The sequence below is a fragment of the Jaculus jaculus genome, chromosome 2 (genome assembly GCF_020740685.1).
Source record: "Jaculus jaculus isolate mJacJac1 chromosome 2, mJacJac1.mat.Y.cur, whole genome shotgun sequence".
In the NCBI taxonomy this organism is placed as follows: Eukaryota; Metazoa; Chordata; class Mammalia; order Rodentia; family Dipodidae; genus Jaculus; species Jaculus jaculus.
In genome coordinates this window covers 13259494-13362591 of record NC_059103.1, presented here as the reverse complement: position 1 = coordinate 13362591, position 103098 = coordinate 13259494, and the positions used below count along the sequence as shown (strand labels likewise).

The window sequence follows — 103098 nt, the reverse complement described above, 5'->3', positions numbered from 1 at the left end:
GCAGGGGCGGGGCGCGCGCGCGGGAACCGGCCCTGCGCGGTCCCGGCCCTCGGCGGTGGCCGCCGGACAGGCCCGGGCTGCGGAGCTTGCGTGGTCAACGCCCACGAGTCGAAGTCCCGCCCGTAATTCTAACCACGCCTCTCCCGCCCCTTCCTCCGCCCTTTCCTCCTTTCATTCATTAATTCTGCGAGCTGGGCGCGGCCAGGCTGCAGTTGGTGTGGTCCTTTTGGAGACTTGCTCTAGGGGGAACCCCCCCCACCCCCACCCCCAGCACCAAGAGAAGAGGAACCTGTGTGCCTCCTCCATCGGGGAGCCCCTCTGACCCAAGCCAACATCTCAGGATTGGTGGAGGGCCTTGTGGATCCTGAGGAAGCTGCTCGTGGTGGTGGTGGCTTTGGGGAGGGGACACCAGCTGCGTCCTCCTCCCTTTCCTCTTCTGCAGTGGGCTTGCAGGCCCCGGAAGGGGAAAGCTACGGTGCACGTCTCACCCCGGCCCCTCGGAAGCTGCACCAGGCGCTAATGTACAGGACCTGGGAGAGGAGCGAAGCTCTGCTGAGCTGCCACCAGTGTGCTCAGAGTTTGCCTTGACCTCGCCCGGGGTTCGGGAGAACGCACAGCTCAATAGGGATTGGATTAAGTCAAGTGACGAAAGAAATGAGGCTGCCCATCACTGGAAGGTTGGAGCACTCTGATACATGTGGAAAGTTCTAGAATGGGCACGCCAGGGCCTCCAGTCACTGCAAACAAATTCCAGACGCATGCATGCATGCTCCACCTTCTGCATCTGGCATAGGTGGGTCCTGGGGGATCAGGCATGGGTCCTTTGGCTTTGCTGGCAAGTGCCTTAGCTGCTAAGCCATCTCTCCAGCCCTTAAATTTTTATTTTACTTATTGCATGTGCATATGTGTGTTTATATGTGTGGGTATGAATGTAGGTGTGTGCTTGAGTGTGGAGGCTACAGACTGACATCTGGTGTTTTCTTCCATTGCTCATCATGCTATTTACTGAGGCAGGGTCTCTCACATGAACCCAGAGTTCACTGACCATCTAATCTGGCTAGCTGCCTTGCCCCAGAGATCCCCTGTCTCCTCCTCCTGAGTGCTTGGATGAGAGGCTGGGCTGCCATGCCCACCCATAATTTACATAGGTGCTGGGGGTCCACACTCCTGTCTGCACACTGGCAAGGCAAGTCCTTTACCCACTAAGTCATCTCCTCACGCAAATTTTATTATTATTACTCTTATTATTGTTTTTTCAAAGTAGGGTTTCACTGTAGTCCAGGCTGACCTGGAATTCACTATGTAGTCTCAGGGTGGCCTTGAACTCACAGTGATCCTCCTACCCCTGCCTCCCGAGTGCTGGGATTAAAGATGTACGCAATGGGCCGGAGAGATGGCTTAGCGGTTAAGCGCTTGCCTGTGAAGCCTAAGGACCCCAGTTCGAGGCTCGGTTCCCCAGGTCCCACGTTAGCCAGATGCACAAGGGGGCGCATGTGTCTGGAGTTCGTTTGCAGAGGCTGGAAGCCCTGGCGCCCCATTCTCTACCTATCTGTCTCTTTCTGTCTGTTGCTCTCAAATAAATAAATAAAAGAGAAAACAAAAATTAAATTAAAAAGTTGTATGAGCCGGGCGTGGTGGCCCACGCCTTTAATCCCAGCACTCGGGAGGCAGAGGTAGGAGGATTGCCATGAGTTCGAGGCCACCCTGAGACTACATAGTGAATTCCAGGTCAGCCTGAGCCAGAGTGAGACCCTACCTTGAAAAACCAAAAAAAAAAAAAAAAAAAAAAAAAAAAAAAGTTGTATGCCACCATATCTGGCTCCAATTTTTTTTTAGTATATTTTATTTATTTAAGAGAGAGTGTGTGCATATGGGCTTACCAGGGCCTTCTGCCACTGCAAATGAACTCAAGATGCATGTGCTACTTTGTGCATCTGGCTTTACATGGGTACCGGGGAATCGAATCTGGGCCATCAGACTTTCCAAGCCAGTGCCTTTAACCACTGAACCATATCTCCAGCCCTATTTTAAGTTTTTTTTTCTTTTTCTTTCTTTTTTTTTTTTTAATTTTTTTTGGTTTATTTTATTTATTTATTTGAGAGTGACAGACAGAGAAAGAGGCAGAGAGAAAGAGAGAATGGGCGCGCCAGGGCTTCCAGCCGCTACAGACAAATTCCAGACGCGTGCGCCCCTGTGTGCATCTGGCTAACGTGGGACCTGGGGAATCGAGCCTCGAACCGGGGTCCTTAGGCTTCACAGGCAAGCGCTTAACCGCTAAGCCATCTCTCCAGCCCCCCCTTTTTTTTTTTTTTTGACACAGGGTCTTAATGTAGCCCAGGCCTCAAACACAGTATGTAGCTGAGGATGGCTTGGAACTGATCCTCCCACTTCCACCTCCTGAATGCTGGGATGGCAGGCATAAAACACCACACCTGCTTTGTTCTTGAGACAAGGCTCCATATGTTGCCCAGGCTGGTCTTGAATTCCTAGTCCAGTCTTACATCTGACTTTTGCCCTCTGCCGTCACTTCCAGTTAGCAAAACTCATGTGAACGTCAGGCAGGGCAGTGTTGATGCCACGCTGCGCCCAGGGCTCAAACTGGGGAAGGACGCAGAGTGGCCTTGAAGGGGCTGTGCACCTGTGCCAGGTTAGCTGCATGGTCTCGTCCAATTTTTAAAAAATAATTTTAAAATATTTATTTATTTGCAAACACAGAAAAAGACAGGGAGAGAGACAGAGAAAGAGAGAGAATGGGCGTGCCAGGGCTTCATGCTGATGCAAATGAACTTCAGATGCATGTGCCACCTGGTGCATTTGGCATTACATGGGTACTGAGGAATCGAACCATGGCCATCAGGCATTGTAATCAAGGGCCTTAACCATGGAGCCATCTATTCAGCCTTGATCTCGTCCAGTTTTTTTTTTTTTTAAACTGACATTCATGGGGCCTGGAGAGATGGCTTAGTGGTTCAGATGCTTGCCTGCAAAGTCAAAGGACATATGTTTGATTCCCCAGTCCCACGTAAACCACATGGACAAGGTGGTGCATGTGTCTGGAGTTTGCTTGCAGCAGCTAGAAGCCCTGACGTGCCCATTCTCTCTCCTTCCTTTTTTCTCCTCTCAAATAAATAAGTAAAAATAAAAATGTTTCTTTTAAAAGGCAATCTTGCTAACACTCATGGAATGAAAAAAAGGTGGGAAAGATCCTGAAAAGAAAGCCACAGAGTGGGTCATGGTACTGCATGCTTATAATCCTAACCCTGAAGTTGAGGCAGGAGAATCTCAAATTTGAGGGCATTCTGGGCTACATAGCAAAACTCTGCCTCAAAAAGTTGGGGGTAGGGCTGGAGAGATGGCTTAGCAGTTAAGCTCTTGCCTGTGAAGCCTAAGGACCCCGGTTCGAGGCTCGGTTCCCCAGGTCCCACGTTAGCCAGATGCACAAGGGGGCGCACGCGTCTGGAGTTCGTTTGCAGAGGCTGGAAGCCCTGGCGCGCCCATTCTCTCTCTCTCCCTCTATCTGTCTTTCTCTCTGTGTCTGTCACTCTCAAATAAATAAATAAAAAATTAAAAAAAAAAAGTTGGGGGTAAAAAAGCCAGGCGTGGTGGCACACACTTTTAATTCCAGCACTCAGGAGGCAGAGGTAGGAGGATTGCCATGAGTTTGAAGCCACCCTGAGACTACCTAGTGAATTTCTGGTCAGCCTGAGCTAGAGTGAGGCCCTACCTCGAAAAACCAACCAACCAACCAAACAACAACAACAAAAAAGAGGCAGATAGAGAGAGAATGGGTGTGCCAGAGCCTCCAGGCACTGCAAACAAACTCCAGACACATGTGCCATCTTGTATATCTGGTTTATGTGGGTCCTGGGGAATTGAACCTAGGTCCTTTGGCTTTGCAGGCAAATGCCTTAGCCACTAAGCCATCTCTGCAACCCAATTTTTTTTTTTTTTTTTTTTTTTTAGGCTCTCACTCTAGCCTAGACTGACCTAGAAGTAACTACAGGCTAGCCTTGAACTCATAAATAGCCTTCTACCTTAGACCCCTGGGTGCTGGGATGATAGGTGTGATCCACAATGGCCAGAAAAAAAAATTTTTTTAAACTGAAATCAAAAGACTTACCACTTTTAGTCACTAAAATCTTTTTTTTTTTTTCGAGGTAGGGTCTCACTCTAGCCCAGGCTGACCTGGAATTCACTATGGAGTCTCTGGGTAGCCTCGAACTCATGGCAATCCTCCTACCTCTGCCTACTGAGTGCTGGGAGCAAAGGCGTGTGCCACCACGCCCGACAATAAAATCGTTTTTAAATATGCATGCTTCTGGGCTGGAGCGATGGCTTAGCAGTTAAGCGCTTGCCTGTGAAGCCTCAGGACCCCGGTTTGAGGCTCAATTCCCCAGGACCCACATTAGTCAGATGCACAAGGGGGGCGCACGCGTCTGGAGTTCATTTGCAGTGGCTGGAAGCCCTGGCGCGCCCATTCTCTCCCTCTCTTTCTTTCTCTCTCTCTCTGCCTCTTTCTCTCTCAAATAAATAAATAAAAATTTTAAAATGCATGCTTCTCCTCTACCTCCAGTATTGTGAGAACCCAGAACATTTCAACATTGCATATGCCAGGCAAGTTTTCTTTCTACCTCTGACCCAGGTCTTGAGCCCCTCACTGGGGGATTCTAGGCAAGTATTCTACTGCCAAGCTATACTCCAGTCCTCACTATGCAGCCAAGCTGGCCTGGGACTGAGAGATTGCAGGCATGCACTGAACTCAAAGACATATATATATATATATATATATATAATTATTATTATTTTGATTTTTCAAGGTAGGGTCTCACTCTAGTCCAGGCTAACCTGGAATTTACTACGTATTCTCAGGGTGGCCTCGAACTCATGGTGATGCACCTACCTCTGCCTCCCAAGTGCTGGGATTAAAGGCATGTACCATCACGTCTGGTGACTTTTTAAAAAATTATTTATTATTGAGAGAGAGGAAGACGCAAGGGGGGGGGGAGAGAATGGGCACACCAGGACCTCCAGCCACTGCAAACGAACTCTAGATGCATGCGCCCTCTTGTTTTTCGAGGCAGGGTTTCTCTCTAGCCCAGGCTGACCTGGAGATCACTATGTAGTCTCAGGGTGGCCTTGAACTCACAATGATCCTTCTACCACTGCCTCCTGAGAGTGCTGAGATTAAAGGTGTGCACCACCGCGCCCGGCTACAAAGGTATTTTAACTAAAGATGCTGCTGTTCTAAGTGAGAGGTCGGTTCCCCTGTGGCCGAATCACTTACTCCAGCTCAGTGATTGGATAATTGCAAACTTGCCAAGTTGGTGCCTGTCCGATTACATGGTGTCTGCAAGTAAGAGGCTCCCTGGAGATGGTGCCACAGCGCTGGGCCCAAGACTGGTGCTAAGGCAGGGGGCGGAGCTGGGGGTAGCAGAGGGCTGCCATCCTGGGATCCCTGGTGTCAGGCTTGATCTGCCCGCCCCTCCTCACCCACTCTGGGGACTGTCACTGCGACAAGTAAGTTTGGTGACTCTTGAACTGCTGTCACAGTGTGTCCTCAGAGTCTATTTGACGACACAGGCGCCTTCCACTTAGCACCGGGCTCAGGGCCCTAATTTGTGCGTCTCTTGCTCCCTCTCCGCCCCGGTTGTTTCTCATCCCAGTAAAATGATGCTGCCAGCGCCCAGCAGTTCAGATGCAACTCACCGACCTGCAGGTGTCCTTCACCCTCTCCTCCTCCCTGCATCTGCTCCCGCAGCAGACTCGACCGGCTCTATGTGAAACTCTATCTAGAACCCACCAGAAGCTTCCTCCCTTCTCCTCATTATAGCTTTGTGTGCAACAGGCTGAGTCGTGTCCCACTCTCGCGGCAAGCTTGTGAGCATGTGGGTGGGTGGTGACACTTTCTGGCTCTTTAAACCCAAAATCCTAGCGAGGCATGCTGGTGCAAGTCTGCCTTCTCGGCTACTAGGGAAGAGAAGGCAGGATGATCTAAAGTTTGGAGCCTGCATGAGCTGCAGAATGAATTCAAGGATGGCCTGCAAAACAAGGAGACCCTGTTACAAAAGAACACAAAACTAGAGAGAGGTAGTTCAGTGATAGAGTGTCTGCATGGCCCTGTGTGAGGCCCTAAATTTGATCCTTAGCACTTGAATGAATGAATGATGAATGAGTGAACAAACCCAAAATCCTGGGGCTGGGCATCATGGCCCAGCAGTAAGAGCACCTGCCTTGAATCCCCCAGGGAGGGGCTGCGGTGTGGCTCAGTGGTAGAGCTCCTGCCTAGAATCCCCCAGTGAGGGGCTGGGGGCGTGGCTCAGTGGCAGAGCTCCTGCCTAGAATCCCCCAGTGAGGGGCTGGGGGCGTGGCTCAGTGGTAGAGCTCCTGCCTAGAATCCCCAGTGAGGGGCTGGGGCGTGGCTCAGTGGTAGAGCTCATCCCTAGAATCCCCAGTGAGGGGCTGGGGGCGGGGCTCAGTGGTAGAGCTCCTGCCTAGAATCCCCCAGTGAGGGGCTGGGGGCGTGGCTCAGTGGTAGAGCTCCTGCCTAGAATCCCCCAGTGAGGGGCTGGGGGCGTGGCTCAGTGGTAGAGCTCCTGCCTAGAATCCCCCAGTGAGGGGCTGGGGGCGTGGCTCAGTGGTAGAGCCCCCGCCTAGAATCCCCCAGTGAGGGGCTGGGGGCGTGGCTCAGTGGTAGAGCTCCTGCCTAGAATCCCCCAGTGAGGGGCTGGGGGCGTGGCTCAGTGGTAGAGTACTTGCTGGGTTTTCCCTCCCTCACTGCAATTAACAAACCCCAGGTCCTTACTTCTGTCCTTGTGACTAGCTCTTAGCACTCATTTCTTCTCTTTGTAGTCACTTTTTTGAAAACGTGACATTTTTCTCAGCTGTTCCAGCTTCCTGAGCAGGGACTAGCACAGAGTTAGTACCTGAGCTCAGGTCTCTACATACTGATTTCTTACTTTCTCTTTCACTAGTGTTGTTTGTTTGTTCCGTTTTTTAAGGTAGGCTGTCACTCTAGCCCAGGCTGACCTGGAATTCACTATGTAGTCTCAGGGTGTCCTCGAACTCATGGCGATCCTCCTACCTCTGCCTCCTGAGTGTTGGGGTTAAAGGCGTGTGAAACCATGGTTGGCGTGTGTGTGTGTGTGTGTGTGCATGTGTGATGTTCATGTCCGTGTACACATTTTCATGTGAGTGGGTGCATCTGTGTGGAGGCCAGAGATTGATATTGGGTGTCTTCATCTCTCTTTAGCTCATTTACTGAGGAAGTGTCTCTGACTTGGACCAAGCCTCACTGCTTCCCTAGCCTCGCTACCCAGTTTCCTGCAGGAATCCCTTAACTGCCCCGTTGTTGGGATTACAGGCAGGCCGCTACTCCTGCCCAGCATTTATGTGAATTTCTGAACCTCCTCCACCCATCTTCCCTGTTCTGGGACCACAGATATGCGCCGGCACCCCTGGTTTACGCAGTGGTGGGGAGGGAACCCAGGGCTGGCTAGAGGACAGCACTCTACAACTGAGCTATATCCCAACACCCTATGTTTCATTTTTATAAAAAATATATTTTAGGGTTGGAGAGATGGCTTAGCGGTTAAGCACTTGCCTGTGAAGCCTAAGGACTCCGGTTCGATGCTCCATTCCCCAGGTCCCACGATAGCCAGATGCACAAGAGGGCGCACGCGTCAGGAGTTCGTTTGCAGTGGCTGGAGGCCCTGGCGTGCCCATTCTTTCTCTATCTATCTATCTGTCTTTCTTTATTGCTCTCAAGTAAAAAAATGAACAAAAAAATTAAAAAAAAATTTACTTATTTGAGAGAGAGAAAGACGTAGAGAGAGAGAGAGAGAGAGAGAGAGAGAGAAGGGTGGGGGGGAGAGAATGGGTGCACCAAGGCCACTGCAAACAAACTCCAGATGCATGCACCCCCTTGTGCATCTGGCTTATGTGGGTCCTGGAGAATCAAACCAGGGTCCTTTGGCTTTGCAGGCAAATGCCTTAACCACTAAGCCACCTCTCCCGCCCTCAGTTTGTTTGTTTGTTTCATTTTTGTTTTTGTTTTTTTGAGGTAGGGTCTCACTCTAGCCCCAGCTGATTTGGAATGTATGGAGTCTCAGGGTGGCCTCGAACTTAGAGTGAACTTCCTACCTTTGCCTCCCAAGTGCTGGGATTAAAGGCATGCACCACCACACCTGGCATCTTCAATTCTTTAATTTTTTTCAATTAAATTTTTTTTAATTGGGCTGGAGAGATGGCTTAGCGGTTAAGTGCTTGCCTGTGAAGCCTAAGGACCCCGGTTTGAGGCTCGGTTCCCCAGGTCCCATGTTAGCCAGATGCACAAGGGGGCACACGTGTCTGGAGTTCGTTTGCAGAGGCTGGAAGCCCTGGAACTCCCATTCTCTCTCTCTCCCTCTATCTGTCTTTCTCTCTGTGTCTGTCGCTCTTAAATAAATAAATAAACAAATAAATAATTTTTTTTAAATTAACAACTTCCATGATTATAAAAAATATCCCATGGTAATGCCTTCCCAACCTCCCACTTTCTCCTTTGAAACTCCATTCTCCATCATATCCCCTCCCCCTCTCAATCAGTCTCTCTTTTATTTTGATGTCATGATTTTTTTCTCCTATTATGATGGTCTTATGTAGGTGGTGTCAGGCACTGTGAGGTCATGGATATCCAGGCCATTTTTTTTCACCTTTCATTAAAGTTTTCTTAATGTGGTAAAAAATAAAAAATCACACATAGAACCCACCATGTTAAAATGTACAACTCAGGGTTGGGAGATGGCTTAGTGGTTAAGCGCTTGGCTGTGAAGCCTAAGGACTCCGGTTTGAGGCTCAATTCCCCAGGACCCACATTAGCCAGATGCACAAGGGGGTGCATGCATCTGGAGTTCCTTTGCAGTGGCTGGAGGCCCTGGTGTGCCCATTTTCTCTCTCTTTCTATCTGCCTTTCTCTCTCTGTCTGTCGCTCTCAAATAAACAAATTTTAAAAAATGAACAAAAAACTGTACAACTCAGTGGCACTAAATACGATGTTAACTACCATTCCTGCCCATTTCTAGAGTTTTTTTTTCCCAGTTACAAAGATGATACTTAATTAGAATAAGTTGTACTATAAGTGACTGAAAATCCAAAATTGACACAAGTACCAGAGATCACCATATTTCTTTTTTACGTGTATATGATGGATTTTGATCACATCTGCCTCTCATTACCTTCCCACTCAGCCTCTTCTTCCTAGGGTTTGTAAAGACAGGGTCTTGCTATGTAGATCCTCTTGCCTCTGTACCCTGAGTTCTGAGAAACGCCCCACCATGTGAGGTCTTTTGTGACTACAGGACCAGAACAGAACCAAGCTTCTGGGTTTTGAGCGGAATAGACTTGGTGTGCTTACATGTGCATTACAAGCAATCCATTGTAGAAATAATAGGAAATCTGAGGTGGAGAAAACTCATTTGGTCTTTTACAGCATTTGACTTGTTTCTTCATTTCTGAAATCAGGATTTCTAGACAGCCTTGAAAGTTCTAACTTTAATGTCCCAGTTACAGTTTCTCTTCTCGGTTCCAGAATTTCATGAAGATTTGTAGTCTTACTAAAGCCTCTCTTGAAACTACTATGTGATATAGCAAGGGATGCTAGCCTGACACCTGAATCCACTAAGACAGCTCTGCTGCAGGAGGCCACACACCACCTGATTCTCCTGGACCACTGCTCTCGAGGACAGGTAAAGGTAAGGCAGTTTCAGTCAGGCCTCATTGCCCTGAGCTACTTTCTACTTTTTATTTTATTTTTTAAAATTTCTTTGAGAACAACAGACAGAGAAAGAGACAGATATATATATAGAGAGAGAGAATAGGCACGCCAGGGCCTTCAGCCACTGCAGACGAACTTCAGATGCGTGCGTCCCCTTGTGCGTCTGGCTAACGTGGGTCCTGGGGAGTTGAGCCTCGAACCGGGGTCCTTAGGCTTCATAGGCAAGCACTTAACCGCTAAGCCATCTCTCCAGCCCTACTTTCTACTTTTATTATTGACTCCTGCTGTGTCTGGCCAAGCTTGGAAGTGGACACAGGATTCTGAGTTTCCTTCTCTGCCTACTAGACTTCCATAGCGTGTATTCTACTACTGAGCTAACCCCTAACTGTCAAAGCTGTTTAGAACCCCTAAACAGTAAGATATAAGCGGATTAGATGTTACTAGACTTAAGGACATGAATGAATGAAAGCCCTATGATGGAAATTTAAAAAATTTCTGTTCTAGTCTTTTGGATTAAAAACAATAAAGTACAGAGAATTAATGAGCTAGCTGTAAACTACCAAGGAATAACAATGTAATTGAGATTAATAGAAATGTTCCCACAGGGTTATCTCCATGTTTGCTCATATGGGAATTCTTCCTTTGGCTTCATACTCCATGTTAAGTCAGTAGTTCTAAGAGCTATGTGTACAATCACAAGCATAAAACCAGTCTCACTTTTTTTTGTCTTGTTTTTGTTTTTCAGGGTAGGGTCTGACTCTAGCCCAGGTTGACCTGGAATTCACTATGTAGTTTCAGGGTGGCCTCAAAGGGTGATCCACCTACCTCTGCCTCCCAAGTGCTGGGATTAAAGGCATGTACCATCATGCCCAGCCTCCAGGCCATTTTGTGTGTGGGGGGACGGGGGAACATGTTGTAAGGAGTCCTACCCTTTCTTTGGCTCTTACATTCTTTCCGCCACCTCTTCTGCAATAGACCCTGAGCCTTGGAAGGTGTGATAGAGATACTGCTGTGCTGAGCACTCCTGTCACTTCTTTCCAGCACCATGATGCCTTCTGAGCCATCCCAAGGTCACTGCCATCTGAAAAGAGAAGATTCTCTACCAAAAGTGAGAGTAGCATTAATATAAGAGTATGAACATTAAGAGAAGTGCTTACTGGGCAGTTTGATAAGCATAGGATATACATTTAGCCAGACAGCAGCAGAAGTTACACCCCAAGGGCTCATAACTACCCCTGTTTTAAGTTTTCAGTATCAGGGATGTATTCCCTCCCATGGAGTGGGCCTCTAGTCCAATTAGAGGGCAGTTGGTTTCCACCATGACAGATGTGCACCCCTTGCTTCATTTGGCCTGGCTGGCCAAATATAAGGCTTGCAGTGTCCACTGTTGTGAATCTTCAGTAGTGATTTCTCTTTCTCCCATTGAACTGCATGCAGCATGGCTTCTTCCAGCTTTCTGTCAGCTGGTCCAGCAGGATTTCTCAGTGGCCTTGCAGCCCAAGTATGTGGAGTCTTCAGCAATAGGGTCTTACCATCTATTCCTGGTGGGAAACCAAGGGCCTCAGCAATGGCCTATAATGTTTTGGGGGCATCAGGGACCTCCCTGGCCAACAACTCACTGGAAGGTATCCCATCCCTGGCATGGAAAATTTTCTAGCAACAATCTATGGCTCCAGAGTGTTCCATTGTCCAAAAAAGTAGGTTTCCATATGATGTATTTATATCCTCTTAGATTTTGATGAATGCTTCCTCCACCTTTCCTTTACTTAATATTTCCCCCTGACCTCACTTGGGCCTTAATTTAATTCTTTTAGTATAGTATATTACATTGATTGATTTTCATATGTTGAATGAACTTTCTCATGTAGGGATAAGCCCCTGTTGGTTATGAAGTATAATCTTGTGTGTGTGTGTGTGTGTGTGTGTGTGTGTGTGTGTGTGTATGTTCCTGTTTTGGGGTGTTGGTCCTGGCCTTGCACCTCATTAGAGGCAGTCTCTCATTCTTGTTCATTGTTGCATTTACCAGCTAGCTGGTCTGTGAGCTTTCTAGGAAATTCTTTCTCATTTCTCCATCAGTGTTTTGGGATGACAGAAGCCTGCCATGGTTTCCAGCTTTTACCTGGGGTCTGGGGATCTGAACTTGGGTATTGAAGCTTCAGTGGTAAGTACTTTATCCACTGAGCCATTTTCCCAGCCCATGAGGTATAATCTTTTCCATGTGGTGTTGAATCTGTTTTGATAGCATTTTGTGGCATATTTTGTGTCATATATATATTTTTTAAGGCAAGCCCAATAGACTGACTGAGAGAGGGAGAGAGAGAGAGAGAGAGAGAGAGAGAGAGAGAGAGAGAGAGAATGAATTAGCACACCAGGGCCTCCAGCCATTGTAATTGAACTCCAGATATGTGTGGCACCTTGTGTGCATGTGCAACCTTGCACACTTGTGTGACCTTTGTGTATCTGGCTTATGTGGGACCTGGAGAGTCAAACATGGGTCCTTAGGCTTCACAGGCAAGTGACTTAACTGATAAGCCATCTCTCCAGCCCTGTTTTTATTTTATTTTATTTTATTTTATTTTTAAGAGAGAGAGAGAATAGGCATACTAGGGCCTCCAGTTACTGCAAATGAACTCCAGGCACAGGTACCGCCTTGTGCATCTGGCTTACATGAATGAAACCTGGGTCCTTCTCAGGCAAACACCTTAACCATTAAGCCATTTCTCTAGCCCTCCATTTTGCATTTTGAGACAGAATTTCACTGTAGCCCAGGCTGACATGTCACTCACCATATAATGTAGTCTAGGCTGGCCTTGAATTCATGGTGATCCTCCCGCCTCAGCCTCCAGAGTGCTGGGTTGCAGGTGTGAACCACTACACCTGGATCTTATTTTTACTTCTTAAATATTTATTTATTTATTTAGGTTTTCAAGGTAAGATCTCACTGTAGCCCAGGCTGACCTGGAATTCGCTATGTAGTCTCAGGGTGGCTTCAAACTCATAGCAATCCTCCTACCTCTGCCTCCCCAGTGCTGAGATTAAAAGTGTGCACTACCACACCTGGCTTATTTTTTAAATTAAAAAATTATTTATTTTTAAGCAGAGAGAGAGAGATAGAGGAGAGAGAGAAGAGAGAGAATGGATGTGCTAGGGCTTCCTTCCTGTTTTTCCTTCCCTTCCTCCTGCCTTCCTTCTCTCTCTCTTCCCTCCTCAGGGTGTCCTGTAGCCCAGGCTGTCCTAGAACTCTCAAGTAGCAGAAGACAGTCTTGAACTTTTGAATCTCCTGCGTCAGCCTCCCGTGTGCTGGGTTATGAGAGTGTGTCTGCCTTGCCCGGCTTTGTACTTTTTCCTTGTGTCATTGTCTCACTTTGGTAGTAGAGCAATGCCACCTACTTAATATAGGATTAGAAATGTTCCCTCTTCCTTTTTTTGGGCGGGGGGAAGAATTTGGGGAGGATTGGCGTGAACTCTTTCAGTGTTGGCAGGATTCTTCAGGGAAGCCATCTGTCCCTCGGCTTCTCTTTGTTGGAATTTTTATTAATAATTCAACTCCTTACTCATTATTGATCTGTTTCAGATTGTCTATTTCTTGATGATTCAGTCCTGGTAGGTTGTGTGTTTGTAGAAATTTACTTATTTTCTCTAGATTTTCTAACTTGTTGGCATACATTTCTAGCTTCTTACAAGGATGTCTTTTTTTTTTTTTTTTTCCCGAGGTAAGGTCTCACTCTAGCCCAGGCTGACCTGGAATTCAGTATGCAGTCTCAGGGTGGCCTTGAACACATGGTGACCCTCCTACCTCTGCTTCCTGAGAGCTGGAATTAAAGGTGTGCGCCTGGCTAAGGATGTCTTTAAAAAAAAATTTCAAGCCGGCCGTGGTGGCGCACGCCTTTAATCCCAGCACTTGGGAGGCAGAGGTAGGAGGATCACCGTGAGTTCAAGGCCACCCTGAGACTCCGTAGTGAATTCCAGGTCAGCCTGAGCTAGAGTGAGACCCCACCTCGAAAAACAAAAAAACAAAAACAAATTTCATTCTACCCAGGCTGACCTAGAACTTACTCTGTCGTCCCAGGCTGGCCTTGAACTCACAGCTGTCATTGGACATCTGCTTCCCAAACGCTGTGATTAAAGGTGTGCACTACCACACACACCTGGCACCAGGATGCCTCTATTTTGCTTTGGGGGTGCTGGAGGTCAAAGCCAAGGCCTGGTTTATGTTAGGTGTGTTAGTTCCTGTAAGAAAAAAAAACAAAACAAAACTGACAGAAGCAAACCAAGGAGAAAGGATTTATTTTGGGTCATAGCTTGAGGGGATATCATCCGTCTTGGAGAAGAAGGAGGGTGAGGTGGCTAGTCATCCTGGCAGCGGACAGACAGTAAATAGGACCAGGATATAACATTCACCGTCTACCTCTAATGGCCTACATCTCTCAGCTAGGCTGTTTGCCACGGGTTCCATAGCTTCCAAAACACTGCCACCAACTGGTGAGCCACTAGTGAAACACTTTTTTTTTTTTGGTATTGTTTTGTCAGGGTAGGGTTTCATTCTAGCCCAGGCTGACCCGGAATTAAGTCTCAGGGGTACCTTGAACTCTCGGCGATCCTCCTACTTCTGCCTCCCAAGTGCTGGGATTAAAGGCATGTGCCACCACACCAGGTGAAATACACTTTTATTTATTTATTTTTTAATGTTAGAGTGAGAGAAAGAAGAGAGAGAGAGAGAGAGAGAGAGAGAGAATTGGCACGCCAGGGCTTCCAGCCACTGTAATCTGAACTCCAGATGCGTGTGCCACCTCGTGCATATGTGGGACCTTGCGCTCTTGCCTCATCTTGTGTGTCTGGCTTATGTGGGATCTAGAGAGTTGAACATGGGTCCTTAGACTTCTCAGACAAGTGCCTTAATTTATAAGTCATCTCTCTAGCCCGAAACACATTTTTAAAAATAATAATTTTGAGCTGGAGAGATGGCTTAGTGGTTAAGCGCTTGCCTGTGAAGCCTAAGGACCCCAGTTTGAGGCTCAATTCCCCAGGACCCACGTTAGCCAGATGCATAAGGGGGCGCACACGTCTGGAGTTCATTTGCAGATGCACTAGCACATCCATTCTCTCTCTCTCTCTGCCTCTTTCTCCCTCTGTCACTCTCAAATAAATAAATAAAAATGAATAACATATTAAAAAATAATAATTATTTTGCTGAGTGTGGTGGCACACACCATTCATCCCAGCACTTGGAAGGCAGAGGTAGGAGTTAGGAGTTTGAGGCCACCCTCAGACTACATAGTGAATTCCAGGTCAACCTGGGCTAGAATGAGACCCTATATCAAAAAACCAAAAAAAAAAAATTTTTTTTTATTTGTAAACAGAAAAAGAGAAAGAAGCCGAGCATGGTGGCTCATGCCTTTAATCCCAGCACTCGGGAGGCAGAGGTAGGAGGATTGCCGTGAGTTCAAGGCCACCCTGAGACTCCATAGTGAATTCCAGGTCAGCCTGGGCTAGAGTGAGACCCTACCTTGAAAAACCAAAAAAAAAAAAAGAGAGAGAAAGAGAGAATTAGAAAGAAGAGAGACAGAAAGTGAGAGAGAGGGAGAGAATGGGTGCACCAGGGCCTCCTGCCACTGCAAACGAACTCCAGATGCATGAGCCACTTTGTGCCTCTGGATTTACATTGGTACTGGAGAATCAAACCTGGATCATCAGGCTTGGCAGGCAAGCGCCTTAACTGCTGAGCCATCTCTCCAGCCCTGACTAGTGAAACACATTTATTTGATTTATTTTTGGTTTTTCGAGGTAGGGTCTTGCTGTAGCCCAGGCTGACTTGGAATTCACTGTGTAGTCTCAGGATGGTCTTGAACTCATGGCGATCCTCCTACTTCTGCCTCCCGAGTGCTGGGATTAAAGGTGTGCGCCACCACGCCTGGCTATGAGACACATCTAAACCGTGACACTAGACAAGTGCTCTACCGCTGAACCACACCCCTCAGTTCCTCACTGGGGGATTCTAGGCAGGAGCTCTACCACTGAGCCACGCCCCCAGCCCCTCACTGGGGATTCTAGGCAGGAGCTCTACCACTGAGCCAGGCCCCCAGCCCCTCACTGGGGGATTCTAGGCAGGAGCTCTACCACTGAGTCACACCCCCAGCCCCTCACTGGGGATTCTAGGCAGGAGCTCTACCACTGAGTCACACCCCCAGCCCCTCACTGGGGACTCTAGGCAGGAGCTCTACCACTGAGCCACGCCCCCAGCCCCTCACTGGGGGATTCTAGGCAGGAGCTCTACCACTGAGCCACGGCCCCAGCCCCTCACTGGGGGATTCTAGGCAGGTGCTCTGTCACTGAGCCACGCCCCCAGCCCCTCACTGGGGATTCTAGGTAACTGCTCTACCACTGAGCCACACCCCCAGTCCCTGACTGGGAGATTTTGGAGAGGCATGCTAAGGCTGAACCATGCTTTCAGGACCTGCTGGGTCAGAAGCCTCCCCTACACAGTCTGGGAAGTGGAGGTTTCCCGCATCAGAACTCGATGTTCCCCACAGAGCCAGGAGTTGAAGGCAGATGACAAAGATGACAAAACACAAGGAAACCCAATTTCCTTTAAAAGGTTTTCATTTATTAATCTTTTCTGAAGCAGTTAATTCTCTTTTCTTATTTTTTTTTAAATGTGTGTTTCATCCAGAGTTATATCAAAGTGATTAAAATGAATTTTCTCCTGAGGCTACAGCTCCCCAGATTAGAAAAAAAAAAAAAAAGATGTTTTTGTTTTCAATTAATCACAAAAATAAAACCCCAAGAGCACATCAACAATCAAATATATTCCCCAAATATCCAGGACAAAAAATAAAATATTTATTGATCTATCACAGCGAGACACAAAGAGATGGGTGGGAAGGGGTGAGACATGCTCTGGTGGTATACAGTGGCTTTAGGGGACAGGGGATACAGTACTGCATGTGGGGAGGGACATTTCTGCCCCAGCCCGCACAGCCCATCACACCCTGGGCCAGCATTGAGCTGGCATGTGGCGGGATGGGAGAGGGCACAGGCCATCATGCCAGATGAACCAGGTTGATGGTGGGTGTGCCCAGGCAGTCAACTGCGGACAAGGATGGACGGACGGATGGATGGACGGATGGGCAGGTGGATTCCACAAGAGCAAGTGAGCTATTCCCAGTGTGGGTGGAGTGTTGTGACTCCAATGTGCCCACATCACAGCCTTTGGTAAGGGGAAGACAGCACCAAGAGGACCCAGAGAGAGAGAGAGAGAGAGAGAAAGAGAGAGAGAGGAAAATGGTATGACCAAATCCAGCATTGAGGGTTTGGGTGCTTTGGGTACCAACTGGACACAGCCAGGGAAGGCTCCTGGTGGGCAGGGGAAGGTGGGACTGCCCAGCAAATGTGAGCACCATCTTTACAGAGGGTCCACAGGGAGGGAGTCCCCTGGGCCACCCTTCCCTCCTCCTTCCCCCCAGGAAGAGGAAACACCAACATGTAGCACCAATTTTCCTTGGAGATGGAGACTGTGTTCAGGGGGGAGCTCCTGGGTGGGAAGGGATGGGGGGGCACCCGGGTGAGCCCACCTGCCCTGGCCTGTGATGTTGTGGGGGGGATGGGGGGCTTTCTGGTCGGAGCACATGGCCACTGTTCTCTGATTTCCTTGCCCTGTGGGTTTCCAAACATCGCTGGCCTGCCGTCCCCTCCCGGGTGGGAGTTGGGGGATGAGGCGGGGGGGGGGGGGCTGGTCATAGAGGGTTTACATTCTCCACCAAGCAGTAGCACCAACGTTGATGAGGTCGCGAGTCAGGGGTCTCAGGAAGTTCACTTCCTCTTCCGGCCACAGGATTTGCCCAGGCAGCCTCCACCTGGGTCCGGAGAGGGATGGGATGGGATGGGATGGGATGGGGTAGAGGGAGGAGAACAAGCAACAGCAGTGAGTTTGGCCCCTTCTCAAGCTCTTGCCTGCTCTGCCTGCCTCCCTCAATCCAGGGCTTACAGAAACTGAAAGAACCCGGGCCATGGCAGAGGACAAACTCTGAGAACCACATCAACTCTTAACTGGGAGCTGGGCCTCAGGGGTGCGTGTCTGCAATCCCAGTTACTTGGCAGGGTGGATCTCAGGTTCACTGGCTGCCTGAGCTAAGGAGCAAGGCTGGATCTCAAAATAAAACGGGCAAATTATGCTAGGCATGATTGCACACCGGTAGTCTCAGCACTCAAAAGGCCAACGCACAGCCGGAGGGACGGCTTAACGGTTATGGCGCTTGCCTGCAAAGCCCAAGGAACCAGGTTCAATTCCCCAGGACCCACGTTAGCCAGATGCACAAGGGGCACATGTGTCTGGAGTTCGTTTGCAGTGGCTGGAGGCCCTGGCGTCCCCACTCTCTCCCTCTCTCATAAATAAATAAACATAAAAATTTTAAAAGGTTTTTCTTTTTTTTTTTTTAAAGCTAAGGCATTGGATTGTTGTGGGATTGAGGCCAGCCTCGGCTACATAGTGAGTTCTAGGTCAGCTTGGGATCCAGAGTGAGGTCCTGTCTCATAAAAAAGGACCCTTCCCCCAAATAATCAAAATAAACAAATAATGAGGAGCTTGGTCTTGGGAGGCAGAGGTAGGAGGATTGCCGTGAGTTCAAGGCCACCCTGAGACTACCGTGTGCGACTCCTCTTCTAAAATAGAAGACAGACCTGGGGGTGGGGGGAGGAGCTGGGAATGGTGGTGTAGGTCTTTAGTTCTAGCACTTGGGAGGCTGAGGTAGGATAGCAATGAGTTTGAGGTCAGTGTGGACTGCTGAGTGAGTTCCAGTTAAGCTTGGGCTAGGGTGAGACCTTGCTTCAAATCCCACCCACCAAAAGTAAAGAAAGAAAAAAAAAAATTGGGCTGGAGAGATGGCTTAGCGGTTAAGCGCTTGCCTGTGAAGCCTAAGGACCCCGGTTCGAGGCTCGGTTCCCCAGGTCCCACGTTAGCCAGATGCACAAGGGGGCGCACGCGTCTGGAGTTCGTTTGCAGAGGCTGGAAGCCCTGGCGCGCCCATTCTCTCTCTCTCCCTCTATCTGTCTTTCTCTCTGTGTCTGTCGCTCTCAAATAAATAAATAAAAATTTTTTAAAAAAAAAGAAAAAGAAAAAAAATAGCAGTGTGTGGTGGCGCACGCCTTTAATCCCAGTGCTTGAGAGACTAGAGGTGGGAGAATCGCCGTGATTGAGGCCATCCTGAGACTCCATAGTGAATTCCAGGTCAGCCTGGACTAGAGCTAGACCCTACCTCAAAAAACCAAAAGAAAATAACAATAATAATAAACAAATAAATAATAAAAAGGAGAAAAAGAAAAATAGAGCTGAGGCTCAGAGAGAGAGAGGGATGGGGGTCTTATCCACGTAGTCTCTGACCTTGACCTGGAACCCAGGGCTCCTGCCCACTTCTGAAGGTTTGATTGAATTGATTTTCTCTCCCCCCCCCCCCCGCCCCTCTGGAGACTGTGTTGCTGAGATAGTCTAACTAGGTAGCCCAGGCTGGCCTCAAACTCACGACTCTCCTGCCTCAGCCTGCAACATGGCTGGGATCTCAGGCTTGCTCCACCAACCACTCCCTCACTTGGCAAATCTGTGGTTTCCTAGCCTCAGCCTGAGGCAGGGAGGTGCTGCAGACTGGGTAGTTTCAGTGCCCCACTGAGCTAGGTGTGGCTCATTTGCGCCACCTGGTGACTCGGAGCAGATGGACAGGGAGACAGACACCTATCTAGGAAGTAAGTTCACGCTGGGTGTTCCTCCCATCCATTGACTTCCCTGTCCTTCCAGGTCCCTTCCCGGCTCCTCTACACAGGTGGAGGTAGGCACCAGCTAGGGGTCTTGGGTAAAGGTGGAGAGGGTGGTAGAACAGATTGGTTGGGAACCGTCCCACTCTCTATGATGCTGGTCCAAGTGGAACGTCTCTTCCAAGGCCAGGCTGGTGGCCCCTGACTTCCCTGCCTCCACCAGGGATTGAGTATCTAATTACCTTGATATCCCAGGGCACCAAGGGCTCCTCCGTAAGACTTGGGAGGTTTTCCTGCAGGGTGTAGAGAGGGGAGGATGAGACTGGGGAGGGGGCTGGGCTCCCCTGCTGCCCCCCCAAACATCCTCACTATGTGCCTGTCTCGCCCTGTATATGTAGTTTCTCAAGACTTCCTTGCTCATTGGCCTGCCCAGCCACACCTCTTGTCCACCATATCCCTCGCCTCCAGAGCCAAGCCAGAGATCAAGTTTATCTATCTATCTATCTATCTATCTATCTATCTATCTATCTATCATCTATCTATCAACTTCCATCGCTCTCTCTCTCTGTATTTCCTTTCTTCCCTCATTTCCTCCCTCCCTCCCTTTTTTCCTTCCTTTCTTTCTTTTTCTCTTTCTTTTTTTCCCTTGGTTTTTCTTTTCTTTTCTTTTTGGTTTTTTGGGGTAGGGTCTCACTCTAGCCCAGGCCGACCTGGAATTCACTATGGAGTTTTTTTTTTTTCGGGGGGGGGGCCTCAAACTCACAGTGATTCTCCTACTTCTGTCTCCCAAGTGCTGGGATTAAAGGCGTGTGCCGCCACAGCCAGCTTTTCTCTCTGTCTTTTTTCTTCCCTCCTTCCCTCTTTCTTTTCTTTGTAGTACTGAGGCTGGAACCCAGGGACTAGTGCCTGCTAGCTAAGTGCTCTGGCATTGAGCCATGCCCCCAGCTTCTCCCTGGGGGAATCCTAACACTGACTTACATTCACAGCCCTTAAAAATGCATTTTTATAGTACTCGGGAGGCAGAGGTGGGAGGATTGCTGTGAGTTCGAGGCCATCCTGAGACTCCCATAGTGAATTCCAGGTCAGCCTGAGCTAGAGTGAGACTCTACCTCGAAAAACAAAAAACAAAAAACAACAACAAAAAAATGCATTTTTAAATGTCAGGCATAGCTGGGTGCAGTAGCTCATGCCTTTAGTCCCAGCACTTGGGAGGCAGGGGGTAGAAGGATCACCATTGAGTTCGAGGCCACCCTGAGACTATAGAGTGCATTCCAGGTAGCCTGGGCAACAGTGAGACTACCTCCAAAATAAAAAAAAAAAAGTGCCAGGCATGGTGGCACACACCTTTAATCCAGCAGCCGGGAGGCAGAGGTAGGAGGATCGTGGTGAGTTTGAGGCCACCCTGAGACTCCATAGTGCATTTTTTAAAAATTTTGAGGGCTGGAGAGATTGCTCAGTGTTTAAAGGCGCTTGCCTGCAACGTGTACCAGCCTGGGCTCAGTTCTCTAGTACCCATGCAAAGCCAGATGCACAAAGTATTGCATGCACCTGGAGTTGGTTTGCAGTGGCAGGAGGCCCTGGTATGCCCATGCTTTCTCTTTCTCTCTCAAATAAACAAATAAAAATATTTGGAGCTGGAGAGATGGCTTAGTGGTTAAGGCACTTTCCTGTGAAGCCTAGATTTGATTCCCCAGGACCCACATAAGCCAGGTGTCCAAGGTGGCACATACATCTGTAGTTTGTTTGCAAAGGTTGGAGGTCCTGGCACACCCATTTTTTCCTTCTCTGCCTCTTCCTCACTTTTTCTCCCTCTCTATAATAAATAAATTAAAAAACTTTTGAAAACTTTGAGAATGAGTCTGGTTAAGTTGCCCAGGCTAACCCAGAACTCCCTCTATAGCCCAGGCTGGTCTTGAACTTTTCTTCCTCCTGCCTCATCCTTCCCAGTGTTGGGGTCACAAGCCAGTGTCACCATGCCTGGCTTATGAGATGGCTTTTAAATATAGACTCACCACCAACTCCCAGGCCTCCAGCACCGCCACCTATGAGGTAAGGAGAAAGGCTGTCAGTGTGCCTACTTCTGGGAGCCCATCAAGCCCCCCTTGACTGGGGTAAGATGTGTGGTGTGAGAAGGGTCAAGTCCTGGGCCTGGATGCCAGGAACTCTGGGTTCTGTCTTGGCTCTCACTGCATGACCTTGGAGCAGTCCCTAAGCAGTCTCTCAATTTCAGTTTGTGTCAGGTGGGACACTGTGGGGAAGCCATTTGACTCTCAGGGATCCTGAGAGGTTTGACTTTTTTTTTAGAGTTATTGTGGGGCTGGAGAGATGGCTTGGAGGTTAAGGCGCTTGCCTATGAAGCCTAAGGACCCAGGTTCAACTTCCCAGCATCCATGTACGCCAGATGCACAAGGTGGTGCATGTGACTGGAGTTTGTTCGCAGCGGCTGGAGGCCCCGGTTATGCCCATTTCTCTCTAATAAGTAATAAAATAGTTTTTCAAACGTATTAAAGAAAGTTGGTATAAAAGCTGGGCACGGTGGCACACGCCTTTAGTCCCAGCACTTGGGAGGCAGAGGTAGGTGGATTGCTGTGAGTTTGAGTCCACCCTGAGACTACATAGTGAATTCCAGGTCAGCCTGGACCAGAGCGAGACCCTACTTTGAAAAACAAAGCAAAACAACAACAACAACAAATTGGTGTGATTTCTCCTGCTTTTAGGAAGGAGACAGAATGAGGGGAGGCCCTGCGTCAGCTGGAAGTCAGGCCTCCTCTAGACATTGGCTCAGACCATCTGAGCTAATGGAGTGAGAGGGAAGGAAGATTCTAGCAGAGCTTCGAACAGAGCTGTCGGGTCTCGGGGCACTTGGGCATACCTGGGTAGATGGGAGACAGTCCAAAGCCGGGTCTTGCTGCTGCCACTCCTAATAGGAGAGATTTGGGGTTGGCAGTGGGTGCTGGGGGTGTCTAAGACCACCTTCTTCCCACCCCCACCCCATGACAGCCACTTTTGATTTCTTGATTTGCACACGTGTGTGTGTGTGTGTGTGTGTGTGTGTGTGGTGCTGTAAATGAACACCAGACGCTAGCATGACTTTTTTGTGTCTATCTTATTTATGTGATGACTTGGGAGTTAAAGTGGTCAGGCAGGCTTTAATAGTCACTGACCTTTCTAGCCCCAATCAGCCTCTCTCTTTTCCTTCCTTCCTTCCTTCCTTCCTTCCTTCCTTCCTTCCTTCCTTCCTCACTCTCTCTTTTTCTTTTTTTCAAGGTAGGGTCTCACTCTAGCCCACGCTGACCTGGAATTCACTATGGAGTCTCAGGGTGGCCTCGAACTCACGGCGCTCCTCCCACCTCTGCACCACCACACCCGGCCTAACAGCCACTTTCTCAACTAAGTTTGCTCCTGTATAACATCCTTGCATGGCGCCCCGTAGCTCTCTCTCTGAGCCTGACCAGCACTGTCCCTAACCCTGGTGCCAGTCCCTTTGCCTAAAGTGGCCTGTCCACCCCTCAACCTTGGGTTCTCATGTGGACACAGGGTCTGGGAGTCCCACTGCTAGCCAGACAGGTAGCCCTAGGCAGAGCTGAGTGCCACACATCAGAGCTGCCCATACCTCCACCTGGGAATGGCCTGGCTCCTAGGACCCCTCCAAGGCCAGCAGCACCTGTGCAGAGGACAGAGGGAGGTCAGGACATGGTACAGGTAGACGGGTTCTGCCATTCTGGACAGGACCTTCAGGAGTACCGTGAGCTGGGGCGGGGGTGGGCCATAGGGGTTGCAGCGCAGGTCTGGGCAGGAGGGCATCGGGGGGGGGGTACTTACCATATTTCGCTGCTTTAGCGGCTGCAGCTGGAGACACACCTGGAGGGAGGGGACACAGGAGGGCTCAGGAATGCCTCCTCCCTCCAGCACTCAGGTCCTTTCTGCTGATCTACTCATCAACTTCTTCCCCTTACTCATCCCCCACCCCTCCTCCATCCACCCATACTTCTGACAGACTTTAAAAATCTATCTTATTGGGCTGGAGAGATGGCTTAGCGGTTAAGCGCTTGCCTGTGAAGCATAAAGACCCCGGTTCGAGGCTCGATTCCCCAGGTCCCACGTTAGCCAGATGCACAAGGGGGCGCACGTGTCTGGAGTTCGTTTGCAGTGGCTGGAGACCCTGGTGTGTCTGTTCTCTCTCCCTCTCTCCCCCTCTTTCTCTCTCTGTCGCACTCAAATAAGTATGAAGAAATAACAACAATTTTTTAAAAATCTATTTTATTAAGCTGGGCATGGTGGCGAACACCTTTAATCCCAGCAGCACTGGGGAGGCAGAAGTAGGAGGATCGCCATGAGTTCAAGGCCTCCCTGAGACTCCATAGTGAATTCCAGGTCAGCCTGGGCCAGAGTGAGCCCTACCTCGCAACCCCCCCCCCAAAAAAAATCAAACAAAAACCTAATTTATTTATTATTTGAAAGACAGCGAGAGAGCAAGAATATAAATGGGTGTGCCAGGGCCTCTGGCCACTGCAAATGAACTCCAGATGCATCCCTCACCTTGCACATCTGGCTTTATGTGGGTACTGGGGAAGTGAACCTAGGCCAATAGGCTTTGCAAGCAAGCATCTTTAATTTTTTTTCTTTATTTGAGAGAGAGAGAGAAAAACGGGTGAGGAGGGGGGAGAGAGAGAGGTAGAATGGGTGCACCTGGGCCCCCAGCTGCTGCAAACAAATTCCAGATGCATGTACCTCCCCTTGTGCATCTGGCTCATGTGGGTCCTGGGGAATCGAACCTGAGTCCTTTGGCTTTGTAGGCAAGTTCCTTAACCACTAAGCAATTTTCCAGCCCCAAGCAAGCATCTTTAATCACTGAGCTTCTACTCATCCTCCAATAGCCTTTTACTGTTTTCCCCCAGTACTGGGGATCGACCCTAGAGTTTTGCACAGGCCAAGCAAGCTCTCTACCATGTCCCTGGCTCCTCTATGGGGGATGTTCTTTCTCTCTCCCACACACCTCACTTACTAACTCTTACCTCCAAAGCCCCCAGCACCAGGGATTCCTGCTCCTGCCCCAAGTCCCCCAGCTCCTAGTCCACCGGGTCCCAGCCCACCGGCTCCGCCCAGGCCTGTGGAGATAGAGAGCCAAACATTAAACGCTAGTCACAACAGTGTAACCAGACCCTATGAGTGGTAATCTCTGAGCTTCCAGGTCCCTTCAAGGGCGCTAGCCACCCAGGGGCCAGAAGTGGGTGGGGCCGCAGGGATTCAGGTACAGGTTAGAGACACTAGGTATAGGCTGACTGGCCAGAGACTCCCCCAGACCCAGCCCTTGCTTACCATACTGGGCGGCTTTGGCGGCAGCTTTGGCAGCGGCTGCGGCTGCAGCAGGGCCGGCTCCTAGGGACACAGAGGGACTCAAGGAGGGACTGTGCAGGGGTCTCCGCTGCTACCCCCCTCCCCCAGCCCATGCTGGGATGGGCAACACACCTGCTACACCGCCTGGAACACCTGCTCCACCGAGACCCCCAGGCCCTCCGAGACCACCACCTGCTGCTCCTGTGAAGAGAGGACAAGCGATCAGCATATACTTTTCTTTCTTTCTTTCTTTCTTTCTTTCTTTCTTTCTTTCTTTCTGTCTTTCTATCTTTCTGTCTTTGTCTCTCTCTCTCTCTCTCTCTCTCTCTCTCTTTCTTTCTTTCTTTCTTTCATTTTGAGGTAGGGTCTCGCTCTAGCTCAGGTTGATCTGGAATTCACTATGTAGTCTCAAGCTGGCCTCAAACTCACAGTGATCCTCCTACCTTGGCCTGTTTTTTTTTCTTTTCTTTTCTTTTTGATACAGGGTCTCATGTAGCTCAGACTGGGTTAAACTCACTATTAAGACCAGGGTAACCTTGAACTCCTGATTCTCCTGCTTCCACTTCATAAGTACTAGAATTGAAGGCATGTTCCAACACACTCAGCTTGTTGATTGATGATTGATTGTTTAATGATGTAATAAATCAGGGTCTCATTAAGTTGCCCAGACAGGTTTTGAATTTGTGGTTCTCTTGACTTAGCCTTCAGAGTGCTGGGATGACAGGTTTGCACCATCATACTTGGCTTCAGTATACCCCAGAGACACAAACCAGGCGGGCATGAAGAGGTGGCCTGAAGGATTCTAGGCAGGAGCTCTACCACTGAGCCACAACCCCAGCCCCTCTCTGGGGGATTCTAGGCAGGAGCTCTACCACTGAGCCACGCCCCCAGCCCCTCTCTGGGGGATTCTAGGCAGGAGCTCTACCACTGAGCCACGCCCCCAGCCCCTCACTGGGGGATTCTAGGCAGGAGCTCTACCACTGAGCCACGCCCCCAGCCCCTCACTGGGGGATTCTAGGCAGGAGCTCTACCACTGAGCCACGCCCCAGCCCCTCAGTTATGGCTTCTAGACAGGCTCTTAACCACTGAGCTACATTCTCAGCTGTTCTCTTGGTTTCCTGAGATAGAGTCTCTGTGTAGCCCAGGCTAGCCTTAAACTCAAGATCCTCCTGCCTCAGCCTCTCAAATGCTGGTTTACAGATGTATGCTACTATGTGTGGCTATTGCCCTAGTTTTCAGATGAGAAAGTTAAGGCAGAGTATAGCTTAAGCAGGCAATGGCCCAGTGTCTATTCCTAGGGAGTCCTCGGCTACTCTGAGACACGACATCACTGTGTTACCCTGGCAATGTCTGTTAACTCGGGCTATAAGCAGTCAGAAAGGAACTGGAGAGGAGGCTGTGGGTGACCAGGAGTTGTGGGGAGGGGGTGGAACTGGGGAAGCTGGGATTTTCCGAGATGGAAACTGGCCCCAAGTAGATAGAATGGAGCCAGTTGGCACATCCCTGGCAGAGGCCCCCTGCCTGGCTTTTTAGGAGGCCAGGAATGTGGGGGCCACAGACAGCATGGGTCTGGCCAGGCGGAGCTGCCAGAGTGCCAAGTGGCAAGGCAGGCGGGTCTGCCACGTCCTCGAGGCTGGCTGGTGGCCCAAGCAGTCACGCTGACAGGAAGGGAGGGAGGGGACCTGGGGATGCCTGGATAAGAAATACTGGACTCCTGGCTCAGCCAAAGGGCTACGAGGAGGCAGACGCTCCCAGCCTCTTCTTTGCACCAGGGCCCACGAAGAAACCTGTTAGTGAGAGGAGATCTTAATTGTCCCCCAAGGGGAGGCATTGAAAATACTATAATTTGGGAGGGGTGTTGAGATAGACAAGCTAGCCTCAGAGTCTCTCCGTAGCTGTATATGACTTTGAGCTCGTGATTTCTCTCCTCTCCCTTCCAGGTGCTGGGATTACATGCAGGTGCCACCACACCTAGCTTTACAGGTGGCTTTGATTGTCACAGGGGTTTGAAGTATCACAGGCATTTAGTGGGCAGGTCATTCATGTGTCTTAAAAATGGCCCTTTTAAACCGAGTGTGGTGGCGCACGCCTGTCATCCCAGTATGCGGGAGGCAGAGGTAGGTAGATTGCTGTGAGTTCAAGGCCACCCTGACATAGTGAATTCCAAGTCAGCCTGGACTAGAGGAAGACTCTCCCTTGAATAATAATAATAAAAAAAAGATCTTTTATGGGATGGAGAGGTTGCTCAGTGGTTAAGGTGATTGCCTGTCAAGCCTAATGACCTGAGTTCAGTTCTGCAGTACCCACTTAAAACCAGATGCACAAAGTGGCACATAAACTGGAGTTAGTTTGTAGTGGCTGGAGGCCCTAGTGTGCCCATTCTCTCTCTCTCTGCTGGGTGTGGTGGCAGGGGTAGGAGGATCGCTGTGAGTTTGAGGCCACCCTGCGACGACAGAGTGAATTCCAGGTCAGCCTGGCCTAGACCGAGACCCTCCCTCAAAAACAAAAACAAAAATATGGCCTTTTCTTTTAATTACTTTCGTGTGTGCGCATGCGTGCGTGTGCATGCGTATATGTGCACACGCATGCAGAGGTTAGAGAACAACCTCCGGTATTGTCCTCAGAAACACTGTCCACTTCTTTCTGAAGCGGTCTCTCATTGGCCAGGAGCTCAACAATGAAGCCAGACTGGCTGGCCGATGAGCTCCCGGGATCCTCCTGTCTCTGCCTCCTCAGTGCTGGAATTGCAGGCACAAGCCATGATGCGATTTCTGGGGATTTGAAATGAGGTCCTCACGATCCTAGGGCAAGCACTCTACCTCCTTAGCCATTTCCGCAGCCCAAGAAATGGCCTCATTCTACACTGCGAATCTGTAGTCATAGGCTGTCATGATGCTGTCAAGGCTGGAGGGGTAACAGAAGCCCGTGGTGTGGGGGCTGCACTCACCGTATTTAGCTGCTTTGGATGCAGCCAGGGCTCCAGGTACTGTGGGAAAAAGAGAGAGAGAGAGAGAGAGAGAGAGAGAGGTGTCAGTGGCTAAGCTCTGTGTCTGTGGTGTGCTGTTTCGTCCTGGGAGCCCACTATGACTGCCTCTACCTCTATCCTTTTCTTCCTTCTTCTTGCCCTTCCTCCCTTTCTTTCGCCCGTGAATGTGACGTGTGGATTGTACATGTGTATGTGCCCCATGCGCTTGCAGGCCACAGAGTGTGTCACCCGAGGTGGCTCATTGTGTGTTCTGCGCCAGCACTCCTGAGACAGAGTATGTACATATATATATATATACTTAATTTAAGAACGAGCAAGAGAGAACGCACCAGGGCCTCTAGCCGCTGCAAATAAACTCCAGACTCATGTGGCCCCTTGTGCATGACTAGTGTAGGTCCTGGAGAATTGAACCTGGGTCCTTTGGCTTTGCAGGCAAGTGCCTTGACCACTAAGCCATCTCTCCAGCCCCAGAATGAAAAAAAAAAAAAAATATATATATATAAATATATATATTTGGTTTTTCGAGGTAAGGTCTCACTCTTGCTCAGGCTGACTATGTAATCTCAGGGTGGCCTCGAACTCATGGTGATCCTGTTACCTCTGCCTCCCTGGGATTAAAGGCATGCACCACCACGCCCGGCTTCCCAAAATATCTTAATTATCCCAGAGCTTGAGTTTTTTTTTTTTTTTTTATTTTCATAAACTCGGGAGATTCTCAGGTCTCTGCTCCTCAATGAGATGGGGGTTACAGATGTGTGCGGCCGTGCCCAGCTGTTTATACGGACCCTGGACACTGAAGACCTCCTCAGGCCTCAGGAAATGCTCTTAACGGCTGAGACATCTGTCCAGCCCCACTTTCCTTGCTTTTCTGGCATGTGTGTACAGTGTGGTATGTGGTACGCATATGTACATTGTATGCATGTGTTCTGTGCAGATGTGGGAGCCCCGTGTGTCCATTTGCAGAGGTCACAGAGGAGCATCAGGTGTCCTCCTCTACGCTCCCCCCCCCCCCCCACCGCCGAGCTTTCCTTGAGATGGAAGCTCTCCCTCAGCCTGGAGCTGCTGTTCTTTCAATCAGTCAGGTTGGCCAGAAAACCTCAATAATACTCTGGTCCCCAGCTTTCTACCCAGTCCCTAGAAGACTCCTCACCTGCTCCTGCCCCAAACCCAGGGACACCAGCACCAGCTCCAAACCCAGGGACACCAGCACCAGCTCCAAATCCAGGGACACCGGCCCCAAGTCCAGCAGCAGCCCCTATAGAGAGGGAGGGAGTGGGTGGCAGGGCCTGCACCTCTACGGGGCCGGAGCCACCTGTTCCAGTGACTGAGCCAGGCTCTACGGGAAGGAGCCCCAACAGAAGCAGCAGCCTTCTCCCCAGCTTTGCATCATCTACAGACTCATTTGGACATCCCATTGTCCATGCGGCATCAGAAATGTCTTCTTCAGACTCTCACAGCCCTCCAAAGCCTCCCCTCCCCAGCATGAAATCCAAGGCATAACACATGGTCCCTAGACCCCCACGGGGGGGGGGGGAAGGGGGGAGAGGATTCTAGGCAGGAGCTCTACCACTGAGCCACGCCCCCAGCCCCTCACTGGGGGATCCTAGGCAGGAGCTCTACCACTGAGCCACGCCCCCAGCCCCTCACTGGGGGATTCTAGGCAGGAGCTCTACCACGGAGCCACTCCCCAGCCCCTCACTGGAGGATTCTAGCCAGGAGCTATGCCACTGAACCATGCCCCCAGCCCCTCACTGGGGGATTCTAGGCAGGAGCTCTACTATTGAACTAAACCCTCAGCTCTTGCTTTCTAAATTTTTAAACTTTCCTTTTTTTTTTTTTTGAGATAGAGTCTCACTATAGCCCAGGCTGACCTGGAATTCACTATGAAGTCTCTGGGTGACCTCGAACTCTCAGCAATCCTCCTACCTCTGCCTCCCAAGTGCTGGGATTAAAGGAGTGCACCACCATGCAGAGTTCCGCTATGTAGCTCAAGCAGGCCCTGAACTCTCCATCCTCCTGCCTTAGCATTCTGAGAGCTAGGATTACAGGCAGGCACCATCACGCCCAGCTTCCTAAGGACATTCTTCCTGAAGTAGATGCCATGGACACCTACACGGGACCCATGAGCTTAGAGAACCCCAGAGGTCACTCAGCTATCGCAGGACTCAGAATCTGAACCTAAGGACGCTGCAGGCTGGGTGAGGGAGGCTGGGTTTGCTGGGCCCCTGTCGGGGCTGGGTCGTGTTAAGGCACTCACGGTATTGGGCTTTGGCAGCTAACTCAGCTGCGGATTTGCCTGCAGCTGGGGCCCCTGCTCCTGTGGGGAGAGGAAGAGAGATTAGAATGGTACCCACAGAGGCTTCAGGGAACCCCGGGGCCCACCCATTCACGCTGTACTCACCTGCAATACCACCGGGGACAAGGCCAGCACCAGGACCAACACCGATCCCAGGAACCACACCGCCTGGTCCGACTCCTCCGGGAACCCCACCAACACCAGGGCCTAATCCTGGGGAAACAGGGATCGCTAGTCCATAACCAAGAAAGAAAAGCCCGTACCCACATAGAATGTGACAAACACTCAGGAGATCACCCCCCCCCCACACACACGGGGGGGGGTCTAGGGCAAAGGTCAGGGGCAGGCAGGGTCACCTACCATACTGGGCAGCTTTAGCGGCTGCCTTGGCAACGGCAGCAGCTGCTGGAGTCCCTGCTCCTATATGGAGGAAGAAAGGAGATAAGGGGCAGCCCCCCAGCATCCCACTTCATGCCCACACGTCCCTCCCAGAATCCCCTGCAGGAGTTTCTCTCCGTGTGCCATTGTCTCATGCTAGGAACCAGAAAGAGCCGAGGTGGGCGGTGTGAGTTGTCAGCCTGGGGCCGAGGACGTCTGGGCACCTAGGCATGTCCATAACTTGCTCGGGCCTTCACAGCACACCCGAGGGACAGCTCTGAGCCTTTGGGATTGCAGGTGCCAAGAGGGGGTCCCTGGAGGGGGTGCGGGACCGACAATCCTCTGGAAAACCTGGCTTTAAGATTTGTGAAGCTTTTTGCTTCGGATGTTGTTAAGAAAATTCTTTTAGTATCTATATTCAAAGTTTCTCTCTCTCTCCCCCTTTCCCTCTCTTTCCTCTTTCCTGAAACAGGGTCTCAAACTCAATTCGTGGTGCAGGATGGCCTTGAACTGCTCCTCCTGCCTTCACCTCTCGAGTGCTGGCACTGAGGTGTGCACCACCACATCCTGCTGCCTTTCTTCTTTTAAAAATATTTTATTTAGTTGAGAGAGAGAGAGACAGAGAGAGAGGGAGGGAGAGCAAGAGAGAGAGAGAGACAGAGAGAGAGAGAGAGAGAGAGAGAGAAAGAGAGAGCACACTTGCACACATCAGGGCCTCCCACCACTGTAAACCAACTCCAGATGTTTGTGCCACCTTGTGCATCTGGTTTATGTGGGTACTGGGGAATCAAACCTGGGTCCTTGGGCTTCACAAGCAAGCACCTTAAACACCAATACATCTCTCCAGTCCTCTTTTCTTCTTTTGGGATAGTGTCTTGCAATGTAGCATTACACTCAGATTTTCCCTACCCTCTCCTCCCCCTGTCTCATCTCTCTTTTCTTTTCCTTCCCTTCCTTTCTCTTCTCCTCTCCTCTCACTCCCTCTCTTTCAGTACTGGGGAGGGAACTGAGGCCTTTTTAAATGCTCTGCCATGAGCCATCTCTCTAGCCTATAGATTATTTAAAAATATTTTATTTATTTATTTGAGGGAGAGAGAGATAGAGATAGAGAGATGGATAGATAGAGAGAGAGAGAAAGGGCATGCTAGGGTCTCTAGCCACCACAAAGGACAGACACATGCACCACCTTGTGCATCTGGCTTTACACAGATACTGGGGAATCAAACCTGGGTCCTTTGGCTTTGCAGGCAAGTGCCTTAACCACTAAACCATCTTCCCAGCCCATAGCTCATTTCTTAAGGAACCCCAGAAAGGCAATTTTTCTCCCAGAAAGAAGAAATAAAGCAAGAAAGGGAGAAATCTTCTGACAGTAAAACCAACCACAGAAAGGTGTCTTTGAATGACAGGTTCATTTTCTTGCTGCCCTTTGACCGTTGATTGGTGGAAGAGAAAGAACCCAAGGGTGCCTAGAGCGATAGGTCCCCTGCTAATAAGGAATTAGAAAGGGGTGTATAAGTGAGGCCACCCAACTCTGGTATAGGGTCTCTGCCTGGAGCCAAACAAATGTCCTTAGGAGGGGAAGAGACTTGCCAGGGATTAGCAGCCAGGTCCCTAGGAAAGACCCCACCCTCTGAGTGCACTGGGGAGACTGTGCTCCGCCCGGCTCTGGGATAAGTTCTCCCATCTGTAAAATGATGCACCTGATCCCGCCAGTTCCACGGCCCCTTTATGAGACAAACCACAGCTCACCTGGCACTCCTCCAATACCTGGCACACCGGGTACTGCCCCTGGCACTGCCCCTGGTACTGCACCTGGCACCAGTCCTCCCAGAGCCCCAGCTCCAGCTGCACCTGCAGGACAGAGGGACATCGGATGTCTTCCCATCCATCCATCCATCTCTCCACTGAATGGAACCATAGACGGATGGGTAAGTGGAACGGGAGGCAGGGAGCTGCAGCATTATTTTAGGGTGGGGGGTGGTAAACAGGGTACCAAACATCCTAACAGCAACTGCAAAGGGGAGAGGAAGGGTTGAGTGTGGTTTACAAAGCAGATGGTGGGTGTGGCTTTGCCTCTTTGTCCTAGAGCCCTGGTTGAGAGGTTGATCTCTCCTCACTTGAAGCCTGCGCCCCTCAGGAGAGTGAGCAAGACATGGGGACCGTGGTAGTTTGAATAGATGGCCCCCAATGTATGCAGTATTTTATTAGTTTGTAGTTTACATCTGCAGCCACCTGGCTGGAGGCAGGTGTCACTGGGCAGATCTTAAGGTGTGGTGGTGGGTTTGAAATTCCAATCTAAAGATATGCGAAGTGTGCCTGGTTCCATCTGGAGTTCCTGAAGTGTGCTGTGTGGTTGTGGTTATGGCTTTTGGCTTGTGGCTTCTCTCTCTCTCTCTCAGTCTCTCTCTTTCTGCTTGGTCCTCCTTTTGCCATTATGGAACTTCCCCTGGATCTGTAAGCTGAATATCCCTTCCTCCAAAACCGTGCCTGGTCTGCAAGTTCATCTCAGCGAACCCGAAGCTGTCTGCTACGGGGACTGGCAGGACAAGGTCACTTACCGTACTTGGCAGCTTTGGCGGCAGCAGCTGCAAGGAGAAAAGAAGGGAAGAGTGAGTGAGCGAGTAAAGGGAGGAATAAAAAGGAGGAAGGAGAGATGAATACAGAGGTAGGTGGGATGGCAGGTGAACTTGAGGTAGGGGGCCTAGGTAAGTGGGTGGAAAGATGAAAGAATGGACAAATGCTGCGTGGATATGCGGATGGATAGGTGGGTGGATGATGAGTGAATGCTAATGGATGAATGGATGGGTGGGTGGATGGATGAGTGTGTGGATGTGTACATGGATAAGATGATGGATGGACAAGTGGATGAATGGGTGGATGGATGGATATACAGATGGGTGGGTAGATGGTCTCCTGTCTGGACCTCCTCTGGGCAGGTTCACGGCTCTATCTCAACCCTGAAGGACCAAAGATCTGCACCCCCTTACCCTATTCCCCAGCACATTTCCACTCCCTGACCACCTGCACAGCCTGGCAGAAGAGAAGCCCCACTCCACCCCCAAGCTTCCAGATGAAACTAAGGCTCACGAGAAAGGCCAGCTCCAGGGACACCTCCGACTCCTGCTCCAGCACCGTAGCCAGGAAAGCCCCCAGCACCAGCTCCGTAGGTGGGTATGCCTCCAACCCCACCTCTGGCTCCTGTGCAGAGGGGAGAATCCAAAGGGCAGAGGCTCTAGTGAGGGAGACTGGAAGGTCTCTGGGGGATGCTCGCTGGCTGGGGGAAAGGGGAGCTTCACTCTGCCCTGATTCTGCTCTTCTGTGGGCATTTGGGGAAAGGGTCTCTTTTTTGGGGAGACTGTGGGCGGGCTTATTCTCAGCCAAGACAAGACCTTGGCCAGAGCAGGAAGGGGCAAGGGCACTTTTGAAATTGGGGATGCCCTGCTGGGGGGAATCCCATCCCTCAGCCTAATGGTTTCGTGGTGTGAGACATTTGGGAGACACACTCTATCCTGGGGTGCAACTAGGTCCAAGTCATAGTTGCGCCAGTGTCTGGTGCTCTGACCCTGGGCACGTTGGGTTCCTTCTCTGAGCAAGTACAAGGAAGCCTCTTAGCTCTGGCAAATGAGACCAGTACAGGAGGGCAGGACACGTACCGTATTTGGCAGCTTTTGCGGCAGCCTTAGCAGCAGCAGCTGGTGACACAGCCCCTGGAGAAATCAAAAGGGACACGAAGGCTCAGGAGAGAATGGAGGATAGATGGTCAATGCATAGCCCTCTGTCCACCCATCTCTCTGTTGGTCCATCTTTTTAAAAAATATTTTATTATCTATCTATTTATTTATGAGAGAGAGAGGGAGAGAGAGAGAGAGGGAGGGAGGGAAGGAGGGAGGGTGGGAGGCAGACACAGAGAGAGAATGGGCATGCCAGGGCCTCCAGTCACTCTAAATGAACTCCAGATGCATGAGCCATCTTGTGCATTTGGCTTATATGGGTCCTGGGTCCTTAGGCTTTATAGGCAAGCGCCTTAACCACTAAGCCATGTCTCCAGCCCCCATCCTTTTTTTTTTCATTGTAGGGTCTCACTGTAGCCCAAGCTGGCCTGGAATTCACTATGAAGTCTCAGGGTGGCTTTGAACTCACAACTATCCTCCTACCTTTGTCTCCTGAGTGCTAATGGTTTGCACCACCATGCCCAGATTTTTTCTCTTATTCTCTCTTTCTCTTCCTCCCTTTCTGTCTCCCTTCCTCCTTCCCTCTTCTATCTATCTATCTATCTATCTATCTATCTATCTATCTATCTATCAATCAATCATCAACCTACCTACCTATTGATCACCTATTCTCTCCTTCATTCAAAACTTTACTTGTAGCTGGGTGTGGTGACGCACGCCTTTAATCCCAGCACTTGGGAGGCAGAGGTAGGAGGGCCGCAGTGAGTTCAAAGCCGGCTTTAGACTACATAGTGAATTCCAGGTCAGCCTGGACTAGAGTGAGACTCTACCTTGAAAAACCAAAAAAAAAAAAAAAAAAAAAAAATGTACTTGTTAACCAACATGGCGATTTACCTGACCACCCAGTTGTCCGTCTACCACCCACCCATCTATCTACCATTTGCTGAGCATCTACTCGCTGTAAAGGCTTGGAACATACAGATGAAAAGAAATGGTTCCTGCATCCAAGGGCACGATGTCAGCCAGGTGGGAATCTGGAGATGATGAAGTTGGTGGTAGCTTACTTGGAGGTTGTGATGGCCCAAAAGGTGGGGGTGAGCCATGTCCGGGGGTCCAGATAGATGTGTGAGGGGTTAGGGAGCACAGAGAGCCTTGGCAATTCCCACATGCACTCACTTTCTCTGCCTCCCTCACACACATGAAGAAAGAGAGAGAGAGAGAAGAAGAAAGCAAGCAAGCAAGCTCAGCTCACCTGGTCCACCCACAATGCCTGGGCCTCCAACACCTGGGCCTCCAACACCTGGTATCCCAACACCAACACCTGGGACCCCAACACCTGGAATGCCAACACCTGGGACCCTAACTCCTGGTCCACCAGGCACTAAGCCTCCAGCAGCTCCTGTGGAGGAAAAGGGATTGCCCTGCCTGAGACCTGGGGAGCCCTCTGTAGGCCTCCCAGGGCAAGCGTGCAGGGCAGCTCTGGGGTGCAAGATCACCCACATGTGGCTTGCCACAGCCTCTGCGTGGACCTAACTCATCAGGGAGCTGGGGCAGCTTCGAGCTGCTCCAAAGAGATCTTTAGTTTGGATCTGTGGCTGAGGAGAACATGACCAACTTTCTATATCAAAATAATTCCTAAGCCAGGCCTGGTGGCGTGCGCCTTTAATCCCAGCACTCGGGAGGCAGAGGTAGGAGGATCGCCGTGAGTTTGAGGCCACCCTGAGACTACAGAGTGAATTCCAGGTCAGCCTGAGCTAGAGTGAGACCCTACCTCAGAAAAAAAAAAAAAAAAAATTCAGTTCTTGCAGTGAGCATCCAGGTTGTAGGTTTTTTTTTTTTTTTAATATATTTATTTTATTTTATTTCCAAGGAGAGAGAAAGAGAGAATATGGGTGCCCCAGGAGTCTCTAGCTGCTGCAAACGAACTCCAGTAGATGCACGTGCCTCTATGTGCATCTGGCTTTATGTGGGTACTGGGGAATCGAACCTAGGTAGTTAGGCTTTGCAGACAAATGCTTTAACTGCTGAACCATCTCTCCAGACCTGAATTTGTTTTTTTTTTTGTCTCACTCTAGTCCAGGCTAACCTGGAATTCACTAAGGAGTCTCAGGGTGGCCTTGAACTCACAATGATCCACCTACCTCTGCTGGGATTGAAGGCGTGCTCCACCATACCCAGCCCTTGTTAATTATTTCTTGTTTCATTTTGCAGCGATGGGAGTGGACTCCAGGGTCTTGCGGGCGCTAGTGCTCTACGGTGAGCCACACCCCCAGCCCCTCACTGGGGGATTCTAGGCAGGAGCTCTACCACTGAGCCACACCCCAGCCCCTCACTGGGGGATTCTAGGCAGGAGCTCTACCCCTGAGCCACACCCCCGGCCCCTCACTGGGGGATTCTAGGCAGGAGCTCTACCCCTGAGCCACGCCCCCAGCCCCTCACTGGGGGATTCTAGGCAGGATCTACCACTGAGCCACGCCCAGCACCTCCCTTGGGCTTCTACTCTACTGTGGGGGGGCAGACCGAGGCCTCCCTTGGGGGTGGGGCTCTCCTGTAAGCGTCCAGCGCCCATACGGAGCCCCAGACAGTCGCTCTGGGAGCCACTCACCATACTTGGCGGCCTTGGCAGCGGCCTTGGCTGCAGCAGCTGCTGCGGGTGTCCCCGCCCCTGGAAAGACAGGCGCAGAGGGTGAGGTGCTCTTGCTGAGCCCTCTCAAGGACACCTCCACTCTCAGCTGGAACCGGCCTTACCTGCGATGCCTCCGATCCCGGGAATGCCGCCCCCTCCGACACCAGGGAGGACTCCAGCTCCACCACCTGTTGGGACAGGGAAGGTAACATGTATATGGGGATGCTGGCACTCCGTGTGTGTGTGTGTGTGTGTGTGTGTGTGTGTGCGCGCCAGAGGTCAAGTATCTTCCTTGATGGCTCTCAACCTTATCTTTGGAGACATGGTCTCTCACTGAACCTGGAGTTCACAGCTTCATTCAGCTAGATTAGCTAGCTATCAGGTCCTGGGGAATCCTTCTGTCTCTGCCTGTACTTCACTAGGATTACATGCCTGTTTTGTTTTTTTTTTCCCCTGATGTGAGTACTGGAGATTTGAACTCAGGTCCTTGTGCAAGAGTTTTACTGACTCAACCATCTCCCCAGTCCCTGTTGCTAGTTTTTTTTTTTTTTTCCTGTTGTTTTCTTTTGTTTTGTCTATGTTTTTGGAGGTAGGGTCTCAGTCTAGTCCAGGCTGACCTGGAATTCACTCTGTAGTCTCAGGGTGGCCTTGAACTCACAGCGATCCTCCTACCTCTGCCTCATGAGTGCTGGGATTAAAGGCATGTGCCACTATGCCCAGCTTTTTTTTTCTTTTTCTTTCAATTAGAGAGAGAGAGAGAGAGAGAGAGAGAGAGAATTGGCACGCCAGGGCCTTTAACTACTGCAAATGAACTCTAGATGTATGAGCCACCTGTGTGTCTGGCTTACACAGGACCTGAAGAATCGAACCTGGGTCCTTAGGCTTCGCAGGCAAGTACCTTAACCGCTAAATCATCTCTCCAGCTTTTTTTTTTTGTGGGGGGGGGCAGGGTTTCACTATCTAGCCCAGGATGTCCTTAAACTCTCAGTATTCTTGCCTCAGCCTCCCGAGTGCTGGGATTACAGGCACACACCACCATGCCCTTCTGTATGATGGTAGTTTACCGAGCTTCCTCTTGTGGAGGAACCAGGCCCCCCGGCACCTCTGGCTGCACTTATCTGGGAAGCGCCCCACCCGAGCGTTCCTGGATTTGCCCCCAAAGGGTCCATTTCAACACGCTCATTAAGGGAGTTGGATGTCTTCGCACAAATCCCACTCTAATCATGGCCACATACTGAGAAACCACAAGCTGCTGTTCTCCAGGCCAGAGGGGCCCCCGAAGGAATGTTGAAGGCTTCCTCTCCCTGTGTTCCGAAGACTAGGCCAAGTTCGTAATCCAAGTGCCTGGCAGCCGGGCTCTGACAGCCCCTCACTGCCTGCCTGCACTCCAGCTCCGGCATTCCAGCCACCCCCACCACTCTCGGAGTGCCAGGGGGCCTCCTTGCCTGGGGGCCTCCACCCGGCAGTCCTAGCTCCTCCTGCCCTTCTGTCCCCTGCTCTGATGGGGTCTTCGGTCTCCTCCTCCCTGGAAATAGGAAGGCTTCCCTAAACTGGGGCAGAGGAGGGCCCTTCAGCCGCCAAAGTAAGACTCAGAGCTATAGGGTTTCCCGGGGCACAGGATAGAAGCCTACTCTAGCTGCTCGCGAGCGATGGTAGGCTTGATAAATGATTTTACACATTGTTTGGTTTTTCGGGGTAGGCTTTCACTTTAGCCCAGGCTGACCTGGAATTCACTGCATAGTCTTAGGATGTCCTTGAACTCATGGCGATCCTCCTACCTCTGCCTCACAAGGGCTGGGATTAAAGGCACGAGCCACCACGCTGGGCAGTATTATGTGTATGTTTAAGACAGGGTCTCATGTAGCCTAGGCTGGCCTCAAACTTGCTATTTTCTAAGATTGGCCTTCAACTCTTTTTTTTTTTTTAAATTTTAATTTATTTATTTGACAGCGCCAGACACAGAGAGAAAGACAGATAGAGGGAGAGAGAGAGAGAATGGGCGTGCCAGGGCTTCCAGCCTCTGCAAACGAACTCCAGACACGTGCGCCCCCTTGTGCATCTGGCTAACGTGGGACCTGGGGAACCGAGCCTCGAACCGGGGTCCTTAGGCTTCACAGGCAAGCGCTTAACCGCTAAGCTGTCTCTCCAGCCCTGGCCTTCAACTCTTGAGCAGCCTCCCAAGTGCTAAAATTACCAGCAGTTACTACCACACTGGGCTTCCTTCCTACTTTAACCACAGAGCAAGCTCCACCCGTATCTTTTTTTTTTTTTTTTTTGAGGTAGGGTCTCACTCTGGCCCAGGCTGACTTGGAATGCACTATGTAGTCTCAGGGTGGCTTCGAACTCATGGTGATCCTCCTACCTCTGCCTCCCAAGTGCTGGGATTAAAGGCCTGCACCACCACGCCCAGCTTTCTACCTGTGTTTTAAGGCTGGAATGGCTCTCTCTCTTGCAATCTCTCTCTCTCTGAAGCCTCCCTAATTTTCCCCAGCTCATGGCTCCTAGAACTGTACATTCTCTGAGACGGATGGCTGGAGGCAGGGATGGATGAGTGGAAGTAAGGATGTATGGATGGACAGAGGGAGGACAGAGGGATAGAAAGGGGCATGCAATAGAAGAGGGGAGTGGATGAGAACGGAAAGCTGAATGGAGGATGAGTAGATGGATGGATGGATAAGGGAAGGACAGATGGATAGGGAAATGGGTGTATATTGGTGGATATTGGGGAAGAACAGGAGGAATGAATAGGTGGTGGGTGAAGGCAGGGAGGGATGGAGAGATGAATGGACCCGTGGATAGGCAATGGACGGGTAGATGGAAGAAGGGCTGCATGTATGAGTGGTGTTGGGAAAGGGGGATATGCGGATGGTGTAGGAACTACTGAGTCTGCTGTCTGTGAGGTCAATTTCAGCAGTAGCCGGGAGGGGAGGTGGTGGGGGTCTGGGGGTCTGACAAGGTGCCCCAGAGGCACTTACCATACTTCGCTGCTTTAGCTGCCACAGCTGCCGCCTGGGAGCCGACCCCTGGGGGAGAGGAGGGGCTGCTGAACACAGTGCTGGGGCTCTGGCATCTGCGCACCCCACCGTCCCAAGCCCCATGGACACCTGGGTATGGCTGGGGACTGTGCAGTAGCAGAGGCCATTGATCTGCTCACCCAGATTAGCCCCTAGGTTCACACCAGCACCTCTATTCAGGGTGGAGAATCCCTGGAGCTTGGGGTGGGGGAATGGCTTTTGATTGGAAGCAGGACAGGTTTTCCTTACCTGTCCCTGTTGGGTAGCCAGCCTTGCCCCCTGTACCGATTCCTGTGAAATTAAAAGGCTTGATGGTCACCCTAAGAAACTTCATCAATGTCCCAACCCATTTAACTTTATTTTATTTTGTTTTAGAGAGAGAGATTGAGAATTGGCATGCCAGGGCCTCAGCCACTAATTCCAGACACTTGCGCCACTTAGTGGGCATGTGCAACCTTGCACTTGCCTCACCTTTTGTGCATCCCGCTTATGTGGGATCTGGAGAGTTGAACATGGGCCCTTAGGCTTTGCAGGCAAGCGCCTTAACCACTCAGCCATCTCTCCAGTCCTGTCCCAAGCCATTTTGATCCTCCCCTCTGTCACCTCCAACCACAGTACACACAAACAGAAATTAGCATGGCAAGTGTGATTTCCATTGTATGTGCCAGGTCACTGAGGCTCAGAGAGAAAAGAACAAAAGAAGACTCTTTGAAGATAAATGAGAGGACCAAGACTGAATGCCAGGTTGTGTCCCCAGTGGCAGGCTGTCTTCTTCGGGGCTCCCCGCTGCAAAGCTCTGACCCTCCTCCAGCCCTGTTGGATACTCTTTTGGCCCAGGGTTGGGGACTCAACATCCTTTCAGGTGCCCCCACCCCCACCCCCACCCAGAGCTTGAAACAACTGGGCTTTACTTACCATAGGGCGATATCCCATTGAGGTAGGGTAGTCTGTAGCCACCACCTAAGGACAGGGCAGGGCAGGATCAGGGGCCACCCCATGTCTTTCTGATTTTCCATCTACCTAAAGACAGACCTCCCTGCACAGGTGCTGATGGTGGTGGGGGGGGTCTATTGGAGGGTCCCAAAGTATTGACAGAGGCTCTCAGGTAGATCAGGGACAGGATGCCCACCCTCCTGCAAACCCAGGTCCCAAATGGCCCCTGGGGGTGTGAGTATCTTTCTTGTGCATGCTCCTCACTGATTGAGTGGATAGCCCTAATGGGATGACAGTGAAGGGGGCTTGATGTGGGAGTAGTGTCTTTCAAATGACAGACAGGGTCTCTCGCTGGCTTGAAGCTGGCCAATTAGGTGAGACCGGTTGGCCACTGAGCCCCACGGAGCCACCTGTTTCTGCCTGCCCAGCTCTGGGAGGACAAGTGTGTGCCACTATGCCCGGTATTTTTACATGGATCCTAATTGATCATTGAGATTCAGGGCTTCATGCTCGCAAGGCAAGCGCTTTATTGACTGAGCCATCTCCTCAGACTTGAAGACTTGAAGTGACCAGAGTGCTCAGCACTGCAGTATCGCTATCACACCTTCCAAGGCTCAGGGTCTGTTGCGGAAGAGGTGGCAGAAAGAATGTAAGAGCCAAAGGAAGGGTAGGACTCCTTACAATGTGCTCCTCCGGACACAAAGTAGCCTGGATATCCATGACCTCACAGTGCCTGACACTACCTACACAAGACCACCATAAGAGGAGGAAAAGACCATGACATCAAAATAAAAGAGAGACTGATTGAGATGGGGAGGGGATATGATGGAGAGTGGAGTTTCAAAGGGGAAAGTGGGGGGAGGGAGGGCATTACTATGGGATATTGTTTACAATCATGGAAGTTGTTAATAAAAAATTAATTAATAAAAAATTTATGGAGGAAGAGGCAGGGAGAAATAGAGAATGGGCATGCCAGGTCCTCCAGCCACTGCAAACGAACTCCAGGCACATGTACCCCCTTGTGCATCTAGCTTATGTGGTTCCTGGGGAATCGAACCAGGGTTCTTAGGCTTTGTAGGCAAATGCCTTAACCGCTAAGCCATTTCCCCAGCCCTCAGACTTGAATTTTTAACAAATTAGTTGTTTCATTTTTATTGACAATTTTATACCTGTATATGATATATTATTTTTTTAGAGACAGAGCAAAAGAGAGAGAGAGAAACAGAGAGACACAGGGAAATGGCGTGCCAGGGCCTCAGCCACCGCAATTGAATTCCAGATGCTTGCGCCACCTAGTGGGCATGTGTGACCTTATGCTTGCCTCACTTTTGTGTGTCTGGCTTACACGGGATCTGGAGAGTTGAACATGGGTCCCTAGGCTTCGCAGGCAAGCACCTTATTATTATTGGTTTTTCGAGGTAGGGTCTCACTCTAGTCCAAGCTGACCTGGGAATTCACTATGTAGCCTCAGGGTGGCCTCGAACTCATGGCGATCCTCCTACCCCTGCCCCCTGTGCGCCACCACACCTGGCTTAATCATCCCTTTCAAAATCTACCTCTGACTTACCTGGCAGCTTGGGTGCTTTGATGGGGTAACCTAGTGGGACTCCAGGCTGCTGGCCTCCAAAGGGCCCCACCCCTGTGAGAACAAAGTAAGGAAATCAGAGTCCATTAGGCCCTGGGCTAGCAGCCTGTTTTCAACCCTCTCTCTAGCCAACACTCCATTGTCGGCTTGGGAGGAATGCATTTATTCTCTGTGGTACTCTGGGGTCTTCTTGCCTGCAGGTTTTCCTCATCCCTTGGTCGTGGGTCAGGGCAGCACTGCACAGTGAAGAGGCCACTTTCTCCAGGGAGCTTAAAGGGATGCCACCCTATGCCACACCAGCCCTCGTAGACTTTAGTGTACTGCTGGGCTTCTGGGCTTGGGTGGGCTCTACACTGACTGTGGGTAAGGGTAAGATCTGTGGTGGATGCCACTGTGGGGAGAGGGCAGCTCAAGGCTTAAGGCAGGACACACGATGGCGGCCAGGCTGCCTTGGGAGGATTCTGAGTGCTCAGCCTCTCAGAAAGTGGGAACCCTTGTACGTCCTCCCAACTGCCCACCTTGGGGGAGCCAGCCTTGCCTCACCTGGGATTCCAGAGAGAGCACCACCTCCACCTGCAATGATGAAGAGCTGTTACAATGGCCCTGGTGCCATGGGTGGAGATCACAGGTGGCACCACCAGCTGGTGCCAGGCAGGATCACAGCGTACAGGTTGAAGTAGTGGCTACTTCTGCCCAGAACACATGACCTGGGCTGCCCTCACACACTGGTCTTTTTCATTCATGCTGGACAAGTAAGTGCTCTACCACTGAGCCACACCCCCAGCCCCTCACTGGGGGATTCTAGGCAGGAGCTCTACCACTGAGCCACGCCCCCAGCCCCTCACTGGGGGATTCTAGGCAGGAGCTCTACCACTGAGCCACGCCCCCAGCCCCTCACTGGGGGATTCTAGGCAGGAGCTCTACCACTGAGCCACGCCCCCAGCCCCTCACTGGGGGATTCTAGGCAGGAGCTCTACCACTGAGCTACATCCCTAGCCCTCTATTTTTTTTTTTTTTTTATACAGTGTCTAACTAAATTATCCATGCTGGCCACTAACTCATGCTGTAGAGCCCAAGCAGGGCTTCAATTTTTCATCCACTTGCCTCAGCCTCTTGAGAAGCTGGGATTACAGGCCTGTGTCAACTACGTCAGCCCTGTGCCTGGTTTTTCTGAATAGCACACCATCCTTCCCTGCCAGCAAAAACAAGGCTACAAGGTGAGTGAGTCCAATGTCCCATCTTTGCTTCTCACCCCAGGCTGGAAGAGCTTACAAGCAGGTGGACAGTCCCACCCTGGCCTCCAGCATAGCTAGCTACATACCTGGGGTCTTGGCCTTGACTCCTGTACCAGTAGGAACTCCAGGAAGCACACCCACACCAGGGAACCGAGCTCCTGAGTGGCAAAGAGGGAGATGGCAGTGAGGACAAGGAAGTTTGGTGGCATCACTCCCCACCTCAGGTCCCTAGATGGATCTATTTTAGTGCTGGTGGTCAGTCCAAGGCCAGGTTCAACAGGGCAGGTAGAGAAAGAACCAGTTTGCTAGGGACTTTCTTCCTTTGTGTGGCCTATAATAAGAGGATCTGAGGTGTGTGTTTGTGTGTTGCTAGGGATGAGACCCAGGGTTTTGTGCATGGTAGGCAAGTTCTCTACTGCTGAGCCATAACGCATCCCTCACTGGGGGATTCTAGGCAGGAGCTCTACCGCTGAGCCACGCCCCCAGCCCCTCACTGGGGGATTCTAGGCAGGAGCTCTACCACTGAGCCATGCCCCCAGCCCCTCACTGGGGGATTCTAGGCAGGAGCTCTACCACTGAGCTAAGCCCCTGCCCCTCACTGGGGGATTCTAGGCAGGAGCTCTACCACTGAGCTATGTCCCCAGCCCCTCACTGGGGGAATCCTAGGCAGGAACTCTACCACTGGCCCACGCCCCCAGCCCCTCACTGGGGGATCCTAGGCAGGAGGTCTACCACTGAGCCACGCCCCCAGCCCCTCACTGGGGGATCCTAGGCAGGAGCTCTACCACTGAGCCACACCCCCAGCCCCTCACTGGGGGATCCTAGGCAGGAGCTCTACCACTGAGCCAAGCCCCTGCCCCTCACTGGGGGATTCTAGGCAGGAACTATATCATTGAACTACAACCTCAACCTTTTTACTTTGTATTTTGAGATAGTTTCTCACTAAGTTGCCTAGGCTGAATGAACCCAGTATATAGTCCAGTCTGGTCTTGAACTTGGAATCCTCCTGCCTCCCCTTTCTGAGTAGCTGGTATGACAGGCCTGAGGCACCAGGCTTGGCTGGAATGTCTGAGTTTTAATCCAGCCCTGTGAACTGGTGCCTTAGTGAGCCTCGTCTGTAAACTGGAGTTAACGACAAATCCATCCTGATCACCTCCAGGGGAGAATGCACAGCCAGTGTGTGGTGTGAGTCACACTGACGGCCACCACGTTAGGGCTTGGAAACGGTCTCCAGTGTCTCCCATCTCTCCTGCCTCTCCTGGAGCTTGGCTCTCTCACCCGGAAGGAGGTGGGGGCGCTGCTCTGTCAGCAAATCTCACAGAATGATCTGAACCTGGGTTTTTTGGGGATTTCAGAAGGTCATGGTGGGCAGGCCCTGGTAGGGGAAGGAGGTGAGGGGCAATTTTTAGGGGTCTCCTATAGAACAGACTTGCTGGGTGGGACCCTCTTAGTGACTCATGGCTTTTGGGAAGCAGTTGGCCACACTAGGGACTCCATCTGTCCTCTGGGGATTGGTCTCGGGCTATGATGAGAGTGTTGGCTTGGGGTCAGGACTTGGGTGGGGCTGGGGGAAAGCTGACCTCTATGCCAAGGATGTAATGTCTGATGACCATTAAGTTGAGCTTGGACACTTAGGGAAATGGCCCCTAGCCAGGATGCAAGGCATCTGGTGGACTCTGCATGGGAGGGGCAAGTGGAAGGGGTACTGAAGAGAACCCCACTCTTCTCCCACGTGTTCTTACCTGTTCCTGGGAGAACTCCACCTGGATATACACCTGGAAGTCCCACACCTGGAGCCACAAGTAAGAACGGGCTGTGAGCGAGGTTTAGTCACCAGAGCTGGCCACCTGAGCAGCTTTAGGGGTCTTTTTTTTTTGAGGTAGGGTTTCACTCTAGTCTAAGCTGACTTGGAATTCACTCTGTATTCTCAGGGTGGCCTCGAACTCACGGTGATCCTCCTACCTCTGGCTCCCGAGTGCTGGGATTAAAGCTGTGCGCCACCATGCCCAGCTAACTTTAGGGGTCTTGAAGCCACCAAAGGTAGCTGAGGACAGCTGTAGCTCGGCTGTGGCCCTTGCTGTCCCACCCTCCCTCAGTCCCCGGGATCACATGTGGATTGATCTGTTTTCTGGAGCCTGTGTACTCAGTCCCAGCCGGCCCACCTCAGGCTAACAGCTTCCAGATGGTCGTTCCCTGCTGTGGGGACTCAGGCAGTCCTTTGTTTTAACCTGAAGTCACTTCCTCAAGAGCCAAATGAGCAGCAGATGGGGGGTGTCAGAAGGCACTGGGCGTGCCCCCAGCTCTGTGGAGACCAGCTGTGGGCCCTTCTATTCTGCCTTGCTATTTGGACCCTCAGTTTCTCCATGTGTCACCCAACAGGCTGCCCCAGAACTTGTCTGTGAGGTCTCTTTCTGTTCTGAGATCATACAAGGATCTAGAAGGTGGGCCAGGCCTCTTCACCTGGTTGAATAGGCACAGGTCCCGTGTTTGGACCTTCGCTTCCGCCCCCTCCCTTTCTCCACCTCACGCTTTGGGCTGGTATGTCCACCGCCTTTCCTCTCCCTGTGTGATGGGGTGGGAAGGGACGGACTCTGTTCTCTGCCCTACCCCTGAATGTTGCCCTCTACCCTCTGCCCTGCAGTGCCCCTAACCCCGACGTTCCCCATTCACACTGACCGGGTACTTTCCCAGGTTTTACCCCAGCTCCGGGTCCAACTACTCCGCCTTGGGGTACTGTCAAGCAAAAAGGATTGCATCAGAATTGGCTCCAACTAGGTCTTCCCTGGGTCACCCAGGGAATTCAGGTCTGGCCATCATACCTGTAGCCACACTTAAGGCACCAAGACCACCAAGACCACCAACTCCACCAACTCCACCGACACCACCAATCCCGGCACCTGCAAGAATAGAATGGGATTGTGGCCATAAGAAAAAACAAAAAAGAAAAAGAAAAAAAAAAATGACATGACAAAGTCCGGCGTGGTGGTGCACTCCTTTGAGTCCAGCACTGGTTTGTTTTTTTTTTTTTCTTGGTTTTTTGAGGTAGGGTCTCACTCTGGCTCAGGCTGACCTGGAATTCACTATGTAGTCTCAGGGTGGCCTTGAACTCTTGGCTGATCCTCCTACCTCTGCCTTCCTAGTGCTAGGATTAAAGGCGTGCACCACCACGCCTGGCTAATTCCAGAGATAGGAAGATTGTGAGTTCTAGGCCAGCCTGAGATTACATAGTGAATTCCAGCCTGGACTACAGTGAGACCTTACCTTGAAAAACAAAACAAAACAAAACAATAACATGACAAAATTAAAGCTCAAATAAATATATATTTTTTAAATGTCGAAGAAAGACTAAGAAAAGAAAAAAGTAAAGAACTACTTTCAGTGCTCAAAAGAAAAATAACAAAGAGTAGAATGGGGTCTTGCCCGGCAGGAATGCTGTGAGGCAGAGGGCCCTGGACTGGACTTGGAGGACTTAGCATTAAGGTCCAGTCCTTGTCACCAAGCTGCTTGGAGACCAGGTTCAACTAGCTGCCTTCCTATATCCTCCAGGAGAGGAGGCTCCTGTCTGCCTATCTCCCGGGCCCGGGTTTAGGAAAAGATCTCTGCAGAGCAGAGAACCCGGGGGATGGGGGAGGTCAAATGGCATAGAGCACCACTCACCAGCCTTGGCAGCGGCTTTATAGGCTGCAGCAGCTCCGGCCGCTGCACCACCGGGCACCAGAGCCCCTGGGTAGGTGCCTGCTGGAAAGGCTCCGAGTCCTGTGGAGGGGGAGAGGGGACAGAGATCTTGAGTCATCAGGACTGGGAAAGCTGACCAACCTCAGCCTCCCTCATCCAGGTCTGTGACTCTCTGTCCTCCGAGGGTGTGCAGTGTCACACAGCAACTTCAAGCTCACGAACGCTCAGGCCACGGAGAGCGCCACGTGTCCTCCACTGCTCTCCCAGCGTTTCCCGAGACAACTCTCTGAACCTGTAGCTCCCCGCCTTTTGGAATCTGTAGCTATCTTTTTTTTTTAACATTTTATTTTTGTTTATTTGACACACACAGAGGCAGAGAGAGAGAGAGAATGGGTGTGTTACAAACAAATTTCAGGGCTGGAGAGATTGCATAGTGGTTAGGGTGCTTGCCTGTGAAGGCTAAAGGACCCAGGTTCAATTCCCCAGGACCACCCATGTAAGCCAGATGCACAAGGTGATACATGGGTCTGGACTTTGTTTGCAGTGGCTAGAAACTCTGGCATGCCCATTCTCCCCCTTTCTCTCTCTCTCTCTCTCTCTCTCTCTCCCCCCCTCCCTTTCAAATAAATAAAAATATTTAAAAAAATTCTAGACACATGCACCACCTTGTGCATCTGGCTCTCGTGGGTCCTGGAGAATTTAAACCTGGGTCCTGGGCTGGAGAGATGGCTTAGCGGTTAAGCGCTTGCCTGTGAAGCCTAAGGACCCCGGTTCGAGGCTCGGTTCCCCAGGTCCCACTTTAGCCAGATGCACAAGGGGGCGCACGCGTCTGGAGTTCGTTTGCAGAGGCTGGAAGCCCTGGCGCGCCCATTCTCTCTCTCTCCCTCTATCTGTCTTTCTCTCTGTGTCTGTTGCTCTCAAATAAATAAATAAAAAAAAAAATTTAAACCTGGGTCCTTGGGCTTTGTAGACAAGCACCTTAACCATTAAGTCATCTCTCCAGCACTGTTGTTGTTTGTTTGTTTGCTCATTTGTTTGTTTGTTTTTTGGCTAGGCTGGCTGGTCAGGAAGTCTCAGTGATCCTCCCCTCCATCCCCTCAGTGCTGGGATTACAGGCATGCATGGTTTTCTACGTGGGTGCTGGGAATGAAACTCAGGTTCTCATGTTTGAGAAGCAAGTATTACCCAGTGAGCCATCCCAGACCCTCATGCTTTTTGTTCGGTTTGAAACAAAAGTCTCATGTAGCCCAGGCTGGCCTCAACATGCAACTGAGGATGACCATGAACTCCTTGTCCTGTCTCCTCCTCCCGAGTGCTGGGATGACAGGTGCATGTCCGCTTATGCGGTGTTCGGGACTGAGCCAGGCTTTGCGCACACTAGGCAAGCACTCCACCCACTGAAGTACATCCCCAGACCAAACCTTTAAAAGAAAAAGTGCCCAGTGTGGTGGCGCCCACCTTTAATCCCAGAACACAGGAGGCAGAGGTAGGAGGATCACTGTTGAGTTCGAGGCCAGTCTGAGACTACACAGTGAATTCCAGGTCAGCCTGGGCTAGAGTGAGACCCTACCTCGGAACACACACACACAAAAGTGCCTAGCATTTGTGGACACGTATGTTGTGTGCATGCTTGCACACATGTGGAGGTCTGAGGACAACCTGGAGGTGTGTGAACCCCCTTCCACTTTTTTTTTCCCCTCTTGAGGCAAGGTCTCGCTCTAGCCCAGGCTGACCTGGAATTCACTATGGAGTCTCAGGCTGGCCTTGAACTCATAGCGATCCTCCCACTTCCGCCTCCTGAGTGCTGGGATGAAATGTGTGTGCTATCTTGTCCCACCCATTTTTTTGCGTGGGACAGCGTCTCCATTGCTGTCTTGTTTTTGCTGCTGTATGTGGGCCAGTCAAGCTGGCCCATGAGCTTGTGGATTCTCCTGGCTCCATCTCCCTTTGCCATGGGAGTCACAGATGCAAGTGCCCCTTTGTGTCTGGCTGTATGTGGGTGCTAGGAAACTGAACTCGGGCTGAGTGAGGTCCTCCTACCTCAGTCTCCTTAGTTGTTGGGTCTTCATGTCTATGCCACTATGTCTGGCTCCCAGAATACCTCTCTACATTGGCTGAATCAATTCCTGGGCTGTTGAGAGCTGCCTCCCTTTAAAATCCTTCTCGCTATGTTACAACTGTCCCTAGGCTCCTGGGTGACTCTTATGGCTTGGGCAGCTTCTCAAAGCAGGTGGCATTGTGCCATCTTTGACCCACGTCCAGACCAACACCTGGCTGTGTTCTGTACCCTGACTGTCCTTCTACACCAGGCAGATGCAATTGCCTGGGCTCAGGGGCTGGAATTGCTCCAGAGGGGACATTTTGCCTGGGTATTCACACTAACCTGCCCCAGGGCCAGCACCTGTGATCCCTCCAGGACCTGCAAGGAAGAGAGGGAGAGAGAGAGAGATGAAGAGAGGAAGGACTGTGTATCTTGTCCCTGTGCCTCTTGAGGGAGATAAGGTTGTTATGGAAATGGCAGGTTTGGGGGCTGAGGGAGTATGATCCTGATACAATAGCAGCCACCGTTTTTTCATTGCTGTTTTTTTTTTTTTTTTCAAAGTAGGGTCTCGCTCTAGCCCAGGCTGACCTGGAACTCACTCTGTGATCCCAGGCTGTCTTTGAACTCACAGCGATCCTCCTTCTGTCTCCAGAGCGCTCAGATTAAAGGCATGTGCCACTATGCCCGGCTCCCACTCTATCCTTTTTGTTTGTTTGTTTTGTTTTTGTTTTTTCGAAGTAGGGTCTCACTCTAGCCCAGGCTGACCTGGAATTCACTACGGAGTCTCAGGGTGGCCTCGAACTCACGACAATCCTCCTACCTCTGCCTCCCGAGTGCTGGGATTAAAGGCGTGCGCCACCACGCCCGGCCCACTCTATCTTTTTTAAGTGCACGTGGTGTTGTGAATGCGCGTGCGCGTGTCTGTATACATGTGGGTACACGCGTGTGTGGAGGCCCATGGACAATCTCTGGAGTTGTTCCTCATGGGTGTAGTTCACCTCTTTTTGGGACAGGGTCTCTCGTTAGCCCGGAGCTCACCAGTTAGGTTAGACAAACTAGCCAGCAAGCCATAGGGATCCTCCTGTCTCCACCTCCCCAGAGTTGGGATTATGAACATGAGCCACTATAGCTAGCTTTTTTTTTTGTTGTTCTGAAGGACTCAGGAACCAGATGGACTCCGTGACAGGCTTCAGAGTCCTCAGTCGGCCTAAGTTACAAGTTTCATCTTAAAGGAACAAAGGGGCAGCTGCCCTGCCCCCTGCCCAGGACACCTGAGACTTGCCAAAGACTTGTTCCTCCTACCTTCCTGCCCCAGCCAATTAAGAGATTTATCCCTCCTACCTCCCTGTCTCGGCCAATCGAAATACATACAAATGTTATTCCTGCTTATTTAGCCAATCGCAACAGAGGTTGCTTAGTTACCTAGCTCCCGCCCACCAACCTTGCTGCCAGTGTCCTAAGAAATCAACCCATCATGTACCCATTCCCTACTTCTTTGTTCAAATTCCTATAAAAAACCTGCTCGGGGCTCTTCTGCGGACCCACTGCCTAGGTAGAGTCAAAAGCCCGAGCTTAAGCTCCTTGCCCTGGCATACACATTTGGTTCTCCTTGGTAGTCACTGGGGGTGCCGAGAACTGGGCATAACAGTTCCCCATGGGTTCTGGGCATCGGGTGCAGGTCCTCATGTTTCCAAGTCAAGCACTATCCCCCTGAGCCATACGCTCCCGTCTGCAGCCACGATTTAGTGATCAGCTATTAGCTGCGGTACAGACATGACAGCGCAAAAGCTTTGCAACAAGCTGGGTCGAGCCTGTGTGTCTCCTAGGAGGCCTGGCGGCTAATGGGATCCAGCTGGGTCTCTGTAAGGGCCGGAGAAGAGCAGGCTGAGAGCGGGCCTTCCCGCAGGCCAGGCCAGCCTTGCTCCAGCCGCGAGCTACCACCTCGGGGCCTCGTCACTGTTCTTTGTTGGTCTGTCCCTAACTCAGCCCGCTCCCCCTCCACCTGGGGCTGGGATGCTCCTTCTCTGCCTGATCATCTCTCCATCCTTCCATCCAGGAGTTTCCTTGCTATGTTGATGAGAAGCCACATGGGTCCATCTGGCTCACTCCTCCCCACATCTGGGCCTGATCACGCCTCCTCCTCCAGGACAACACATTCCACAGCCTTGGCCTTGAGGATGGACAGTGAGGTCGGAGTTATGGAGGCTTTACCATGGCAGCTTTGTTTTCAATTATGTGAACATCTCTCTTGTAATCGCAAGCTCTTGCTATAGGGCCTAGAGCCCCAGGGTCAAGTTCTCTCTGAGAACCCTGCCAAGCAAGGGATCTGCAGAAGCTCAAGGTGGGGGGGGGAGGTTCTACCTGGATCCTATTGGATCTCTGTTCTAACCAGCCCTCCTCCTTACCTGCTGCTACTTGTGAGAAGCCTGGGGATATAGCTCAGGGGTAGAGCACTTCCCCAGAGGCTCCCAGTAAGGGCCTGGGGGTGGGGCTCCACAGTAGAGCTCTTGCCTGAAATCCACCAGTGAGGGCCTGGGGGGATGTGACTCAGAGGTAGAGCACTTGCCCAGAATTCCCCAGTGAGGGGCTGGTGCTAGGTAGCTTATGGAGTACATGCAGAGGTCCTGGGTTCCAACCCTAGCACCCCACCCTATATATATATATGTGTGTATATATGTTACTTGCATGGCCAAGGTGTATGTAAGATGGGCCTGTCACTAGCTATGTAATATAGTTTGGTGGTCAGGCAGGGCCTGAGGCATTTCCTGTCATCACCTCCCGTCCTGTCTATAGCTTAAACCCTCTTGCCTGTGCTTCTAGAGGGCACAGTTCACATTGACACCTTCCCTGTGAGGACAAGATAGAACTGGTCAGGATGAGAGAGGGAGAGGGAGAGAGAGTGAGCGCGCGCGCCTGGGGCAGGGGACAGGGGGACAGGCCGGGTCTCTGCTGTCGTTTGTCTTTTCCCCACGGACCCACTTCGATTACTGTCATCATTTCCACCCCCTGTGTGTCCCCTGGACTCACCTGCTCCAAATGTCCCCAGAAGTCCAGCACCTAAAGAGAAGAAAGGGGAGGAGCTCGTCACATCTGGGCGCCCAGGGTCCTGCCTGTCCACCCCTTTTCTTTTTAAGAGCCAGGAAGTTCTCCATTCAAGTTCTGTGGCTGTCGTATACAGCACAGGCTGACCTTGAACTTGCTGTGTAGCCATGATGACTCTTGATACTCCTTCTCCTGCCCCCTCCCATTGGTAGGAAAATGCCACGTGTGCACCCACATGCCCAGGTTATGCAGTGCTGGGGATCGAACCCAGGGCTCCATGCATGCTAGGCAAGCACACTACTAACGGAGCCTTTTTTTTTCCCACTTCCTTGTCATTATGTAACTCAAGTTGGCCTTGAACTTACTTTGCAGCCCAGACTGGCCTTGAACTCGTCATTTTCCTGCCCTAACCTTCTGAGCATTGAGATGATAGATTGTTGTTATTTTGAGACAGGGTATCACTATGCAGCTGAAACTGTCCTTCAAACATACTCTGGAGCCCAGGTTAGCCTTGAGCTCATGATCCTCTGGCCTCAACTTCCCGAGTGCTGGGATTACAGGCCCATACCACCTTGCTGGCCCAGTTTCTCTGGTGATGGTGGTTTCTATGTTCGCCACCTTTCTGGAGTCAGCAAACTGGTTCATAGAGAGTACCCAGTAGTGGGCTGGAGAGATGGCTTAGCGGTTAAGCGCTTGCCTGTGAAGCCTGAGGACCCCGGTTCGAGGCTCGATTCCCCAGGACCCACGTTAGCCAGATGTGCAAGGGGGCGCACGTATCTGGAGTTCGTTTGTGGCCCTGGCGCGCCCATTCTTTCTCTCTCTCTGTGTGTCTGTCTGTTGCTCATAAATTAAAAAAAAAAAAAAAACAAAAAAATAAAAGAAAGTACCTAGTGGGTATAACCTGCCTGGGTGCCTAGTGGGTGACCTACTCCAGCCTTTTCCTGTTCTTACCCACACCCCTTACTTGCATGGCTGGCTGGCCTGCAGCTGGTGCTCTGGGTGTGGGTAGAGCTGGCTCCCAGCTGCCTGGTCCCCCATTGAGAGTCTAGGCGAGGCGGGGCCAGCCTGTAGCGCCCACAAGGAGCAGCAGCTGCCAGGCCACCCACCCATGATCCCAAGGGATTAATTGTTCCCAAGCACAACACCCGAGTTGCTTGCACCCCATATTGTCCTGCCTGGGCAGGCCCGGACATCCCCCTAGTCAGGATGTGGGGACTTTCCTTGGGACATTTATCGCAGCTTAGCTAAGAATCGCATTTATATCCCTGAGTTCTGAGGCTCAAAGATGACCTTAGGAACCAGGCCTTGGGCTACAGACCTGTCATCTCAGCTGCTCATGGTGCTGCAGCAGGAGAATTACAAGTTCAAGACCAGCCTGGGCTACAGAGTAAATCCAAGGTCAGCCTAGGCAATTTAGTGAGATCTTGTCACAAAATAAAAAGCAATTAGATGGTTGTGGGTGTAGCTTGCCAAAAGGGGCTGGGGACGTGGCTCAGTGGTAGAGCTCCTGCCTAGAATCCCCCAGTGAGGGGCTGGGGGCGTGACTCAGTGGTAGAGCTCCTGCCTAGACGCCCCCAGTGAGGGGCTGGGGGCGTGGCTCAGTGGTAGAGCTCCTGCCTAGAATCCCCCAGTGAGGGGCTGGGGGCGTGGCTCAGTGGTAGAGCACTTGTCTAACATATGTGACCCCTTGGGTTCTATCTCCAGTCAAGCTGCAGGGTCTCCTAGCTTTGTAGACCCTTATGAAACCCAAGGCCCACTCCCCCTTGCCCAGTCACCCTGCCTTCTGCCTCCCTTGCTGGCCCTGGCCTTGTAGTTTCACAACCCGAGGGTTTTCAGAGGAGAGGAATCTAGGTCCTACATTCATTTGCAATTGGATCATCCACCACCAGGATTTCGTAAGAGCTGTTGGACATCCAAACTGTCCTCTAACATGGGGCTTTTGAACCAGCCAGAGTGACATGGTACCGGGTGGGAATGCCAAGACCAAAAGCAGAGCATCTCATATGAGAGAAGGGTGTCAATCTGAACAAAGATACAGTTCTCTCTTTTTTTGGTTCTTGATAAGGAGTCCAGAATCTTGCAGGTGCTAGGCAAAGCATTGTAACTATGAGCCACGCCCCCAGCCCCTCACTGGGGGCTTCTAGGCAGGAGCTCTACTGTTGAGCAATATCTCTAGCCTTCTGTGTACTTTTAACTTTCTATTTTGAGACAGAGTCTCAAATGTAGCCGAGGCTGGCCTTGAACTCATAATCCTTCTGCCTTAGCCTTTGGAATAGCTGGGATTATAGGCTTGACCCATTAGGCAGGGCCTCTACTCATTTCATATATTCCAGCATTTCCTTGTGAGGCTGCTGTCCCTGTCCTCCTGATGCTGAGAGTGAGAGCTCCTGATGGCAGAGACTCCAGCCCTATGGGTGAAGTAAAAAAAATCCCTTTCTAGAAAATTCTTTGGAGTGGACACAGCCAGAAGGAGCCTGGGGACAGGCAGGGCGGTTCATCTGAGGCCAAGGTTGGTTAGGTTTGGTTTGGAGTTCAGCTCAAGGCACAGTCTGTGGCCAAGCATTCTGTGTGCTGTTAGATAGGCTAGGAGGTCACTGGGACCCAAGACTTTACCAGTGATGCCATAGCTATTTCTCAGTGGAAGGCGGTCTCTGGGGAGCAAGCACATGGGTACATGTTGGCAGGATAGTCTTTACAAAAATGGACGGCCACTGAATCCCCTCCAGCCTCCTGTCCCTGGCAATCTTGGAACCTCCTCTTAGCCTGTTGGTACTCAGGAGACTGTGACTGTCCACGATGGTCTCCCTCTCTCTTGTAACTCGACTCCTTTGCCTGGCATATCTCTGGCATTCTGAATGCTTCCTTCTCAGTCCCCTCTGACTACTTTCAATTCCCTCAGACCTCGGGGGCCTTACTTGGTGGGATCTTACCTGGTTTGGGTGGTTTGCCTCCAGGCCCCAGTGCTGAGGAAGGAAGAGAGGGTGGTGAATGGGAGAGGTGGGTGGCTTCCATCTCTTGCTATTTTTCTATTCATGACCCCTCCCCAGGCTGAGTGAGGGCTGTGTGGGAATCCCCCCCTCCCCAGGGGCTGACAAAGGACTGACACAAATTGTCCCCTCCAACTTTGGTCACAGTGTCCCTGGGAGCTCAGCTGTGCCCCGGGTGTGTGGTTGAGCGCCAATTTCACAGCTTTTGTTTTGTTCTATTTGAGACAGGGTCTCCTGTGGCCCAGGTTGGCCTCAGACTTGCCATGTCCCAGGGCTGCTCTTGAACTCTTAATCCTCCACTCCTGTCTCTCAAGTGCTGGGACTACAGGCGTGCGCCACCACACCTGGTATTTTTCTTGGTTTGTCGCAAAAGGGGGTGGTAGTCTGTGTTTGGTTAGCATGACAGGGATGTTTGGGAATCAAAAGAAATCTGAAAGTATGTAAAGTCCATGTAGGAAAATGGCAGTGAGAGGGGAGCTATGGATGCTGGGGTCTTTTGAACTTTTCAGATCTGATGTGGGCGACAGGATGGGACCCAGGCCCCTCCAGGGAAGACACAAGGGTGGTGTCTAAACTTACCTCCTCCTCCAAGGCCTCCAAGACCTGCCCCTGTGAGTGTGTGTGTGGAGAGAGAGGAATGGGGGGGAGGAGAGAATGAATATGAGAGAGAGAGAGAGAGAGAGAAAGGAAGGACAAACAAGAGAGAGAGAGATCAGTACCATTCCAGACAAGCCACACTCCTCCACCCATGTTCAAATCCATTATTGCCTAGCTACATAAGTTTTGGGTAAGCCAGATGCCTCTGCCTCAGTTTCCTCATCTGTCACACTGTGTCAATAACCCTTGTGGCCAGTTTGTACCTAGGCCAGAGATGGGGGCTCCTTTTATTTCCTCATCAGTTCTGAACACTCAAATACCTTTTTTATTTCTGAGGCAGAATATCACTATGTAGCCCAGGCTAGTCTTAAATTCAAACTCATGACTTTCTTGCTTCAGCCTCCTTAGCCCTGGCATTACAGGTGTGTGCCACCACACCTGGAAATTTCTCAGCTTTTTACAAAAGTGATGATCATGCTTGGTTCGCATGACAGTGATGTTTTGGGGATCAAAAGAAATCTGAAGCCGGGCGTGGTGGCGCACGCCTTTAATCCCAGCATTCGGGAGGCAGAGGTAGGAGGATTGCCGTGAGTTCGAGGCCACCCTGAGACTCCATAGTGAATTCCAGGTCAGCCTGGGCTAGAGTGAGACCCTACCTCGAAAAACCAAAAAAAAAAAAAAAGAAATCTGAAAGTAGCCAGGCATGGTGGCACACACCTTTAACTCCAACACTTGGAGGGTGAGGTAGGATGATCACTATAAATTTGAGGCCAGTCTGAGATTATATAGTGAATTCCAAGTCAGCCTGGGCTACAGTGAGACCTACTTCAAAAAAAAAAAAATCTGATAGTAGGTAGGGGCCGTGCAGGAAAATTGCAGTGGGAGATGAGACAGGAGGCCAGGAAGTCTGATTTTCACACAGAACTCTTCCCAGGGAATGTCTAATCTATAAACTGGGGAGCCATAGATCCTGGGTCCTTATGAGCTTTTCAGGTCTGACCATATGTGAAACAGAATGGAACCCAGACTCCTTCAGGGAGGATGCAAGGGTGGTTTTTAAACTTACCTCCTACTCCTAGGCCTCCGAGACCAGTCCCTATGAGTGTGTGTGTGTGTGGAGAGAGAGAGAAAGAGAGAGAGAGAGAGAGAGAGAGGGAGAGAGGGAGGGAGAGAGGGAGGGAGAGAGAGAGAGAGATCAGTACCATTCTAGACAAGCCACACTCCACCCATATTCAAATCCATTACCACCTAGCTCCATGATTTCAGGCATCTCCATGTCTGTGTGCCTCAGTTTCATTATTGGGACACTAGCCCTGTACCCATTTGTGCCTAGGACAGAGTTGGCACCTCTCTTTACTTCCGTGCCATGTCAGTCCTGAACTCAAAGGTGTCCTGACGTAGCCCAGGCTAGCTAGCCTCAAACTCCAACCCATAACCCTCTTGCCTCAGGTCCACAGTGTTGGGCTTATAGGCGTGAGCTGCCATGCCTGGCTTGCAAGTAACTCCCCTGTGAACCTGGCTTCAGAATGTCTTCTTTTGGAGACAGGGTCTCAGGTCACCCAAGCTAGTTTCAAACTGGCTACGTAGCCAAGGATGACCTTGAACTTCTGATCCTCCTGCATTTTTAAGCGGGTCCTCAGTGGTGGGTGTGTTAATAATGTTCTTGCCTTCTGTGATGTCAACATGTGCCGTGTCTTAGGAATGTCACCACCATCATCTGTCTCACGTGAGGGTATGACAAGCTCACATACATTACCTGGATAATAGACACCTCCGGGTACTCCACCAGGCACAGCCCCTGGCACCCCTGGAAGGAAGTAGGTAGAATTTTCCATTAGCTTAAGCTTGTAAAGCAGGTTAATAATGGGAGCGTTGATGAACACATTGTGACATTGTTGGTCTACAAAGCAAGTTCTGGAGGCCAGACACTTACTGTTTGGATGTTCGGATTCCTTTCTTGTGCAGGTATGTGTGTGTACTAGGGATCAAACCCAGGACCTTTGAACGTACCAGGCAAGCACTCTGCCACTGTTGCACATTCCCAATCCCTCACTGGGCGATTCTGGGCAAGTGCTCTACCACTGAGCCATATTCCCAGCTCTCGGTTTATTGAGATAGCATCTCACTAAGTAATTCAGGGTAGTCTTGAACTTGGGATCCTCCTGCCTCAGCCTCCAGGCTAGCTGGAATGACAGGCATGTTTCTTAAAGTGGCCCCCCAAAGTTGGAAGAGCCGGGGGTTCCCGGTGCAGTTGGAGCAGCTGTAAGCCCAGGCTGTCAGAGGTTAAGGGAAATGGTGGGGTTATACAGCTGGATAAACGCGGAGACTGGATAGATCCCAGACCTCTCTCATGGCATGAGGGTTGACACAGTGCTGCTTGGCTCTCCTTAAGGACAAGGGGCCCAAGTAGGGCTGTGGCCGGACACTGGGCAACCAACTTCTCCCAGCACTGAGCTCTGTGGCTGGGACCAGCTGTAAGAGGCCTTGGCTGGGCGGTGACAGTAAGAAATAAGGACATGAGACGCTGCAGCCATTCCCACACTGATAGGACAGTGTGGGGCCAGTGTCCTCAGCCCCTGGGTGGAGTTCTGGCCGTCTGACCCATGGCTGTCTTGGGAGGCGCCAAGGCCTGGAGGGAGGGACCCAATGAATGAACAACATGGATAGTTTTCTAAGGAACACTTAATTCCTGGGCCAAGGTCAAGAGTTCAGTCCCAGGGACCAACAAAGCTCTCACTGGAGACTCCTAAACTAGGCCATGTTCTAACTTCTCTGTGTCACCTTGGCCACGCTTTCCTTTCCTTTCCTTTCACTTTTTTTTTTTTGTCATTTGTGTGTGTGTGTGTGTGTGTGTGTGTGTGTGTGTGTATGTGTGTACAAGCATGCCCATGCCTATGGATGCTTCACGGTCTCTTGATGCTGCAAATGAATGCCAGACACATGCATTACTTAGAAAAGGGCTGGAGAGATAGCTTAGAGGTTAAGGTGCTTGCCTGAGAAGTCTGTGGACCCATGTTCAACTCTCCAGATCCCATGTAAGCCAGATGCAAGAAGGTGAGGCAAGCGCAAGGTCTCACATGCCCACTAGGTGGCACAAGCGTCTGCAGTTTAATTTCAGTGGCTGAGGCGCTGGCCTGCCAATTCTCTCTCTCTCTCTCTCTCTCTCTGTCTCATTCTTGCTCTCACTTTCTCTCTCTCTCTCAAAAAAAAAGGCAAGAAAAAAGACCTCCTTCTTGTGTCCCAGTGAGGTGTCCTCATTTTCAGCTCCTCCCCTTGGCACAAGAAGGTTCTCTTGCCAGCCACACCCTCACCTCTCCAAGCCCTGCCCTTGCCCAAGGCTGAGCCTAAAGTTGTCTTCTTGCCTTCTCGGAGCCTGGAGGGTCTTCCTGCTCAGCCGACCTCAGGCAGCTGGCTCAGAGCACACTTGTCTTGTTTCATACGGGTTTGGCTTAGGCAGCCCACTAGCCCAGGGCGTGTCTCGTCTCTTGCATGTAAGAATCATCATTCTAGACTAGACTGGGAGAATCAAAACAGTCTTCTGGCCTGGGCCGGAACTCATTTCTGCAGATGTCCCTGATACTTCTGCTTGTAAGCGACCTGCCATCGTTGTCAGCTTGGCCTACAAAGGGCTCCCTCCTAAGGAGTCGGCTCTCCAGTCCTCCAGCGGTGCCTGCCACACACCCAAGCCCAGACCTCACTCCTTACAAACGGTTACCCATCCCTCCCTCCCTCTCTCCCTCCCTCCCTCCCTTCCTTCCCTCCCTCCCTTCCTTCCTTCCTCCCTCCCTTTCTTCCCTCCTTCCTTCCTTCCTCCCTCCCTTCCTTCCCTCCTTCCTTCCTCCCTCCCTTCCTTCTTTCTTCCTTCCTTCCCTCCCTCCCTTCCTTCCCTTCTTCCCTTCCCATGTCTCCCCTCCCTTCCCTACTTCCATCCTTCCTTTCTCTCTCTCTCTCTCTCTCTTTTTTTTTTTTTTTTTGGTTTTTCGAGGTAGGGTCTCACTCTGGTCCAGGCTGACCTGGAATTAACTCTGTCATCTCAGGGTGGCCTTGAACTCACGGCAATCCTCCTACCTCTGCCTCCCGAGTGCTGGGATCAAAGGTGTTCGCCACCACGCCCGGCTTCTCTCTCTTCTTTTATGGGAAGTTAAGCTCACCCTGTAGTGCAGATTTGCCTTGAACTTGAAATCCTCCTACTTCCCAATGCTAGGATTTCTGGTATGTATCACCACATCCCAACCTCTTGGTGTTCTGTGTTCTGTCCCTCTTCTTTCTTCTCCCCCTTTCCATCTTTTCTCACTTCTTCCTTTCCCTTCCCTTCTCTTCTCTTCCCTTCCTTTCCCTCCTCTTTTTCTCATATCCTTCCCCTCCTCTTCCTTACCCCTTTCCCCTCTTCCTCCCTTTCTGTTTCCCTTCTCCTTCCTTTTCCTTTCCTTTTTTTTTTTTTTTAAGTTTTTCGAGGTAGGGTTTTCTAGCCCAGGCTGACCTGAAATTCACTATGGAGTCTCAGGGTGGCCTTGAACCTGCTGCGAGCCTCCTACCTCTGCCTGAGTGCTGGAATTAAAGATGTGTGCCACCATGCCGGGCTCCTTTTCATTTTTTGACAGGATCAGATTTTGTAGCCCAGGTTAGCTAACTTGACCTTTCTTTCAAGGCTTAACTGAAATGTCCCTTCCCAGATGTCCCAGGCTCCTCCAGGGCGGCCCTCCTCCTGTGTTTGTGGCTTCCTTCCTCTGTCCGTCTGTTTGTGCGCCTTCTGCCCCAGAGGAGAATTAAGCCTTACAAGTTGGGCAGGGGAAACCAGGTGTGGCGGCAAACGAACGCCTTGAATCCCAGCACTCAGAAGGCAGAGGTGGGAAGATCAGTAGTTCAAGATCGGCCTTGGCTTTACAGTGAGTCCGAGGTTAGCCTGGGCTACCTAAGACTCTGTCTCAAAACCAAAACAACAAGTCAGCAAAACCTTAGGGGCTAAGAACGTGGCTCCGTGGTAGAAATTTGGCCTCGCATGAATGAAGCCCCTGGTTCAATCGCAATATGGCAAAAATGAAATAAATGAATGAACAAATGTAAAAATGAAAACACAACATAAAAAGTTAAATGTAGGAACTAATTACAAGGCCCTTTCAGCACAATTTAGCAAACTGTGAATAAGAACATATCATTTTACAATTTACTGTTCCCACGATGGTCTTATTGGACACATTTTTGGCATTCATCTTGGTGGCTGCTGTCCCCCCTTTCCCCTCCACCCCCTCTGGTCCTGGGGGCGGGGGGGCAGTGGTGTGGGGAGGTGTGGGCTGTAAAGCCAGAGAGATTTCTTCCCATCTCGCAGCCAGGGGAATGGTGAGCCAGGCGAGATGAAGCCCTTGGCCCAGGACCCACAGTTTACCCGGGGACGTTCTGTTAGCAGTCTGGGCTTCAAGTTCAAAGACCTGGGAGCAGCCGGGACTTGGCAGGGGGGGGCTTGGCTGAGCCAAAGTCCAGCAGGGACTTGAGCAGATAAGACCTCACCGAGCTGTTTGTTGTGTGTATAGAAAAGATTGCCAAGCACTTTTTAAAAAGCAATCTGTCCTCGGGGCGGGCGGGGTGGCGAGGGTCACTGTCCCCTCCCGCACAAAGGGCATTCTTGCCCCTTGCTGAAATCCTAACCAGACATAGCGAGCCAGATCAAATGCTAACCCCCCTCTGCACCCAGCTTCTCAGCCTGGCGGCTCATCAGAGGTACCTGGGGAGCTACTATCTCTGTCGTACAGGATCCCCTCTGGATCAAATAGAGCAGGAATTCTTGGGTGGGTGCCCCAATATTGGAACTGTTCAAAGTCCCCAGGGTAGATATTTATACCCAGCCAGGGTTAAGATCCCCTGAGCCAAGGCATCTCCAATAGCAAAATCAGAAAGAAAAAAGAGAATATTTCTGGGGGTCAGAGAGAGGAGCACACTTGGTTTCATGTCTCCATGCACCCTTATTATTGATTTTATTTTAGCTGCGTGCGTGCGTGTAAATGTATGTGTGTGAAATTGGCTGTGCAAGCACGATTGCATATGTGTGCATGTGCCTGTAGCGATCAGAGGTCAATGTTGAATGTCTGCCTTAATCACTCCTCACCCTGGTTTTAATTTTTTTTTTTTTTGGTTTGGGTTTTCAGGGAAAGGTCTTACTCTAGCCCAGGCTGCCCTAGAACTCACTCATTTACCCTAGGTTGGCCTTGAACTCATGGGGATCTTCCTTACCTCAGCCTCCACAGTACTGGGATTAAAGGTGTGCACCACCACGCCCAGCTCTCCACCTTATTTTATTTTGTGATAGGATAGGGTCTCGCTCTAGTCCAGGCAGACCTGGAATTTAGTACGTAGTCTCAGGCTGGCCTTGAATTCACGGCGATCCTCCGACCTCTGCCTCCCCAGTGGTGGGTGGGATTCAAGGCGTGCGCCACCACGTCTGGCTTTTTACTGGGGTACTAGGGATCCAAACTGGCTCTTGTGCTTTCATGGCAAGCACTTTGCCTGCCGAGCCCTCTCCCAAGTCTTAGGTCTGGTTTTCCTTGAGACAGGGTCTCACAGTGTACCTCGGGCTGGCCTCCAACTCCCAGCAATCCTCTTGTCCCAGCTTCCTTCGCGGGTGTTGGATTTCAGGTGTGGGCCACCATGCCTGGCTCGTGTTTCCCTTTTAAGGGGCATAGGGTGCTAAAGTGGGCTATTCTCAGCAAGTGCCACTATTAATCCCAGTGGTGACACATGGAATTTGTACACGGGACTTTTTCTTTTTTTGGAGGGGGGATTGGGTATTCCCAGGACAATCAGGTGGGAGCTAGGCAGGTGTGACGGGGGCGGGGGGGGGTCCCTGCAGCTCCCACACCTCTGGAGATTTTGGCTGGCTCTGCCCACAGATCTTGAAAGGCCTCATTAATTCACACTCCTCATATTGGGAACCCAACTGCTCCAGCCACCTGGGACAGAGCTGAGATTTCTCTTCACAGGGAATGATGCCATCTGATGTCACTGAGGCCACAAAGAGAATAAACTCTATTCTACCTTTAAAGGTCTCTGCCCCAGGACTGCCCCTCCCCGAATGTTCCCCACCCATTCATCCCCCCGCATCTTTGACCCAGGGCAGAGAGCTGACGGATACGAGCTTCCAGAGGCTGCCTTAGCTTGCTGGAGCTTCATCATTTCACTTTCTGACAGGGTGTCCTGTAGCCAGGCTGACCTCAAACTCGAGGAGTAGCCAAGGATGACCTTAAACTCCAGTTCCTCCTGCCTCACCTCACGAGTGCTGGCATTACATGTGTGCACCCCCACTCCTGGCTGGTGAGGTGCTGGGGATGGGGCCCAGGGTGGCATGCATGCTAGGCAAGCACTCTAACCACTGAGCTACACCTTCAGTGCCCCTCGGGCTTTTTTGTTTGTTTGTTTGTTTGCTTTATTTTATTTTGGTTTGGTTTTTCGAGGTAGGGTCTCGCTCTAGCCCATGCTGACCTGGAATTCACTAGGTAGTCTCAGGGTGGCCTCAAACGGCAATCCTCCTACCTCTGCCTCCCCAGTGCTGGGATTAAAGGCGTGCGTCACCACGCCCGGCTCATTCACTTTATTTATTTATTTATTTATTCTTATTTTATTTTATTTTTCAAGGTAGGGTTTCGCTCTAGTTCAGGGTGACCTGGAATTCACTATGGAATCTCAGGGTGGCCTCGAACTCACTACGATCCTCCTACCTCTGCCTCCTGAGTGCTGGGATTAAAGGCGTGTGCCACCACGCCCAGCCCAGGTATCCTCTTGCCTCAGCTCCTGGACAGTGAGGATTACAGGTATATATACCTTCGTGCCTGACCTCAGTTTCCCCATTTGTAAGGATCCTAGTTTCTTGATGATTAACTGGCATGCCACTGAAGAGGAGGGTGGACCGGTGTTTGGGGACCACACCCTGGGACACGAGGGCTCAGAGGGTTCAGAGTCACTGCTCTTCTGCCCTGGCTTGTGGTCCCTGCCTTCCTCCTCTGTTGCTACCCGTGACCCTCAGCCTCATCCCAGCCTGTCATATCTGCACAGGGAGCCTCTGTCACCAAGCCAAATGCTCAGCCGGTCAATCTCATGGAAACACCTGCCATTCTCACTCGGCCCCTGACTCCATTCCTGCTCCACCTTGCAGCCCCCTGTCCTCCACCCAAGCTCTGGTTTCCATGACAAGGAGGACTCCCATAGAAAGCAGATCACATCCAGGCTACCCCACCGGGTGGTTCGTGCGTGAGCTTGGAGCTTCTCCCATTCCCAGAGCCGGATGCACCTTACACTCGTCCGCAGTCTTCCTTGTACCATATAACCCACCGAGGCTCATACCAGATGGCCCAGCAACGACTTGAGGTCCACTCCAGCCTCAAAACCAGGACATGGAAACCCCTCCCTTGCACCCTCCACCCACATTTAGGCACACACTCACACCCACACATACAGTGACCACCCACACGCAGACACCAGACCTTTCAGGTGTACCTTAGCCCAGGCTGACCTGGAATTCACTCTATAGTCTCAGGGTGGCCTCGAACTCACTGTGATCCTCCTACCTCTGCCTCCTGAGTGCTGGAATTAAAGGTGTGCACCACCACTCCTGGCTTAGGGGTTTGTTTTTTTTTTTGGTTTTTTTTTTGGTGAGACAGAGTATCCCTCTACAGCCCAGGCTGACCTAGAATTCACGATCCTTTGACATCAGCCACCTGAGTGCTGGCATCACAGGTATGCACCACTACACCCTGCTGGATGGTGGATTTTACAGACACTAACAGGTAACTCCATGGATATATCTTCCTCCACCTGCCCCTGTCTAGGGATGCTCAGACATTCACACCTTCCCAGACATTCCAACTTCAGAGATATAATTTGGCATAATCTCACATATACACCTGTGGCTATAGCCCAGACGGGCGTGTACACACACACACACTCAGGAGTCCAAATGCCTTCACTAAAGACAAACCATGGTAGTAGCTTTCCAACCCACAAAGCCTCTTGACCCTGACCTTGCTCAGTGGGTCATCTTGACTTCCCAAGGGACAAGGAAACTTCTGAGGTCACAAAGCTTCCTGTGGCCGAGTGATCTCCAAGCTGGATTGCTCTGTCCCCAGGGTTGCACACATACTCAACTGGTGGACAGGTGAGCAGAGTACCAGCACCCACACTCCAGTGGGGTCCCCCTGAGAAAGCCCCTAATTAACACAGAGGGTTCCTTAGATATAGAGTAGAATTCCTGAATCTTGGGGGTGTATGTTTGACAGGATCCCCCCCATTTAACATGGGACTAACTCCAGGGAGTGGCCATTTCCAGGACCCTGAGGGAAGATACGGGGGTGAAGGGCTCCCCTCTGTCTTGTCCATGCCCAGAATCCCTCACTCGTTCAGCCACCTGGTCAGCAGGGTCTCCGTAGGTGGTGGGTGACTTGGGTCTAGCGAGGGGTCCTTACCTCCAGGTTGTGCGGGATGGAGGAGGAACAATAAGAGAAGAAGGGCTCCAGGCCTCGGGGACGCCGCTGTCAGACCCGCCATCTCCAGCAAGGACTGCCCCAGCTTGCTCTCCGCGCCTCGTTTTATCCCCAAAGCCTAATTGCTGCCTAGTCGGGGCTGCGAGGGAAGGAGGGAGGGAGAGAGGGCGGGCGGGAGGAGGGCGGGAGGAGGGGGAGCTGGAGGAGGGGGCCACGGGGAGGGGGGGCAATTACGAAAGGCTGGGCTCACCAGTCTCCTAGGCTGGGTCTGCCTGGACTATGGGCCCTTCCTTTACACACACACACACACACACACACACACACACAAACACGCGCACGCACTTTCTCCCTATCCCTTTCCCACTTTCCCTCCGTGTCTGTTTGCTCGCTGCTGGCCCTGTTCCCGCCAGAAAGTGCGAGGGGGCCTCTGCCAGGACAGCCCTCGGGAGAGGAAGCAGGAGGGAGGGCCCCCGGCAGCCCGGCCAAAAAATCCCAGCCCTAGCCAAGGCCCGGAGTGGCCAGGCCCCCACCCCTCCGCCTGGGCCCGGGGCCCAGTGTGGGGACATAGGCCAGCTGTCCTGTGCCTCAGCCCCCACCCAGGACCTCCAGACACCCTGACATCCCCCAAGTCTGGCTAGAGACAGATCTTACTCAAAACTGGACTTGGGGGACATTGGACAGAGCTTGGGGGTGACTTTTGCTAGAGGAGAGTCTGTAGACAGGATGCCCCCCCAAAAGGTACAATCAGGTGGGTGTTGATTGCCTGTAGGGCATCTTGGTAACAGGATGGGGACCCCTGATATAGTACACAGGTCCGTGTGTATAGAATAAGGTCTCTGGAATCTGCTTGAAACCGGGGGTAGAGTTTGGGGCAAGTCTGGGGTTCATGTCTGCAAAGACCCAGGGGGATATTATAGTCAGGAGAATGGCCTAGGAGTGAAGGTCACACTATTGTCCTCTGGATTTGAAAAGGTTCCTGACACATACAGTGTCCGTACATGCTGGCCAAGGTCACAGCCCCATACCAGCTCCGTGAAGGTTATGCTGTCCAGGGAACAGGGAGATAGGACCCCTACACGCATGACCTCCTTGTCATCACTTGGTCACCACCTGTCCCAAACGCTCTGCACTACCAAGCCTCCAGATCAGACCCGAAAAACCCCATAAGTGATTTTTCTCCATCCTCTCTGGCAAAGCCCTGGGCTGTCGTTCCTTTGCTGGCCAGAAGGGGGCAGCCTGTGCCGAAACAGCCCAGACCGAGGAACAGAACACCACCGAGCCCTTGTCTACCTGCCGCAGAGCAGATTGGGCACTGTGGGGTTTTAGTGCTGTGGGAGTGGGTTAGGGAAAGGTTATGTCCTTTGCAGACTCCCAGTGGTGGGAAAGGAATATTGGATGCAGGGGCCGGGAGAGGAAAGCGGCTACTTGTTATGGGCTACATGGGGCAAGGGACAAAGTCGAGACCACATATCCTGGGGGCTGGCCGCTGTGCATGGAGGTGGCTCCTTGCCCAGCTGGGTCACAGCTGTCTGCAGTACTAACGGGGTGGCCCGGAACAGTAAGGACAAAAGCAGTCTGGAACGTAAGTGTCCCTGGTTCTAGTTCTGTTCTTTTCTCTCGCTCTGTCTTGTTTTTACGTCGAGGCGGGATATCACCGTAGCCCAGGCTGACCTGGAATTCACTCTGTAGCCCAGGCTGGCTTTGAACTCACAGTGATTAAAGGCACGAGCCAGTACACTTGGTTCTTCTCTGCTTTATTTAATTTCTCTCTCTCTCTCTCTCTCTCTCTCTCTGTGTGTGTGTGTGTGTGTGGGTGTGTGCACCTGTGTGGTGGGCAGAGGACAACCTTTGGGGCTTATTCTCAGCAAAACTGTCCAGCTTCTTTAAGAGAGTGTGTCTTTGGGCTGGAGAGATGGCTTAGCGGTTAAGCGCTTGCCTGTGAAGCCTAAGGACCCCGGTTCGAGGCTCGGTTCCCCAGGTCCCACGTTAGCCAGATGCACAAGGGGGCGCACGCGTCTGGAGTTCGTTTGCAGAGGCTGGAAGCCCTGGCGCGCCCATTCTCTCTCTCTCCCTCTATCTGTCCTTCTCTCTGTGTCTGTCGCTCTCAAATAAATAAATAAATAATGAACAAAAAAAATTAAAAAAAAAAAAAGAGAGTGTGTCTTTGAGCTCCAGGGATTCTCCCGTATCTGTCTCCCCAGTGCCGGGATTATAGGTGGCACATGCCAGCATGCCCGGCTTTTGTGTGTGTGCTAGAGACCAAACTCAGATCTTTACGCTTGTGAGGTAAACACTTTCTCCACTGAGCTCTCTCCCCAGTCCTTTCTTCTCTCCTTTCCTTTCTTTTTCTTCATTTCCTTTCTCTCCTTCCTTCCTTTCCCTCCATCCTTTCTTTCCTTCTTTTCCTCCCTTCATCTCACTCTCTCCTTCCACCCTCCTTCCCTTTCAACATGGTGTCACTATACAGCCTAGGCTGGAACTGTTCACCCTCATACCCTGCTTCCCTGGTCTCCTGAGTACTGGGATTACAGGTGTGCATCAGTGTACCTAGCTAGATCTAGCACTTTCTAGCAGACCAACTTGTCCATAGAGCTCAATTTGCTCAGCTGTCAAACGGTCGTCATTATTCCTGCCCAGGAGACGGGTGTAAGGATTACGAAAACATGACCACCCGGTCTGTTTCTGCACCACATCTGCTAATCACAAGGCCTCAGGGCTGGGGAGAGATAGCTCAGTGGGTAAAAACACTTGCCACAAAAGCACGAGGGCCCTGAGTTCGAGTCCCCAGCACCCACGTAAAAACCCAGGCATGGCTGTGTACACTGGCAACCTGCAGCATTGGGGCAGCACTGGGGCTCCCCGAGTGGCCAGCGTCACTGAAGACAAGGAGTCCAGGCCCAGTAAGAGACTCTGTCTCAGGGAAACAAGATGGAAGAGAGACAGAGGACGTGGGACATCTTCCTGTGGCCTCCACATGTGTGCATGGGGCATGTCCATCTGCGCACGTACACACACACGCACACACACACTCTCTCTCACACACAACATACTGTACACATGCACCAAAAAAAAAAAAAAAATGCTTGTGATCCTTCTGGTACTAACAGTCCCATTGCCATGGCTGGTTCAACGAGCTCCGCCCCGTTCCCGGGGCTGCTATCAGACTCAGCTCCCCAGGAGGTCAGCCTAGGACCCTGGACAATCTCTCCTTTGCCCTGGGTCACCAGCCATGGCAGCAGCAGAAGGTTGGAAGGTGGGGACATAATGCAAGGATCGTCGCAAGTGCCAGGCGTGGTAGCACACAACTGTCAGCCCAGCACCCGGGAGGCTGAGACAGGATGGCTGAGACAGGATGACCGAGAGATCGAGGCCGACCTGAGTTAAAGAGCGAATTCCAGATCCAGGTTAGCCTGGGCTATGTACCAAGATTCTGTTTAAAAAAACCAAGACAAGGGCTGGAGAGATGGCTTGGCGGTTAAGCGCTTGCCTGTGAAGCCTAAGGACCCCGGTTCGAGGCTCGGTTCCCCAGGTCCCACGTTAGCCAGATGCACAAGGGGGCGCACGCGTCTGGAGTTCGTTTGCAGAGGCTGGAGGCCCCGGCGCGCCCGTTCTCTCTCTCTCTCTCTCTCTGCCTCTTTCTCTGTCTGTCACTTTCAAATAAATAAATAAATAAATAAACATAAGGCAAAAAATAAAAAATAAACCAAGACAAGGGCTGAGGATGTAGCTCAGTTGGTCGAGAACTTGTCTCTAGCATGCATGAAGCCCTGGGTTCCATCCCCAGCACCATGTAAAAGTCAGCATGGTGGCCCATGCCTACAGTCTCAACACTTGGGAGGCGGAGGCGGGAGAATCAAAAGTTAAAGGTCGTACTGGGGAGATGGCTTAGTGATTAAGGTGCTTGCCTGTGAAGACTAAGGACCCATATTTGACTCCCCAGATCCCATGGAAGCCAGACGCACAAGGTGATGACGCACGCACAAGGCCGCGCGTGCATACATGGTGGCACAGACGATTGCAGTGGCTGGAGGCCCTGGTGCGCCAGCTTTCTCTCTCTCTCTCTCTCTCTCTCACACACACACGAAACAGTTCAAGGTCATCATCGGCCACATAGTGAGTTTGAAGCCAGCTTGGGCTACATGAGACCCTGTCTCAAAAACCACCATCCAAAATAACAAAAATGAGAGAGAGGAGACAGAGGGACACGGGGGGTGGGGATCATTCTGCAGCTCTTATGTAATGTGTTTATTTGGGGGTGAATTGGAGTTGTGGACAGAGCTTGCAAGGGCCTAAACGTAAAGCTTCCCATCTATCCCTTGTTGGTCTGGGGCTCCATGCCCTGGGAAGTGTCCTCCTCTGAGAGAGAGGAGAGATCAGAAGTGCATCCATGTGTCTGTCACCCTCCCTCACAACGGGCAGGAGGAAGGGAGAGATGCTGGTGGGGAGCTGGGCCCCACTCCTCTTGGGGCAGTGACGTGGGCAGGAACCAGCTTTCAGACTCTCAAACCGCAGTTGGCTCGGAGTCTTTATTAATTCCAGGACTGGGAAAGAGACTGGAGCCAGCAGGAGAGGGCTTGCTATGGGGATCCAGGAGAGGTATAGAGGGGAACTTGTGGGGATAGATTTGAGGCTGCTGGGCCAGAGCCCTGATCTTGCCTCCAGCTCCAGTCCCCCCAAGTTCACTGAGGTAACTCCACTCTCTTGTATGGAATGAGACTCTATAGCTCCAAAGGGACCCCAAGCCCTTCTAACTGCTCATCCCATGCAAGTGAACCCAGTGTGTTAAGCAAAGGCTGGGAGTGAAGTCATCGATTGACATCCATGTGCTTTCCAGTCACGCCACTACTATTCCAGAAACCTGACAGTCCGTCGTGACTCCGCGCCACCCCTGCGCAGAGCTGCTCAGATGAAGTCATACATGTAAAGGACTCAAGGAGAGTCGCTGGGTGCCGGTGACCATGAATGTTGACAAGACCTGCTACCTGCCTGTTACCCGGCTTTCTTGTGGGCTGAGTGACACCCTGAGAGTCCTTTGAGCCTTCTTCCACATACTGTGCAGGGGAGACAGAGCCTCGGGCTTCTGCATGGCCCTAAGAATGCTATTGCTTTTTCTCTGAGACCTCAGTATCCCTTCAGTTAAATTTTAGCCTTTTTTTTTTTTTTTTTTTTTGAGGTAGGGTCTCACACTAGCCCAGGCTAACCTAGAATTCGCTATGGAGTCTCAGGGTGGCTTCAAACTCACGATGATCCTCCTACCTCTGCCTTCCAGCCTTTTTCTTTTCTTTTTTTTTGGTAGATGTATGTGAGTCATGCATGTGTGCGCACGTGCTGAAGCCCCGTGCGCAAGGATGCAGAGGTCAGACGAAAAGGGCAGGTGGTCCCTCATGGCTCCTCTGTGTATTTTCTTGAGATGGGATCTTTCCCTCTGACCTGCTGTCAATCAGCCACCTCCGGTGATTCACTAGTCTTGGCCTCCTCTGAGGGTGTGGTCACATAGCCCTGTCATCCCAGCTAATCAGGAAACGGAGGCAGGGGGATCACAAGTTCAAAGCCAGCCTAGGTAACAGGTGACTTCAATCAAGGTAGCCTTGGTTAAAAAAAAAAAAAAAAAAGACCATTTCTTGGGCTGGAGAGATGGCTCAGTGGTAAATGCACTTGACTACCAATCCTAACTACCTGGTTTTGATCCCTTAGTACCAAAGTAAAGCCAGATGTACAAAGTGCTGCATGCGTCTGGAGTTCATTTGCAGTGGCTAGAGGCCCTGGTGTGCCCATCTTCTCTATCTCTCTCTGCTTGCAAATAAATAAATAAAAACATATACAAAGAAATGTGGACTTGAAAAAAAAAAGACCCTGGGCTAGAGAGATGGCTTAGTGGTTAAGACACTTGCCTACAGAGCCAAAGAACCCAGGTTCGATTCCCCAGGACCCATGCAAGCCAGATGCAGAAGATGGTGCATGCATCTGGAGTTCATTTGCAGGGGCCGAAGGCCTTGGCATGTACGTGCTCTCTCTCTCTCTCAAATAAATGAATTAAAATAAAATAAATAAAAGGTAAGGCCCTTTCTTGAAATAAAGAGTTTTAAAAATGCTAAGGGCATGGCTCAGTAGAGCACCTGTCTAGAATTCCCCAGTGAGGGGCTGGAGGTATGGCTAGGAAACAGAGCTCCTGTCTAGAATCCCCCAGTGAGGGGCTGGGGGTGCAAACTCCAAATCAATCTTCAAAAGCTATCTCAGGGATAAGGCTCAGTGGTGGAGCTCCTGCCTAGAATCCCCCAGTGAGGGGCTGGGGTGTGGCTCAGTGGTAGAGCTCCTGCCTAGAATCCCCCAGTGAGGGGCTGGAGGCCTGGCTCAGTGGTAGAGCTCCTGCCTAGAATCCCCCAGTGAGGGGCTGGGGGTGTGGCTCAGTGGTAGAGCTCCTGCCTAGAATCCCCCAGTGAGGGGTTGGGGGGGCGTGGCTCAGTGGTAGAGCTCCTGCCTAGAATCCCCCAGTGAGGGGTTGGGGGGGGTGTGGCTCAGTGGTAGAGCCCCTGCCTAGCCCTGGGTCCCATCCCCAACAGAACAAAGGAAAACAGCAACAAGAACAAAAGCAGCAGCAACAATACACCAACCCAAGCCAGGAGCTCATGCCGGAGTCTGGTATACAAGTGCTCAAGCATCGGGTGGGGTCTATGACACAATTTCTATCAACAGAAGTGGATGATGGAGGCTAGCAGGTGGGTAGTTAGAGGAGGAAGCCCATTTCCCACAAATACTGCCCCCCACCCCTGCCCTGAGATGCCCTGGCTCCCCGGCTGCCTGGTTCTGACCCAGCTCTGTCTCACTTTCCCCCAGACCCGTCTGTTTGTGTGTCTGAGTCATTTGTCAGTCTGGGTCCTTGGCTGTTGTGAGCTGGGGGTTGGGGGTGGGTGTCCCGGACTGGCTGTTCTGTCCTGGGCTGTTCCCATATCACCTCATGGGCTGTCTGCTGCTGTCTGGGGGGGCAGAACATGACGGAGCTGAGCTTCTCAAAGTACACCCCTCTCCCCAAGGGACCCAGGATGGAGGAGTCCAGAACACGTCTCCCATGTGTCTGACACTTAACAGTTTACAAAGAACACATCTCCATTTTTTGATCGAGGATATTATTATTATCTCAGTTTATAAACAGAGGAGTTAGCCCCGTCTACAACTCCACAGAAAGTGCTCTCTCCCTATCTGCTCAGATCTACTAAATATTCACTCTAAGCCTCTGTCATGTGGATGGGCTGGTGGTAGCAAATCTCCTCACAATTACTGGCTCTTCTCGTACCCTTTCCCTAAGGCCCCCCGATACAGGCATCTTCTGAGGGTATGAAGTCTCCTTTTCCTTGACTGTTTTGGAGCCAGCAATCTCCATGCTCCCCAAGACTGTGCAGGAATTGGGTTGGGAATCCTTGAGCCCCATCACTTCTGGGGACACTTCCAAGGGAATGAAACACTTTTCTTTCCAAGACATATACCCCCTTGGGTTTTCTGGCCTCTTTGGCATAATTACTTAAGAAGTTTTGTTTGGAAACAAGTTCTTGCTATGAAGTCCAGACTGGTCTCAAACCTCTGCTTTTCCTGCCTCAGGCTCCAAGTGTTGTAACCATAGGTGTGTGCCACCACACCCAACTCCATGCCATATTTCTTCTATTTATTTTTTAAATTTTACTTATTTGAGAGAGAGAGATTGAGAGAGGGAGAGAATGGGCACACTAGGAACTCCAGCCACTGCAAATGAACTCCAGATGCATGAGCCACTTGGAGCATCTGGCTTATGTGGGTCCTCGGGAATTGAACCTGGGTCCTTTGGCTTTGCAGGCAAGTGCCTTAAACTCTAAGCCATCTCTCCAGCCCATATTTTATTATTTATTTTTATTCATTTGTTTGAAAGCACAGATAGAGATTACAAACACACACACACACACACACACAGAGAAAGAGAGAGGGAGAGAGGGAGGGAGAGAATGGGCACTCTAGGGTCTCTAGCCCCTGAAAATGAATTCCAGATGCATGCACCATTTTGTGCATCTGGCTTTACGTGGATACTGGGGAATCAAGCCTGAGTCATTAGGCTTTGCAGGCAAGTGCCTTAACCACTGAGCTATCTCTCCAGCCCCCATGACATATTTAGTTTTAATTTTTTAAAAATTTTTATTAGCATTTTCCATGATTATAAAAAATATCCCATGTTAATTCCCTCCCTCCCCCCCACACAAACCCTTTGAAAAGTTTTAATTTTTTTATTTGTGTGTATGAGTGTGTGTGTGTGTGTGTGTGTGTGTGTATGTGCACGCACATGTGTGCACATGAATGTGGAGGCCAGAGATCAATGTTGAGTATCTTCCCCAGTCACTCTCCACCTTATTTATTTGGGAGGTTTGAGGCTGGCCTTGAACTCACAGTGACCCTTCTACCTCAGCCTCCTCAGTGCTGAGATGAACAGTGTCCACCATCACACCTGGCTCCACCTTATTTTTATTTTATTTTTTATTTTAGAGAGAGGGAAAGAGAGAGGGAGGGAGGGAAGAATGGAGGGAGGGAGAGGGAGGGAGAGAAAGAGAATCAGCCCACTAGGGCCTCAGCCTCTGCAATCGAACTCCAGATGCTTGTGCCACCTAGTGGGCATGTGCAACCTTGCGCTTGCCTCACCTTTGTGCGTCTGGCTTACGTGGGATCTGGAGAGTGGGACATGGGTCCTTAGGGTTCACAGGCAAGCACCTTAACTGCTAAGCCATCTCTCCAGCCCTCCACCTTGTTTTTTTTTTTTTTTAAATTTATTTATTTGAAAGTGACAGAGAAAGAGGCAGATAGAGAGAGAGAGAGAGAGAATGGGCGTGCCTGGGCCTCCAGCCACTGTAAATGAACTCCAGATGCATGCGCCCCTGTGCATCTGGCTAACATGAGTCCTGGGGAATCGAGCCTCGAACCAGGGTCCTTAGGCTTCACAGGCAAGCGCTTAACCGCTAAGCGTCTCTCCAGCCCCCCTCCCCCCACCACCTTGTTTTTTGAGACAAGGTCTCTCACTGACTCTAGAGCTTACTCATTTGACTAGACTAGCTAGGTAGCAAATCCTGGGTAATCTTCCTGCCTCTCCATGCTAGGATTTTGGGTGCATGCCACCATTCCCAGCAGTTTGTGTGGATTCTGGGGATCTAAATTCAGGTCCTAATGTTTGTATGACAAGTGCTTTACCCATCAGGCCATCTCCCCAGCTATTACTTTATTTATTTATTTAGGGTTTTCGAGGTAGGGTTTTGCTCTAGTCCAACCGGACCTGGAATTCACTATGTAGTCTCAGGGTGGCCTTGAACTCAAGGCCATCCTCTTCCCTCTGCCTCCTGAGTGCTGGGATTAAAGGCTGCTAAACCCAGCCCAGCCCTTTAAAAAAAAGAAAATGATCGGGCTGGAGAGATGACTTGGCGGTTGAGCACTTGCCCGTGAAGCCTAAGGACCTTGGTTCAAGTCTCGGTTCTCCAGGACCCACGTTAGCCAGGTGCACAAGGGGGTGCACGCATCTGGAGTTCGTTTGCAGAGGCTGGAGGCCCTGGCGCACCCACTCTCTCTCTCTGTCACTCTCAAATAAATAAATAAGAATGAACAAAAAGAAAATTAAAAAAATGATCATTTATTTATTTGTACGTGTGTGTGTGTGGTGTGTGTGTGTACCAGAACCTCTTGCTGTTGCAAAGGAACACCAGACTCTCGAACCACTTTTCGCATTTGGCTTACACAAGTGGCTGGGAAATTAACCTGGTCCTGTAGGCTTTGCAAACAAGTACTTTTAGCCACCGAACCATCTCCCCAGATCCATCACATTTAATCCAAAAAACACTGGGGAGGCAGAGGTGGGAGGATCTCTGTGAGTTCGAGGCCACCCTGAGACTATATACTGAATTTCAGGCCAGCATGGGCTAGAGTGAGACCCTATCTCTGAAAAAGAAAAAAAGAAAAAGAAGTAATAATAATAATAATAATAAGGTGTAGAGAGATGAAGTTACCCAGCATCAATCTCTGGCCTCCCCATGGCTGCATGTACAAACATGCGTACACATGAAGGCCCTAACGCACTTCTCTCACGCACATGCAAAACAACGAGCTACGTGCGGCCCCTTGTCTCAATCCTCTTTCCCCAACACAGAATCCAGGGGTCCTGGCTTCCTGGGGACTGGATACTTAGGCGTGCCTGAGACCTGAGCTGCGGTTCTGGGTTGGGGGGACCCTTGATCAGGCTTCAGGAGGCAAGCAGGGGCAGGGGCAGGGAGGAAGGTCCCAGGCCCGCCACCTGCCCGCCCCGAGCTCTCTTCCTGGCCCGGGATGCTTATCTCCTGCGCCTCCTCCTGCCTGCTGCGTGCTCCGGAGCCTTTCCAAGCGCCGGGGATGGGAATACTGCCGGGGCTGTCTTCCTACGGCGTTTTGCTGGTCTCCATCTCCACACCACGTTTAGCTGCTCCCCACCCTGGGCAGCGCCCTCCACCCATGCCCGGAACCCTCAGCCGGTCTGATCCCTGTGGCGCCAGGCGGGGTCCCAGGGGGCGGGCCAGGGCAGCTGCCAGGATGCTGGGTGGGAGGTTGGGGAGGCTGGGCTAGGGGGCTCCCGCTGGGCCTGGCGGGGGGGGTGGTTCTCCACACTCCTGCGGTGTTCTGTGCGTTTCGGCAGTGGCTCTAGCGGGGGAAGTCTAGTGGGGCACCCACTTGGGTGTTGGGAGGCAATCCGGAAGACTTCCTGGAGGCGGAATCTAACCCTTTCCCCGCTCCCGATGGCGTCGTGCTTTCCTGGTGGCGGATGCGAAGGTCGGGAGGCTGAACTTGACCTAGCGGCTGGCCTTTGCCCTTCAGACCACCCACACGGCTGCCTGCTGGGGGGGAGATCCCCGCCTCCTTGCCGTACTTCAGAACCCCTGACGACTCTCAAAGGACACTTCCATTTCGGCCCAGACCTCCTCCATCGCTTTCGTGAAGGGCCTTCCAGGCTCAGCTAGTACATCCCCCTCCCACCCCCTGTCCTTCTCTCTCCCCTTAAGCCTAACGCTCCCCGTGCTTGGGGATGAGCTCAGCGCCTCGCTGGGGGATTCTAGCAGGTTCTGCACCCTAGACCCTACCCTGAGCTTCACCAGCGCGCGTTTCAAGCGTAAGGCACAGCCCATCCGTGCCACGTGCCATCATTTTAGGGGGCCCTGGAACATCCTTTTCAGATCAGACGGAATAAAATAGGGATGCACATGGCTCCGGAATAAGGAGTGTCTTCTTGACTTGTGAACTTAGGGCTGGGATGCGGCTCAGCGGGGGGGAGGACTTGGATAGAACGAGGTTCCCACCTGCAGCGCTTAAAAACGTAATAATGGTGGCTTTGGTGGCACATGTCTATAATCTCAGCACTCACAAGGTTGAGGCAGCAAGGTCATGACTGTGAGGCTAAATTGGGTTACACAGACAGTTCCAAGCAAGGATGGGATACATAACTCTATGTAAAAAGAAAGAAAGAGGGCTGGAGAGATGGCTTAGCGGTTAAGCGCTTGCCTGTGAAGCCTAAGGACCCCGGTTCGAGGCTCGGTTCCCCAGGTCCCACGTTAGCCAGATGCACAAGGGGGCGCACGCGTCTGGAGTTCGTTTGCAGAGGCTGGAAGCCCTGGCGCGCCCATTCTCTCTCTCTCCCTCTATCTGTCTTTCTGTCTGTGTCTGTCGCTCTCAAATAAATAAATAAATAAATAATTAAAAAAATAAAAATAAAAAAGAAAGAAAGAAATAATCCTCATAACTAGGGACACCCCCACAAGGCAACACCCACAATCCTCATGGGGGGACGACCAGGAGAAAGCTAATGATGGTACCATCAAGGCTCTATACACAGTACATACATAACTAATAACAAGCATGTATATGTATGTGTGTGTGTATATATATACATATACATATATATGTACATATATATGTGTGTGTGTATATATATTCATTTTTTTTGTTTTCCAAGGTCTCACTGTTGCCCAGGCTGACCGGGAACTCACTATGTATTCTCAGGGTGGCCTTGAGCTCATGGTGATTCCTCCTACCTCTGCCTCCTGAGTGCTGGGATTAAAGGCGTGCGCCACCACATCCGGCTTTTAAATCATATATATCTTGACTTCACAATGGTTTTTAAAGCCATATGCACTTTGTAAGAAACCGTACTTAGACTTCTTGATATTTTCCTAGGCTGGCAATATTAATTGTACAGTGCTGCTCTGGGATGCTGGGCCTTCGTGTGGAGCCAGAGAACAGCCAAACTATGTCGTTAATCTAGAACGTTCTGTAGGTTGGGTGCGTTGAATGTATTTTCTTCTTAAAAAATTTTTATTTTTAATTATTTATTTGACAGAGAGAAAAGGGTGGGGGGAGAATGGAAGCACCAGGGCCTCCAGCCACTGCAAACGAACTCCAGACACATGTGCCACCTTGTGCATTTGGCTTAAGTGGGTCCTGGGGGATAGAACGTGGGTCCTTTGGCTTTGCAGGCAAACGCCGTAACTGCGAAGCCCTCCCTCCAGCCCCATTTTCTTCATTTTTGTGTGTTTGGGTGCTGGGTTTGCCTGCAAGAGTATATGCATGTGCCTATGTGTGACTGTGCATGTGGACGCCAGAGGCTGATGTTGAGTGTCTTCCTCTGTTATTCTCCTCTCTACTGCTGTTATTATCATTATTTTATTTTATTTGTAAGGAGAGAGAGAGAGGGAGAGGAAAAGGGAGAGGGAGAGAGAGAGAGAGAGAGAGAGAGAAAGAGAGACAGAGGGAGGGAGGGAGGAGAGGAGACAGAGGGAGAATGGGTATGCCAGATCCTCTGTCCACTGCAAATGAACTCGAGACACACGCACTCCTTTGTGCATCTGGCTTACATGGGTACTGGGGAATTGAACCTGGGTTCTTTGGCTTTACCGGCAAGTGCCTTAACTGCTAAGCCATCTCTCCAGCCCTATTATTACTATTTTTTTTTAATTTTTATTAACATTTTCCATGATTATAAAATATATCCCACGGTAATTCCCTCCCTCCCCACCCCCACACTTTCCCATTTGAAATTCCATTCTCCATCATATTACCTCCCCATTACAATCGTTGTAATTACATATATACAATATCAACCTATTAAGTATCCTCCTCTCTTCCTTTCTCTTCCCTTTATGTCTCCTTTTTAACTTACTGGCCTCTGCTACTAAGTATTTTCATTCTCACACAGAAGCCCAGTCATCTGTAGCTAGGATCCACATATGAGAGAGAACATGTGGCGCTTGGCTTTCTGGGCCTGTGTTACCTCACTTAGTATAATCCTCTCCAGGTCCATCCATTTTTCTGCAAATTTCATAACTTCATTTTTCTTTACTGCTGAGTAGAACTCCATTGTATAAATGTGCCACATCTTCATTATCCACTCATCAGTTGAGGGACATCTAGGCTGGTTCCATTTCCCAGCTATTATAAATTGAGCAGCAATATTATTACTATTTTTGAGACAGGGTCACTCAACGAAGCTGATTTAGAGCCCCTGCATGAAATCCTCCACTGAGGGGCTGGGGGCATGGCTCAGTAGTAGAGCTCCTGCCTAGAATCCCCCAGTGAGGGGTTAGGGTGTGGCTCAGTGGTAGAGCTCCTGCCTAGAATCCCCCAGTGAGGGGCTGGGGTCATGGCTCAGTGGTAGAGCTCCTGCCTAGAATCCCCCAGTGAGGGGCTGGGGTGTGGCTCAGTGGTAGAGCTCCTGCCTAGAATCCCCCAGTGAGGGTCTGGGGGCGTGGCTCAGTGGTAGAGCCCCTGCCTAGAATCCCCAGTGAGGGGCTGTGGGCGTGGCTCAGTGGTAGAGCCCCTGCCTAGAATCCCCCAGTGAGGGGCTGGAGGCGTGGCTCAGTAGAGCACTTGCCTAGCTTGCATATGGTTTTGGGGTCAATTCCCAATACTGGGGGCTAATTTGTGAAGGAGTGGAGAAAGGCAAGTGGGAAAGTTGGGACTAGCCTATGGCAAGGATTTAAGGAAATTTAGAAGGGGGCTCCTGGGACATTCCCAGTTACTATCTGGTTTATCAGAGCAGCTTAAGTAGGTAAGTTTGTCCCACACCACGTGGGAGGAAAAGCCCTTTTGGGGAAAGGACAGTCCCAACCTGGCTTTCTGAATCTTGGCCGACATTACAACGGGCTCTTAGTCTGCAAACCGCACGGTTTTATTAACTCCGGGGTCTGGAGGGAATGGCTCAGGCTGCTGAGGCTGGCACTACAGCTGGTGACCCAGGAGGGAACAGTGTTTTCCAAACACTAAGGCCACAAAGCCTGGAGAGGGCACAGAGGCCAGCATTCTATGGCCTCACTGCAGAGCTTTCAAAGGCTGTGTTGGCATACTGCGTGGGCCTAATATGTGAAAGGTTAAACAGACAAGTTTCTAAAATAAAACAGAGGAGAATGTCCACATGTCCTTTGAACAGGCAAAGCTTCTTTTCCCACAAAGTGCTTCTCATAGCCCAGGCTGGCCTTGAACCTGCTATGTAGCCAAGGATAATTTTGAACTTTTGGTTCTCTTGCCTCCACCTCCTGAAAGCTGAGGTTACAGACGTGCACCACCACAGCTGGTTTAGGTGCTGCAGGAGATTAAACCCAGGGCTTCATGCCTGCTAGTCCAGCACTGTACCCCCGAGCTACACCCCCAGCCCCATGTTAGCCTAAAACTCACTGCTATTCTCTTCCCTCAGCTTCCTAAATGCGGATTATTTTGTTTCTGTGGTACTGAGGATTGAACTCTGGGGGGCACACTGGTGAGGTGAGCACTATACCACTGGGTACACTCCCAGTCACCCAGGTGCACCCCAAGTCATTCACTCGTTGAAGGATTCTGGGTAGGTGCATTACCACCGAGCCACGCCCCCAGCCCCTCACTGGGGGATTCTAGACAGGAGCTCTACCACTGAACCACACCCCAGCCCCTCACTGGGGGATTCTAGGCAGGAGCTCTACCACTGAGCCACGCCCCCAGCCTCTCACTGGGGGTCTAGGCAGGAGCTCTACCACTGAGCCACGCCCCAGCCCCTCACTGGGGGATTCTAGGCAGGAGCTCTGCCACTGAGCCACGCTCCCAGCCCCTCACTGGGGGATTCTAGGCAGGGGCTCTACCACTGAGCCACGCCCCAGCCCCTCACTGGGGGATTCTAGGCAGGAGCTCTACCACTGAGCCACACCCCCAGCCCCTCACTGGGGGTCTAGGCAGGAGCTCTACCACTGAGCCATGCCCCAGCCCCTCACTGGGGGATTCTAGGCAGGACACTGAGCCATGCGCCAGCCCCTCACTGGAGGATTCTAGGCAGCATTCTACTGGTGAACTTTATCCCAGACTTCTGTATACCATTTTGAGACACTAAGTTTCCTAGGCTGGTCTTAAATTCTCAATACTCATGCTTCCACCTCCTGAGTAGTTGGGATCCCAGGCGTGTGCCTCCAGGCCCATCTTATTCATAGAGAGACTGAAGAGCTCAGCCCATGCCCAGAGGGCAAAGAGGTTCTATTACTCACCCTGCTTGATGGGCCATGGTTGTCTAGGCAGTATTAATGAGGATTCTAAGGCTTTCCAGGCTCAGCAAGTTAGAAGCAGACAGTTGATTAATAATGTCTGCCCGGGGGTAAGAGCAAGAGTTGTCTTGAATAACATTCATCAGGAGCAATGCCTCTTAAGCATTTATTCTAAACTGGACTAAGATGACTTAGTTACATTCAGGAATGAAATTTGTACAATTCATTTACAAACAGAGAGGTCCTCAGTTATACTGCAATGATTCTTTATTTTAATTTTTTTTTCTTTTTTGTTTTTTTGAGGTAGGGTCTCGCTCTAGCCCAGGCTGACCTGGAATTCACTATGGAGTCTCAGGGTGGCCTCAAACTCACAACGATCCTCCTACCTCTGCCTCCCGAGTGCTGGGATTAAAGGTGTATGACACCATGCCTGGCTCTTGATTTTTTTTTTTTTATGTGTGTAGTATGTTGTATGTGTGTTGTGTGTCTTTGTGTGTGTGTTCCCCAGCACATATATACAGAAGACAGAGGAGGATTCTGGGACATCCTTCTGTATCATCACTCTGCCCTATTTCTCTAACACAAAGTATCTCCAAGATTTTTGGTTACATTGGTTGACCAGCTAGTCCCAGAAATCATCTTGTCTCCTCCCTCAGGGCTGGGGTTTATAGGCATCTATGACCATGCTTGGCTTTTCATGTGGGTGCTGGGAATCGAGTTCGAGTCCTCACGTTTGCATAACAAGGCATCTCCCTGACCTTTGATTTTTTTTTTCTTTGATTCAGGCTCTTCCTGTATAGCCCAGGCTGACCTCAAATTCATGATCTTCCTGCCTCAGCCTCCTAGGTGCAGGGATTATTGGCATGCACCACGAGACCAGGATATCCTGTAGACATTAACTGAGCCTCTATTGTGTTTCTGGGTCCTCTGCTGGACATTGAGAAGCTAATATTCCCTAAGCCCGAGACTCATCTATCCTGAACTCTGGCCTAGGCATGTTGGCACCTGCCTGTAATCCCAGCACTCAGGGATCTGAGGCAGGAGGGTTGCTAGTTTGAGGCCAGCCTAGCTCGTGGTGTTAAAAAAGGTAAACTAGGCCTGGAAAGATGGCTTAGCGGTTAAGGCACTGGCCAACAAAGCCAAAAGACCCAGGTTCAATGCTCCAGGACCCATGTAAGCCACATCCACAAGGGGGCACATTCATCTGGAGTTCATTTGCAGTGGCTGGAGGCCCTGGTGTGCCCATTCTCTCTCTCTCTCTCCCTCTTAAATAAATATATAAATCATTTAAAAAAAACTTTAAAAAGGTAAAATAAATAAGTAAATAATAAATTTCTTCAGGGACTGTTTAGATACTAGTCTGGTCACGCCCCTCCCCCCCACTCCTGACCTTCTGTACCATGCTGTCTTGCTTGGTCCTCCATCCTTTCCTGATTCTGCTTTTGTGTCTTTCTGTTGCTGTCTGTGTCCTTCCCCAACCTTTTTATTTTGATTTATCTATTTATTTTTGTGGTAGGATCTCGCTGTAGCCCAGGATGGCCTTGAACTCATGATGGTTCTCCTACCTCTGCCTCCCAAGTGCTAGGATTAAAGACGTGCCACCATGTCCTGCTTGACCTTTTTAACTTAAAAATTTTTTTTTTCTATTATTTTATTTTTATTTGAGAGAGAGAGAATGGGAGTGTCATGGTCTTTAGCCATGCGTATGAACTTCAGATGCATGTGCCAGCCACCTTGTGCATCTGGCTCATGTGAGTCCTGGAAAACCAAACCTAGGACCTTTGGCTTTGCAGGCAAATGTCTTAACCACTAAGGCATCTCTCCAGCTCAACCTTTTTAATATTTGAGAGAGGGTCTACTTGTTATAGAACTAAACATGACCTTCAACTTCTGGCCATCCTGTCTCTTCCTCCCCAGTGCTGGGAGCATTGGCAGGTAGTCCCATGTCCAGTTGATGCGGTGCTGGGGATTGGAACCCAGGACTTCCTACGTGCTAAGCAAATGGCTGTACTAGTGGAGTGATACCCCCAGCCTTGTCTCTCTCCCTTCTGAGACTGAAAGCTAAGCTTTGGGCCCCGTGTGCCCCAACTCCCATTCCCCAGTGCTTCCCTTCCAGTTATTGGGCAGGCGATCCTCCCTACCAGCAAACCTTGGTTTCCCCATCTGATAGAAAGCCTTGTAGTTGGGAGTGGGGAAGCTAATGTACTTGTACACGCCTGCCTCGGGGGGCTTGTTACTCAGGAAGTGTTAGCCCCCCCACCCCCCCCCCGCGTCCCCTTAGCTTTCTGGCTCTGGGTCTTTCCAAAAAACCTGAGTAGTGGGGAAGGGGCTGTGTAGAAAATTTCTTCTTGCTCCCTTTGCTTGGGTGCAGGATAGAGACTTAATGGAGGCCAATTAGGGGAGGGACAAAACCAGACTTTTTGCTCTGACTCTTCAGGCTCTTTCTTACTGGGGGTTTCAGAGGAATGGGGAGAGAGGTAAGATCAGTCTGTTTTCTTTGCCAGGTAAGCTGGGAGGAAAACCTAGTAATTTCTGCAGGATCAGAGGGGTCCCAAGGAGGGGTCCCAGCCTTGTGCTTCAGGAGCTGCTGACCAGGACCTAAGCTGAGCTCTCTTGCTGCCCTCCCAGGTTCATGTTCTGGGCTTTAATAACGCCCATCACCCTGACGGGGCTGCCTCCAAGGACTTACTCGCTGGAGGGCATCGAGCCCAGGCTGTGCCAGGCTCAGTAAAGGCTCACGGCCAAGAACAGCAGAGCCATTCTCAGGAAAGCTGGGGGGATTATGTCAGGCAGGCTGGTGTGGACTCAGGTCACCATCTTCTGCTCCAGCCAGGGAACTGGGGCTGGGACACGGGGGGGGGGGGGGGATGCAGAGACATAACATGGCTTGGGCTAGTGTTGAGAAGAGTCAAGGCCAAGTGATGCCTGATCCCCGACACCTGCCTAAGCCTGGGTCTTATAGCATGGAACACATTCTCACCCACTCTGGGGCTGGGCACTGAATGTCACTAGCCTCGTGCCCATCCCCGATCCCAGCAGGCACAGGCACTGTGGGAATGTCCTGGGGTTTGGTGTCCGCCAGAGGTGTGGTTAGGTGTATGCAGATGGCTTAGTGTGGATAGTCCTTTGTTACTCAACTGGACTAAATATGGGTTGACAGGTCTGGTGTGGCTACTGGGATGTGGTATGGGGCACGATTCCAGTGACGGTGTCGCCTGGATGTCTGTGGCCCCAGCTTGATTCTGGGATGCATCTCTGACGCCTGGGGTCTTCTGTCCCTTGATCCCCTGTCTAGGGACTGGACGTATGTCTAACTCATTCCTCCCGCCCCCCTTTTTTTTAATCTTTTTGGTTTTTTGAGGTAGGGACTCACTGTAGTCCAGGCTGACCTGGAATTCACTATGTAGCCTCAGGGTGGCCTCGAACTCACTGCAATTCTCCTACCTCTGCCTCCCAAGTGCTGGGTTTAAAGGTGTGCGCCACCACTCCTGGCCCCGTTTCCTTCATTTTTTGCTCTGATCATTCCTTTCTGGGCCTAGCTATTTGGGGACACTTTTTCTTTTCTTTTCCTTACTTTCCTTTCCTTTCTTTCTTTCTTTTTTTTTTTTTCTTTTTCAGTTTTTTTGAGGTACAGTCTCACTCTAGCCCAGGCTGACCTGGAATTCATTATGGAGTCCCAGGCTGGCTTCAAACTCACAGTGATCCTCCTATCTCTGCCTCCCGAGTGCTGGCATTAAAGGCGTGTGCCACCACGCCCAGCCTGGTGAGACTTTAAGAAATATATTACTTATTTATTTATTTGAGAGAGACAGAAAGAGGCAGATAGAGAGAATAGATATGCCAGGGCCTCTAGCCACTGCAAATGAACTCAAGACCCATGGCCCACCTTGTGCATCTGGCCTACGTGGGTAATGGGGAATTGAGCCTGGGTCCTTAGGCTTTGTTCGCTAGCGCCTTAACTGCTGAGCCATCTCTCGAGCCCAGACTTTGTTTTACTCCAGGTTGGACCCAAAATTCCCTTTTGGCCTCCCTTAGTCCTACTCCTGTCTGAACTTAAGCCCCTCGTGTGGTGGGGGGCCAACTGCGGGTCTGCTGCTCCATTGAGGTCTTCAGTCCTCCAGACACAACTGCTCTTCCTTCCCTCTTTCCCTTCAGGTTTTTCCTTCTCCATCCCAATGACCTTGCTGACCCTTGAGCCCAGCCCACCACTGGCTAAGTTCTACAGAGCTGGTGGCCTCCCCACCTGGCTTGGTCCTCTGTCTAGATGGCCTCTAGACCCCTCCCTTGGGCCCTGGCGGGCAGGCGTGTCTGCAGGAACACTGACTCACATGTGAATTTAGGCTTCCCCAGGGTCCAGGGAGCTCTGGGCCCTCAGGTCTGTTTAGACGGCCGGGCCGGATGTGACCTGTTCCAGGCCCTTGGCCTTCTACATCCTCTTCACAGGCCAAGCAAAAGAGACTGGCAAGGGCAGCAGGCAGGAGGCCTGCTGGGTCAGGAGATGCCAGGAGAGGCCCAGCCTCCCTCCAGGACAGCCGTTGACCTTGGCTGGAAGCCTGCCTGCATCAGCCTGGGCCTGGGTTCGCCCTTCTCTCAGCTGAGGCCTTGAGCTTGGGGACAGTTATACACACCTGTTAGGGAACTTAAACATTTTGTTTATCTATTTTATTTATTTATTTGAGACCGAGAGAGGGAGGGAGAGAGAGAGAGAATGGGCGCTCCAGGGCCTCCAGCCACTGCAAAGGAACTCCAGACACGTGCGCCCCCTTGTGCATCTGGCTTATGCGGGACCTGGAGATTTGAACCTGCGTCCTTCGGCTTCACAGGCATACGCCTTAACGGCTAAGCCCTGTTAGAGAACTTAGGGTCCCAAACTCCATAAGAAGGCCCAGGCCGCCAAGTGCAGTTGTAACACTGCCTCACAAGGGTACTGGTTTCCCAAGGCAGAGGACTGGAGATTCAGAGGCCCTCCTCTCAACCCGGTCTCCAACCTCCCGAGACATCCACTGAGAAGCTTTTTAGATACTGGCAGAGAGACAAGTGCTCTGGCCTACCAGGTGGGCTCTGTCTTCTGCCTTGAGTTCGGGTCCAGCTCCTTCCCAGTTCAGAGCCTTAGCCTCCTGCTGAAGGTACAGTTAGGATCTCACCGTGAGCCCCGGGACCAGGTCAAACCCAAGCCTGTTCTCACGTGGCCTTCCAGGTGGGTGGCAGGCGGTGCTTGCCAGCAGTGAGGGTTCCTCTCTGCTCCCCGCTGCCCCCTGCTTTCTCCATGAAGACATCTGTCCTTTGTCCAGCTTTGTTTAAAGCAACCCACGAACCTTAGGCTTTGTCTACAATGTCCTAATTGAAAGTAGTATGTAGTTCTACCACTCTCTCTCTCTCTCTCTCTCTCTCTCTCTGCCTCTTTCTTTCTCTCAGAAAATAAATTAAAAAGAAAAGAAAAAACAAAACTAGTAGGTAGATGCCAGGCTTGGTGGCACAGGCTTATATTTCCAGCTACTGGGGAAGTTGAGGCAGGACTGCAAGTTCAAAGACTACCTGGGTTACAGAGTGATTAAAGGCCAACGCGGGCATCTTAGTGAGACCTTGCCTCAAAATAGAAAGCAAAAAGAGGACTGGGTATGTAGCTTAGCAGTTGAGTGCCTACTTTGAATTCCCCGGGCATGGCTCAGTGGTAGAGCACTTGCCTAGAATCCCTCACTAGAATCCCCCAGTGAAGGATTCTAGGCAGGAGCTCTACTACTGAGCCACGCCCCCAGCCCCTCACTGGGGGATTCTAGGCAGGAGCTCTACCCCTGAGCCACGCCCCCAGCCCCTCAATGGGGGATTCTAGGCAGGAGCTCTACCACTGAGCCACACCCTCAGTCCCTCACTGGGGGATTCTAGGCAGGAGCTCTACCACTGAGCCACGCCCCCAGCCCCTCACTGGGGGATTCTAGGCAGGATCTCTACCACTGAGCCACGCCCCCAGCCCCTCACTGGGGATTCTAGGCAGGAGCTCTACCACTGAGCCATATCCCTGAGATAGCTTTTGAAGATTGACTTGGAGTTTGCCTAATGAGAAAGAGGTCAGAGACCAGGTGTTTGTCTATGCAAAAGCCCACAAAGAGTAAGAAGTGTTGACAAATGTAGGGAAGGGCAGGAAGGCAGGTCTGTGTTAACAAGGACTGGAGTCCATGCTGAGATGTTTGGATGTCTTCCCCAAAGTATCAGGAAGCAAGCAGTGGGAAGAACGCAATTAGGTTTGTAAGATGGAAATGGCTATCTTCCTGGCAATGCCAAGCAAATTTGCTTGGAGACCTGGACAGAGCTGGGCAGAGGTTGAATGGAGGTCACGGTGTATCAGTGGGAGGCATGGCGGTGCTCCTAGGCAGTGTAGAGACGAATGAAAACGACCCAGGATGTTTCAGTGGGGCGGCCTAGCCTGGCCTTGGGAAACCCTGTGTCATCCTTTCATCCAACATGGTTGTCTGGTGTCTCTGGCTGGTACTGGGAGCTGGGTGCCTGCCACTTGCTGTTTACATCCTCGGCATACCTCCGGGTTCTTATCTCAAGGGTCTGTCCTAGATGCCCATCCTGCCACGTGGTCCCATCACTGCTTGCGTTATAAATCAGATGCCACTCCCCGACACTTCTTGGTTGCCAACTCCACCTCATCTCGCCTGGCTCGGGAGGTAGAGAGGAGCCCAGTGGAGGTTCATAACAGAGGAGACCTGATCAGACCTGCCACCCTGGAGTGACCCTGGGGCCATGGCTTGTCAAGGGCACCAGGGCCTCCTGGGGAAGGGACCGCAGGGGTCCAGGAAGGGCCACAGCAGAGGGTCCCAGGAGCTTCACAGAGATATCGCTTGACTTTGGCCTCAAGGGAGAAAGTGAAAAGATGTCTGGACAGTGGTGTGGCCCATATCTGTGTCCCTAAACTTGGTCCAGGCTCAGGACTTGAAGAGAACACATGTGCTGGCTGATTGGCCCACAGATAGATCGTTTCTTGGAGCGAGGTGGCAGATGTTTAGGCTCCCGGGCCTTGGCGGCGAGCCACGTGCACCTGCGATTCAAGCAACCCCTGCATATCTGTGTGCACCCCTTCATCTCCATCCTGCAGACCTTCCATCTTTTTCTGCTTTGTTCCTGGGTCCATCTTGAATCAGAAGCTCCCTGAAAACTGGGACACGGTAGTTTCTCACCCTCCGACTTGTGTCTGTGAGAGTATGATGAGCCCGGAAAGCAGTTTGCAAATAAAGAGTGAATCAGTCAATCAACAAACCTTCTCCATGTTGCCATATAGATTGGTCCTAAGGGCTGGGCGCTTGGTCTGCCCACTTGTCAAGTTGGGAAGGGGACATGGTGTCCCATCTGGCCAATGTCCCTGTTTGTTTCTGGTTTGGAGCCTTACCTCTTCCCAGGTCTGTTGGTCTCTGTTGAAATTGAGCAGGGACTAATCTCTCTCTCTTATTTCCTGAGGTAGGGTCTCACTGTAGCTCAGGCTGACCTGGAATTCACTCTGTAGTCTCAGGGTGGCCTTGAACTCATAGCGATCCTCCTATCCCTGCCTCCCAATTGCTGGGATTAAAGGTGTGCACCACCATGCCCGGCTTAAAAATAAAATATTTTTTAAAATGAATAAATAAATTAAAAAAATAAGAAATTCAGTAAGGAGACTCCAGCTCCAAACAAGACCAGGCAGACAAGTGATGGTGCAGGATACCCACCGTTCTGCCCTAGCTGCCATAGGCAAACATCCCCTCCCCCACCACAGGCAAACATATGGGGTGCCACATACCACACATACACACAGTCAACCAAAAAAAAAAAAAAAGAACTGAGTGGAGCTGAGGTGGAGACGATAATAATGTGCAGCGAGGTACAGGTGGGGATGGAGACCAGGTGCGGAGGGCCACACAGGTATGCATCGATGTCATTGCTGGGGCCAAGTATTTGAGTTTGCAGCCCTCGTGGTGGGGAAGCCATGGCAGCCGGAGCGTGAGGCGGTTGATCATACCGCAACCACAGTCAGGAGGCAGAGAGAGATGGGAGCTGGTGCTCAGCTCGCTTTCTTTTTCTTTCCTATGGCCCAAGACCTCCCCTCCCCCTCCGCTCCACGGAACGGTGCCACCCACATCCAGGCTGGTCTCTTTCTGCCTCAGTTAACCTAATCTAGAAACCCTCACAATCCATGCCCAGAGATTTGTCTCCTCGGTGATTCTAGAGCCAATTAAGTCGACGAGTGATGAACCACCATAGTGACCATACAGAGTCATGTGGATGCAACAGGCGTCAGGCGTCAGGGCGCCCACAGACCACTGAGATATAGACGGTCACAGTGTCACCATGGACTAATTGCTTAAGCGCAGGACTGGAGCTGATTTGGGGTAATGCTTTATAGAGGAGACAGTTTCCCATGAAGCTCCAGGAAGACCTTGATGAAACAGACACAGTCTCATGAGCAATTTTTGTTTCATTTTGTTTTTGGTTTTCGAGGTAGGGTCTCACTCTGGCTCAGGCTGACCTGAAATTCACTATGTAGTCTCAGGGTGGCCTCGAACTCATGGCGATCCTCCTACCTCTGCCTCCTGAGTGCTGGGATTAAAGGCGTGCGTCACCACACCTGGCTGTTTTGCATTTTTTTTTTTTATAAGAGAGAAAGGGTGTGTGTGTGAGAGAGAGAGAGAAAGAGAGAGAGAGAGAGAGAGAGAGAAATTGACACTCCAGGACCTCCAGCCACTGCAGTTGATTTCCAGATGCGTGCATCACCTTGTGCACATTTGTGACCTCACCTGCTTCTGGCTTATGTGGTATCTGGAGAGTTGAACCTGGGTCCTTAGGCTTCACAGGCAAGCTCCTTAACTGCTAAGCCATCTCTTCAGCCCTCTCATGGACTTTTAGTGACCTCTTTGTCTCTTCCTCCTCCTCTTCTGTCTCTTCCTCCTTTGCCATTGATTTGTTTTGTTTTTTTTATTTTTTAAAAATATTATTTATTATTTGAGAAAGTGTCTATACATACATACATACACACACACACACACACACACACACACACACACACACATATATATATATATATATATATATATACCTGCCTCTTTATCTCTCTCTCTCACACACACACACACACATATGTAGATAGATAGATAGGGAGAGAAAGAATGGGTGCTAGGGTCTTCAGTCACTGCAAACAAACTCCAGATGCATGTGACACCTTGTGCATCTGGTTTTCCATGGGTCCTGGGGAATTGAACCTGGATCCTTAGATTTTTTTTTCAGGCAAGCATCTTAACCACTGAGCCATCTCTCCAGCTCCACATTTTTCCTTCCTTCCTTCTTTTTTTTTTTTGAGGTAGTGTCTGACTCTAGCCCATGTTGACCTGGAATTCCCTCTGTAGCCTCAGGCTGGGCTTGAACTCATAATAATCCTCCTACTTGGGCTTTCCAAGGGCTGGGATTAAGGGTGTGTGCCACCACGTTTTGCTTCCTCTTCTTTCTCTTTGCTTCTCCCTCCTCTGCTCCTCCTTAAATGCAGAGCTTTCTTCTCCTTATGTGTGTGCGGGTTCATGTGCGTGCAACTTTGTCTACTCTGTTTTCTTTTACGTGTCTTTGTCTACTCTCTTTTCTTTTACGTGTGTGTGTGTCAGATGTGTGGTGGGATGCGTGTGTTACAGTGTGTTCTGTTTGTGTGCAGGTGGGCACTCCCTGTAAACACGTACGTGGAGGTCAAAGGAGAATGCCCAGTGTCCTTCTCTGTCACTTCTTTGTGCTGTTTCCTTGCGATGGAATCTCTCACTGAACCCAGAGGGGCCATTTTTCTCGTCAGTCTGACTGGCTGATCAGCGAGCTCCAGCAATTCTCCCAACTCTGCTTACCATGCCTGACTCTTTCTTTTTTTTCATTTGGTTTTTTTTTCAAGATAGGGTCTCGCTCTGGCCCAGGCTGACCTGGAATTCACTATGTAGTCTCAGGTTGGCCTCAAACTCATGGTGATCCTCCTACCTCTGCCTCCTGAGTGCTGGGGATTAAAGGCGTGCGCCGCCACGACCTGCCCATGCGTGACTTTTTATATGAGTACTGGGGAATTGAACCCAGGTCGTCAGACTTTGCAAGCAAGAGCCTTTAACTGCTGAACCATCTCTCCAGCCCTTGTCTACCTTTTTTTTGAAACAGGCACCAGGTACTACCTACTCCACTCTCCAAATAGTCTAGACTGGCTGACCAGTGAGCTCCAGGGATCCACCTGATGTTTCCCCAGTGCTGGGGGTTACAAGGGCAAAAGCTACTCCCGTTATTATTATTATTGTTTTTTTTTTTTGTATGTGATTTCTAGGATCAAACTGAGGTCCTCCTACTTGCAAAGCAAGCACTTTCGAGACTGAGTTAGCTCCTCAGCCCTTTTAGCAGCTTTGTGTCTTGGCTAAGAACAGTTGGCTCCAGGGAGCTCCTGTGCAGTGGGAAAGGAAGCTGGGAGGGGAAGCAGGTTGGTGACTCTTAATTTGGGGTTCTCTCTGCCCTGGCTCCCAGCTGTTTTTGCACCCACCACCCAGCGACAATCTGGAGACATCAGCTCTTGCCACCCTTAGCGGTGGAGGCTAGCTAGGATCCCCCTCAGGGTCTTCGATAACTCCCACCCAAAGATTAAAAAACATGTCAGGGACCTTTGACTTCTCCATGACCCCCACTGTCTCAGGCCTCTCACCCCCTCACATCCCTGGCCCTGACCTCATGTCTTCAGGCTGTAGGCGAGGAGGAGATAAGGTGGGCACGCTGCCCCCCGCCTGGGGTACCGACGGGAAGGGTGGGTCACACTGCTAGCCCGGAGAGCCTATGACTCACCGAGTGGGCAGGACCCACGTCCGGGAGGAAAAACCACTTCCTGTGGATAAGGCTGGAGGCCGCTTACACCTCACAGTTTGTGCCTGACGCTTTGTTGCCAGGGTCCTCCACCGCCCCTGTGTCCAAAGACCTTCTCCAGGACCTTACGCCAGCAGCTTCAGGGTCTTCCACGCACCGTCACCTCTCCTTTTAGTCCATCTAGAGTTGCCTTCCTATGAGGCTGCAGCCTGGGCTCAGTGATTATGACTCTCAATGTCATGAGCCTCTTTCCCTGACACCGGTGTTCCTGAATGGTCTCACAAGTTAAGCCCATCATTTTTTGCTTTTCTTTCTTCCTTTTTGTTTTCTTACAGTGTTGAGGATGTAACCCAGGGTTAAGCAGGTACTAGACCACTGAGCCACATCGCCAGCCCCTCACTGGGGGATTCTAGGCAGGAGCTCTACCACTGAGCCACGCCCCCAGCCCCTCACTGGGGGATTCTAGGCAGGAGCTCTACCACTGAGCCACGCCACCAGCCCCTCACTGGGGGATTCTAGGCAGGAGCTCTACCACTGAGCCACACCCCAGCCCCTCACTGGGGGATTCTAGGCAGGAGCTCTACCACTGAACCACGCCCCAGCCCCTCACTGGGGATATTCTAGGCAGGAGCTCTACCACTGAACCACACGCCAGCCCCTCACTGGGGATTCTAGGCAGGAGCTCTACCACTGAGCCACGCCCCCAGCCCCTCACTGGGGATTCTAGGCAGGAGCTCTACCACTGAGCCACACCCCCAGCCCCTCACTGGGGGATTCTAGGCAGGAGCTCTACCACTGAGCCACACCCCCAGCCCCTCACTGGGGGATTCTAGGCAGGAGCTCTACCACTGAGCCACGCCCCCAGCCCCTCACTGGGGATTCTAGGCAGGAGCTCTACCACTGAGCCACGCCCCAGCCCCTCCCTGGGGGATTCTAGGCAGGAGCTCTACCACTGAGCCACGTCCCCAGCCCCTCACTGGGGGATTCTAGTCAGGGGCTCTACCACAGAGTCACATCCTCAACCCCACCCTGAAGGATTCTAATACCAGTGAATTATACCCCCAACCCCTAAAGTTCATCTTTGACTATCAGCCCCTTGGTTTAGTCATCTCCCAATGCTGGAATGTTTTATTTCCTGTGACTCTGTACTGTGTGCTAATACTGGATAGGACATGAGGGCCCTTCCTGGTTTCTTTTTCAATAATTCTTTTCCTCCTCCTCCTTCTTCTTCTTTTGTATTTTTTTTTTTTTTTTGAGGTAGGGTCTCACTCTAGCCCAGGCTAACCTGAAAGTCACTATGTAGTCCCAGGCTGGCCTTGAACTCGTGGTGATCCTTCTACTTCTGCCTCCTATGTGCTGGGATTAAAGGCGTGTGCCACTATACCCGGCTGAAAATTCTTGTTCTCTTCTGTCAGGTTTAGGTTACATTTATCAATGCCATGAAATGGGCTGGAGAGATTGCTTAGCGGTTAAGACACTTGCCTACAAAGCTTAAGGACCCAGGTTCAATTCCCCAGATGCACAAAGTGGCACATTGTTTGCAGGGGCTAGAGGACTTGACACACCCTTTCTATCTCTATCTGCCTCTTTGTCTCTATTAAATAAATAAAAGTAATAAAATATATTTTTTAAAGTCCTCAAAAATATGTAACTGAGAATTGGGTGTGGTGGCACAAGCTTGTTGTCCCAGCACTCAGGAGGCCGAGGCAGGAGGATCACAAGTTCAATGCCAGCCTGGGCTATATGGTGAGACCCTATATCAAAAATAAAAGCAGGCTGGAGAGATGGCTTAGTGGTTAAGGTGTTTGCCTGCAAAGCCAAAGGACCCAGGTTCAATTCCCCAGGATTCACATAAGCCAGATACACAAGGTGGCACGTGTCTGGAGTTCGTTTGCAATGGCTGGAGGTCCTGGCACATCCACTCTCTCTCTCTCTCTCTCTCTCTCTGCCTCTTTCTCTCTCTCTTACATAAATAAATAAATATTAAAAAAATAGAATTGGGGCTGGGGAAATGACTTAGCACTTAAGGCATTTGCCTGTGAAGTCTAAGGACCCTGGTTTGATTCCCTAGGACCCACATAAGCCAGATGCATAAGGGGGCACATGTGTCTGGAGTTCGTTTGCAGTGGCTGGAGGCCCTGGCATGCCCATTCTCTCTTTCTCTCAATCTGCCTCTTCCTCTCTCTCTCTCTCTCAAATAAATAAATAAAATAAATAAATATTTTTAAAATAAAATAAAAAAATATCTAACTGAAACCAGACATTTCTGTTTCATGAAGGACAAACATGACAGACTGGGAAAAAAAAATGACAGATGGTGAGATGACATTTGCAATTTGTTCAACACACAGAACTGCTCTCTGGAATACTTGCAGAATGTCTGCCAAATGAGGAGAGTAAGATGGCAGCCCCTGTACATAGAACTGGGCAAGAGGTGTGAACCGGGCAAGAGGTGTGAACTGGCAGCACGCAAACAAGGCGACCCGAGCTAGAGAGATGCAAACTCATTTATGAGCACGAAGCAGATATACACAAATGCAGTGGGAACGAGACATTAGCTGACGCCCACGACACCTTGCTGGGTGTCAGCAAGTGGGGGAACATCAAGTGTTGTCTGTCAGGGATCCGGGGTCCAGAGCAACTTCTCCAGAACCTTCTTAAAACAAAGGCAGTCTCTAAGGTATGTTGATTTCTCTGTTGTGTTTTTTGACCTTATCACAAAGCAAAAGCCACATGGCACCCAGTAGAAGCGTCGGGGCTGGGGAGATGGCACAGTGGGTAAAGGGCTAGCTGTGCAAATGCAAGGAGTTGTGTTGGGGCCCCCAGTGCCCACCTGAAAACTGGGCATGGTAGTGCTGTCCTGTCATGCCAGCTCTGGGGAGGAGACAGGAGGAGCCCTCGCCCAGCTGGCTTGTTGGTCCAGCTGAATCAGTGAGCTCTACACTCACTGAGAGACTCAGTCTCGAAAACGGAAGTGAGCTGAGCAGTTGAGGAACACACCTGACCTTGACCTCTGGCCCCCACACACGTGTACACAAGTGCTCTTGCCTGTCCACCCCATATACACACACCACACACACACACACATATACACCACACACAGAAGATCTACCTCCAATTTATTTTTATTAACAGCTTCCATGATTGTAAACAATATCCCACATGGTAATGCCCTCCCTCCCCCCACTTTCCCCTTTGAAACTCCATTCTCCATCATACACCCTCCCCCTCTCAATCAGTCTCTCTTTTATTTTGAAGTCATCATCTTTTCCTCCTATTATGAGGGTCTTGGGTAGGTAGTGTCAGGCACTGTGAGGTCATGGATATCCAGGCCATTTTGTGTCTGGAGGAGCACGTTGTAAGGAGTCCTACCCTTTCTTTGGCTCTTACATTCTTTCCGCCACCTCTTCTGCAATAGACCCTGAGCCTTGGAAGGTGTGATAGAGATATTGCAGTGCTGAGCACTCCTCTGTCACTTCTTTCCAGCAGCATGATGCCTTCTGAGTCATCCCAAGGTCACTGCCATCTGAAAACAGAGGGTTCTCTACCAAAAGAGAGAGTAGCATTAATATATACTACCTCCAATTTTGAGTTCTGATCTTTTTCCGGGAGAGCACAATATGATGAGGTACTGTGGTTTATTTATTGATTCACTCACGTGATGTGCATGTATGCACATGTATGTGCGTGTGTGCATGCCATGGTGTGTGTGTGGAGGTCAGAGGGCAACTTTTGGGTAGGTCCTCCCTTTCCTCTTGTTTGGGGGGGAGGATCTCTCATTGTTCATCACTCCTTTTGAAAGCTTCCAGGCGATTCTCCTGACTCTGTTTCCCTTCTCACTGTAGGTACACTGAGATTACAGAAACCCCACACAGTTTCTGATTTTATGCATAGGGGGTGTCTGGGGATCTGAACTCAGACACCCAATGTTGCACAGCAAGTGCTTCACCCAGTGAGTCATCTGCCCGACCCCATTTAAAAATATATTTATTTATTTTTGTGGCAAGCCCCACAGACTGCTTTTTTTTTTTTTTTCCCTGAGGTAGGGTCTCACTCTAGCCCAGGCTGACCTGGAATTCACTATGTAGTCTCAGGGTGGCCTTGAACTGTCGGCGATCCTCCTACCTCTGCCTCCTGAGTGCTGGGATTAAAGGCGTGCGCCACCACGCCCGGCTCTTTTTTTTTTTTTAATGCGAGAGTGACAGAGAGAGAGAGAGCAAGCGAGCCAGGGCCTCTAGCCACTGCAAAGGAACTGTAGACGCGTGCATTCCCTTGTGCACATGTGCGACCTTGCACACTTGCCTCACTTTGTACATCTGGCTTATGTGGGACCTGGAAAGTTGAACATGAGTCCTTAGGCTTTGCAGGCAAGTGCCTTAACCACTAAGCCATCTCTCCAGCCCTATTCATTTATTTTAAAAATATTTTTTGCTTGTTATTTGTGTGTGTGTGTGTGTGTGTGTGTGTGTGTGTGTGTGTGTTAGAGAGAGAGTGAGAGAGTGAAAGAGAGACAGAGAGACAGAGAGGGAGAGAATGGGCATGTCAGGGCCTATAGCCACTGCAAACAAACTCCAGATGCATGCTTCTGGCTTACATGGGTCCTGAGTAATCAAACCTGGGTAATTTGGCTTTGCACACAAGGACCTTAACCACTAAGCCATCTCTCCAGCCCTATTTATTTATTTATTTTTAAGAGAGAGACAAGAGGGCTGGAGAGATGGCTTAACGGTTAAGGCATTTGCCAGCAAAGCCAAAGGACCTTGGTTTGATTCTCCAGGGCCCACGTTAGCCAGATGCACAAGGTGGCGCAGGTGTCTGGAGTTCGTTTGCAGTGGCTGGCGGCCCTGGTGCGCCCATTCTCTCTCTAGCTTTTATTCTCTCTCTCTCTCTCTCTCTCTGTCTGCCTCTTTCTCTCTCGCATTCTCTCAAATAAATAAATAAAATTTTAAGAAAAAGAGTGACAGAAGACAGAAGAGAGAGAGAGAGAGAGAAGGAATGGGCATGCCAGGACCTCTTGCTACTGCAAAAGAACTCCTGACACATGTGCCACTTTGTGCATCTGGTTTTACGTGGGTACTGGGGAATCAAACCAGGGCCAGCAAGCTTTGCAAGCAAGCGCCTTTATCCGCTGAGCCATCTCTTCAGCCCCAATTTATGTTATTTTATTTTTGTTGTTGTCATTTATTTATTTATTTATTTAATTTACCTATTTGAGACCGGGTCTCATGTAGCCCAGGCTGGCCTCGAACTTACTAGGTAGCCAGAGATGATCTTGAATTCCAGTCTTCCTGACTCCACCTCTCAAATGTTGGGGTCACCGGTGTGCTGGCCCACGCTGAGCTGGTTTGACATCTATGGGATATTGCACGGCAATAAGAAGCCCACTCCCAGTCACCTACGTGAGCCAATGAAGCTCCTCTCTCCAGGGACATGCTTTCAAACAGTTGTGGTGGTGGTGGGGGGTGGGGATTGACCTGACAGGAACTACGCCAGCATCATTTTAAAGTGTACAACGCGGGCTGGAGAGATGGCTTAGCGGTTAAGCGCTTGCCTGTGAAGCCTAAGGACCCCGGTTCGAGGCTCGGTTCCCCAGGTCCCACGTTAGCCAGATGCACAAGGGGGCGCACGCGTCTGGAGTTCGTTTGCAGAGGCTGGAAGCCCTGGCGCGCCCATTCTCTCTCTCTCCCTCTATCTGTCTTTCTCTCTGTGTCTGTCGCTCTCAAATAAATAAATAAAAAATATTTTAAAAAATATTAAAAAAAAAATAAAGTGTACAACGCAGTGACATTCAGCGCATTTTATGTGCAAAATAACTACCATCTCCACCAAGCTCCAAGGCATGCTCCTCACCCCAGCCCCGTTACTTGTCACCAGCGACCCACGTTTCACAAGAACACACACTGAAATGCCTTAGGACAGTTGCCCATCTTAGGGGAGGGAAATGGAAACCCAAAATGACTGGATAAGTACAGCATTTCCCCCCCCCACCCCCCACAACTTATCCAGTTTCACTCTCTGTGATTTCAGTTAATCTGTGGTTAACCACAGTCTGAAAACATGAAATGGAAAATTCCAGAAAGAAACAATCCATGTTCTCAATTGTGTGCTGCTCTGGAGTACTGTGCTAGGCACCACTCCTCTGTCCACACCGTCCGTGTACACCACCCTCCCGTTAGGCACTCGGGAGCCAGCGTGGTGGTCAGATCGACTGCTGACCAGTGTGTCCACCTGTATGCGCTGACCTTGCGCTAGTTACTGAGCCGCTTACTCTCGCTGAGTAGCCCTCGCAGCTCTCAGATGGACTGCTGCCCAGTTGTATCCATGCTGTACACGAGACCCTCCCCCTAGCAACTTAGTAGCCATTGGTCAACTGTTGGGATATGGCAGTAGTCCCAAGGCTCAATGATGGCAATTCCAAATATGCTTAAGAGAAACCAAAAAGTGTTTCCCTTAAGGGAAAAGGAGAAAACTTATTATAGTTATGTACATGTAAAGAAAAAAAAATATAGTATATCGAGATTTCTGTGAAATCCAAATTCTTAGGCATCTACTGAGGGTCTTGGCATGCAGATGCAACAAGCCCTGCGAGGAAATATGTGGAAACCAAAAAGAAGTTAAGGTGCTTGCCCATGAAGCCTAAGGACCCATGTTCGACTCCCCAGATCCCACGTAAGCCAGATGCACAAGGCAACGCAAGGGCAATAACGTGTGTGTGTGTGCACAAGGTGGAGCTCAATTGCAGGGGCTGAAGGCCCTGGCACGGCAATTCTGTGTTTCTCTCTCTCTCATTAAAAAAAAAAAAAAAAAAAAAAAAAAAAAGGCCTGGTATGGTGGAGCACACTTTCCATCTCTCAGGAGCACTCATGAGGCAGAGGTAGGAGGACTGCTATCGAGGCCAGCCTGAGACTACAATGAATTCCAGATCATCCTGAGCTATAGCTAGGCCTTAAGTCAAAAGAATAAAACAAAACAAACAAACAAACGAACAAAAATAATCAAACAAAACTAAAGAAGGGATGGAGAGTTGGCTTAGCAGTGAAGGTGTTTGCCTGCAAAGCCAAAGGACCCAGGTTCCATTCTCCAGAACCCATGTACACCAGATGCCCAAGGTGGCTCAGGCATCTGGAGTTTGTCTGCAGTGGCTGAGGACCCTAGCATGCCCATTTTCTCTCTCTCTCTCTCTCTCTCTCTCTCTCTCTCTCTCTCTATATATATATATATATATATATATATATCTGCCTCTTCCTCTCTTCTCTCTCTCAAATAAATAAAAAATTTAAAAAAATGTTTTAACATAAAACAAAATAAAATAAAGTAAACTGGGAGCAGCCGACGCAGTTTTCCTCTCCCCTAGGCACTAAGGAAGGGCTCTGGGCACTCCCTCGTCATCTGCTCGGCAGCCTCTTGGAACCGGGCAGGGGACCCGTGACTGAGCTGGGGTCTGGGCAGGCACTGTGGGGAGTAGGTGGGGACCCAAGGTGCTTCAGGTCTCTCTCTGGTTCCCGGACTCCAGCAAGACACAAGAGCTTTGCTTTCGAAGCAAGAAACCCAGACATGTGGCTTGCCAAAGACCTTTTTTATTTTTAATCTGAGAATTTTATTTACATGAAAAGTCTTACCAAGGTATAAATATTCGGGGCCTGTGCACATACTGTATGCTTTACTGGAATGTTCTTCCCAGGTGTCCCTCCCCCTGAATGCCCGCTGCTGAACTCAGGCTACCCACTAGGCTATCTACTTCTTACCAACACTTTCTCTCAATCTTATCCATCCCTAACCTCAGGACAGTCCCTCTGTCCTTGTATAGCTGCTTCCATGTAACAGTCTCTTTCCCTTTTCGCGCCCGTCTGTGCCCCACGCTCTCACTTGGAGGTGGTACGTTCTTCATCTTGTTCCAGGTTTCCCGGGGCCTGTTACTCAGCAGAGCTCAACAAGTCTCAGGTGCACGGGAGGCTGGTGGTCATTCAGGTACACCTGCCAGGGCTCCTGCTGAAGTGAGGACTGATGAGACCCAGGTGTCTCCAGGTCCCTACTTACCTCCCTTTGCTTTCTCAGGCAGCTCCTCTGGTCCTGGAGGGAGCTGGATTCAGCCCATTTCCTGTTGCCAAGACACCCAGGGCCTGTGAGAAGAACAGCCTGCCCTTCAGGGCAATGTGTGGGGGCAATCAAGACTTCAGACCCTAGGTGGGCCTGGTGGAACTCCGACGCAGGAGGATTGAAAGCTCAAGACCTGGGGTTGGAGGAATGGCTTAGTGGTTAAGGTGCTTGCCTGCAAAGCCAAAGGACCCACGTTCGATTCTCCAAGACCCATGTAGGCCAGATGCACAAGATGGCACATGCTTCTGGAGTTCATTTACAGCAGCTAGGGGCTCTGGCATGCCCATTCTTTCTCTTTCTATCTGCCTCTTCCTCTCTTTCTCAAATAAATAAAATAAAAAATTAAAAAAGTTCAAGACCTGGATGGCTACAGAGTGAGTTCAGAACCAACTTGGGCAACTTAGCAAGAAAAAGTGAAAAGAAGGTTGGGGCGTGGCTCAGCGGTAGAGCTCCTGCCTAGAATCCCCCAGTGAGGGGCTGGGGTGTGGCTCAGTGGTAGAGCTCCTGCCTAGAATCCCCCAGTGAGGGGCTGGGGCGTGGCTCAGTGGTAGAGCTCCTGCCTAGAATCCCCCAGTGAGGGGCTGGGGCGTGGCTCAGTGGTAGAGCTCCTGCCTAGAATCCCCCAGTGAGGGGCTGGGGGCGTGGCTCAGTGGTAGAGCTCCTGCCTAGAATCCCCCAGTGAGGGGCTGGGGGCGTGGCTCAGTGGTAGAGCTCCTGCCTAGAATCCCCCAGTGAGGGGCTGGGGTGTGGCTCAATGGTAGAGCTCCTGCCTAGAATCCCCCAGTGAGGGGCTGGGGGCGTGGCTCAGTGGTAGAGCTCCTGCCTAGAATCCCCCAGTGAGGGGCTGGGGCGTGGCTCAGTGGTAGAGCTCCTGCCTAGAATCCCCCAGTGAGGGGCTGGGGTGTGGCTCAGTGGTAGAGCTCCTGCCTAGAATCCCCCAGTGAGGGGCTGGGGGTGTGGCTCAGTGGTAGGGCACCTGCACAGCATGTATAAAACCTTGGGTTCCAGTCTCTGCACTGCAGAAAGAGAAAAGAATCTCCACAGAGGGTCAGAAACCTGTTGGTGAAAAGCAAGATGCAGATAGTTTTAAGACCAGATCTGAGGCTCTCACTTCTGGGTTGATGCCAAGGTCAAAGGTAAATTCTTCTAGGCTGGACCCCATATAGGTATCTGAATTAGTCTTGAGTCCCTTCCAACAACCCCTCACCCCAAGGGGAAATGCCAGCCTAGATCTCACTGTTCCTTCAGGCCAGAAACACCATCCCCTTCCCCCCAGTCCAGGCCCACCCTCCCCAGCCACTGGGCAGCAAGCCGAGTCCCACCCCACCCAGACCAGGGCGAGAATTCCGGCCACACGTCCCTGTGATGTGGTCACGTTGGAAAAATGTTAATCAAATACTCTCCTCCGTGTTTCCTTTCTTTCCCAGGCTGCATTCCTAGAAGACAGGAATTTATGGTGTGAGAGTTCCAGCCCCCGCAAACCCACAGCCAAGGTCAACAGCGTGAGGCCAGCAGGGCTGCCAAGCAAGGAGGGGAGGCCCCGGCTTGAGGAGCTGGGTGCACAGAAATCAGAGTCCAGGCATTCACGGGTCCCTTGTGACCTTCCGGTTCCCAAACTAGAGAGGTTCAAACAAGTCGCCCCTAACCAGACATGGGTGGGCCCCTGGTCAGGGAAGACGGTCTCTCTCTGAGAGTTGGGGGTCTGGAAAGCTGCTATAGAAGGGGCCCCCTCAAGTCTTTGGGGGAGCTGCAATTTGTCCCAACAGTCCTCAGGTGGTGGACGAGATGCTCATGCTATCCGCACTCCTGTGGTCAGCAGTTTGAGATGGAAGGAAATGGCCTCAAGCGAGAGCCTGCTTTGCTTCATGTCCCCTGGATTCTCTGGGGTCTAAAATCGTTTTGTCATTCTTATTTAGTCTGGCTTTTCTGGGGTTCTGGGGATGGAATGTTCACATATGCTAGGCAAGTGACTTCCCACTGAGCCACATCCCAGCCCCTCACTGGGGATTCTAGGCAGGAGCTCTACCACTGAGCCACGCCCCCAGCCCCTCACTGGGGGATTCTAGGCAGGAGCTCTACCACTGAGCCACGCCCCCAGCCCCTCACTGGGGGATTCTAGGCAGGAGCTCTACCACTGAGCCACGCCCCCAGCCCCTCACTGGGGGATTCTAGGCAGGAGATCTACCACTGAGCCACGCCCCCAGCCCCTCACTGGGAGATTCTAGGCATGGGCACTACCACTGAGCCATACCATACCCCCTCAATGAGGGCTTTTTGTTAAGTAGGTTATACTGGCTGGTCAGTGGGTCCCAGAATTTTGTATTAGTTCTGGGGCTTAAGTTCAGTTCCTCATCCTTGCTGGGCAAACACTTCACTAAATGAGCTATCTCTCTGACCCCCAGTAATGCAAATCTTATCAAGTCACTTGACTAAAACCCACAAGTAACTTCTCATGAGCTGAAGAATAACACAGGGCTGAACAGATAGCTCTGTGGTTAAGTGCACTTCTTGTGGAAGCAGGAGAAGGCTCCGAGATCACTTCAGTTTGTATCTCCAGAACCCACATAGAATAGCTGGGTGTGGTCACACATACATGTAACCTCAGACTCATGGGGGAGTAGAGACCCCAGGAGTTACCAGAGCTCATGGTAGAAATGGCAAGTTCTAGGATCACTAAGATACTGTGGCTCAAACAAGAAAGGGTGGAAGAGGGATGGAGAGATGGCTTAGCAGTTAAAGTGCTTGCCTGGGAAGCCCAAGGACCCATGTTCGACTCTCACTAGATCCCACGTAAGCCAGACACACAGACAAGTGCAAGGTTGCACATGCCCACTAGGTGGCACAAGTGTCTGCAGTTCAATTTCAGTGGCTGAGGCCCTGGCACGCCAATTCTCTTTCTCTTTGAAAAAAAAAAGGGTAGAAGAGTCATGTGGTGGGTCACCCAACATTCCTCCACAGCCTCCACAGGTGAGTGTACGAGGCTCCTCAAGGGGCTTCACACACACACACACACACACACACACACACACACACACACAAGCAAAAGGAAATTCATTCCATGCTCATGAAGCTACAGACTATCTGCCTTCAGCTATTGCGCCCGTCTCACCCTGAGCTCTCTTCCTCCATCTCTCCAGCGCTGCCCTAGCTAACTTGGGAGCTGCCAGCTTGCCCTAGGCATCCTCCTGTCTCTGCCTCCTGAGTGCTGAGATTATAGATGGTGTAGATGTGTGCTTCCATGCTTCCTGGGGATTTGAACTTAGTTCCTCATGCTTGCCCAGATAGCAC

At 51.0% G+C, this 103098-nt stretch overlaps 1 protein-coding gene across 1 annotated transcript; it reads right to left on the bottom strand.

Annotated features, from left to right (window-relative positions):
• Positions 1-16333: 16333 nt before the first annotated feature.
• Eln (elastin) lies at positions 16334-65494 on the bottom strand. The gene is made up of 38 exons (XM_045143275.1): positions 65342-65494; positions 57652-57702; positions 56962-56991; positions 55878-55907; positions 55242-55274; positions 52297-52326; positions 49612-49647; positions 47211-47309; positions 46373-46450; positions 46230-46286; positions 45296-45343; positions 43640-43711; positions 42862-42891; positions 42301-42372; positions 40716-40760; positions 40050-40091; positions 39762-39809; positions 36909-36974; positions 36766-36825; positions 35413-35559; positions 34143-34196; positions 33577-33687; positions 33048-33074; positions 32239-32340; positions 30472-30531; positions 30217-30324; positions 30073-30132; positions 28966-29070; positions 27777-27815; positions 24962-25030; positions 24812-24871; positions 24508-24600; positions 23315-23353; positions 23106-23156; positions 22365-22412; positions 21505-21534; positions 19735-19785; positions 16334-17604 (listed from the first exon to the last, which is right to left on the bottom strand). The coding sequence occupies exons 1-38, from the start codon at positions 65421-65423 to the stop codon at positions 17561-17563; spliced, it is 2307 nt and encodes a 768-aa protein (XP_044999210.1). The 5' UTR covers positions 65424-65494; the 3' UTR covers positions 16334-17560.
• Positions 65495-103098: the final 37604 nt, after the last annotated feature.

Coding starts and splice junctions, on each gene's coding strand:
- Eln (XM_045143275.1), bottom strand. CDS start 65,423: ATGGCGGGTCTGACAGCGGCGTCCCCGAGGCCTGGAGCCCTTCTTCTC. Junction 39,810..40,049: donor TGGCTACCCAACAGGGACAG/GTAAGGAAAACC, acceptor CCTCTCCCCCAG/GGGTCGGCTCCCAGGCGGCA. Junction 21,535..22,364: donor ACTGTCTCCCATCTACCCAG/GTATGCCCAAGT, acceptor CTTACCTCATAG/GTGGCGGTGCTGGAGGCCTG.